A 118,242-nucleotide genomic window follows, 5' to 3' on the forward strand; every position below is an offset into this window, starting at 1 on the left:
TTGGGCAAGGAGGAGAGCCATTACAATTTACCGTGGGCGAAGTTACGAATGTCATCCGTGGCGCCAAATCTTCTAAGGCATTGGGCACCGATGGAATCTCTACATTGATGTTTAAGAATCTGGATTCACCTGGAGTTGAGTACCTTACTACTGTCCTCAGCCTGTCATTGAACACTCTTATAGTTCCCGATGTATGGAAAATGGGCAGTAATTCCGCTACCGAAGCCTGGAAAGGTCCCGAGTTTGGGGAATCGTGCAGACCGATCTCCCTTCTCTCACTAGTGGAAAAAGACTCTTGAGGCATTACGCCTCCCGAGCCTCGTAGGAGAATTTCCATTCGCCGAGCATCAACATCGATTTCGAAGACTGCATAGCACACAACAGCTTAACATGTCATCACCGCACACATTTGCCGTGACTTCAATCAGCCCAGGCCATGTGATAGGACGGTCCTCGTGGCACTGAAGCTATCGAAGGCATTCGATACGGTCAGCAATGCCAAATTATTTGAGGACATCGCCAACACGTCCCTCCAGCCAGGCCTGAAACGCTGAGTCGCGAATTATCTGTGTGGTCGCCAGTCATTTGTGGAAATTAAGGATAAGAAGTCGAAGCACCGTAGAGTGAAAAAAGGAGTTCTCCAAAGTGGGGTGATATCTCCGGTACTGTTTAACCTCTACCAATCCTCCGTATCGTATCATATACGAACGATTGTACGATCATGGCATCAGGCCCCCACCCATTGCTGCCATCTGCTATAGGTTGAACGTCTACCTCAACGAACTTGCCTCATATTTCTCTGCAAGAAATCTAAAGATATCTGCCGCCAAATCTTCAGCCACATTGTTCACTACAAATACGCGTGAGGTGAATACTGAGTTGACTGTGATGGTCGATGGAGAAATGATTCCGACCATCAAGTGTCCCCAAATACTTGGCGTCACATTTGACAGCTCTTATAGATTCTTCCCACATGCCACAGCAGTTTACGATAAAGTCAAAAGTAGAAACAAGGTTCTCAAGTCACTTGCTGACAGCACTTGGGATGCAGACAAAGAAACCTTGTTGACCACGTACAAAGCAATTGGCCGGTCTGTGGTAAGTTATGCAGCGCCAGTGTGGTCTCGTCAACTTTGTGACACGCAGTGGAATAATATTCAGATCTGTCAGAATGCCGCCCTCCGAACTGCGACGGGCTGTCTCTTCAGTTCTCAGGTGGACCACCTCCAGACAAAGATCCTACCAGTGCGAAGACATAACTACATGCTACCCAAGCAATACCTTTTGGGCTGTTATCGCAGAGACCATCCAAATCTTCATCTTGTGGATAGATGTCCGCCGCCCAGAAGCCTTAAGGTAGATCTAAATGATCTAGAGCGTGAGGTTTAGCGCTACAAAAGAGAACCTCTAGATCGAGTGGCATATCAAGCAGGTCTAGACAACATTCATGCAGACAAGGTTGCAGATGCGGTAAATGGCTATGTCGTCCTTGAAGAACGACCGCCTCCCATTGCACCTGAAGAAATTGACCTCCGCCGGCCAACCAGAGTTGTTCTGGCTCAATAACGTTTCTGGCAGATGCAGCCGCCTCAACTCCTACAGAGCAAGGATTCATGCCAACGTGCAAGATGTACGTCCCGATTGTAACCAGGGACCGCACGATACACGTCCCCTGTTTTACTGCCCTAGCAAACCCACTCGACTCAGATTCTTTAAAATAAACGAAAATTGGTTTTTAATTGTCGCAGGCAAAGACAATTTTCGTTTATTTTCAAGAAATTGGATAAAAAATAGGAAATCGAAGTATTTATTTATAAAATAAAGCAATAGTTATAATATATTCACTATTTTGACCCCTAATTTGGACAAAAATTTAATTTTTGTGCTTAAGCCAATTGTGAAAAAAACCAAAATCATTTAATTTTTCGGTGTACATGTGACATACACCATTATTGTCACCAATTCTTTTACAATTTCCATGCATCAGATGTGCCATGTAAAGTCCGCATTAAATATTGAGTTCCTATGATGCCTTGAAATTGACGATACGACAAACCAATACCATAACAACAATAACAATATATATATATTTTTTAAACAAAATCGTTATGCTATTTTCTTTCTTTCCTTACTTTCTTTGAATTTGTAAGCTTTAGCAACTTCCCCTATTCCATTTTTTTTTGACTTGTGTAAACTACCCATACGTTATCAAATGTGTCTCAAGCATTCGATTTTATGAGATATCGATTTTGCTGTTTTGCCTGTCATCGGTCTTACCGCGTAATTTCCACTAATCCGCTATATACAATAGCTGCACTGACGTTTGCTGTCTTATATTTTAGTACTGTATAGTGCAAATGAGGACAAGTCGTTTTTTCTTATTACTGCATTCATGTTACTGCATTTTATCGATAACTTGTCATTACAACAGGATCCACTTAAAAGGTGAAGTCATGCAAACAGCTGAGTATAATATTTTATTTTTGTTTTGATTTTCCTGTACATCTGAATGTCAAATGCTTGATAGCACAACTGTGATTTTTTGTAAAATTTTGAGAGATGTTCTATTAGATACGATATTCGGCTCATTATAAGGATGAAAATACAAGCATAAAACAGATATGAAAATATAAGTTGTAAAACAATGTCTATTTCTACAACCACTTTGACATTTCAATTTACTGTATTTGCCACTTAAGGTAGTTCCGTCGGGGGTAGTTTTTTGTTGTTGTACTAATGACGTTACCTCTTAATTGTACCATGTCATTACAACTTTGCGCTGATATTTTACCCACAACATTTGACTTGCACCGAATAGAACTAAAATAAAAAACACGAATTATTGATATCAAGATAAACTTTTTTTTTGATATAAATGCTGTTTGCTTGATTATAATTTCAAAATTGTGCTGAAGACTTACCGATGTCACGCAACAACGGCCCATATATGCCACTTGGCACTGTATAGTACAAATTGACGCTTATCTCAGACTCTTTGATTGTGTTTAAATCCCAACCACTGGCACAGTACTTTGGGCTTCATTGTGGTTGGCATAAAGCAAAATGCCTATGCAGTAAGCAAATCAAACGTTATAACAACAAAATAAATCAAATAAACTGGCGTCGTTTTTTAAAAAATTCAAATATTCATAAAATAAATCGATATACGCAGCATTAACAAATATTTGTAATATGTTAGTAAAGACGCTTGAATCCAGTTTACAAATATAACAACATTTGCAACTAACGACAGCGACAACAACAAACTATCAATAAACTAGTTTCTGTGGCAGAAGCCAGGTAACAAGACCAAGTCTTTAAGTAAGGCATTGTTTTTGGAGGCTTTGTGCAAATTAATTTTTCTTTATTCGAATGTGTATTCTAAAGTTTATATTCAGCTAAAATTGGTATAAGAAGTGAAATATTTTAAAAAACGAAACCAATTTTTAGATGATTGTGCCGAATTAAGCGCGTAACTGAATATGGATGTGCAACACCAACAGGAAGATTTTGCCAAGAAAAAACAGGAAAGGGAACAAGAGATTAAAGCCATACAGGAAATGCTAAGTAATATAGCTAAATCATCTCCCCAGAAGACCACAAATGAGGAAGCGAACAAGACTGAAACCCAGCTGCCAAAAGCAGCTGAGGATGCAACAAAAGACTTACCAGCCATTAACACACTTCAAAGGAGTAAGACTGATATTCTTGTTCGGGCAACGCCGAATGAAGTTCCTGTAAAATCTGCAACTAGCAGAACATCTCGCATGGATACAGCTAGATCGGCAGTTGCCGCGAAGCCACGCTCTAAATCGTCCAATCTGCCGGTAACAAATAGCGTTCCCAATCGCCAAGCAGTGGCCAACAAGAAAACCTACAACCCTGAAGAGGCGCGACGCTTCATGGAAATGCAAAAGAAAAAGCGCAAATCGGAGTTAGCAAATCAACCACAAGCGAAGGCTAACAAGGAGAAAGAGGAAATCAAGAAACGTTTGGAGGAGCTGAAGAAAAATACCCGAAAATTGGTATCCAAAAACTTGGACAAGAAAAAACACAAAAGCAACAGCAATGAGATGCCTAAAGATGGCAGCAACACCAGGAAATTATCGAGTGATGAAAACAAACCAGCAAAAGAAATGCTGCCCAAGATAAACGCGAAACGGCAAGGCTTTGGTGAAATGCCAGCAATTAAAGGTCTTTCACTGGAGCTTAAGAAACCTACGTCACAAGATCTGCTAGAGGAGCGACGGCGAGTGACCAAAATTGCCAAAGAGGATCTAGTAAAACCGGCAGCGAATGTGTTAACCACACCAGCTTCAGTAAGGGCCAACTCCTCTTCGTCCTTGCCACTGGGGGAAAATCACAAACGCATTGGCTTGCTAAGAAAAACAGAGGACGAAAAAGACTATTCATTCAGTGCCCTCAAAGGTATTGCCACCAATGGCAAAGAAAATGTCATTTTAGAAAATTTGACATCAAAATTGAGTGCGGCTCAAGAAACCAAGGTGCACAAGGAACGGCCTGAACGTACGCACAACAAACCCACAGAGATCAGAGACCAACAGCCAGAAGAAGAGATTTCCGATTTGGAAATTCCCTCAAAGAATTTAAAATCAAATTCACTTCAGCACAACCCATCAGCAGTGGAGGGAAATTGCAGTCATATCAAATCTCAAGATGTACACAAAGCCAATGATTTGCCTTATCTGCTTAGGCCATCGGCAGCTCAGATATATCCATATAATTTTATCATGGCTGTTAGGCGTAAGTTGGAGGCTATATCACAACCCCATATGCCGGTGCCCAGTAAACGTGAGAGGACCTGGAAAACAAGTCAATGTACATCCACTACGGATTTGCTATTGGTGGGAGAATCAAATAGCAGTGAGAAGAAAGATTACAAAGAAATTGAGAAGAAGAGAAAATTGTTGGAAATGCCTGAAGAGCAGGAGAGTAAAAAACGCAAAAGTTTCGAAGCAATGACACCAAAACCTTTGAAAGATGACATACCCAAAGGGCAGTTAGACAAAAATACAGAACGAGCCAAGACAACTCTTAGCATGTCATTGGAAAGTTTAAAATCGCCTCCATTAACATACACCATGGACATGAATGCGAAAGCTACAAATATTCAAACTTCTGGCAATTCATATAAAAATTCCCATCCCCAATCTTTGGATATGGAGGAAAAATTTAAAAAATCTGAACAACCAGTCAACCCTACTATACAGTCCAAGTACAAGTCTATGGAAAGTGTGGCATCGAATTATTCCTCGGTTTCTTTGCCAATTTCCAATACTCTCACCGAAATTTCCTCATTACGCACAGAATCTCGGCATAATTACAATCAATCACAACAATCTTTGGAGAAGCAGGGTCAGATGAATACCGAAGATGAAGTAACCTCCATCTCTTCTCACATTTTTAGCAGTCCTGAAAAGAAATATGCCAAACAACACAATGCGGACTTTGAATTCATTAAGCCCAGAGCGGTCAGTCCTTTGTCCTTGGAAAAAATTGATAATTTGAAAATAAAAAGCAAACAAAATACCGGCAGATCCAGCAGTGAAAAACAAAAAACGGATAATACCTCTCTCATTGATGAGGACAAAGAGATGCATTTCTCCCAGCTATTGGAAGATTTCAATCGCAGCCTTTCCCAAGTCATACTAGTAAACGAGCAATTGAAGTCAACCCTTGATAAATCATCGCGCATATTGAGCCCTCGTAATTCGGCCAAGAAACCCTCTTCCTCTGCGGGCGACACTGACAAAGCCTATTCTTCCGATTTTGAAAACTCCAAGTCGCCAGCACAAAACGACAAACTCAAACAAAGTCTGGAGGATACAAATGAAAAGTTAAAAACTGGCAAAAGGCAACTATTTCTGATTGCCAACAAAGTTAAGCCTTTGTTGACTCCGCCTAAAAGTTCGATTGATGAAAATGACCACAACGAAGAGATAGCACTGCCTAAACTTGATTTGGGCATAGATTTGAAAATGTTGTCTACAAATTCGAGTGCTAGAACTACTACAAGCCTAAATACTGCAGACTCTGCAATATACGGAAACAAATCTGAAGTGGATTTCCAAGCGGGGGAAGAACATGAGAAACGACTCGATATGATTGAACACTTGAAGGAAGATTTGAGGCGTACCATTAGGAAGTCACAAGAGAAGCGCAAAGACACTCAAGATCAACACAAATTGCTCAATAAGAAAACAAGCTTTGAAGAGGAATTGGCCTCCTCCTCTAAGACTAGTAGGTCAAATATGTCTTTATATGCTGTGGTAGAACAGCATGATGGAAAGGAAACCCTTAAGGAAATAAAACCAAAATCCGAGATAAGCGAAAGTAGCCTAGAGAAGAAGATGATATCCCATGACAACAGAGAAACATTACCAAAACGAAACAAAGCTTCGAAACTGCCTGTATTTTCGGAACGCAATACAAGGGCAACAGAGGAAATTGAAAATTCTTCTCAAACTGCATCCACTACCACCAATACTGGAGCTCAAAGAGATTCAGAATTTAACCAATCACCCAGCAAGCAGCCTAATAAAACATTTAACGCTACTCAAATGTTCAGCGAATCAAATAAAATGCAACATTCTCATTCGGACAAATCCATACCTACACACTCTACAACTTCCCAAGCCACCAAAGCCATGAGAAGTGCAACGCCCTCTATAGGCAGCCAAAGTGAAATTGAAAGTTTACCAGCTACCAATTCCAATAGAAATAAATACAACCTAGCATCTTGCAAAGCTACATTAAAGCAAGACTTCCAGGAGGCGGGCAGCTCTAGCATATCCGAGGAGCTGCAGAAAACTTTTGAAACAGCTTCGCATGATAATGAAAACCTCCCACTAAAAAAAGGTCATTTGCACACTACCCGTGATGGATCTACAGCTGCCCAGCTGCGCAATACATCAGCGTTTATAAGAGCACATATAAATCGCTCTAGAGGAGATTTTCAGGAAATAAACACCAAAGAGGCCACCCTAAATGAAACCCAATTTCAGTTGGCCATAATCTCGTCTCAGGCACCTAGCTCCTCGGAATTAGCTCAAAGTGCCGATGACGAAGTTACCAGTAGTGTAAAATCAATCATTAAAAGGCACAAGAGCAACTATTCATCCAATCCGCCCAGTTATAATGCCGTTACTGGGAAAACCCATCAAGAGAAGCAGGCTTCTTCTACTGCGTTTAACTCCCTATCGCCTTCGAAGGCTGCCGGACGTATTTCTATTGGAGCCGAAATTGTCAAGTTCTTCCATGAGTATGACAATGATAAATCTTTGCAGTTGCAATGCCATGACACCATGTCCGAATCATCTTTAAACTATTCCAATGTGGGACTGGTGAGTTTGTTTTGGTGGCGATGTTCAACATGAATCAAATTTTCATTTTGAAGTTTTCTTCTTCTTTGCAGTATGATAAGTTGATTCAAAACGAAACGAACAAATCTCAACAACTGACAGCGCTCCTGAAAATGCGTGAGAAGGCTATTTTGGATCGTACCAAGGGACAAATCGCCTGGCTGGAAGTTCAAAAGGCCCGCTATAAGGCAAAGGGTTTATTGGGCAATATAGCAGCTATAAAGAAGAAACAACGCGGTATTCTCATAAAAATGGAGAAAGAACGCGAAGAGATAAAAAGGTAGGTGCACAATTTTTGTTTTATGTTCATGTCACTATTAGAAGTGAAACACATTACAAAAAAAGGAAGCTAACTGAGTTGCAAATGATGCAACATTGATAATATTTTTATTTGTGGTTATGCAAGTCACGATTTGTTTTTGTTGTTGTTGTTCCTGTAGCAGTTTATTGTGTTCTATCTTTCGTCTGCTTGATTCTATTGAGTGTCCAGATCCAGGACTAAGATGGGTTGCGTCCACAGGGATTTGGGTCTGAGTCGAGTGTGGGTCTGGCTGGACAGTTAAACAGGTGGCGTGTATCGTAGGGTCCCTGGTTACAATTGGGACATACCTCTTGCACGTCGGCATCAATCCTTGCTCTGTGGCAGTTGAGGCGGCTGCATCTGCCGGAACGTAATTTGTTGTTGTGTGATACACTGTTTAAAAAAGGTCCCTGCAAAAGTGCAGTTTATGAAAGAAAATTGTAAAACCTTTTCTTGTGTGTAGCATTCCAAAATGAGTCCTGAGACGACTGTACACAAAGTTCCTTTTTTGGTTGTTGTTGTTGTAGTAGGGTGTTGTACACTGAGGCGGCAGCCCTTGCCGATGAAAGATTTCATTGGGTTAATTGTAAAACCTTTTCTTGTGTGTACCATTCTAAAATGACTCCTGAGACGACTGTACAAAAAAGTTCCTTTTTCGGTTGTTGTTGTTGTAGTAGGGTGTTGTACACTGAGGCGGTAGCCCTTGCCGATGAAAGATTTCATTGGGTGCATCCGGTGCGTACAACCGGTTGTTGTTTTCTATATTTCGTCTGCTTAATTCTGTTGAGTCTAAAAACCCAGGAATTCTGCGACTTAGATGGGGAGCGTCCACAGGGATCTGGGTATCACTCAAGTGGGTCTGGCTGGACAGTTAACGTGTATCGTGCGGTCCCTGGTTACAATCGGGACAAACATCTTGCACGTCGGCATTAATCCTTGCTCTGTAGGAGCTTAGGCGGCTGCATCTGCCGGAACGTAATTGAGCCAGAACAAATCTGGTTTGCCGGGGGAGGTCAATTTCTTCAGGTGCAATGGGAGGTGGTCGTTCTCCAAGGACTATATTCACACGGTAGCCACTTACCGCATCGCATGAATGTTATCTTAACCTGCTTGATATGCCGCTTGATCTAGAGGTTCTCTCTTGAAGCAGTGAACCTCACGCTCTACATCATGTATATCTGCCTTAAGGCTTCTGGGCAGTGGATATCTATCCACAAGGTGATGATATAGATGGTCTCTGCGATAACAGCCCAAAAGGTATTGCTTAGACAGCATGAAGTTATGTCTTCGCGCTGGTAGGATGTTTGTCTCCTGATGGAGGTAGTCCACATGAGAACTGAGGAGACAGCCCGCCGCAGTTCGGAGGGCGGCAATCTGACAGATCTGAATATTGTTCCACTGCGTGTCACAAAGTTGACGAGACCACACTGGCGCTGCATAACTTACCACAGACCGGCCAATTGCTTTGTACGTGGTCAACAAGGTTTCTTTGTCTGCACCCCAAGTGCTGCCGGCAAGTGACTTGAGAACCTTATTTCTACTTTTGACTTTATCGCAAATTGCTGTTGCATGTGGAACTGTCAAATGTGACGCCAAGTATTTTGGGACACATGATGGTCGGTATCATTTCTCCATCGACCATCACAGTCAGCTCAGTATTCACCTCACTCGTATTTGTAGTGAACAATGTGGCTGAAAATTTGGTGGCAGATATCTTTAGATTGAGGTAAACGTTCAATCTATAGCAGATGTCAACAATGGGTGGGGGCCTGATGCCATGATCGTACGATCGTCCGAATATGATGATACGATCTCTATGCCGTCTGGAGGGGGTGGAATGGAGGAAAGGTAGAGGTTAACAGTGCCGGAGAGGTTAACAGTACGGTGCTTCGACTTCTTATCCCTAAATTCCACAAATGACTGGCGACTACACAGATAATTCGCGACCTCGATTAGTTTGGCATGGCTGAACGTGTCGAATGCCTTCGATAGGTGGAGTGCCACGAGGACCGTCCTATTACATGGCCTGGGCTGATTAAGGCCACGGCAAATGTGTCCGGTGATGGCATGCAAAGTTGTCGTGCTATGCAGTCTTCGAAATCTATGTTGATGCTCGGCGAATGGAAATTCTCCATCCCATGGCAGCCGGTTGTATGCACCGGTTTGATCCGATAGAACTCCTCATCTGCAAGGGCTGCCGCCTCAGTGTACGTGTACGTACAGCCGGTGTTATTGTTAAGCTAAATCTGTATCGGGGCTTAAACAAGTGTATGGATAAAATGATCAAAGTTTGGAGAAACTAACGATCTTCAAGGTTTTGGGGTGATAAGACCAATCTGTTGGGGCTCTCGACGCGGCGTGCTGGTTTGTTATATGCGGAACAACGGCGTATATACCAGGGGAGCCCTTGATGAGCTAGACGTCGTTTTCCCGAAAAGGGATCTGTAGCTGGACCTACCTCGCCTTTCCTAGGAACTTCTGTATACACTGATGGCTTTTGAATGTTATGTGTAATTTCAACAGTATTTCTTTGAATTATGGCTAGTATAGACTTCTAAATGGATAACGCTTTTCTCGCGAGGCACTGAAGACTGCAGCGCGTTCGGACTATCAAGATATACGTGGGCAGTAAGGCTGCGCTTAATGCTTTGGCGTCGGACTATTTGAGACTTGTTAGGAGATGCAAAGAGGTTTTTCGAAACATGGATATGGCTAACAAGCTCTGGTGGGTTCCGCGGCTGGTGGATTGCTGATGACCAAATATTTTTCTTTGTTGGGTGGATGCTTTTTCTATGGTTATCGCACGAATGTATCGTGCGCTGATGCTATGGGTTGGAGGGTGACCAAGGCCCCAATATTTCAGGGAATACGCTAAGGAATTTGATTTCGAGCTGGACACAGGGGGAATCGGACTTCTAGCGGATATTTATTAACGATGAATAGTTGATGACCGTAGCGCAGAGGTTAGCATGTCCGCCTATGAAGCTGAACGCCTGGGTTCGAATCCTGGCGAGACCGTCAGAAAAAATTTTCAGCGGTGGTTTTCCCCTACCAATGCTGGCAACATTTGTGAGGTACTATGCCATGTAAAACTTCTCTCCAAAGAGGTGTCGCACTGCGGCATGCTGTTCGGACTCGGCTATAAAAAGGAGGCCCCTTATCATTGAGCTTAAACATGAATCGGACTGCCCTCATCGATATGTGAGAAGGTTGCCCCTGTTCCTTAGTGGAATGTTCATAGGCAAAATTTGCAAAGTTGATGACCGTTGAGCACCGTTTGTGTCACTACATCGCAATTTCTGCGAGAAGACACAAGACTATGGGTGAACAATTATTTCAGGCAGCCTTAGCCTTCTCGTCATTCTGGGCTAGTGCAAATGCCTGAAGTGGCTGTCTAAATGTGGCTCTCACCGAAGAGAGCTCGTTTTTTGTCCGCATGGTTCCTTTCGTTTTTGCCAAGTGCCGCTGACAAGTGACTGGAGGACCTTGTTTCTATTTTTGTCCTTACCGCAAATTACTGTATCATACGGGAAAAATGTATAAGAGCTGTCAAATGTGACACCAAGTAAATTTGGGGCACTTGATGGTCGGAATCGTTTCTCCATCGACTTTCATATTTAGCTCATTATTCACCTTGCAGTAAACAATGTGGCTGAAGATTTGGTTGTGTTTTTAGCCACATTTCCTAATGTAGAGGTAGCGTAAAGCTCCAAGGTGAGAGAGCTCCGGCGGCGCCTAACTTCTCACTGAGACTCTCCATTCGATATCATTGATTGTCCGTGACTGCAATTGCAGATACTCCGCATACGAAGCATCCCACTATCCGCAACCTATGGACGTGAACGGTTGCTACCAGCTGAGCTTCTCGTTATGACGATGAACATCACACAAATCGGAGTTTACAGTTCCAACTCATAGCCATCTGGTGTCGGTCAGATATCTTCAAATCTCTTGCACGGAAATAAGGAGCACGTTCGTTCAGGTAGAACTTTAATTTATTGCAAATGTAAACAATGGGTCTTCAGCCATGATCGTACAATTATCTGCATATGATATCATCTCTATGTCGGCTAGAGAGAATGGAATGTATAGGTTAAACAGCGCCGGGGATATCACTCCGCCTTGGCGAAATCCCTATTTCACCCTTCGGTGTTTCGACTTCTTATCACTAAACTCCACAAATAACGTGGCGCTGTCTGCAAATAGTTTGACGTGGCTGGTCGTGTCGAATGCCTTCAATAGGTCCTGGGCCACGAGGACCGTCCTATCACAGGGCCTGGGCTGATTGACGTCATGGCAAATGTATACGGTGATGGCATGCCAAGCAGTCTTTGAGCTACGTAGTCTTCGAAATTCATGTTGATGCTCGGCGAATGAAAATTCTCCTACGAGGCTCGGGAGGAGTAATGTCTCAAGCGTCAAATGTCAATGTCAAAGCAGTCGTTGAGCTATGCAGTCTTCGAAATCCACCGGGTACTATAGCGACGTTCAAAGACTGTTTGAGGTCAGTTGTATGGTACTCGACTCGGGCCGGACTCCGTCGGGCCCAACGCCTTGGATGAGTTGCCGACACGGATGACATTTGTATCTTCGTCCAGGGTAAATTGTGATAGCTGTCCATCGGCTTGGAAACCACGTGTATTCCTAGATTCAGCTCGCTGATTCTGGGGTTAGTAAGGTCTGTGCAACGATTCCCATCATGTTCGTCTACGAGTACCGCTGCCTGCGCCGGGAAATTGGGCCGCATTTGGGGTAATCGACCGTCTAGTATAAAGCGAGAGGCTACTGCTCTAATGATGTCTGGATGGAATTTCCTCTCGCCAAATAGCACATTAGAGGAGGAAGTCAACTCACTGAAGCGGCGATTTGTGTACTCTAAACGTCAGGCGCTCAGAGGTTAGTTGCTGTGTATCTTTTATTTGACACTAGCTGACCCGGGCCCGCTCCGCTGCATCGTGCTCTTCTTTCAAAAACCATTTATTTAAACCCCATATTGCCATTGGTTTGGGGGAGTTTACACGATGAGGCGTCCCCCAAACACATGGCCCAAAATAGGTTATCAAATTCGTTTTCTAATCTTAAATACCACATATTGGCATGGTCGAAAAATTTTTACCCTTTGCGGGGTGTTTTGGGGAGGGGGTGATTCCTTAAATACATGGTCCTAAACTTGGATATCAAATTTGTATTCTACTCCCAAATACCTTTATTTGAGCCCCATTTTGCGATGGTCACAAAAAAATTTCTGCTTGTGGGGCATTTTAGGAAAGGGGTTGACCCCCAGTTGGTTGGTCCCGAAATTGGGTAACAATTCTGTGTTTTGGGGATAAGGGTGGTCGCCCAAACACTAAGCCCGGAAAATATATCAGCAACGTGCTCTATTCTCATATATCTATATATCATTTATTTGAACCCCATATTGCCATTGGCCTCAAAGTTGGATATCAAATTCGTTTTCAAATCTCATTTAAACTCCTTATTGCAAAAGTCAGCAAATATGTCCGGTTTGGGTTATTGGCCCTAAAAACTGTAAATATTTAGTTCCACTCTCTTAACGACCCAAATTGTCTTGGTGAGCAAATACGTCCTATTTGGGCGTTGTTATGGTGGTGGGACGTCCCCTAGACAGTCGGTCCCTAATGTTGATATCAGATATGTGGTCTACTCCCAAATACCTTTAATTTGAGCCCCATATTTCCATAGTCGGCAAACGTGACCGGCTTGGGGGTGTTTTGGGAATGGGCGGCCAATCAGTGAGTTGGCCTTGAAAATATATATCGGATTCGTGTTCCACTTTAAAAACCCTCTTATTGGAGCCTCATATTGCAATAGTCAGAAAATACCTATATTTGGGTGGTGTTGTGGGGGTGGCGTGGCCCCATAAACACTTTTCCCGAATATTGATATCAAATTCGTGGTTTACTCTCAAAGACCTTTCATTTGAGCCCCATATTACTATGGTCGTAAATTTGTTCCCTTTGGGGGATGTTTTTGGGGAGCAGTGGTCCCCAATCATTTGGTCCCATATTTGGATATCAGATTCGTATTCTACACTCAAATACCTTTTATTAAAGCCCCATATTCCCATGGTCAGTAAATAAGTACTGTTTGGGGGGTGTTTTGGGGAAGGGCTGGACCCCCAGAAACGTGGTCCCACATTTTGATATCAGATTCGTATTCTACCCCAAAATACCTTTCATTTGAGTCCCATATTGCCTTTGTCGGTAAATATGTCCGATTTAGGGGTGTTTTGGCGGTTGGGTGGTGTTGTGGGGGTAGACACTTTTCCCGAATATTGATATCAGATTTGTGCTTTACTCCCAAAGACCTTTCATTTTGAGCCCCATGTGACTATGGTCGTACATGTGTCCCCTTTGGGGGAGGTTTTTGGGGAGAGACGGCCCCCAAACACTTGGTCTCATATTTGGATATCAGATTCTAATCCTACACTCAAATACCTTTTATTTAAGCCCATGGTCAGTAAATAAGTACTGTTTGGGGGGTGTTTTGGGGAAGGGCTGGACCCCCAGAAACGTGGTCTCACATTTTGATATCAGATTCGTATTCTACTCGCAAATACCTTTAATTTGAGTTCCATATTGCCATGGTCGGGAAATATGTCCGATTTAGGGGTGTTTTGGGGGTTGGGGTGGTCCCCCTAGCACTTGGTTCGACAAATGGATATCAGATAAGCTTTCTTATCCTAAATACCTTTCATTTGAGTCCCATATTGTCGTGATTGGTCTAAATATATGTTTGGTAGGTTTTAGGGTGGGGCGGCCCCCGCAGGTAACCCATCCAAAATTTGGATACCAAATTTTTATTTTTAGGGTACTATTTGAGAGCACAACAAATTTCGCTTAACTCGCACCACCCATCTCCGAGATCTGGCGTTTCTGAAAATTAGGGTAAGGGGGAGGGTCCGCCCCCCCCCTTCAGATATCAAAAAATGTAGTACCCTATTTTCACCACGGGATCATTATGCACCTTCTGTGAAAATTTCAAGAAAATCGGTTCAGCCGTTTCTGAGTCTATAAGGAACACACAAACAAACAAATCTACAAACAAACATAAGATTTCAAGATCTAGCGCCAATTGCATGCATTTTCATATTTGAATAGGGTTTCTGCCTTGCTAGATTGATTGGGCTTGATTTTACCAAAGCAGGAACTGGATTCATATTCAAATCCTCATCAGACAAGATTGGACCATCAAGCAATCGCAGAATAATTTTCTAGTTCATTGTGAAACCTCCCGAGGGCATTTAGGCTTCTCTTTTCGCATGCCTCTTATTGTGTGAATGAGGTGGGCCAGGATTACTCAATCAAACGAGCGGACTTAGTTGCAGGTGTACAGCTTGAGCATAGGCGAACACCCTCGGTGATCTCTCCAGCACTATGTGCTTTCTGCCCTTGTTTACTTGGCTTGTTTACTTTGATCCCATGGGCTCAGAGGGAGATCCATCGCTACATCTATCCGATTTTTCCTATCGATTTGGCTGCAATTTGTTATTTCGTGATCTTAGGTAATAGACCCTCATTGCAAACAATTTTTAAAATCCCTCCAAACCTTTCATATTGAAGCGTTTTGTTTTTTTGTCCAAGCAAATTGCCCGCTATTTTCCATTTTGCAGTCTTATCTTATGGACTAACTTAAATTTATCCATTTGATCCTTTGATCCTTACTACAGTCAGCCTTACAGGCCTTGCACGTGTAGATGATGTATGTATGTATGTGTGTTTTTCTTATATTTAAATCTCATTTCAAACAGTTTATTTTCTTTCCAACAACATTCGACTATGTTCCTTTTCATTTAATATTCAAATTATTATTATTTTTATGATTTTAATATCATCATTAAAAACGCACATCAATTGTGTATGCCCAAGTGTGCATGTGTGTGTGTGCTTGTGTGTTTGCGAGTGTTTGTATGGTTGTGTTTTCTTTTTATTTAGTGTTTCGTTTTCGGCATGAGTTTTCTATATGGACTTAATGTTTTCTTCTTGTATTATTTCCCATTATTTATGATGGTGGATTCAGTGCCAATTAGAGAAAAACACATGTATATATAGACACACGAATGTTCATGCATCAAACTTATTTCAAATGAAAAAAATTGGATGGCGCCCACAAACCCAAAAAAAAAAAACTAAAATAAAAACAATGATCACAAAGAACACCAAAAGGCCATGCGACGAACGACGAGCGATGATGTGGGTATTATTTTGAAAATCTCTGAAATACACGTTTGCGGTTGTCACAGAAAATTATTATGTGTGGATGTGCGAGTATCATACAGTAGAAACAATCCAAAGTGATTAAAATTTGTTTAATTGCAATATATCCGAGTATATTTCGTCCATTGTTCTAATAGCTCTCTCAATTTTAGCATATTTAAAAAAAAGAGAGCCTGTCATGCCAAAGGTGTCGACTGTTGGCTGCTTTTAGCTCCTTCATTTACGGCAGAAGAGGGGAATCCTTTTACAACAAAAAGATTTTTTTTATAGACATGTCAGATATTTACAACTCTCTGATAGATCTATGATCTAGAGCGGGATTAATTTTACATATAACAAGTAAAAGCGTGCTAAGTTCGGCCGGGCCGAATCTTTTATATCCTCCACCATGGATCGCATTTGTCGAGTTTTTTTCCCGGCATCCCTTCTTAGGTAAAAAAGGATATAAGAAAAGATTTGCTCTGCTATTAGAGCGATATCAAGATATGGTTCGGTTTGGACCACAATTAAATTATATGTTGGAGACCTGTGTAAAATGTCAGCCAATTCGAATAAGAATTGCACCCTTTGGGGGCTTACGAAGTAAAATAGAGAGATCGATTTATATGGGAGCTGTATCGGGCTATAGAACGATTCAGAGCATAATGAACACGTATGTTGACGGTCAAGAGAGGATCCGTCGTACAAAATTTCAGACAAATCGGATAATAATTGCGACCTCTAGAGGCTCAAGAAGGCAAGATGCCAGATCGGCAACATTAGGTTATGAACCGATATTTGACACAGTTGTTGAAAGTAAAAATGAAATACGTCTTGCAAAATTTCAGGCAAATCGGATAAGAATTGGGCCCTCTAGAAGCTCAAGAAGTTAAGACCCAAGATCGGTTTATATGGCAGATATATCAGGTGGATATCATAACAAAATACTTCGTGTTGAAATTCATTCAAATGGGATAAGAATTGCGCCTTCTTGAGGCTCAAGAAGTTAAGACCCAAGATCGGTTTATATGGCAGCTATATCAGGTTATGGACCGATTTGAACCATACTTGGCACAGTTGTTGGATATCATAATAAAACACGTCGTGCGAAATTTTATTCCAATCGGATAAGAATTGCGCCCTTTAGAGACTCAAGAAATCAAGACCCAAGATCGGTTTATATGACAGCTACATCAGTTTATGGACCGATTTGAACCATACTTGGCACAGTTCTTGGATATCATAACAAAACACGTCGTGCAAAATTTCATTCCAATCGGATAAGAATTGCGCACTCTAGAGGCTCAAGAAGTCAAGACCCAAGATCGGTTTATATGACAGCTATATCAGGTTATGGACCGATTTGGACCATACTTGGCATAATTCTTGGATATCAAACACGTCGTGCGAAATTTCATTCCAATCGGATAAGAATTGCGCCCTTTAAAGACTCAAGAAGTCAAGACCCAAGATCGGTTTATATGACAGCTATATCAGGTTATGGACCGATTTGAACCATAATTGGCACAGTTGTTGGATATCATAGCAAAACACGTCGTGCAAAATTTCATTCCAATCGGATAAGAATTGCGCACTCTAGAGGCCAAGAAGTCGAGACCCAAGATCGGTTTATATGGCAGCTATATCAAAACATGGACCGATATGGCCCATATACAATACCAACCGACCTACACTAATAAGAAGTATTTGTGCAAAATTTCAAGTGGCTAGCTTTACTCCTTCGGAATCCTAACGGATGCATTGTGGATATCGATGACTGCATACGTCAGCTCATCTCTGTTGTGCTTCCTTGCCACTTTGGCATAAGAGGGCTGCTGCTTACCTATTTCAGTAACCATCATCCCCTTCCGTAATAGTTGTGGCGTCCTTTAAAAAGTCACAGTCCTCCATTAAGAGACTCAGGGGCCGTGCGCGCTTCCTTCGTTCCTGTTCCGATTTTGTCCTCATTCTCAGGACACTGTCTGCAGCCTCCATTGCGGCAGGGCTAGCTTGGTCTTCCCAGAGTACTAGAAAGCCAGTAGCTCTTTATTGTCTTATTGTCTTTCCAGCTTCTGTAAAAGTGCTTCCTTTAAGAGACTCCATTAAGAGACTGAGGGGACGTGCGCGCTTCCTTCGTTCCTGTTCCGATTTTGTCCTCGTCCGCAGGACACTGTCCATTGCGGCAGGGCTGGCTTGGTCTTCCCAGAGTACTTGAAAGCCAGTAGCTCTTTTTCAGCGTTTGAGCAATGTTATGCTCTTCAGGAGATTTTATTGTCTTTCCAGTTTCTGTAGAAGTGCTTGCAATGTCAGTTCTATCTCTTCCAACATCCTGCACAAGTTTTTTTTCCTGTTACGGCAAAGATCACTACATTGTACAATTTTTGTTTGTTTCTCTTTCGAGATGAGCTCAATGATCGGAGATTTTCTTTGACAGTGGAATAGGAAAGCCAGAGATCGCAACACACATCAAACACTATGGGACTTGGTTTCGTAATTTGGTTTAGAATTACTCATCAGCCATATAAGGTGTGAAGGCGAAATTATTGCGAAAACTCCTCCTCCTTCAAATATCAAAAAATGAAGTATCTTATTTTCACCACTGGTCCATAATGCATCAGCTTCGAAAATTTCAAAAAAATCGGTTCAGTCATTTTTGAGTCAATACGGAACAGACAAACTGACAAACAAAAATTGATTTTTATACCCTCCACCATAGGATGGGGGGTATACTAATTTCGTCATTCTGGTTGTAACTACTCGATTTACGTCTGAGACCCCATAAAGTATTAATATTTTATGGGGTCGATCTAGCCATGTCCGTCCGTCTGTCTATCGAAAGCACGCTAACTTTCGACGGAGTAAAGCTAGCGGCTTGAAATTTAGTGTAGGTCAATTGGCAATGTAAATGGGCCAAATCGGTCCATGTTTTGATATAGCTGCCATATAAACCTATCTTGCGACTTGACTTCTTGACCCTCTAGAGGGCGCAATTTTCGTACGATTTGACTGAAATTTTGCGTGGTGTTTTAGTATCACTTCCAAATCGGTTCATAACCTGATATAGCTGCCATATTAACCGATCTTGAATCTTGACTTCTTGAGCCTCTAGAGGGCGCAATTATCATTCGTCAACTAAGCAAAGCCCTTGCCCAATACTACGCCACCCTGCGATTCTCATCACTCGATTCGGCTGCGATGACTGTTTCATTGACACTGTCGCTATCCACCATATTTACTTTATGGGGCCCTTCAGACTAACCTAACCTAACATTTTTACCAAATTGTAAAAAATTCCGAAATAATTGCCACTTTGAATTTGAGACAGCATCTACAAATGAGTCATTTTAATTTTTTCCTTGGATTTTTCATTTCAATTTTGGTGTTGTATGTAATGTATGCAAGTGTTAATGAAGTGTCTCGATTTCGGCTATACCCACTGTATATGTGCTATATTTGAGTGATGAATAAAGGTGATTTTGGACCAAGACTCTCCACAATTGCGTGTTCTGAGAGAGACAAAGAGAGAGAGAGAGAGTACACACTTGTATTTCCCCATGGATGGATGGTTGGCTAGCTGACTGGCTGGCACTGACAACTGTTTGCTGGCTTCGATGATGGCTATGGCGATGACTATGATGGGAGGCATATTGCAATATCAACAACAGACGAGCAAATATACAAATCTTGCGGCGCTGCCAGACAGCTTAGGTTGAGTCAAACAAAATTTGAAGATATATTGTCCTAGTGTAAATCGTACCCCTGGTGCACATGGCGGCGTCAGGGCCAAAAGATGTGACAAACCCCATCATGCGGGTAAGAAGAAAGATCTATGCAGGGAGTGAGGTGATACAGATTTTATATGGAAATTGTTGTACATATGTGGCATAGCGCATTCATTTTAATTTCACAGTTCACTGTGTCTCTCGGTGCATCATACGCACACAAACGCATGCACATTTAAAGGTATATTCCCCGTTGAAGATGCAACAACAAGAAAAAAAAGCACTTTAGTCTAAGAAGAAATTTGCGTCAAATTGCAAATTGGCGCCTTAATTATTGTACAGCAACAAAAATTAAAATGAAATTGAAAATGAAAATGAAAAGACTTGGGTGACTACGACATGGGCATGAATGATGGATGGATGGATGGTTGGCAGTAGTAGCAGCAGCAGCAGCAGCAGTAGCGGGGAAGATCATTTGCAGTGAAAAACAATTTTTGTTTCAATCAGACTGGCCAAAGAATGACTGACTTACTGACTGGCTGAAATGGATGGATAAGACAGACAGACAGCCAGTCAGACATCATCATCATCGTTTTGTGGAAAATCTTGGGATATTTTGCCATTGGACGGGCTCTCTCCAAGCTTCTTAATGGAGAGGGAAAAAGTGGGTAAATCTGACGACAGCATATGTATGATTGTCATATGTTGACAATGTTTTTCTAGCGGCTGACTGTTTTGTGATCATACACACACAGACACACTCACACATATGTCGACTATGTTTGTGCGTCCGTGTGTTCCTTGGTGGTGGTGTTGGTGATGTGTTGTTGTTTTGTTTGGGAGATTTTCTTTCGAAAGGCAAATGATTAAATAATGTCTGTTGTATTCGCCTGATATTCTTGTCGTTTTCATGTGTTCTTGTTTTTGTTGTTCTTCTTCTCGCCTATATGCTGGCCATCGGCGACATTTCTGTTAGAGATGAAAAGCCAACAAAAGAATGAAACACAAATGAAGGGATTTGTAAAACAAGTCATTTCCAATAAATCTTAAACACTAGTCGCAGGATATGTTGACACCAACACATTTTGCAAAACGCAATCGCCAAGTGATGGCTGGTTGGCTTCAATGCCGAAAATTAAAACTATTTTCATTTTTAAAATGTTACACCTGTTTTTGTTTAGTTTTATGTCAATGGGTTTCTGCTCGAATTGTTGTTTTTGTTTTTGAATCGAATATTTGGTCCACAAGCTGAACCAGGAAAAATGTATAAACGCCTCGCTCGACTAACACCAATCCATCAGCTCTGTTGAATTTTTCAATGACTTTCTGGATTACCTGGAGAATTAATTCGCCTTACTATGAGTATATAGGCATGTACATAGGTCAAATTAGATTTAAGGGAGATTGAGTCGATGGCTTGGTATTTGCAAAGGTCTTTAGGAGACCCATTGTTCATTAGATATCCGTATTTTTATACCCACCACCGACGGATGGGGGTATATTCATTTTGTCATTCCGTTTGCAACACATCGAAATATCCATTTTCGACCCTATAAAGTATATATATTCTTGATCAGCGTAAAAATCTAAGACGATCTAGACATGTCCGTCCGTCTGTCCGTCTGTCTGTTGAAATCACGCTACAGTCTTCAAAAATAGAGATATTGAGCTGAAACTTTGCACAGATTCTTTTTTTGTCCATAAGCAGCTTAAGTTCGAAGATGGGCTATATCGGACTATATCTTGATATAGCCCCCATATAGACCGATCCGCCGATTTAGGGTCTTAGGCCCATAAAAGCCACATTTATTGTCCAATTTTGCTGAAATTTGGGACAAAGAGTTGCCTTAGGCCCTTTAACATTCTCCGTCAATTTGGCTCAGATTGGTCCAGATTTGGATATAGCTGCCATATAGACCGATCCTCCGATTTAGAGTCTTAGGCCCATAAAAGCCACATTTATTGTCCAATTTTGCTGAAATTTAGGACAAAGAGTTGTCTTAGGCCCTTCGACATCCTCCGTCAATATGGCTTAGATCTGTTCAGATTTGGATATAGCTGCCATATAGGCCGATCTTCCGATTTGGGGTCTTAGGCCCATAAAACACGCATTTATTGTCCGATGTCGCCGGGACAGTGAGTTAAGTTAAGCCCCTTGACATAATTCTGCATTATCGCACAGATCGGTCCAGATTTGATCAGATCTGACGTTAGTTTTGTTTTTTTCTTTCTATCGACCAACACGCAGGGGATGTCCGCTATGCATGCAGGGAATTGGAGGGGGGAAAAGGATGTAATGTTAATTGATCATTGTCTTAAATCTCTGGATGTCAAAGTGGGTGGGAAAAACATTAGCCGGAAGTCGATTCCACATTCAAACGGTTCGGGCGAAATAAGAATTCTCTCTATAATGCAATGTGCGGTCCTCTGGCCAATCAATTACAAGCGGGTGTGAGTTCCTGGAATGTCTAGTATCCCCGACAAACATCCTTACATCAGGAATAAGAAGACGAACACACACCATGAAAGTACCGATAGAACAGTGCCATACAACCCACATTGCGACGATGTTCTAGGGAGGCAATAGAGTTGGATACCCTACTGTCCCCAATCAACGCCATCGCTCTCCTCTGTACATGGTCCAGTAGCTCCAGGGATGATTTTAAAGCTCCAGCCCATTCATGTGAGTTGTACTAAATTTTCGACCTTATGAAAAAGGGTGTAGATGTTAAGAAGATCAGACGGAGTGAAGTAATTCTTACACCGTTTAAGGAAGCCTAATGCTTCTTTCACCACTTCAAATACATGTTTAGCCCAACGGACATCGCTTTGTATTTTCTTGCCCAGAACATCAAGAGCTTCAGATTGCTCAACATCTACACCGTTAATAGGCAAAGATGATCGTAATGGGTCAGCGATTCGTTTGTTTGACAACAAGCAGCACTGAGTCTTCCGTTCATTAAAATCTAATCGATTCATTCAACCCCACTCAGAAATGGCCAGAAAATCCTGGCAGAGTGTATCATCCATAACCCGCCTCTTGTCCTCAATCTCTCGGGGACTCGGCCTATGGTCGAATGAGTACGAATGACAGAGTTTACTGTCATCCGCAAATGAGTAGATCGGATTCGATGTCTGACCCAACAGATCGTTGATGAAAATAAGAAAAATATAAGGAGAAAGAACAGAGGGTTTACATCTGTGGTCAATTTATGCTCATTGGATGAGAACCCATCTATAACGACTCGAATAGTGCGATCTCTGAGAAAGCTCGAAATAAATCGAACGAAGTCATTACCGACACCAAATGTGACAAGTTCTGATAGTAGTGCACCGTGCCAGACCCTATCAAATGCCTTGGAGATATCCAGAGCCACAACTTTACTCTCACCAAACTGGTGGATTGAGCGACTCCAACGTTCAGACAGAAGAGCGATGAGGTCGCCCCTAAAGCGATATCTGCGGAACCCATACTGTTTGTCACTAAGAAGGCAATTAGATTCTAAATACCTCACAAGATGCTGGTTAACCATGCTCTCCATAGCCTTGGAGAGAGCGCAAGCGTCGAAGAACACCTGCGCAAGACAAGTGTTGATATGTCGAGCTGGCCAGGTAACGAGTGCTGATCGTGTTACTTTTTGTGCCGAACGCATAAATGGGCTTTCTGTGGGTTGCTGGAAGGTAAAATATTTTGTGGAATCACTCGGAAACAACTCACTTATTCTGAGGTTGTGAAAACACGAACTCAGACTCCTGATAGAAGTCCTGAAAGGTCATTCCATCTAAGGGGTCTCGCGAGTCACAACAGAAGACGGGCGGGGAATGGGAGTAGTTTTAGATGGTTGTTGTTGTAGCAGTTTGTTGTGTTCTATCTTTCGTCTTGATTCTGTATTGAGTATCTTGAGTATCCAGATACAGGAATTCTTCGTCTAAGATGGGGTGGGTCCAGAGGGATCTGGATGAGCCGAATGGGTCTGGCTGCGCAGTTTAACAGGTGACGTCTGTTGCGTGCAGGGCTGCAGAGTCGAGTTTTTGAGGTCGGAGTCGAAGTCGGACTATTGACCCGGAGTCGGAGTTTGGTTCGGAGTTAAGCACGCTTGCCCCGACTCTGAACCGCTTTCCGACTCCGGCTTAATACTCCGACTCCGACCCGGGGCGCTGCATAACTTACCACCACCACAGACCGGCCAATTGCTTTGTACGTGGTCAACAAGGTTTCTTTGTCAGCAAGTTTGTTCCGGTCTAAAGGACCGATCGCCGAGGAAACAGAGTGGCATTGGTTATTTAAAGGCGCCAATAACTCGCCTTGTCATATCGAGCATCATAGGCACTCAGGATTTGTGCACGAGCCTGTGCCACCCGACCTCTCACTGAGCCTCTCCGCTCGATACCGCTGGTTGTCCGCCACTGTCGTGTCAGCTACTCCGTATTGGGGATTCCACTATGCGCAACCTGTGGACCGGTAGCTCGCAGCTAAGCTTCACGCGACAGGATTGAACACCACACAGATCGGTCCTCAAAATTCCAGCCTGTATGGCATCCACAAGCAATATCCTTCACACCATTAAGCGTGATGTTTTATGGTTCGCTTCAACGCTCTCTGGGAAGCGGTTTCAGTTAGTCTTTCTGAGGAATTTGTATGATGGTTCGTTGTCCATAAACTAAAGAAGATTCATATATTTATGTTCCGATAAGGAATGCTTCTCCGATACCAATCCTTTTGGTTAGATTAAGTTGAATGGGTTGCCCACCAAAGGTGAGTTCACTCGGTGGCCAGTTTGGCCCATTGTGGTACCCTAGAGAGAGAAAGGGAAGAGAAAGAAAATGTGAGACCTCGTACTAGAGGTTATATACGAATAAAAGAAAAAGACAGGAGGAGTGGAGAACCCGATGGGGGGGTGAAGAACTGCCCGCCCCTACGCAACCACGGATCTACCTACGCCGGAGCTTGTGGCACCCCCCGTCGGAACCATCCTGTTCCCTCAACAAACCTCAGGACATATACCAAAGGTACGTTTGCAAGTTCACAGAAGAAACTACTCCCCAGAAAGGAAAGCCTACGTCTCTGCAGACCCGGACAATAACACAGCAAATGCTCAATAGTCTCCTCCTCATCGAAGCAACTCCTGCAGAAGTCATTGTGCGGTATCCCCATCGACCTCTTATCGAACGCCAGCAACTCCCTCGTCCTCCTCCGGTCGATGATCGTCCATAGTGCCTTCGCAATCGGGCAACCATCCGGACCGAGTCCCACCACTTCACCGACGTCGCCCTGGCCATTCCATCTACAGTGTTCAGTAGCTCGATAAATGGCACGTACTGATGACTGGTCCGCCCGGCGCAGACGAACCCCTCCTGGCGCACTCGCCCGCCCTCTCATTTCCTGAAATTCCTTCATGCCCAGGAACCCATGTCAGCGTCAAATCTTGGGCCCGGAGCCTATCCAGGGATTCCAAACAATCCGCCACGCATTTCGGCCTCACCATCCTCGACCCCAAGGCCTTGAGCGCCGCCAAACTGTCCACATAAATTCTGAGTTTCGAGGGCGGTAAGCCCTTTACCAGAATATCTCTTGCGGCCACTGCAATGGCACAGACCTCTGCCTGAAAGACCGTACACTCGTCCGGCAGTCTTAGAGACATACTGATATTGAGTGCATCAGAATGTGTCGATCATCCTCCTCAAGTACACCATCCGCCCTCCATTCGTCCCTCTCAGGGAAACGAATCGCGAATGCCCTCACTCCAGGCGGCACTTGTGCCAGGTAGTCGGAGATCCTCCTCGGTCTACCCTCCATATCCATAACACCCAGAGTCAAACTGTGGCCGCAACCATCCTCCTTCAGCATGCCGAGCTCCCTCAGCCTAAGCGCGACCCTAACGGCGCAGGCCCTAATGGGCTGCATATCCATCATCGCCTCCAGGCCTGCCTGCGGTGGTGATCTCAGTGCCTCTGTGATCCGGACGCAGGCCAGTCTCTGGACCTTCGCGCACGCGTCCTCTTCCCTACGGCATTCCACCATACCAGTGCTCCATAGGCCTGCACTGGTCCCACGATGGCCGTATATTTTCAATAAATCATCCTGGGAGTCACGCCCCCACTCCCTACCGAATATCCTTCTGCAGGAGTAAAAAGCGCACATTGCCTTACGGCTTCTTTCCTCGGTGGTCCTCTTCCAGGACAGTTTCGAATCGAGGACTATGCCTAGATACCGCCTTCGACAGCCGCAGGGTGACCCCATCCAATGACGGGAGTCTGAACTCCGCTATCTTATATCTACGCGTAAAGAGCACCAGCTTCGTCTTCCCTGGGTTGGTCCTCAACCCATTTCTGGTAGAACATCGTGACAACCTCCTCAGTGACCCTTCCATGATCTCGCTGATCGTCGACAGAATCTTGCCTCGGATTAGCATCACTACGACATCCGCATAAGCGATTATCCTCCATCCATCAGGATTTCATTAATCACGAGTTTCCATAGAATCAGTGGCAACACCCCTCCTTGGGGCGTTCCTCTGGTCATCCGCCTTCTGTCTACACTATCTCCCAGATTCGCATTAATAATCCTGCCATAGAGCATATTATTTGTCCATTGGAAGATTAAGGGGTGAATCCCCTTGCAGTGCAGCGACTATCGCCCCAATCTTCACGTAATTGAAAGCTCCCTCAATATCCAAGAAGGCTGCCAAAGTGTAATCCTTCTGTTAGAGAGATGTCTCGACTTCTTATACCACCTCGCGAAGGGCCGTCTCCACCTACCTGCCTTTGAGGTAAGCGTGTTGTGCCCCACTGAAGTTCTCCGGTGTCAGTCCCCTTCTCACCTTCAGGTCAATCAGTCTTTCCAGTGTTTTCAGCTAAAACGATGACAGACTACTATCCTTCATGCCCTCGGTATGTAGGATCATGCCAGGCTCGTCCTGATGATCTGCTCAAGCCATGGCAGGGTGACTCCAAGGGACTCTTACAGCAGTACCGGGATAATTCCGTCAGGTCCGGCCGACTTAAATGGCCGAAAAGTGCGACTCTGAGCTGTTACTAACCACAAATGCAATCAAGTTTTCATACTTTTGAGAAACTAGGTAGTCGGCGTTGACAAATTTTTTCAACGGCTTGTGACTCTGTAATTGCATTCTTTCTTCTGTCAGTTATCAGCTGTTATTTTTAGCTTGCTTTAGAAAAAAAGTGCAAAAAAAGTATATTTGATTAAAGTTCATTCTAAGTTTTATTAAAAATGCATTTACTTTCTTTTAAAAAATCCGCAATTACTTTTTGGGCAACCCAATATGTCTCATGTGTCACTGGTCGAAGCTCATGCAGTTCCGCTGCAGAAAGAAACCTAAAACTGAGTATTCAAATTCTTCAAAGATAGTAAATAAATAAGCAGATTCCCCCAAATAAGAATCCAGCCCCGGTTTTAGGGTCATAGGATCTTTAGCTTTAACTGTCATGTTGTCTGTGTACTGTAGGGTTTTACAGAAAATTTACTCCATGGCTATTAACAGTACATTGTGGTAAAATTTTTCCTTTTTCATTTGCATCTCGGATCATTGAGCTCGTCTCGAGAAAAAAAAAAACAAAAATTGTAAAATTTAATGATATTCGCCCTAACAGGCAAAAACTCGAAAAATTAAAAAAAAAAAATTTTTTAAATTTTTAAAAAATATTTTTTTCTTAAATTTCTATTATTAGGTCATTTTGCATTTTCTATGACTGTTGCATGAATGACGATGATATACTTGTGTCTATTCATCTATGCAAATTTGGTAATTTGACTATATCTGAGAAGGTTCTTCTCTCTAACGGCCAAACAAAACATTGACCGGAAATTTCAATATAGTCTATCAATTATAACAAGTTTTTTGAAATGGTAAAAGCTTCTAGAAAAATGTTTTGAAATTTAAGATGACACAAGCATGACGAAGAGCAACATTGCACTTGAATGTTAACGCAATGATCTGTAAGCACTTCCGCGTTAACTGTAAATGTTTTCTTATGTAGAATAATACTCTGAAGAAAGACAAAAGCAATGAGAAATAATAGGCAAAATGAGGTCCTAGATTTTTGCCAAAGTATAAAACATCAGCTAGATGGATTTGGAACAGGCATGAAAATGGGAATTTGGTTACCGAATATGGAAAACACATTTTTCACCACTATTGGTATCAATAAGAAGAGTTGACGAGGAAAACATTGAATTTATGCCTTACCACGGTATTTGGTGTGTACTAAAGGGTTTTAAAATAGAGATGCTACAAAAGTCAGCCAGGAGTCAGTGGCCTCAACGTTACGCTATGATGAGGCTAATTTCTGGCTGAATGTCTTCGTCAATAAGCAAAATATGTGATATTGGTCAGACAGCAATTAACACGTACTCCATGAGTTATCATTGCATCCCGAAAAAATTACGGTTTGGTGCGGTTTATGGGCTGGCGGCGTCAATGGGTCGTACTTCTTCCGTGATGATCAAGGCCTGTACTTTACTGTGAATAGGAATCGCTACTGTTCAATGATAACAGAATATTTTTGGTCCCAATTTGATGATATGGACTTGGAGGACATGTGGTTCCAACAGGACGGCGTCATAAGCTACAGAGCGAATGTCATAATCAATTTATTGGAAACAAAGTTTGGAGAACGTGTTATGTCACGAAATGGTCAAGTCGATTCGCCGCCTTGATCGTGCGATTTGTCGCCGTTAGTCTATTTCCTACGGCTACGTCAAGCTACGTCAAGTCTATGGCAATAACCCAGCGACGATTGATGAACTTCCTACGATTATCTAACGTGAAATTACAGCAGTATCGGGCAATTTATGATTGAAAGCCGTCGCAAAATTGGGTTCAGCGTCTGGACTTTTTCAAGCGTGCCCGTGGTGGTCATGCAAAAGAATTCGAGTTCCATACATAATGGCAACGATCTCACTTTCTTAGGAATAAAGAATTTCTTTTTGAAAGACCCCATACCAATAAGATCAAAATGGCGGTACCGAGCCTAAAGAATTATAAGGCAGCAAGAGCCGATGGTTTGTCTTCTGAGCTATTTAAGATCGGATGCACCATGTTTGTTTGACAGCTTGCTTGGCCAATCTAGCTAGAAGAACGCATAACAAATGATTGGAAACCCATCATATGTGCTTTGGTCAATGTAGAAGAGGTAAGACGCGTATTGAGTGTATTGTGCGATAGAACGGTTAGAGGTATCCCTTTCAAATTTGTAATGGTAGAGCTGAGGTGTAAGCAAGAGCTACGCATAATACCAAGGCCCTAGTTTATCCGGGCGCCTTTAAGCAGGCCCCAAAAGTTGGTCGCCTATATTTTGAAAACTTTTTGGGACTGCCAAATCTTCGTTTGTAGTCCGATTTTCAAAGTCCCTACAAAAAGTCCACTTGAGGTCTACCATATCGTTTCGGGGATATTCGACTTTTAATTTTTTTTTCGCAATTTTGACCGAGACCTGCTTCGTTGCTGCAATTTACGAAGACATTTGTGGTTCGATTTTAATTTTTTTAAGTAAAAGTTGAATATCTTCGAAACAAAACGAGATATTGTAGACCTGAAGCGTACTTTTTTATAGGGATTTTTAAGCACTATCCAGCAAAAATTTTGGAAATCGGACCACAAACGAAGATTTGGCTCAACAAAATTTCAAAATACCGAGGTGACCATTATTACGGACCTGCCAAAATGCGCCCGGACAACCGAGGACCTTGAAATTTTGCACACTATCTCGCTAACACCTCAGCTCTAACCATTACAAATTCCAAAGAGATATCTCTACTTGTTCGCGCACGGCATAGTTTTTGCTAGTTTTTGTTTCAGTTCTATCCCACTGTGCGATGTTAAGTATAGAGACCAATGGAGCAATTGGTCCTTATCACTATATTCAGACTACGCCAGACTCTAGGTCCAAAAACCAAAGAAAATAAGTTGACACCTGGACGAAGTCTAGCTTTAAAATGTTCGAGCTACTAACAGCGATGCACTTCTGTGGGTGCTTGGACGTAGCCAGGAGGTCGATTTATCCGGAGGGATACAAATCAGAGGGGAGAGTCTTAGTGAGGAGTCAGGTGGTGGTACTGAGTGCCAATGATACTCGAAATGACAAGGCGAGTTATTGGCGCCTAAGCAATAGCCAACATCGGCGTCCAGATAAGGGGTGGCTGTGGGGAGCGTCGAGTCTTGAAGAAAGCGGCTCGCGACCTCGAGGGATCCATGTGCGATTCCACATAACCCAAGCAGCTGGTGCGCTGGGCCAGCAACCCGCACCCGGAAAAATATAAGATTATTCTGAGAAACAAACGTTGACGACGCACGCACATCTTCCAGACTCTTTATAGAAAAGGTGCAGTATACGTACTGGCAGATTTATGGGAAAAGTACAAGGTAGACATTACCGCCTTTCAGGAAGTTTAATGGACCGGGAATGGCGTCACAACAACACCAAACTGCTATGAACTATACTTGGGCTCTCATGACACGAGGCATAAATGTGGCTGTAAATTTGAGGCTAGTCAGAGACTGACTCCAGCTTTATTCCGGTGGATGAGAGGCTAGTCACAATCAGCCATATTTGTGCCCATGTAACAAAGGATGACGAAGACGAGCAGACCAACGAAGTTTTCGCCTAGAGAGAGAATACGAAAGCTGCCGCGCCCATGATTTTCAAATCGTTCTAGGAGATTTTAATGTGAATATAGGGAAGAAAAATCGTTTGGTCCAACAGTCAGAATATTGAATCTTCCCGAGATAACGTCCGATAATGGATTGGGGCTAATAGATTTCGCCGCACCAGATTTCCACCGTAGCGAAAAGGTTATCATGTCCACCTATGACGCTGAAGTCGAATCCATACGAGAAAATAGGAAAAAAATTTTCAGCGGAGGCTATCCCCTCCTAATGCTGGCGGCAGACTTCTCCCCACAGGCACGCCATTCGGTCTCAGCTTTAAAACGAAGGCCCCTTATCATTGAGCATAAATTTGAATCGGATAGCACTTATTGGTGTGTGAGAAGTTTACCCCTGTTCCTGAACTGAATGTTCATGCGATCAAGAAGTAAGGCACCAAATCACGTCATGGTGATGGAAGGCATTTATCCAGCGTGTTAGAAGTACGATCGGTCCGAGGAGCGAACATAGTTTCGAATCATTACCTTATTGCAGCAAAGATTCGCATCCATTTGAGCATAGCAAGAAAAGTACGATTTGACACTGTACGGAAGCTGGACTTTGAAAAGCTGCAGAAACAACGGATGACAACGGCATACTCCACTAGGCTGGCACAACTATTTGATGAAAGTACTACTTGACCCGATGACATAACGGCGCAGTGGCAATCCATTGTCCAATCCATGGAATATGCCGCGAAATCCGTACTTGGGTAACAGAAGCCTTCCCCAAGAAATCCATGGTACGACCAAAAGTGTCGAAATGCTACTGTGGCCAAGAATGCGGCATACAGAACAACCCTGCAACCAGTAGCAAGGTGGCAGATGAAGGAAAGGTGTAGGGAGAAAGGTAGAGAAGAAAAGCATCTATTCCGCACAAAGAAAAGGAAATAAAAAGACGTGAGTGTGAGCGAATTCAGATGTACAGGAGCCAGAATGGAGTCCGGATATTTACCAGAGAATTAAACACCAAACCGATGGCTTTTGGGCAGGCATATCCTACTGCAGAGAAAAAAGAAGACAGCTTATTCTGTCATCCTTTAAATAGCCTGCTGGAGGAGATTCTACGAGATGCAGAGGTGAATAGAAATGCCAAACTACTTATAAGAAAACACATGCTACTTGCCTATGTCGACGATATCGATATCATAGACCGGCCATCGGAAGTAATAACTGTAGCCATTGAAAAAATCGAAAGAGAATCAGTGAAAGTAGGTCTGGCAGTAAATGGATATAAGATAAAATGGTTGGTACCAACTTCCACAACGCCGGGTACACCCGAGCAGATAAAGAAAATTGAAAGGCTTTAAAACCGCAACTTTGGGATATTCAGCAACTTTATCTACCTCGGCACCGCCATAACATGATCTCGATTACATCTCAGCTTTAACCATATCAAATTGCAAAGAGTTATCTCTATCCGTTCTCAAATGGCATATTTTTTGCTAGTTTTTCTTTCGCACCAACCATATCTTTGTTAAATTTAAATTTTATTGGACATGGGTGCGTATGTTTACTTTAGATAATTCTGCCTTTAAATGTCATATGTTATACGCCACCTTGTTCACTAATAAAATAGGGTTGCCCAAAAAGTAATTGCGGATTTTTTAAAAGAAAGTAAATGCATTTTTAATAAAACTTAGAATGAACTTTAATCAAATATACTTTTTTTACACTTTTTTCTAAAGCAAGCTAAAAGTAACAGCTGATAACTGACAGAAGAAAGAATGCAATTACAGAGTCACAAACTGTGAAAACAATTGTCAACGCCGACTATATGAAAAATCCGAAATTACTTTTTGGGCAACCCAATATATATTTTTACTAGTTTTTCTTTCGCACCAAACATATCTTTGTTAAATTAAAATTTTATTGGACATGGGTGCGTATGTTTACTTTAGATAATTGTGCCTTTAAATGTCATACGTCATACGCCACCTTGTTCACTTATAAAATACTTGGCAAAAAATTATTTGCTAAACAACATGGCCAGATCATTGTTGCTGGGCACAGATGGTCCGTATGAGGATTTTTCAAGTTTCCGATGGTCAAAAAGTTGTAACGTCGAAAACATTATATATTTGTATAAAAAGTAGTAAAATACATGAACTTCGAAGAAGCTCTGCTACTAGTTTAGTTTCGATTTCACTTTATTGTTTTAGATTGATTGTTGCTGCTATAGAGCCCGCAAAAATAAATATTTAAAAATTTTATGACAAACAGTTTTTGCTTTAAACCTTTTTATAGTCAGAGTAGTGTCACCAAGTCCATATATTCACAAATGCCACCAGCATTGATCAGGAGGAACAACAGCTGAAATTTGTATACCCTCCACCATAGGATGGGGGTATACTTATTTCGTCATTCTGTTTGTAACTTCTCGAAATATTCGTCTAAGACCCCATAAAGTCATGACATTTTAAGTGGATCTAGCCATGTCCGCCCGTCTGTCGAAAGCACGCTAACTTTTGAAGAAGTAAAGCCAGGCGCGGTATAATCGAGGCGACGATAGGAAACCTGGAAGGAATAAGGGAGAGGTTTCCCATTGGATACCTGAGATGAACCTTGAAGTCGAGTGCGAGGTACTGCTGTCATCGGCACAGTCTTGGATTGACGGAACCCTAGTATTGTCATCTGGAAGATCATGTTACACGGATGGATCAAAGCTAGAGGACAGAGTGGGCCTGGTGGTATACATTGAGATCCCAGGGACTGAGATCTGTTTTAGACCACTGCTGAACATAATACGGTCCTGCAGGCGGAGATCCGGGCGTTCACGGAATGTGTGAAGTGGCGTGGTGCTAACGCGAGGGCGTCGAGTGTGAACATCTTTGCCGACAGTAAAATTGCCATAAGGGCAATAACAACCAGGACGGTAAGTTTACGAACAGTCTTGCAGTGTAAGAAGGAGATTAACGCCTTCTCTGAGGATGGCAAAATCCGCATCGTTTGGGTGCCGGGCCACAACGGAGTGAGGGGAAATGAAAGAGCAGACGATTTGGCGGTGAAGGCCAGAGGACTACCGTCAATAAACTTGGTTAACGCGAAGCCTTTCGGGTCGACGCAGTCCGAGTTAAGGGAGTGGGTGACGAATGCCCATGCAATATTGTGGAACAGAGAAACGGTCGGTAGGATGGCGAAAATCCTTTGGGGGAATCCAGATCGTGAGAAGACGAGGCTATCGCTGAAAGGAAGTAAGAAGGAGGTCATTATAGCTATTGGTATCATAACGGGACACATAGGCCTACGAGCTCACTTATGTAAAATCGGTGCGGCAAGTGATAGCATGTGTAGGGCATGCGGGGAGATGATGATAGGTTGGAGCATTTCCTTTGTCATTGGCCGGCTTTCGCGTCTAGCAGATACCGGTACTTAGGTGGAGACACAATACCAGACTGGAACCAACTTAGGGGAGTGGTATTGAAAACAATTAAGGATTTTGTAAGTAGCATGGAATTCCTAACTTAGAATTTTCTTTTTAGAGGTTACTTTATAGTTTTTAGAGCGCACAATAAGCCGATTACTGGCTTAGGTGTATGTCCATAATGATATGGGGCGGATTAATATCTGTACCTTCTTTTCAACCTAACCTAAAGCTAAGCGCTTGAAATTTTGCACAAATACTTCTTATTAGAGTAGGTCGGTTGGGATTGTAAATGGGCCATATCGGTCCATGTTTTGATATATTGGGTTGCCCAAAAAGTAATTGCGGATTTTTCATATAGTCGGCGTTGACAAATTTTTTCACAGCTTGTGACTCTGTAATTGCATTCTTTCTTCAGTCAGTCATCAGCTGCTACTTTTAGCTTGCTTTAGAAAAAAAGTGTAAAAAAAGTATATTTGATTAAAGTTCACTCTAAGTTTTATTAAAAATGTATTTACTTTCTTTTAAAAAATCTGCAATTACTTTTTGGGCTACCCAATAGCTGCCATATAAACCGATCTTGGATCTCGACTTCTTGAGCCACTAGAGGGCACAATTCTCACCCGATTTGGCTGAAATTTGCATGAGGTTTTTTTGTTATGACTTCCAATAAATGTGCTAAATATGGTTCAAATTGGTATATAACCTGATATAGTTGCTATTTAAACCGATCCGAGATCTAGACTTCCTAGGCCTCTAGAGGGCCCAATTTTATCCGATTTGTCTGAAATTGTGCATGAAGTGTTCTGTTATGATTTCCAACAACTGTGCTTAGTATATTTTTTATTGGTCCATAACCCTATATAGCTGCCATATAAACCGATCTTGAATCTTGACTTCTTGAGCCACTAGAGGGCGCAATTCTCATCCAACTTGGCTGAAATTGTGCATGATGTGTTTTGTTATGACTTCTTATTTGTATAGGTCAGTTGGGATTGTAAATGCGCCATATCGATCCATGTTTTGATATAGCTGCCATATAAACCGATCTTGGATCTTGATTTTTGAGCCTCTATGGACTGCAGTTATTATCCGATTTGGTTGAAATTTTACATGAGGTGTATGGTTATGACTTTCAACCACTGTGCCAAGTATGTTTCAAATTGGCTCATAACCTGATATATCTGCCATGTACACAGGTCTGGGGTCTTGACTTCTTAAGCCACTAGAGGGCGCAATTCTTATCCGATTTGCCTGAAATTATGTACAACGGCTGCTGCCATGATCTTCAACATACGTGACAAATATGGTCCGAATTGGTCTAAAGTCTGATATAGCTCCTATATTTACCGATCTCCCTATTTTTCTTCTTGAGCCCCTAAAGGGCGAAATTCATATTCTATTTGAATGCAATTTTACACAATGACTTGTACTATGGTCTGTCTCCAACATTCAATTCAATTATGATTCGAATCGGACCTTATGTTGATATAGCTCCAATAGCGTAGCAATTCTTTTCTTTTATTCTCAGTTGACCTAAAAAGAGATACCGGGAAAAGAACTCGACAAAGTATATAAGAATCGGCCCGGTCGAACTTAGCACGCTTTTACTTGTTTTTTTTGCCGAACTCAGATGTTTTCTGCTATAGCCCCACCTTGTAACTTATGCACCAGAGTGACCATAATCATAGTTGTACGATTTTCTTATTATTTTATAGCTGTCAAAAACATTTTTTTTTTTGGCTTAAACCTAGCCACTAGACGTTTTCGAAATAAGTATTGGGTTGCCCAAAAAGTAATTGCGGATTTTTCATATAGTCGGCGTTGACAAATTTTTTCACAGCTTGTGACTCTGTAATTGCATTCTTTCTTCTGTCAGTTATCAGCTGTTACTTTTAGCTTGCTTTAGAAAAAAAGTGTAAAAAAGTATATTTGATCAAAGTTCATTCTAAGTTTTATTAAAAATGCATTTACTTTCTTTTAAAAAATCCGCAATTACTTTTTGGGCAACCCAATATTATAAGTTCGTAATGTATGTCATATTCATCAGTGTTCCCCACAGGCCATCTCTGGTGCTGGGGACCCTACGGCATCTCCTTTTTCTATAGCACATAACCGTAGACATATCACACATTTCTGACTTATATAATGAGGAACCCATGGCTTGTCCTTTATGTAAGTTCAACACCTTACATCTTTCGTCGACTACAAGGCAATTTCGACAGTCCCATATATGCAAAGGTTTAACTTCAGATTCCCCGTTCAACTATTTGTGCATCATGAAATCATGAATTTTGTTTTTATTAACCTCAGTACTGGCATTATTTTGTAAAGGTACTCGTCCCACTAGGCTTTTAGAAAAATGGTTCAGAAATAAATAAAATTACTTTGCTTTCCTAATATTCTAAAAGATTTGTTTTATATATGACACAAATGCCAACCTATGAGGGTTTAACAAGCATAGCAGATAATTTTTTATTCACCTCCAAAATTGAGGTGGGGTTTGTGTCACTACAATCGATTTTGTTTTCTCTTCATATGTGTGTGTATGTGTGTATGTTCGTATGCACGTGTTGAATTTATAAATGCGTATAAACATACAGACAGACAGACAAACAGACGTATGCTGCGTGAAAATTGTCTGACTGTTTGGTTTGTGCGTATGCTAGGCTTTTGTTTTTATTGTAGTCTTTGTTATTTACTTTTACTTCATTTAATTTATTGCCCAATGTTGTTGTTTGGACTTGCGAAACATTTTCCCCATTTTCTTTAATAGCTTCTTGACGGCTCTTCTCGTTCTTGTTGTTGTTGTTATTGGTGTTATTGTCGTCCATGTAGCCACTTGAGATGGCGTAGAACAGCACACACAAACACACACACACACACACATACACAAACGCATATACTCGCACTCGTATTTTTGAATAACATGAATAAAATTGCTGGATTTACAGGCGTATAACCCAGCAAACCCAATGATGTGAACTTTTTGAAATAATTATAGAATTTTCTTATAAGGGGCAAAAAGAAAGTATTCTCAATCTCAATGTAAGTGTTACACTATTTGGTCATTCCTTTTGAAACCCACCACCATAGGATGAATCTTTTTATGGCCATTCGTCTGTCACGATAGCGGTAGTACGAATAAAGATACCGGTCGAACGAATATAAGAAATTATGTTCATATTGCTGTAGTCGTTGAGGAGGCCACCGTAGCGCAGAGGTTAGCATGTCCGCGTATGACGCTGAACGCCTGGGTTCGAATACTGGCGAGACCATCAGAAAAAAAATGTTAGCGGTGGTTTTCCCCTCCTAATGCTGGCAACATTTGTGAGGTACTTTGCCATGTACAACTTCTCTCCAAAGAGGTGTCGCACTGCGGCACGCTCGTTCGGACTCGGCTTTAAGAGGGAGGCCCTTATCATTGAGCTTAAACTTGAATCGGACTGCACTCATTGATATGTGAGAAGTTTGCCCCTGTTCCTTGGTGGAATGTTCATGGGAAAATTTTGCATTTGTATTTTGATGTAGGTCGTTAGGGATTGCAAATAGGCCTTATCGGTTCAGATTTGGACATACATAGCTCCCCTATAAACTGATCTCCCGATTTGTTGTCTGATTTGGCTCACATTATGCACGTAGGGTTCTGTTATGACGTTGAATACCCGTGGTAAGTATAGCTCAACTAACATTCCTTTGGCTTCAGACGGTATACCCTCAATATTATTGTCAGGGATAGTTCCTACTACTATTGGATATCCAATAGTTTTGAAAAAAGTTATTTACAAATCTTTGTATCTTCATCTCTTCATTCTGTACCAAAGCCATCAATTTTAAACTGCCTTCTTTAGTTCAATTTTCGTACTTCATTCCGTTTTCTGAGCGTTCCGATATTCATACAGTTCTTCTTTCTCTCTCTCTCTCTCTCCTGATATCTCTCCATTACACTGCAATTCACTGCTAACTGCAGAGAGTAGTCCTCACATTATCTGAGCCTGGCCGCATTTTAGTACCCGTTATTGCCTATGTAAAATTGTACCACTTAAAATGCCCCCCCCCCCCCCCCCCATATCTACTCTTGGCTCACTTTGTTCGTTGGGTTATGTGTATGAAATAGGGATGCGTACGCCTTGGATATTACGTACTTACGCATAAACACCATCTCATGGTCATAAGTGTATGGGTGTCGTATTTTTTCTTGGTTGGTAATTTTTTTTTGCGGTAAATGTTGTTGTCTTAAGCTTTAGATCTATGCGCAGAATAAAGTAAAAAAACAAAACAATATCAAAGGAATATCCGCACTGTAGTCAGTCGGTGTGAATAAAAACTTTTGATTGTTTCTTCGATTGATGAAAACATTGTATTTGGAGAGACTTTTATCTCGGTGTTTTGGTTTTCGTTCTAGGAAATAAATAAAGAAATTGTCAGAAATTGCTATTGGGATCTTAGAAATCAGTGATATGTTAGACGATTAGTAAGGCCGCAGCTGAACAATTAAAAGTCATAGGAGAAAAGCAGATTCGCTATAATCATCTAGGAGAACCCCTGGGTAATGACCACAGGGGCATAGCAGACTGAAGGCTCCACTTTTGCACGGTGAATGAGGATGAGCCCACTAGGATTACGAGGAGGTGCAGAAACTCGTCAGACATTTCCATTGTATCCCCTGATCTCCTGAGTGACGTATGTTGGCAAGTAATCATTTCTTTGGGATCAGACCATTGACCGACGACCCGACTGGGCGGCGGACGTTTATCAATCACAAGAAATGCGATTGGGTCGACTTCGGAGATTACAACAATCGCCACTTCAGTGATCTGACACAAATGTGGTAGTTGCCCAAAAGGAAATTCCGAGATATCATTGACGCAGCGGTCGGTCGAATACCTCAAGTGCGTTCCAATTTCCCGGCCCAGGCAGTGGAACTCGTAGACGAGCGTGATGGCATTCGTTGCACGGACTCCACTAACCCCAGAATCAGCTGAATCAGGAAAAAAACAGGATAGTCAACGGCCACCTCGAACATTTGGAGCAATGTAACCTAGGTACCAGAGAACTGCATGAGACCCAAAATTTGGCGCTCAAAATCCACTTTGGCCGAAGCAATTGTCTGTATCGCATACCACATAAAAACAAAGTTAGCTAGAAACACACTCTCATATGCAATAGAGTGAGAGATGCGCGAACGTTTTAGTAAGCGTTCAGTGGATGTTATTTTTAATTTGTTCAACCGACCTCGTGCGTTGTTTTCAAATGAGCATCACTCAGATGAGTGCCATATGAAGCCAAAGCAATCAGAGGATTGAGACATCAAGTTTTGTTGAGGGGCATAGATATACTCCGTTGTTTTTTTTTTTTTGCACTGTTTTTTTTATTTTTGGACGAGAATTGCTTTTATCAGTCTTCTCCTCAGTGGTCGCTGCAATTTGTCTAGCCACAATGTCCAGAGGCATAAGATGTAGGATTAAATTCAGTGCATCATATGGTGTCGTCCTTACTGCGGCTGTGATGCACAAACAAGCCATCCTTTGGATCCGGTTAAGTATTGAGCAGTAGATGGACTTTTGAAGTGCCGTCCACCACACCACAACACCATATAGCATAATAGGTCTGACAACTGCAGTATATACCCAATGCATGTCCCGCGATCTAAATTCCCAACTTTTGCCAATGGCTCTCTTGCAGGTGTATAGAGCAAGAGTGGCCTTTCTTGCCCCTTCCAAAATGTTGGATTTGAAATTCAATTTCCTGTCCAGCAAAACACGCAGGTATTTTGCGCTTTCTTTAAATGGGACATTCTCTCCATCCAAGGAGACAGGTTCCATTGTAGGCAACTTGTATTTCCTGCTGAAAAGAACTCCTTCTGCCTTACACGGATTTATACCCAGACCACTTTTGGTAGCCCACTATGCTGTTCCTAAAGTATATCTCTTAGAGTACTGGGAAACTTTCCCCTAACCGCAATTGCCACTTTTACAGATTTTTCTTCCAGAGACAATAATATATTGTTAATGGGTATATTCCAAAGTAGAGAAGACAGTACACCTCCATGAGGAGTTCCTCTGTTGAGCCATCTTTTTAGATCCACAGATCCCAAGCCTGCCGTAATGCATTTTTTAGTAAGTAAGTTATTAATAAACTTTCTTACGGTAGAGTTGATGCCTAGAAACTCCAACTCCTTCATGATTCACGTCGATTTTACATCATGGAAAGCACCTTCAATGTCAAGAAATTCGACCATTGTATATTCCTTGACAGCAAGAGAACCCTTCTTGTAGCCGACTAGATCGTGAAGGGCTGTTTCAGTGGATTTGCTGTTACTATATGCATGCTGCTACAGCGACAGGCGATCTTCAGGTATCTTTGCTTCAAAATATGTTTCTATTAACCTCTCAAGAGTCTTCAGCTTAAAAGAAGACACACTAATAGTACGAAAATCTTTCGCCTTCGTGTGGTAGGGTTTTCCTGCTTTCGGAATGAAAATGACCTTCTTGTCCCTCCATCCCACAGGTATATATGATATTCTGATACAAGCATAGTATATCTCACTAAGCCAGGGAACCCGTCTATCAGACACAGCTTGTAATTCAACCGGTGATACATCATCTGGACCTGGCGACTTAAAGAAATCCTTCTCAGATAGGAAAAATATGTTCCAAAATCATGCGCCAACGTTGCCATTATCATACACGTGCATTGTTGGAAATATTGTCAACAAGCGTGAATGATTTTGTGAACAAGCGTTGTTGATTTATGCAATGACCGTTGTGGACATCATCCCTTCGAAATGTGTATGTATATCAACCTTAAGTAAATGACTCTTAAAACCTTGCATGTGTAAAGCCGGCCGTGGTGCAATGTGGGAAGGCGTTTGTAAGCACACAATGAGATTAATGGAACACAGGTTCGATACTCATCAGCACACAAAATCTTATGGTGATCTTTAAATAAAGATCACAAAAGTTGTCAGAGTGTGAACGTCTGTGGACGTTTTGTTAAATATAACTGTTGTTGGTTTATAAATATTTGTTGTTGATCTAATAACATCTGTGTGTTGATTCACTTTTATGAAGGAATGTGTCCACTTTGTCAACGCCGTGCTTGATATTTTCTATGAGTGTTCTTATCGCCCAAAGGAATTTCGGCTCGGACCCAATTTCCCCAATAACCTCCGGTGACTGCATGCCAGTGACAATCTTTTCTGGCGCCACGTTGTCCGTTGGAGAATTTCTCGGGAAATGTGTATCAACGAGTAGTTCTAGTGTTTCCTCACTAGACATTGTCCATACATTGTCTAACTTCTGAATATACCCCATCGTAATAAGTCTCCAGAACAGAATCTTCCTTAGCCTAGAGGCCTCAGATGTATCCTCCACGGAGCTGCAGAATTCAACGCAGGATTTTTTCTGAGCCTTTCTCAGCTCGCTCTTATATTTTCTTAGCTCATCCTTATAGATGTCCCAATCGTGTGGTACTCTTGTGGCTTTTGCTCTGTTGAGGAGTTTTCTGCAGTCCTTCCTTAGACCAACCAGCTCTGGGGTCCACCATGGCGGTCGCTGTTTGCCCCTTGGCTTGGCACTAGGACATGCTGACACAAGCGAGTCATTCAGGGCCTTTATGATCCGCTTGACCACTATGTCTATATCCTCCGCAGTTTCCACTTCCTTTTCTGATCTAGAAGAGATAGACGTGCAGAATTTGTGCCGAAATTTATCCCAATCCGCCTTTCTTCTGTTTTTTTTTTTCTGTCAGCCAACACGCAGGGGATGTCCCCTATGAATGCAGTACATTGCGTTGGCGAGAGGAAATTAGGTATTGGAGGTGGGGAAATTGACATTTGTCTTTAATCTTTGGATGTCAAAGTGGGTGGGAAAATCATTAAACGAACGGTTCGGGCGAAATGAGAATTCTCTCTATAAGGCATTGTGCGGTCCAATCAATTACAAACGGGTGTGAGTTCCTGGAATGTCTAGTATCCCTGATATACATCCTTACATCAGACATAAGAAGACGAATATCAGACGAACAAACACCATGAAAGTACCGATAGAACAGCGCCAAACAACCCACATTGCGACGATGATCAAGGGAGGCAATAGAGTTGGATACCCCACTCTCCCCAATCAGTAAGGACAGTGGAGTACCTGTACACGGTCCAGTAGCCCCAGGGATGATTTTGAAGCTCCAGCCCATACATGTGAGTTGTACTCCATTTTCGGCCTTATGAAAGGGGTGTAGGTGTTAAGAAGATCAGTCGGAGTGAAGTAATTCTTTTACCGTTTAAGGAAGCCTAAACACTTGAATGATTCTTTCGACACTTCAAATATTTTCATGCCCAGAACATCAAGAGCTTTTGATTGCTCAACATCGCTGATCGTAATGGGTCAGCGAATCGTTTGTATGACAACAAGCAGCACTGAGTTTTTCGTGCATTTAAATCTCCTCGATTCATTCGACACCACTCAGAAATGGCCAGCAAATCCTGGCAGAGTGTATCATCCATAACCCGCCTCTTGTCCTCAATCTCTCGAAGACCTGGCCTATAGTCGAATGAGTACGAATGACAGAGATTACTGTCATCCGCAAATGAGTAGATCGGATTCGATGTCTGACAGATCGTTGATGAAAATTAGAAAAATAGAAAGAGAAAGAACAGAGCCCTGGGGTACATCAGCGGTCAATTTGTGCTCATTGGATGAGAACCCATCTATAACGACTCGAATAGCGTAGATCTCTGAGAAGCTCGAAATAAATCAAACGAAGCCATTACCGACACCAAATGCGACAAGCTCTGATAGTAGTGCACCGTGCCAGACCCTATCAAATGCCTTGGAGATATCCCGAACCACAACCTTACTCTCACCTAACTGGTGGATTGAGCGACTCCAACGTTCAGACAGAAGTGCCATGAGGTCGCCCGTAGAGCGATATCTGCGGAACCCATACTTTTGGTCGCTAAAAAGGCCATTTGACTCTAAATACCTCATAAGATGGTGATTAACCATGCTCTCCATGACCTTGGTCGCTAAGAAAGCCGTTAGACTCTAAATACCTTACAAGATGGTTATTAACCATGCTCTCCATGACCTTGGAGAGAGCGGAGAATATCGCAATTAGCCGATATTTCGCAGAGTTGTTTGCCTCATCCTTCTTGGGTATAGGCTGAACGTTCGCAACCTTCCAACGCGCCGGGAAGACTCCCGCACGGTAGACAAGGTTGAAAAGATTGCGTAATGGACGAGCAAGCGTCGAAGAATACCTGCGCAAGACAAGTGTCTAGATTCTCAAGAACCCTTTTTTAGCTCCACGAATTCGAAATAATATCTGGGGCATGACGCCCAATACATTTTTCGATTGAGGGGAGTGGTTGATTGCTATCCGGCAGGGAAGAATTCCCTGCAAATATATCAGCCAATAGGTTAGCCTTATCAACCGGCTCAGTGAACGTTTGATCGTCCTTAACAAGACTTGGAATAGATGAAGAACTACCCTTGTCCCTGTTCACGAACGGCCAAAAGCTCTTACTTCCTGGTGTAGAAGCGAGAACCTTAGTACCCAGACGCTGTTTGTAAAGAAATTTTTCGCCCCTAAGCACATTGGCACACGAAGATTTAGCCCAAGGGACCACTTCTGCAATATTTTCTACAATACTGCCGAAGTGATCACCACTGTGCGCCAACAGACAACGCATAGGCCCTTTTTAATCTTAAACACATGATTTTCAACGTAATGATGTTTATTTTATACGGTAGTGTGTTTTTTTGGTTCCTTTTTCGTTTTTTTTTTTGCTCGCTGTCTGTCTGCTTTTTCAGTCTGTCTGTTGTTATTAATTTTGCGAAACGAAGACGGCGTCGAAAAGATGCTGTATTTTCCATTTGTATTTGTATTGGTTAATGTAATGAACCGGGCATATGCGATATATAATGGATATGTCTATAAGTTTGTTAAGGTCTTTAATTAATCTCGGGGATCTTCAATATGAAGAATAAAATAAGATAAGGGTTATATACTCTTCACTTGATGGAATCATTGAACACCATCTACCGAAAAAAAAGGTTTTGATCGGCAACATCGGCAAGGATGATTTTGGGCTATATAATCGTTTTAGAAAGCTATTCGCATCATTAAGTAAATCCCGTTTGGCGTTTGCTTTAACCTGCTCCTTCTAATTATTGATTTTATTGATGGCAATGCCGCCCATTAGGGCTTCTACTATTCGTTGCCAACGCCCTAAGGCGAATATCTTCTTGTTGGGCTTTATTCGTCATTGCGTATGGATGTTTTTGTTTTTTTTTTAGTTTCAAGAGGAAATGGTTTTTAAAAGTGTATCACAAATATAATTTTCAAAAAGAGAATATGGATTATTTTTAGTATTTTTTTTGCTTGCTTTTTATGAGATAATTATAAATCATTTTGTATACGAAACTCCTTGAGGTTTTTGTTTTTTTTTTTTTTTTTTTGTATCGCTGTGTATTGCTATACGACAGAAAACCCAGTAAGGCTAAAAATTTAATAAAAAATTTTGGTTATAGACAAATCAGTTATGAATTTGCATGGGATATCAATTACATAATTGGCCGTTCAACATCGATAAGACGTACTCAGAAAAGATTTCCAAGCACCTCTATATTCTCCTCAGGGTCTTTCCATAGGAGTTTTGGTTTTCCCCTTCTGCGTTTGTCACTAGGTTTATTTTCAAATACCTTACTTTACTTTAATTGGCCATGGCAGAACCTTTGACCCATTAGCCGAACTGAGAATAGCGTTACAAGCGCCTCGATCTTCTGCAATCCTTCTAAAATCTCTGCCACCAAGTTTCGAGGTGTCTTTCATCACTTGATCTTTCCATCGTACTTTTGATCGTCCCGGTTTGCGTGTATTACAGTGATCGCCTTCAAGAGACTTTTTTGCTGCAGCTTCTTCATTCATTCTGACAACATGACCTAGCCAACGCAACCGTTGTAACTATGCTAACGTCCTCATATAGCCAGCTCTAAGTTCGTGATTCATACGACTCCGATATTCCCCATTAATGCAACCCAGTCCATAAATTTTACGAAGAGTCTTTCTCTCAAACACTCCAAGTACTGCCTCGGAACCATATAACAACACAACATCGGTGTCTTGTATGTATAGGGTAATCTTCGTTTGTCGAGAGTTGGCCTTGGTTTTTTAACTGCTTGCTTAGTCCAAAGTAGCATCTGTTTGCCAGTATTATTCTTCGCTTAATCTCAAAACTGGTGTTTTGGTTATGGTGGTGCCGAGGTAGATAAAGTTGCTGACTATCTCATAGTTGTGGTTCCCAACTTTCTCAATTTTCTTTAACTGCTGGGATATACAAGGCGTTTGGGGGTTTCATACCATTATATATCTTGGGAACCCACCACCATGGATTCTGCTAAAAATCTATACAAAATAAATTTAGTTGTAGGACAAAATTTTATTCTACATATCAAACTTCTGGCAAACCAGCAAAAATTAAAGCTTTTAGGAACCGAACAAGGATGATCGAGAGACCGGTTAACATAGCAGGTATATCAGGTTATAGCGGGATATTCGCCGTATTTGGCACAGTTATTGAAAGTCGTTACAGAACATCGCATCCAAAATTTCAGCCTAATTGGACAAAAACTGCGGCTTGTAGGGGCTCAAGAAGTCAAATCGGGAGATTGGTTTATATGGGAGCTAAATCAGGTTATAGACCGATTTGGACCGTATTTGGCACAGTGTTTGGAAGTCATAAGAGAACACTATGTGCAAAATTTCAGCCAAATCGGACAAGAATTGCGGCTCAAGAAGTCAAATCGGGTGATCGGTTTATATGAGAGCTATATTAGGTTGTAGGCCGTTTCGGACCGTACTTGGCTCAGTTGTTGGAAGTCATAGCAGAACATCGCATCCAAAAGTTCAGCCCAATTGGACAAAAACTGCGGCTTGTAAGGACTCAAGAAGTCAAATCGCGAGATCGGTTTATATGGGCGCTAAATCAGGTTATAGACCGATTTGAACCGTACTTGTGCAAAATTTCTGCCAAATCGGACAAGAATTGCGGCTTCCAGGGGCTCAAGAAGTCAAATCGGGTGATCGGTTTATATGAAAGCTATATTAGGTTGTAGGCCGTTTCGGACCGTACTTGGCTGAGTTGTTGGAAGTCGTAACAGAACATCGCAACCAAAATTTCAGCCTAGTTGGACAAAAACTGCGGCTTGTAAGAACTCAAGGAATCAAATCGGGAGATCGGTTTACATGGGAGCTATAACAGGTTATAGACCGATTGGGACCGTACTTGGCGCAGTGTTTGGAAGTCATAAGAGAACACAAATCGGACAAGAATTGCGGCTTCTAGGGCTTCTAGGGTCTCAAGAAGTCAAATCGGGTGATCGGTTTATATGGGAGCTATGTTAGGTTATAGACCAGTTCGGACCGTACTTGGCTTAGTTGTTGGAAGTCATAACAGAAAACTATGTGCAAAATATCAGCCAAATCGGACAAAAATTGCGGCTTCAAGGGGCTCAATAAAGTAAATATGGAAACTCGGTTTATATGGGAGCTAAATTTAAATCTGAACCGATATGACCCATTTGCGGTCCTCAAGGACCTACATCGATATTAGATTAGGTTAGGTTGAAAAGACGGTGCAGATATTAATCCGCCCCATGTCACAATGGACATACACCTAAGCCAGTAATTGACTTGTTGTGTAATTGTTTTCAATACCACTCCCCTAAGTTAGTTCATGCCTGATATTGTGTCTCCACATAAGTACCGGTATCTGTTGGACGCAACAGTAAAAGATGTTTACACTCGACGGTAAAGATGTTTACACTCGACGTCCTCGCGTGGGCACCACACCACCTCACGCATTCCGTGATCGCACGGATCTCCGCCTGCAGGACCGTATTATGGTCAGGCAGTCTAAAACAGATCTCAGTCCCTGGGTTCTCAATGTAAACCCCTAGGCCCACTCTGTCCTCTAGCTTTAATCCATCCGTGTAACATGATTTTGCAGATGGCAATACTAGGGTTCCGTCAATCCAAGACTGTGCCGATGGCAGCAGTGCCTCGCACTCGACTTCAAGGTTCATCTCAGGTATCCGATCGGAAATCTCTTCCCTCCCTGGTTTCCTATCGTCGCCTCGATTATATCGCGATGGTATGAGCTGCTCCCATCCTCAATCCATTCTGCCATCGCCTTTAGTCTCATAGCCGCAGTGGCCGCCTCACACTTAATCCGTATGTCAATGTGTTGGATATCTCTCCAGTCTCCAGTGCCCTAGTGGGCGTAGTCCTCATCGCTCCACCTATGCCAAGACAACATGTTCTCTGAACTTGTTGTATGGTCCTTAAGTTGCACTTTTTCTCCATAGACATAGGCATGCTGTATGTATTTGAACAGTTCGCTGGATGTCATACTCTTTATCATGGTGTCCACAATACGTTCCATGGTTTTGAGTAGAAAGGACGTAAGGCTTATGGGTCTGTAGGCCTTTGGTGTCGCATAACTTGCCTTGTCGGGCTTGGGTATAAACACCACCCTTGCCTCCTGCCAGGCTTTCGGAGTATATGAAAGTTCTAGGCACGCTGTAAAAATGTTGGTCAGATAAGGCGCCAGATAGTCTGCGTCTTTCTCTAGTAACGCCGGAAATATTCCATCAGGTCCGGGTGACTTAAATGGTTTGAAGCTCCTCAAGGATTCCTTCACCATAAATTCCGTTATTATAAACCTTCGATCAACGTCATTATTTCATGATTCCGGCGTCTCCGTGAGTCCCTTCGTATCCTGTGGAAAATGGGTTTAAAGTATCTGTGCAAAATTTCAAGCGGCTAACTTTACGTGTTCGACCTCTCGTGATTTTGATAGACGGAAGGACGGACATGGTTAGATCGACTTTGTGGGGTCGCAGATCAATATTTCGAGGTGTTACAAACAGAATAACTAGGTTAGTATACCCCCATCCTATGGTGGTGGGTATAATAATTCGTTTGTCATAAAAGAAATTTTTGCCAAGTAAACTTCTTTTCTGGAAAATGTTGGACTTTGTTTACGATAAAAGTAAATGTTTTTTTTGCAAGAATTTGTGACAGATATAAAGTTTTTTACCCTGACAATATCACCGTAGCGCAGGTTGCAATTACTACTGCTAGTGGCCAACCCTTGATATCGTTATCGTCGGCATAGGCGAGTAGCATATAATTTCTTGTGAGTAGTGTGCCATATCCATTCACATCTGCATCTTGTATAATCTTCTCCAGCAGGCTATCAAAGGGATGGCACATTAAGCTGTCTTCTTTGTCTTAAACCTCGTTTGGTAGTGTGAATGGTTCGGAGAGATTCCTTTCTGTTCCTACTGAAGAACTTGTATTAGCAAGTGTCATCCTGCAGAGTCTTATTAATTTTGCAGGGATACCAAGCTCAGACATGGTTTAAAATAAGTTTGAACGCAAAGGGGTTTTCGAAAGCGGCTTTGTATAGTCAACAAAGAGTTGGTCCTTCTCAGGTCTTTTTCAGGATTTGGCGCAATGTGAATGTTGGGTCTATGGTGGATATACAAGGTCTGAAGGCGCATTGAAAGGGCCCAATTAACTCGCTCATTAACACGCTCGATAATATCTTGCATGCAATGGGGAGGAGGCTTATTCCTTTGTAGTTGGCAGTATGCTGAGGTTCCAATTATCAGATATGCTGATTACATCTTGGCAGCGTGTCGACTCCGGTCTTAAATAGTTCAACTGGCAACTCAACGGCTCCTGCTGTCTTGTTCTTCGGTCGGGTCATTGCTACTTGGACCTCATTCTGATCAGGAGGTAAACGCACCATCAGGGATTGGTTCTGCGATATTCCCAAGCATACTATCTGTATCAGTTACCATATTTTCCTTAATTGTCGCTGCCTGAACCAAAGCCATCGGTTTGATGTATGATTCTTTAGTAACATTTTCGAACTCCATTCTGATTTCTGCACATCTCAATTCGCTCACACTCACGACTTTCCTTTTTCTTTCTACGGAATGCCTTGCTTCTTGACTAGGGGACAACCATGTCGCCGCGGCAATAAATAAAGGGTGATTTTTTTGAGGTTAGGATTTTCATGCATTAGTATTTGACAGATCACGTGGGATTTCAGACATGGTGTCAAAGAGAAAGATGCTCAGTATGCTTTGACATTTCATCATGAATAGACTTACTAACGAGCAACGCTTGCAAATCATTTTCAGTGAATGGGCCCTAGAAAAGTTGGCAGAAAATCCGCTTTTTTATCGACAAATTTTGTTCAGCGATGAGGCTCATTTCTGGTTGAATGGCTACGTAAATAAGCAAAATTGCCGCATTTGGAGTGAAGAGCAACCAGAAGCCGTTCAAGAACTGCCCATGCATCCCGAAAAATGCACTGTTTGGTGTGGTTTGTACGCTGGTGGAATCATTGGACCGTATTTTTTCAAAGATGCTGTTGGACGCAACGTTACGGTGAATGAACACATTTCGAACCGAACACTGATTTTGGTAATAAAATTCAATGATTTGCAAGCGTTGCTCGTTAGTAAGTCTATTCATGATGAAATGTCAAAGCATACTGAGCATCTTTCTCTTTGACACCATGTCTGAAATCCCACGTGATCTGTCAAATACTAATGCATGAAAATCCTAACCTCAAAAATATCACCCTTTATATTTGCCTTCTGCTATAACCATTTTAATATCATGGGTGAGCAGCGGTTGTGTTCTCTCTCTCTCTCTCTCTATCTTTGGTCTGCTCGTCCTTATCTTCCGTCGGGGCATGGACACAAATAAGGCTGATGTTAATGATGAATTTGACTTTTATGCGGATTGTGGCTAGCCACAGCCAAATTCATGCCTCGTGTCATAGCAGCTATAGTGTAATTCGTTGTTGTTGTAGCAGTGTTTTATACACTGAGGCGGCAGCCATTGACGATTAAGGAGTCCATCGGGTCAATCCTGTTCGCACAACCGGCTGCCATGGGATTGATAGTATAGTTCGTCACCGTTTGGTGTTGTTGTAACGTCATTCCCGGTTCCTCGCACTTCCTGTAAGGCGGTTATAGCTGCCGTGTTCTTCTCCAATACATCAGCCAGTGCATATATAAAGAGTCCAGACATTTCAGGTGCAGATTCGCAGATCATGGTACTTTTTTCGTATGTGGGGTTCGTCAATGTTAAAGGAGTCCGTTTTTATACCCTCCACCATAGGATGGGGGTATACTAATTCTTGATCGTCATGATATTTTAAGTCGATCTAGCCATGTCCGTCCGTCTGTCTGTTGAAAGCACGAATGAGTAAAGCTATTCACTTGAAATTTTACACAAATACTTCTTATTAGTGTAGGTTGGTTGGGATTGTAAATGGGCCATATCGGTCAATGTTTTGATATAGCTGCCCTATAAACCGATCTGGGATCTTTACTTCTTGAGTCACTAGAGGCGGCAATCACTATCCGTTTTGGCTGAAATTTTGCATGAGGTGTTTTGTTATGGTTTCCAACAACTGTGCTAAGTATGGTTTGAATCGGTCCATAACCTGACATAGTTGTCATAGAAACCGATCTGGGGTCTTGACTTCTTGAGCCTCTAGAGGGCGCAATTCCTATCCGATTTGGCTGAAATTTTGCATGAGGTGTTTCGTTGTGACGTCCAACAACTGTGCCAAGTACGATTTAAATCGGTCCATAACCTGATATAGCTGCCATATAAACCGATCTTGGATTTTGAATTCTTGACCCGCTAGAGGGCGCAGTTCCTATCCGATTTGGCTGAAATTTTGCATGAGATGTTTCGTTGTGGCGTCCAACAACTGTGCCAAGTACGATTTAAATCGGTCCATAACCTGATATAGCTGCCATATAAACTGATCTTGGATTTTGAATTCTTGACCCGCTAGAGGGCGCAATTCCTATCCGATTTAGCTGGAATTTTGCATAAGGTGTTTTATGACTGTTTTTAACTTCCAACAACTGTGTCAAATATGGTTCAAATCGGTCGATAAACTGATTTAGCTGCCATATAAAACGATCTGGAATCTTGACTTCTTGGGCCTCCAGAGGACGCAATTCCTATCCGATTTGGCTGAAATTTAGCATGGCGTGTTTCGTTATGACGTCCAACAACTGTATCAAGTACGGTTTGAATCGGTCCATAACCTGATATAGCTGCCATATAAATCGATCTTGGATTTTGATTTTTTGTCCCACTAGAGGGCACAATTCCTATCCGATTAGGCTGAAATTTTGCATGACGTGTTTTGTTATTACTTCCAACCACTGTGTGAAATATCGGTCCATAATCTGATATAGCTGCCATATAAACGGATCTGGGATCTTGATTTTTTGGCTCTCAAGAGGACATAATTATTATCCGATTTGGCTGAAATTTTGTACAACGGCTTCTCCCATGACCGTCAATATACGTGGCAAATGTGGTCTGAATCGGTCTTCAGCCTATAAATCGTATGTACTTCTTGAGCCCCTAAAAGGCCCAATTCTTATTCGATTTGGCTGAAATTTCCCACATAGACTTCTACTGTGGTCTCCAACACTCAATTCAATTGGCATAGCAATTATTCGATTCGGTCCGGCCGAACTTAGCACGCTTTTACTTGTTACTATTCTTTTGTTTCTCATAGTAATCCGGGTACTGGCCCAGCGCCCCAAATTGCATGGGTTATGTGGGATCGCACATGTATCGCATGATATCGTAGGTCGCTGGCTTCAAGATCCGACGCTCGCCTCCAGTCGCCCTGGGAACATACACCGACTTACAGGATGAATGTCTTCCAAAAACTATTTGAAACCCTAACAACTATACCAGAATACCTTTCATTTTATAAGAGGGTAGTACTTGGTATCAGAAATTGGATTGATTCATTCTTTAGCTATTGTATATGCTACCAAAAAAAGATGGGAAAAACTAGTGGCTAATTAGTGAACAATACTTTGAGTGGTGTATCAATTTATTACGTTATGGTACTGTATCATTACCAAACAAACACTTAATGCATGCAAAACATACATACAGGGTGGCTGATGAAAGCCGCTACCAAAAAAAAATGTAATAACTTTTTTTCTATTTAATAATAATAATTTAATAATTAATTTAATTAATTAATTAATTAATTTAATTAATAATAATTTAATAATTAATTTAATAATTTAATTTAACATGAATAAAAGAAAAATGTATTCCATACACCGAAAAAAAAATGTAGCAATATTCATCATTGTAGCAATATTCATCAGCCACCCTGTACAAACATGGTGGTGATATTCGTATACGAGTATTAGCATGCATATAAATCATGCTCGGTGTTGCTTTGGTGCGAATTATTCAATGAATTTCTTTAAAATCTTCTCACCTTTTACATGTTGTTATCTTTCTTTAACCCGACTCCTCTTCGTTGTCATCTATTTTCCCAACGATCAGCGGCACAAAAAACTATTCTTCGTCCTCTTAATTCTCTTCAACCATACCATATCACCCATCCATCCTCCAACGTTAAACTCATGCTCAACGTAGTTGCTGCTGCCACCGTCGCCATCGTCAATTGTAGATAAAACGCTGTACTCGTAGTTGTAGCGTCGACGAGTTTTGTTCTTCTTTCACTGGCTGTTGTTTTTATATTTTTCTATATTTTTGCTAATTATACGCTATCTAACCCCATCATACCTCAGGCGCACATACTACATAACATTTCCATTCATAAAATTGAAAGCAATCTACGAAGGCAACGGCAATAGCCCCCAAGAACCATCACTGGCGCAAAATATCATTAAGCGCCGCCGCCGCTGTTCGTCATTGCGAACATCATGAATATGGTGAGGAGCCACGGCAAGAGTGCTGTTGGGGAGTAGCGTTGGCATACTCATGTTTATGTTTACATTTTTGTTGGCGTTCTTTAACGTGTAGTTCTCCCCCTTTGGTAGCAGCGTTGTTTAACAAAAAAAAAGATCTTATCGAGGAAATGTTGTTTCTCGCAGCAGTTGTTACGCTCAATTCTTCATATACGAGTACGAGTATAAGTTTGTACGCATATGTGGGAAAAACCACATACAGATACTTACATACAATGGGGATCGTATCTCCCACTCTCTGTTGTTCTCTGGCACTCACTCACTCTCCATTATTGTCAAATACAATGGGGGGTTCTCTTTCTCTTGTTCACTGCCGCCCCATTCATGCATGCATGTGGTGAATGAACGAGGGGCCATTGGGTGAACTACTGTTTGTTACTGGGGTGGTGTGTTTTTCGTTATTAGTGTTTTCACTGTTGTCCGTGTAGCGCGATTGAAATAAACATCGACGGATAAACGCTACGCCGTGTTGCTGATGTTCAATCAAAGAATTGATTCTTTTTCCGTGCAATCTTCTCGTTGGGTTTAAAAATTTCAATTTGAAAGCAAACGCAAAGCGCGCGAATATCAGCGCCAATCAACCAATTGAAAAATAAACTTTGTTTTTGTGTTCGTTCGTTCGTATCTAGTCAACAAAAATCACCTAACGAAAAGTTTGTCGTTCGAAACATCAATATTTATTAGTATTTATTAATATTCGCGTGTGGAAATTGATTCAAATTAAAAATTCTCAGCGCGATCTGTATGGTCAACGTCGGCGACACTAGCAACAACAATGTGTGTATATGTGTAGTTAGTGTCGACTAAATGTGATGTTTGTGTTGTTGTTGGTGTGATACATATTCTTGGTGTATATCTTGATTATAGTACGGTGTATCGTTTGGTTGGTCGTCATACATACTTAATATGTATGTATGCACATGTTTTGTTGTTATACTTGCTCCTTGATATTATTGATATGCAAACAAGTAAAGAAGAAGAAGAAGCAAATAAAAAAAGATAAATAAATAAACTAAGAAGAAGCATTAGTTTAGTTCTTTCACCGCCAATCGCACAGCACTACACACATACATATGCATGTATGTATGTATGTACTAACTAGGAGTATGTTATGCTGCCATCAAAAGTGTTGCCAAATATCATCAACAAAAAATTATTAAAGTGTTGTGTTAAAATGTGCTGAAAATACTTATTGAAATTAGAGGAATTGTAAACTTTAAATGTTTACATTAACTGGATATACTACAGTTTAACGTTCATATGGTAAATTACTATATACAAAACATATATATAACTATATTAAAAATATGCCAAGAATCTTTTATTATTTTATTTATTATTTTGGTTTTTAGATTTTAACTATCGCCGCCTAAACATTTTTCATTTGTGCATCTCAAAACGTTTAATTGCTGCAATCTCTTCGTACGTGTCATACAGCATAGCAGATAATCTTAGACAAATGGTCTTAAATATCTTATGAATGTCTTCCTTCCCCTTCTATTTGATTATTTATCGAAAATAATCTTTAAATGTTGGCGGAAACAAAAAGTCACTACGACAATGTTTTGAAGAAAAGTCAGGTTTTACCAATAGAAGATTAAGTCGCTTACATAAAGCAAAAAGTGCAAAGGGACCATAAACATTGAGGATGTGTAATAAGGGAAAACGTAAACAAACAATAGATGTAAACATACAAAGAGTTGACATCACCAATAACGTCTACTGTTAAAAAAAATTTATGTCAGCTCATCGCTGAATCCTAGTGACCTGTAAAGAAAAAAAAAACATTCGCATTTTTAAAAACTTGAAAATTTAAAAAAAAAAATGTAAACTTTTCACAATTTTTTTTTATTTTTAAAGCCTTGTACTGTATCATGGGGAAACTATTAAAGGTGGTCTTATTTGTACAACAACCACAAATCATATGGTGCAATTCGCCATCTTGTCATCAAGCTGATCGACGTTTTGCCGACACACACAAAGAAATTTGTGTGCGTGTGTGTATACGTGTGCGACATGAGCAGAGAATATGCGAGAAAGAAGATAGTAAAAAAGAGAATGCAAACAAAAATCTGTCATCTTAATGCCGTCAAACCTAGCCGGCTGTTAACAGCTGTTCGCGTGAGACCCCCTTCTTAAATCCGCCTTGGTACTGTATTAGCTTTTCGTTCGAACTATTGTGAAAGCTATTAGCTATTATCTTTTTGGCAACACTGGTTTTAACAGCTCACGCACGTTTCGTGTTTTTTTTTTTTTCACTGTCAAACATCGTCAGTTTGGTCTAATAATTTAACCATAAATCGTCTTACAAACGAACAACGGTTGCAAATTATTGAATTTTATTATCAAAATGCGTGCTGTTAAGAAAGTTAATCGCGTGCTTCTTTCATTTTACGACGAAGCTCATTTTTGGCTCAACGGGTACATAAATAAGCAGAATTGTCTATTTTGGAGTAAAGATCAGCCAGAAGTATTGTAAGATCCTCCAATGCACTCACAAACAAGCATTGTAAGAGCCACCAATGCATCCAGAAACAATCAGAGTTTGATGCGGTTTATGGGCTAGTGACATCATTGGACCGTACTACTTCAAAGATGATGCGAATCGTAAAGTAACTGTGAATGGTGAGCGCTACCGTGAGCTGATATCCAACTTTTGTTTGCCCAAAATGCAAGAGCTTGCATGACATGTGGCTGCAACACGACGGTGCCACATGCCACACAGCACGTGTAACAATGGACTTATTGAGAGGCGAGTTCGGTGAACATTTTATTTGACGTTCGGGACTGGTCAATTGGTAGCCTAAATCGTGCGATTTAATGCCTTTAGACTATTTTTTGTGGGGCTATGTTTAAGTTCATGTCTATACAGACAAGCCCGCTTTAATGATGAGATGAGACAACATTGAAGCATTTATTCGTGAGATATATACATAAAGACAGATTCCTAGCCTGCCGTAATCTAGGAATCTGTAGATCTAAAAATATGTCACAAAAATGTCACCATTTGGAAGGAATAACCACCTCTGAATAATTTTACTTATGTTCCCGCCAGGATTCGAACCCAAGAGTTTAACCCCTGCGCTATAGTGGCCTCCGTACTGTCTCTCCTACTTTGGAACATAGCCATTAACAATATAAGAAAAAGGTATACAAGTGCTGATCAACAGGTAATTGCGGTTAGAGGAAAGTTTTCCAACACTGTAAGAGATATACTTCAGGAAGCTCTACGTGCGACCGCTAAGGGGACTACCGAAAGTGGTCTAGGCGTAAATCCGTTTAAGACAAAAGTAGTTCTTTTCACCAGGAGATACGAATAAGTTATCCACAATGGCAGCTATCTCTTTGGGAGGAGAGAATGTTCCATTTACTGAAAACGTTAAATACCTGAACAGAAAATATAACATCAAATCGAACATTTTAGAAAGAGCAAGAAAATCAACTCTTGCCCTATACACATACAGGAGAGCCATTTACAAAAGTTGGGGGTTAAAATCACATGTCATGCAGTGGTTATATACTGCAGTTGTCAGATCAATGATGCTATATGGTAATGTGGTCTGGTGGACGGCGCTTCAAAAGACGACCTACTGTTCAATGCTCAGCCAGATCCAAAGTATGTCTTCTATGTCCATCACATCCGCACTGAGGATGACTCCATCTGACGCACTTAATTTAATACCTCTGGTCATTGTGGCTAGCGAACACTGCTGTGAGGCTAAGCGAACTTACTTTTTGGTCAGATGGCGGCTACGAAAACTGTGTTAGCCTGAGCCGCTTTTCGATAAAAAGTACTGTACCACTATTCCTTACATACCACATGAATTGAGACGGAGGAAAAAAATGTGTTTAAATTTTTGTTTCAACAATTTTACGTGGTTTTCTCGTGATTTCTGAGTCCTGAGCGCAAAATCAATTACGTGCATATCTCTAATCCGCTATTCTCCAATTCCATCCGCTATAAAAACTCTTATATTCGACTTCTTGCAAAGCTCCTGCTTCGATATGATTCCTAATCAGACACCATACCATACTCTTAACGTATTCTTTAAGCCATCCAAAATTTCTCACCACTTTTTGCAGACGACATTGTCAAAGATCGAGGGGCCTTAGTGCCATTTTATACGCTCCACCATAGGATCGGGAGTATTCTATATTCGTCATTCCATTTGTAACTCATCCAAATATTGTTCTGAGAACCAACAAAGTATATGTATTCTTGATCATGTTGATATTCTAAATTGATCCAGGCATGTTTGTTTGCCCATCCGTTTGTCGAAAGCACACTAACTTTCGTAGGAATAAAGTTAGGCATTTGAAATTTGGCATAAATACTTGCTATTAGTTTTACTAGGATTGGAATTGTAAATGGGCCATATCGGTTCATGTTTTGATATATCTGCCCTACATATTGATTTTGGATCTTGACTTCTTGAGCCAGTAGAGGGTGCAATTTACATGAAATTTGACTGAAATTTTGTGTGAATGTATGTTTTGTTACGACTTCCAACAACTTTGGTTAGTATGGTCCAAATCGGTTCATAACCTTATATAGCTGCCATATAAACCGAACTCGGATCTTGATTTCTTGAGCCTCTAAGGTGCGCAATGTTTTGTTTCAACTTCCAACAACTATGTATAGTCTAAATCGGTTCATAACCTGGTATACATAGCTCCCATATAAACCGATTACCCGATTTATATATCATGAGCCTCTAGACTACGCAATTGTTATCTGATTTGGCTGAAATTTTGCACAATGACTTCTACACTGGTCTTCAACATTCAAACCAAGTATAGTCCGAATCGGTTCAAAGAACTTGACAAATGCGATCCATGGTGGAGGTAATAAAATATTCGGCCTGGTCAAACTTAGCTCGCTTTTACTTGTTTAATTAACTTAACTTAATCTGCTTCTATTGGTTTCGACAATCAACCATTGGTCTCGACAATCAACCATTGGTTTCGACAATCAATCAACAATGGCTAAGCCTTTGCAGGTTTCAATTCAGTTTAGGTCTCTTAATGACAATATTATTCGCCAAGAAACTACCCTGTGCTTGTTGTGTCTAATCGGTTTTTTCGCATTGTTTGGGGTTGACTGATTATTTCCTACTATTATTGCCATGTCATACATTGTTGATGATTGTCTAAAAGATCGGTTCAGCCACACATACATACTTTGGCTTTCTTCATAAATATTTCAACAAAAAGTGCATAATTTGTTTTGCATGAAACTCTGCAACTTGGCATCCCTGTTTATTTTGCTGGATCTGCTCCATTCTTATGGTGTCATTGTAGGTACTGTGTTTTTGTTGATGAATTTTTGTTTTTGCATTGCTATCCGCGTGTGTGACGTACATGTACAAGTAGATAGATAATATTTATGGATATTTACCCATCTAATTTCCCAACAACAACAACAACTACAACACATGAACTAACAGCCATCATTTAATTATGAACTAACTCATGAATTGTTTAAGCGTAGAAAGAGAGAGAGAGAGATAGAAACGAAAACAAAAACAGGGAACGGCGAACTGAAACTAGAGAAATTCCATTTAATTTAATCTTTTCTTGGTGGAGTACTCGTACTTTGAACAACAAAACAAACATTTTTAAATTTAAATGCAAATTAAAAAAAGATTTTCATCTATAAAATATTCATAATAGTAATGGACGACAAACTTACTTTTAAACATACAAACAAACATTTAAATATTAATTAACAAAAAAAAAGAAGAACAATAATGATAAAGTCAATTTTCGATACGACTGTGTTGAAGAAATCTAAATTGATATTAAATGTTAATTTCTATTGTAGTTTCTGTTTGCGTTGTTGTGAATATCATTTAGTGAGAATTCCAAGTTTAAAAAAATTATATAGTTGCAATACATACATCCAACATGCTTGAAACTTTCAGTTGAATGAAACAAGTTGCTTCAGCAAATGAATTAATTTATTAATCCAGTCGTTTAGCATCTAAGGGGTACCATGGTAGATGGCTTAGACAAGCTGCCGACCAAGATTTAAAAACGCATTCATACATTCATACATATATATACAGTTCAAAAAAAAAAGCTGAGCAATCTTTAATAAGGAGAGCCATGCTATCAGTATCATACATGGAACTAAAAGCACATTTAGTCGTTAGATGGGCAATGAGACCCCATAGGTACATATAAATTTTGTGTATACAATCGAATACGCTTAAGCGAAAAAACACGCTTAAATGAAAATTGAGGAAAGAACCTTCTTAAATTGTTGGTGTTATTCAATACAGTCGAAATCTCTTAAGTGAAATATCGCTTTACGGAAAATACCACCTAACTGAAAAGGATTTTACAACTGAAAAACTGTCTTGTATTGTAAACATTTGCATTAAAAATACAATTTGCAAAAAGATATTTTGTCATATTAAACGGCCAAGGGTTTTATATAGATGATTTTGTAGTACATATTATAGCCAAACAGTTGAATGGATTTTAATGAATATGAATAAGAAGAAGAAGCATAAACATAGCAAATTGTTGTTGGTGTTTTTCGAAAGCATTCGTTATGGTGGTGAATGTACAGCCATAGGTGTGAGTATTAGTAGTGAGAGTAAGAGAATCAAATGGTGCGAGAGAAAGAGTATTACTATGGTTGTAAGGGTGTGTAGTGGTGTGGTATGCGTGGTCCTACTTGGCATGTAGGTCAGTCAATATCTTTAGGCTCGGCGTTGTTGTTGCTGTTGCTGCACAACAAGACAAACTACTTTATAGCTGCAATTCAGTTTAGGTCTCTTAATGACAATATTATTCGCCAAGAAACTACCCTGTGCTTGTTGTGTCTAATCGGTTTTTTCGCATTGTTTGGGGTTGACTGATTATTTCCTACTATTATTGCCATGTCATACATTGTTGATGATTGTCTAAAAGATCGGTTCAGCCACACATACATACTTTGGCTTTCTTCATAAATATTTCAACAAAAAGTGCATAATTTGTTTTGCATGAAACTCTGCAACTTGGCATCCCTGTTTATTTTGCTGGATCTGCTCCATTCTTATGGTGTCATTGTAGGTACTGTGTTTTTGTTGATGAATTTTTGTTTTTGCATTGCTATCCGCGTGTGTGACGTACATGTACAAGTAGATAGATAATATTTATGGATATTTACCCATCTAATTTCCCAACAACAACAACAACTACAACACATGAACTAACAGCCATCATTTAATTATGAACTAACTCATGAATTGTTTAAGCGTAGAAAGAGAGAGAGAGAGATAGAAACGAAAACAAAAACAGGGAACGGCGAACTGAAACTAGAGAAATTCCATTTAATTTAATCTTTTCTTGGTGGAGTACTCGTACTTTGAACAACAAAACAAACATTTTTAAATTTAAATGCAAATTAAAAAAAGATTTTCATCTATAAAATATTCATAATAGTAATGGACGACAAACTTACTTTTAAACATACAAACAAACATTTAAATATTAATTAACAAAAAAAAAGAAGAACAATAATGATAAAGTCAATTTTCGATACGACTGTGTTGAAGAAATCTAAATTGATATTAAATGTTAATTTCTATTGTAGTTTCTGTTTGCGTTGTTGTGAATATCATTTAGTGAGAATTCCAAGTTTAAAAAAATTATATAGTTGCAATACATACATCCAACATGCTTGAAACTTTCAGTTGAATGAAACAAGTTGCTTCAGCAAATGAATTAATTTATTAATCCAGTCGTTTAGCATCTAAGGGGTACCATGGTAGATGGCTTAGACAAGCTGCCGACCAAGATTTAAAAACGCATTCATACATTCATACATATATATACAGTTCAAAAAAAAAAGCTGAGCAATCTTTAATAAGGAGAGCCATGCTATCAGTATCATACATGGAACTAAAAGCACATTTAGTCGTTAGATGGGCAATGAGACCCCATAGGTACATATAAATTTTGTGTATACAATCGAATACGCTTAAGCGAAAAAACACGCTTAAATGAAAATTGAGGAAAGAACCTTCTTAAATTGTTGGTGTTATTCAATACAGTCGAAATCTCTTAAGTGAAATATCGCTTTACGGAAAATACCACCTAACTGAAAAGGATTTTACAACTGAAAAACTGTCTTGTATTGTAAACATTTGCATTAAAAATACAATTTGCAAAAAGATATTTTGTCATATTAAACGGCCAAGGGTTTTATATAGATGATTTTGTAGTACATATTATAGCCAAACAGTTGAATGGATTTTAATGAATATGAATAAGAAGAAGAAGCATAAACATAGCAAATTGTTGTTGGTGTTTTTCGAAAGCATTCGTTATGGTGGTGAATGTACAGCCATAGGTGTGAGTATTAGTAGTGAGAGTAAGAGAATCAAATGGTGCGAGAGAAAGAGTATTACTATGGTTGTAAGGGTGTGTAGTGGTGTGGTATGCGTGGTCCTACTTGGCATGTAGGTCAGTCAATATCTTTAGGCTCGGCGTTGTTGTTGCTGTTGCTGCACAACAAGACAAACTACTTTATAGCTGCAGATCATATGCAGTAGGTGGGTTTTATAAAAGCGAGTTTGCGATACATATTACGGCCAAACCAATGAATGAATTTTAATCAGCATGAATCAAAAGATATTTTTCCAGAGATGTACAGAATATATGTGAAAAGTAATTTTCCGGAGAGAAAATCCATGAAAATGAGGAATTAAATTTCAATAAAAGCAGTAGAAGCAGAAACACATCAAATTGTTGTTTTTACTCAAGCATCCGATATTTGTGTGAATGCAAAGCCATAGGTGGCAGTATTAGTGGTGAGAGTGCGAGCGGTGACTGGTATGTGCGAGAGAAAGAGTACGGTAATAGAGGTCAGTGTTGGGGTGCGAGTGTGTGGTGGTGTGATGCATGGGGCCTTCTTGGTGTCCTTTGGCATTAAAGGTAGCTTAAGCTGCGGCTATGGGCATAGGCAACGGTAAAATAAGACTTTGGCAACGCACTTATTTAAACATTGAAGTAAACATTAAAAGGAGACAAAGTAATTAATTGTGTCGCCACACTATGCACTTAATAAATGAAATATTAGGCGGAGAGTTAAAATAAGTAAAGGAAAGAGGTGCAGTATTTAAGCTTGTGATGCGTCCCATATGTTTTAAGGTATAAAATCAATATATTTTTGTATGTTTCTATGTTCGTATGCAAATTTGCAAATATTGCCCATGCACATTCCACTAAAGAACAGGGGCAAACTTCTCACATATCAATAAGTGCAGTCCGATTCAAGTTTAAGCTCAATGATAAGGGGGATAAGTGCGACACCTCTTTGGAGAGAAGTTTTACATGGCAAAGTAAGTCACAAATGTTGAGCATTAGGAGGGAAAAACCACCGCTGAAAATTTTTTCTGATGGTCTGGATTATGATGGCCAGGATTCAAACCCAGGCGTTTAGCGTCATAGGCGGACATGCTAAACTCTGCGCTACGGTGGCCTCCCTATGTTCGTATGGACTTAGATTTACTTGCAATATTCAGATTGTTTAAAATGATCATGTGATGAAAATAGTTCACTTTTTATTTCAATATCAGAAGGGGATTGTGTGAGGTATTGGCCTGCCACTGAATAATCCAAAGCGGCATGTAGCGCGATCTGGTTATATGGCGTCTCGAATGGTAGGCAGAACGAGTGACATAAAAATATGACGTCAAGTGTTTGAGGGTCATCCTTTTTCTTCATGACAATGAGGGTTTTACAAGTAGAGTACGAACCTAACTTTGAAATATGGATTCAACTTTCAGAGAGTTTTACCCTAAAAGGCACCAACGGACATGTAGCCTTCCTCTGGCAATATGGGGCTCAAATTCAACGCATTTGTGGTTCGATTTTCATTTTTGTGCATGGATGCATTTGGATTTTCAAAGAGATATCGAGTTTTTTTCGATTTTCTTACAATATGCGTTGTTACAGTTTTTGTTTTTTTGATCAACACTATGGACTTCGAACCATTTCCGATGTTTTTGAAGTTTTTTTTGTTGACCAACACCATGGCGTTTGATAACGCTACCAATATAATTATAACCATTATAGTGTAGAATACAAACATTTTGTTCACTTTTAGGTGTTTAAGTTCGCCAACAATAGCCAGCTGTAATTTTCTAGCCAAAAAGACTGTAATCACATTATTTTAATGACTTGTAAACAAAATAATGCACTGTCAATAAAACAAATATGATGTAGCTGTCATTTCTAGTTTGAAATTGGTTACACTGCGTGTCAGCTACCCAATTTTTCTCAATCTACATCCACTTCCAATTCTATTTCCTATCTAGGATCACTCAGTCTTTTATATTGCTCGATATTGAAATGATTCTATTGAGAAAAGGTGGCGTCTTGCGCTCCACTAGCAAGTTGAAACAAACATGCTGATACATACACTTAATCAAAGTATCACCATCGGTCTTAAAGGGCTCAGCTGGTAACCAATCAGCTCCAGATGCCTTATTACTTTTCTTTTGAATGCTCTCTTCTTGAATTTGTATCCTTATTAGCGCTAAAATCAGCAGACTTTACGTATATGCAGCACACTTCATGTATCTGCTACCTGATTATCATTTTTATCTCTATGGAGGAGTGTGCCTGTATAAAAGCCATCAGAATCAATCATGTTTTTTTGCCTTTCCTTTCCTTCCGATTTTTGCCTTTCCTTACAGGTTTTATCTAGAAAATGATTGCACTACGTTTAGGTCCTTGAGTGGCTTAATTTGCTCACACTCTTGTCACTCTTTCCTAAGGGAACGATGTCCCAATTTTTAACATCGGTACTCGTATTACTTCGGTTGCAAATTTGCCTTTAAACATCGCATTAAGGGGCAAATTCGCATATACTTCTAATTGAGGTAGGTCGTTGGGGATTGCAATTGGGCTATATTGGTTCAAATTTGGATATAGCCCCCATATAAACTAAACCCCCGATTTGACTTCTTGAGCCCCTAGAAGCCTCAATTTGCATCCGATTTGGCTAAAATTTGGAAAAAAGACTTGAATTATGACTTCCAGCATCCACAGCAAGTATGATACGAATTGGTCTATAAACAGATATAGCCCCCATATAAACCGATCGCCCGATTTTACTTCTTGAGCCCCTAGAAGCCTCAATTTTCATCCGATTTGACTGAAATTAAAACCATAGACTTTCGTTATGGCTTTCAGCATCCATGCCAGGTATGATACGAATCGGTCTATAAACAGATATAGCCCCCATATAAACCTATCTCCAGAATTGATTTCTTGAGCCCTTATAAGCCACAATTTTCATCCGACTTACAACATCAGAGCCAAGTTTTATTCGAATCGGCCAATATGATTATAGAGGCCCCATGGTCGATTATGGGTTCCTTAACGGAAGCTTCTGATTTATCTTTGCCACTGTCCGGTAATATTATCGGTCATACCTGGGGGCGATTTTTAACTTGGAATTGCTCACACAAATCCACAAAAGCGTATTAGAACACATTGCGATATGGTGGAAAAGTAATTTTATTTATTTACATTCCAACGATCGTCGTTATTATCGTCATATGCACATGACTTTTTGAGATCTGACGTTTGTTATTTCTTTTCTAGGAATTGTGTTGGTGTTGCAGTCAGCAGACAGACCGACCGATCGCAACCCCCAACTTGACTTACACTCACACAAAAAAAAAACTTACGTAGTTGGTATCCATATAAAAACACTACACATTCATACATACATACATATGTATGTATGAAGTGTTTTGATTAACCTACCCCCCTACCACTAACCTCAAATTGATGCATATTTTTAGCAAAAGTTTGTATACATACATACATGTTTGCGTGTGTGCGTTTGTGTTGTTAGTATGTATGAATGAATGAATGTCTTCTAGCTCTTATAGTAGTTTTTCCGGCACATATTTTTCAAATTGAACCAAATCTATATAAATTTCCAAATAATAATAAAAATCGACATCATTGTGTCCGTATTTGTACGAGTGTGTGGGTGTGTGTTTGTGTGCATTGATGCTCTGGCCTGTGTGATGTGTGTTTTCAAATTCAACGCCCTCAAACGTTATAGTTGTGTCGTCGTCGTCGTCGTGAATGTCGGTGGCGGTCGCCAGTCATCATCATCATCCTCATCACCATAGCCTCCCTGTTCGTCCATCCGTTCCCCCGCCATGAGTGAGTGGGGTTTGTTGGCCGGCAAAAAAAAAAAAGAAAAAAAAACAAACAAAACACAATTCACCCAAACCGTAAATTCAATGTTGCAATTCAGCAGATTTGTTTTCTACTTCTTCTGATGTTGTTATTGTTGTTGTTGTGTGTGCGATATTCTTTCCACTGGCCTCTTGCTGCTTGCCAGCCAGCCTCAAACAGCCTTACAACCTTGAATAATAAACTTTTATTTTGATTATAATTTTTTTTCCTTAACAACAGCTAAAATATCCGAAAATTTTGAATTTCTTTATATATTAATTATGTCTATTTTTTGCTTTAATATTTACATTTTAATATTGAGTTTGGTGTGTTGAAAAACAAGTTTGATTTGAAATTCTACTCACTACCACAGTGGTATTCAATAAATTAGGATTTTATCAATTATCATGGGTCGTTGGCACTTGATGATAACTTTTATGATTAACATGACTGAAGACCTCACAATAATGCCGCCTGCATAAGTGAGGTGGACATGACTCACTAAATTCGGCAATTAATCAGCCCACACGCGCCCACAGGTTGCGGATAGTGGAATGCTTCGTATACGGAGTAGAGCTGACAAACTATCGCTAATCGCAACATTCCATATTTTCGATATCGATAGGATCGATGCTATTGTTAATTCCTCATCACTTATATTTCAAAAAGCAATATCAATGCACAGACCGAATAAAAAGTGATGACAGAAATCCTTGTACAAAATTTTAGCCCAATCGGATGAAAATTGCGCCCTCTACAGGCGCAGGGTATCTTAAAGGATACATTCAGTGTACGATCGTCTACTTTTGTTCAATTTTGCAAAAAATCGGACTTTAGCATATATCGCGACAAAAAAATAGTAAATTTTATTAGCTTTCCAAATCGGTCCAGAAATGCTTTCACAAGCAACAAAATAAGAGACCAGCCTCTGGAAAAATTTCACAAAAAAAATTTTTAGTCAAATTTCCCGCACATTTAGCCCGTTTTTGTAGGGCTTTTCCAGCACAAAAAAAAATTGAAAATCGGTCCATAAATGCTTTTTTGACAGACCGAACAAAATTTTCCAGGGCCGAGTTGACCAACCTTGAATGCCCACCAATGGGCCCCGGGGACTTCTAGGGCCCTGAAGTTTTGCATATAAACTGGATAACACCTCAGCAATTTTACATGGTTATTTGCATGAAGATGTCTTTATCCGTTTCAAAATGCCACTTATTTTTTTCCGTCCCACTGGGCAACGTCTCATCATCTACCCTGCATGCCCTACACATGCTATCACTTGCCGCACCGATTTTACGTAAGTGAGCTCGTAGTTCTATGTGTCTTGTCATGATACAAATTGTTCTACTGACCTCCTTCTTACTTCCTTTCAGTAAAAGCCTCGTCTTCCCACGATATGGATCCCCCCATAGGATTTTGGCCGTCCTACCGACCGTTTGGCTGTTTCACAGGGTTGCATGCGTATTCGTCGCCCACTCCGTCGTCGAACCGAAAGGCTTCGGGTAACCAAGTTTATTGGCGGCAGTCCTCTGGCTTTACCGCCAAATCGTCTGACCTTTTATTTCCCCTTACTCTGTTATGGCCCGGCACCCAAACGATGCGGATTTTGCAATCCTCAGAGAAGGCATTAATCTTCTTTTTACACTGCAAGACTGTTCGTGACCTTACCGTCATCGACAATTTTACTGTCGATGTCCTCGCGTTAGCACGGATCTCCGCCTACAGGATCGTATTATGGTCAGGCATTCTAAAACAGATCTCAATCCCTGTGTTCTCAATGTAGACCTTCAGGCCCACTCGGTCCTCTAGCTTTGATCCGTCCGTGTAACATGACTTCCAGATGGCAAAACTAGGGTTCTGTCAATCCTAGACTGTTCCACTGGCAACAGTACCTCACACTCGACCTCAAGGTTTATCTCAGGTATTCGATCGGAAACCTCTTCCCTTCCTTTCAGGTTTCCTATCGTCGCCTCGATTATACCGCGATGGTTTGAGCTGCTACGATCTTCAATTCATTCTCCCATCGCCTTAAGTCTCATAGCCGCGCACTTAATCTGTACGTTAATGGGTCGGATATCTAGAATAGTCTTCAGTGCCCTAGTGGGCGTGGTCCTCATCGCTCCGCCTATGCCAAGATAACATGTTCTCTGAACCTGTTGTATGGTCCCTATGTTGCACTTTTTCTCCATATCAGTTCACTAAACTACTAAGGCGTAAGTAAGTATTGGTTTAATCACGCTCCCGTAGAGCCAGTGGGCTATGCTAGGCCCCATTTCGAGCCTACGGCCCGTCTACATAATGCCCAACATCTGTGAGCCTTTTCAGTATGCTCCTGAATGTGACACTTCCAATTCAGTTTCCTGTCGAAGATCACACCTAAGTATTTCTGTTTGATATCGAAATCGTCTTATAGAGGAAACGTGGTGCGTTAAATTTGCCCACCTTCGTCTTCCTCGTGAACAGGCATATTTCAGTCTTCTCTGGGTTAACATTGAGACCTCTGGGTCTAGCCCAGTCATATGCCATCTGCAAGACCCCTTCGGCCTTTCTGCATAGCTGGTACGGACCCTTACCACTATGAAGTATTATAGCATCGATAATGGATTGGGGATGGGAGCAGCTCATACCATCGCGGTATAATCAGGGCAACGATATGAAACCTGGAAGGAAGAGAAGAGGTTTCCGATCGGATACCTGAAGAGAACTTTGAGGTCGAGTGCGAGGCAATGCTGCCACCGGCACACTCTTGACGGAACCCTAGTATTGTCATCTGGAAGATCATGTTACACAGACGTATTAAAGCTTGAGGACTGAGATCTGTTTTAGACTGTCTGACCATAATACGGTCCTTCAGGTGGAGATCCGGGCGATCACGGAATGCGTGAGGTGGTGTGGTGCTAACGCGAGAACGTCGAGTATAAACATCTTTACGGACAGTAAAATTGCCATAAGGGCAATAACCACCAGGACGATAAGGTCACGAACAGTCTCGCAATGTAAGAAGGAGATTAACGCCTTCTCTGAGGATGGCAAAATCGGCATCCGCAAAACCAATCAAAACCGTTGCTTGGTATCCAGCGCCTCCCCAAGTCATCCGTGGTGTAGTTTCTTAGTGTAAGCATAGACACCGCTTAGGTATATGTGGTTTGACACCTAAGAAGCTTCGATTCCTAGTATACTGATCATGTCTCTTTCCTTTTGCTAATTGAGTTCTCTACACTGTATTTAAAGTTAATTAGCATTGCTGAATTTTAAGTAAATAGACTAGAAATCATATTTCTTGTTTGAACCATTTCAATTACACTTTGAATGTGGGATAACCCGCTTCATCATAAGAATGAAAACAAGCATACATACTGTCAAGGTTGCAGAATGTCTGTTGCTATTTAACCAAACAATGGTGTTGTTATTCATATTCACATCAATACACTTCATTATAATATCGTACACCTGTTTAAAATTCTTATTATCACTCGGTGCGTTCGTTCTGTTCATGTTGATGTTTACGTTAATGTTGTTGTTAACTTTATTCGTGTGTCTAAGTGTGTGTGTGTGTGTGTGTGTTTTAAAATGTATATTTATGTATGTACATGACGGTCGTTATACACTCGATCATATCAACTGATTATAATTCTAATTATTCTATTACTATTATACCCACCACCATAGGATGGGGGTATACTAATCTAGTCATTACATTTGTAACACTTACAGCGGTCAAAAAAAGTATTCATCATTAGCAAAATTGATAATAAATTCACTTATTTTGGGTAATTGAAGAAAATTTAAAGTAAACAAATAATGCAGTTTTATGCAATAGTTTATTTTTCGTAATATGTTTTAAAATAAATTCAAAAAATAAATTTAATTAGCGCAAAAAATGCAATTTTATATAATAACACCAAAAACAGAACAAAAAAAGTATTCATCATTGATGTGCTATCATCAAAGTCAAATTCAAATATTATTTGGGAATCCCCCTTTTCTGTTTTATTTAGTAAAGGAGGCTTTGCCCTTGACAGCAAATATTTAATTTCATTGAAAATATAGTTTTTGTCAAAATGGGTCGTAAGCAAAACGAGGTTTCTGATGAGGTAAAAGTTTTGATAATAAAACACCACAGGAATGGTTTAACTCAAAAAACTATCAGTGAAATATTAAATAGACCACGATCTACTATACAATCCATCATCAGAAAGTGGACAGAAACGAAAACTGTTGACAATAAACCAAGATCTGGTCGACCAAAAGCACTTTCAGTTGGAGATGTGCGTTGGCTAGTGCGGCAAGTTCAGAAAACTCCGAAGACAAATGCGACCATTCTTCGTAAAAACACCATGGAATATTTAGGGAAGGAAGTTACTACACAAACAATTCGAAATACACTCAAAAGGCATAGTTACAGAGGAAGAACTGCACGTAAGAAGCCCTTTATAAATAAAATAAACCGAGTGAAAAGGCTAAACTTCGCAAAAATGTATGTAAAACAGCCCGAATCATTTTGGAAAACAGTCATTTTTGCAGACGAGAGCAAGTTTAATCTTTTTGGGTGCGATGGAAAGGTCATAGTGTACAGAAAACCAAATACAGAGCTTGAAGAACGAAACACAGTTGCTACTGTAAAACATGGTGGAGGTGGTTTAATGGTTTGGGGGTGTATGGCGGCTTCAGGAGCGGGAAATCTTGAAATTATTAATGGAGTAATGGATCATAAGTATTACATTGACATTTTAAAGAGGAATTTAAAAGATAGTGCTGTAAAACTTGGGCTTGGTAATAACTTTCAATATTATCAAGATAATGACCCCAAACATTCTGCTTTAAATGCCAAGATGTGGATGCTGTATAACTGCCCCAAAGTCATTAAAACTCCTCCTCAAAGTCCCGACTTGAACCCAATTGAACATCTTTGGGAACATCTCGAACGCAAATTGAGAACGCGCAATTTTTCGAGCAAGAGTCAAATGCAACAGGTGATAATGGAGGAATGGACTAATATAGACCAAAATATAACCGCTAAATTAGTCCAATCGATGTCAAACCGTTTAAAAGAGGTTATAAGACGCGGTGGTCGAATAACAAAGTATTAATTTTTTTAAATTATGTTATTTATTTTTTTGTTTTTTTGCAATGATGAATACTTTTTTTGTTTAATTTTTTGTGTTCAGCTGTAAAATGGCCCTTTTTGTTCCAATAAATACTATTTTTTTCTTTAAAAACAATGAAATTGTGTACATATATATCACACAAGCACTACTGCATCATTAGTTTAATATGTTTTTATTCCAATTGTCTTTTGTAGACTTATTAAAAAAAAAAACATTGAATGATGAATACTTTTTTTGACCGCTGTAGAAATATTCGTCTAAGACCCCATAAAGTATATATATTATTGATCGTCTCGTCACTCTAAATCGATCTAGCCATGTCCGTTCGTCCGTCTGTCAAAATCACGATAGAGATCGAACACGTAAAGTTAGTCGCTTGAAATTTTGCACAGATACTTAGTGTCGATGTAGGTCGTTGGGGATTGCAAATGGGTCATATCAGATCAGATTTAGATATAGCTCCCATACAAACCGATCTCCCGATTTGACTTGTGGAAGTCGCAACTTTAGTCCGATTTGTCTGAAATTTTGCATGTAGTGCTCTGTTATAACTTCCAAAAACTGTATTAAGTACAGTCCAAATCGGTATATAACCTGATATAGCTCCCATATAAACCGATCACCCGGTTTGACTTCTTGAGCCCTTACAAGCCGCAATTTTTGTCTGATTTGGCTGAAATTGAGCATGTGGTGTATTGTTATGACTTCCAACAACTCTGCCTAGTACGGTCCGAATTGGTAGTTAAGTGACATTTTTATACCCTCCACCATAGGATGGGGGTATACTAATTTCGTCATTATGTTTGTAACACCTCGAAATATGCGTCTGAGACCCCATAAAGTATATATATTCTTGATCGTCATTTTAAGTCAATCTAGTCATGTCCGTCCGTCTGTCTGTCGAAAGCACGCCAACTTTAGGAGTAAAGGTAGGCGCTTGAAATTTTGCATAAATACTTTTTATTAGTGTAGTTCGATTGGGATTGTAAATGGGCCAAATCGGTCCATGTTTTGATATAGCTGCCATATAAACCGATCTTGGGACTTGACTTCTTGAGTCTCTAGAGGACTGAAATTTTGCCCGTGGTGTTTTGGCATCACTTCCAGCAACTGTGTCAAGTATGGTTCAAGTCGGTCCATGTTTTGATATTGCTCCCATATAAACCGATCTTGGGTCTGGAATTTTTGAGCCAATAGAGCTCGCAATTCTCATCCGATTTGGCTGAAATATGCATGAGGTGTGATTTCCAATAATTGTGCTAAGTATGACGCAAATCGGTACATAACCTGATATAGCTGCCATATAAACCGATTTGGGATCTTGACTTCTTGAGCCTCTGGAGGGCGCAATTCTCATCCGATTTGGCAGAAATTTTGTACAACGGCTTCTCTCATGACGTGTCTAATATGATCGGAATCGATCAATAGCTTGATACAGCTCCCATATAAACCGATCTTCCGATTTTGCTTCTTGTTTATGTTCTGCCTTTTTCCAGCAAAAACTTTCATTACCAAATAACCAGAAAGGTAAGCTCATTCAAAAACAAATAACTACTTATTTTTAGGCATCGTTTCTAATTACTTTTACAAGCATACCAATAGTTTAAAAATAAGTACTTATACAAGGTGTCAAAAAATAATGGCATACTATATTAGTTGAACGCTGCTAAAAAATAACTACTTAGATTTTGAGTCTATGCTCAGTTACTTTGAAGAAGGCAAATTTTATACGGATAATACCAATTATAAATGAAATTAAAACTTAACCTTCATCGCAACCGAGAGGTGAACCAAAGGCGGCAATAATTCGCCTCGTCATATCAAACATCAAGGCACTCATTATTGGTGCAAGAGCCGGTGCCGCCCGGCCTCTCACAGAGACTCTCCGCTCGATACTGCTGATTGTCCGCGACTGCCATTGCAGTTACTACATTCCACTATCCGCAACCTGTGGACACGCCCGGTAGCTCGCATCTAACCTTCTCGTGACAGCAATAAACACAACACTGACGGAGCCCACTGTTCCAGCCTGTGTGGTGCTCACAGCTATCCTTCACCGGGAGAGCTACTAGATGGTGTCGCTTTGCGGTAAGCCATTCGGACTCTCCAATAAAATGGAGATTCCATATAATTGAGCTTAACGTTGTAACGGACAGCACTCGTTGACATGAGATAATTAAGCTACATTTTTTTTCTATTATAACAAATAAGTGCTTATTCTTGAACTTCATCGAATGTTGTATGTAATGACATTTGTAACTCAGATATTCTTCGGTAACTCAGATATTCTTTTAGCCAGATTCCTGTTGATAACTCGTTATATTTTAGCAGCTAGTAAATCTAAGAATAATGAGTTATCCATTATTTTACATGTCAAAAATAATGACATGTACTTACCAAGTTTTTTGCTGGGTTAGGTTAGGTAGGTTAGGTAAGAGTGGCAGTCCTTTACAGACTCACTTAGACAATTTTAAGTCCATTGTGATACCACAGTAGCGACAGACCAAGGCTTCTGGCGGGAATCGAATCCACGACCCCTGCACTAGTAATCCAAGCAAGCTACCAACTCGGCTACCGGGGTGCCCTTGTTTTTCTGAGTGACTATAGTTTGTAGCCCATATTCAATCTAGAAAGAAGAAAAAAATATAATATTCTCCACTATGTACACCATCGCACATCCATCATATCGAGGTCTAATCTTATCGTCAATTTATCTGAGAGAAATTTCATAAAGAAAGAAAACTCTACACTCTAAATAAGTAGTCATGGTTATAAAATGATGGTAAAAGTTGGCACACAGCCATGTTTAGGTCGGAACTAACTTTAAATATTACAATCTTCACGAGATCAGTTATTGAATTCTTATTATTATCGAATTTTTATGAAGTACAACAAACGTTAAGCGGTTCCAAATGCAAATTTGCCCTCAAACATGTCATCGCAAGGAAGTGTAGACCGATTTAAGTTTTAGCTCAATGATAAGAAACCCCTTTTAATAGCCGAGTCCGAACGATGTGCCGTAGAAGAGTTTAATGGCTAAAAACCTGAAATGTTGCCAGCATTAGTGTACGAAGAACCAACGCTGATATTATTTTCTGAAGTTTTTTGAAATCAGGCGTTTAGCTTCGTAGAAGGACATACTAATTTATACAACTTTTAAACGTTGAATGACGCGTTTTTCATTTCCCTTCTTCAAGAAAAATATCTGTATCTTGGAATAGGTATTACCGATAACGCAAAAATGTTAAAGCCTTTCAGGAATAGGCTCAAAATGGACTCCAAAACCCCAACAGCTGCAGTAGAGGCATCAGACCGTAGCATGTTGTCCGTCTATCCTATAGGTGTGGGTGCCTTGGCTTCTGTAATCGCTTCAAGCGCACAATCTGACGACTGGTTGTGTGATCAAATATTTTTTTCTTGCCGTGCACTAAAAAGCGGGTCAGATTTCTTCGCTCATCTAAAGTTATCTTAAATTCCTTTAAATGCAAGCATTCCAAAGTTATTACGGGGCCACGTAAATGGGAAGGTATAGATAAGATTTGTGTATTTATAACCTCAGAAAAAATTTCAAAATATGAGGATTGCCTCAGATTAAAAATTGTGAAGAAAGCAACTTTAATAAAATGTCGCTTTGCCTTGTAATGATAAGTAAAGGAGAATTAAATTTGACCCAGAATTGAGGGTCTACTAAATATTCAATTTAAAAAAAAAATTTAATTTGCTATACGCTTTTTCTGACAAAAAAATTTCCTTAACATTGCAAACAGCTTTTGATAGTTCGTCTCTGCAATTCACTTACATATATGGAATGGACAAAAACCCATCGCCTTTGCGATATTGATTGTGCACACATTTACTTAGTAATACAACAACAACAACAACCAAACTTTTCCACTTTAGGAGTAAAAATTACGCCCAGTGGTTTACTACAGGTAAAGTGTAATTTGACTGTGTTAACCAGTCGCCGTTATCTCTATGGCCAACAGTGGCCAAATGGATTGGATTCAAAAAAAAAAAAAAACAAGTAAAAGCCTGGTAAGATCGGCCGGACCGAATCTTGGTAACCCACCACCATGGATTGTGCTAAAAATGTATACAAAATAAAATTTAGTTAAAGAGCATATTTTTATTCTACAAACCAAACTTCTGTCAATCCAGCCAAAATTAAAGCTTCTAGGAACCGAACAAGGATAATCGCAAGACCAGGTTATACACTGATTTGGACCATACTTGGCAAAGTCACAACAGAATACCGCATGCAAAATTTTAGCCAAAATGGGTAAAAATTCCGGCTTGTAAGGGCCCAAGATGTCAAATCGGCAGATCGGTTTATATGGGAGCTGTGTCAGGTTATAGACCGATTAGGACCGTACATGGCACAGTTGTTGGCAATCATAAATGAAAACTTTGTGCAAAATTTTTGCTAAACCGGACAAAAATTGCGGCTTGTAAGGGCTTAAGAAGTCAAATCGGGAGACCAGTTTATATGGGAGCTGTGGCAAAACTGTATTTGACGTGGTAGATCGCAAAAAAAAACTATTTTCTTGCATACCCCTTAATTTTGACTCCAGAAACCCGAATATGAAGTCCGTTTTTGGAGCTCGGGCCGTGGACCCCCCTAGGGACCAAAACCTCCCTTGGGGTTTAGGTTATATGGGTATCAAATGAAAGGTATTGATTAGTAGATTACTAGTATGCAGATATTGACCCGAGAAGGACCTATGGGGTCTTGAGAATTTTGATCCCTATTTGGAAAATTTACGAAAATGTTATTGGATTTTTAAATAAAACTCTATTTGCGTTCCAAAGTTGGAAACTTTGGCGGCCTTCGGCCGGGTTTGAAATTTTCTCCTCCTCCATATGTCCAACATTGGGAAATAGCAAAAGTCTTTTAAATAAAACTATTTGCCTTCCAAAGTTTTTAGAAAAAAAAAACGCATATTCGTAATCTACTCGTTCATACCTCTAATTTGATACCCATATTACCTAGGTTTAAGAGGGTTCTAAATACTCAAATTCCCGTAGGTCCTTCCCGGGTCAAAATTTTGGACCTTTATTTGCATATTCGTAATCTACTAATCAATACCTTTGATACCCATATTGCCTAGGTTGAACTATTGTACTTCCCCCCATGGGGGGTTTTTGGCCCCTAGGGGGTCCACGAGCCCGAGCCCCAAAAACGGACTTCATATTCGGGTTCCTGGGGTCAAAATTAGGGGGCATGCAAAAAATTAATTTTCTTTTTTGTAGACCACCCCATTAAATACAGTTCAGCCCAAAATTTGTAAGAGCTTAAGAAGTCAAATCAAGAGACCGGTTGGGAACAATATCAGGTTATATACCGATTCGGATCGCGCATGGCACAGTTATTGGAAATCATAAAAAAAACACTATGTGCAAAAATTGCGGCTTCCAGTTACTAAAGATGTAAAATCGGGAGACCGGTTTATATGGGAGCTATATCAGAATATAAACCGATTTGGACCATACTAAGCACAGTTGTTGAAAGTCATAACTAAACACTATGTGCAAAATTTTGGCTTAATCGGACGAAAATTGCGGCTTCCAGTTACTAAAGATATAAATTCGGGAGATCGGTCTATATGGGTCCTATATCAGGCTAAGAACTGATTTGGATCATACAGTCGTTGAAAGTCATAACAAAATATCTCATACAAAATTTTGGCCAAATCTGATAAGAATTGTGCCGTCCAGAGGCTTAAGAAGTTAAGATTCTAGATCGGTTTATATGGGAGCTATATCAGGCTATGAACCAATATGGACCGTACTTGGCACATTTAGTGGAAGTCACAGCAGAAAACTATATGCAAAATTTTAGCCAAATCGTACAAAAATTGCGGCTTTCAGGGCCGCAATTTTTCAAATCAGGAGATCGATTTTTATGGGAGCTATATTCAAATCTGAACCGATATGGCCCATTTGCAATCCCCAATGACCTACATCAATAAGAAGTATCTGTGCAAAATTTCAAACGGCTAGCTTTACGCGTTCGACCGCTATCGTGATTTCGACAAACGGACGGACGAACATTGCTAGATCGATTCAGAATATCTAGACGATCAAGAATATATATATACATTATGGGATCTTAGATCAATTTTTTGCGGTGTTACAAAAGGAATGACTAGATTAGTATAATCCCATCCCATGGTGGTGGGTATAAAAATCGACTTGTTGTGCGATCTTTGGCTACAGTATATTTTCTTAGAGGCATGATGCGGAGTAATAATCGCACCCTCTCTTCAATCTAACCTAACCTAATGTCGACCACCATCGACCTACAAGATTGGTCCACGGATATATACACCCAGAAAATAGGTTTGCAAATATCAGCGTGCACAGACAAATGTTTGAGTACAGAGAGCCTACTTTGTGACAACCAATCAGTTTTCCGTGCTGACCATAGTTGTACTTCGCATCTTATTGAGATCTCTAAATCTATAAGGTGTAAGATTGATGACAACAAGTAATGTTTCCTAGTTCTACTCGACCACTCACAGACCTTTGATACAGTCGACCACGGGGACCTGTGTTTCAAACTTCGTCGTTTCTTCAATTTTACCACAACTCCAACGAATCTTATATTGTCCTACCTCACAAATAGATCCCAGTCCGTATACTTAGGAAGTTCTATATCTGAACCGATGGCGGTTGAAAAAGGGGTCCCTCAGGGGTCTATTACAGGCCCACTCCTTTTTTCTCTATACGCGAATGGCCTTCCTGATCAATTACGTCACAGTCGAGTACCCATTTATGCCAACGACGTGCAGGTCTATTTGAGCTGCGAACTTTACAGCGTAATTCGACGTGTAGAAGAACTTAATAGTGACCTTACTTGCGTATGCGAATGGGCAAGGGCAAATGGGTTACTTCTGAATCCACTCAAATTGAAGTGTTTGATTATACATAGAAATAGAAATTTATTACTGCGAGGCTTCGATATACTACTTGTCGACAACCAGAAAGTAGAGCTCGTCTCCAGTGCCAATCTGGGTGTAATTTTGGGCAAGTCTCTTAGCAGGACAAATCATATAAGCAAACCTATTCGAAACTTCGTGCCTTATAGCTAACGCACCCATATACTCCACTGGACATTCGTTGTCTGTTGGCAAAAACGTACTTGGTGCCAGGTTTATTGTACAGTAGCGAACTGTTTGCTAATTGTGATTCGTTGAGTCGCCGTAAATTTAACCCGTAGTGTTTAACAGCTTAACACGTTATGTATATGGTTTAAGGAGAAGACTCGTCTCGAGTTCGTCTCAAAAGAGAAACAAACAGAAATTGTAAAATTGAATGATCTTCACCCTAACAGGCAAAAAACTTGAAAAATTTTAAATTCGGCAGAGCCCGGCCGGAATTCGAACCTGGGCACAAGCAGCAACAACGAGAGCCATTGCCGTTGTCTTAGCGTTCGAAGCCATGAATACAACTTCAAACAGATGCACAAAATCATGTGTAGTACGGAAGAATTGTAATTTGTCACAGAAAGAATGTCTGTCATTACCCAAAAATACATGCATTGGGAAAAGTACAGCTAATAGACAGGGTTGTCGAGCGTGGTTAATGTGGTAATTGTATCATAGATGCGTTTTCGCTATTAATACAATTCAAATACAATATACCAACGCACGGCCCCTGAAACCATCACACCTGATATGGTTGAAAAGACTTCTAACCAAGGACGAAACGCGTTCCACAGTGGTTGGTGTGTGTTGCTATCTTTGGCTTTCCTTTTCCATTTGCATCTCCGATCATTGAGCTCGTCTCGAAAGAGAAACAAACAGAAAATGAAACATGGGCTTCACCCTACTAAAACTGTTAATTTATGCAAGTATCTAATATTCGCATAGACTGAATATCAAATTTCGTCCATGTCTTATCGACCAACTTACTTGAATTATCAACTATCCAGATTCTAAAAAGGAACCTAGGCCTTACACCTCCAGCACTTATTGTCTGTGTCTTAGCAGGTGTGCTCCCTACTAACTTGAGAGCACAATATCTAGCATCGATTGAAGATTTACAACAGAGAGCTATTTGAAACCTTTGAGATGAATCCATCTAAGAAAACTGGTATAGGTTTGACCTTCAGCAAATTCAAGGAAATATTTGATGGGTTTCGAGTTGGAGACACAGTACCTGGAAGTGATTAGGGACCTAAAAAGCGAAAGCTGCTCTTTATGGCCAACAGACGCTTCTAAAGGGGATGGAAGTACTGGATATGCAGTATGCAATATATCATGCAACCAAAACTTAGCTTTTAGAATACCAGAGGTAATCTCCTCCCTCTCGCTTGTTTTCGGTTTTAGCAAAAAATAGCTGCTGTCCCATTTGTCAGCAAATTTTCTGTAGTTTAAGCAAACATTTGTCCTTTTTTTACTTTCAAATTTCTTTGAGTTAATGTCTCAATTGGAGGCAGCCGTAGCGCAGAGTTAAGCATGTCCGCCTTTGACGCTAAACGCCTGGGTTCGAATCCCAGCGAGAACATCAGAAAAAAAATTTCAAAAAAATGAATGTATGGACAATGTCTAGTGAGGAAACACTAGAACTATTCGTTCATACACATTTCCCGGGAAATTCTCCAACGGACAACGTGGCCCCAGAAGAGGTTATCACGGATATGCATTCGTCGGAGGGCATTACGAAAATCGTCTCTGAGCCGAAACGCCTTAGGGCGATAAAAAAATTCGACTCCTCTAAGTCGCCAGGCCCTGATGATGTATCACCGGTTGAATCACAAGATATGTCTGATGGACTGGTTCCCTGGCTTAGGGAGTTGTACTCTGCTTGTATCAGAATGTCGTATATGCCTGTGGAATGGAGGGACACGAAGGTCATTTTCATTCCGAAAGCAGAAAAACCCTACCACACGAAGGCGAAAGATTTTCATCCTATTAGTCTGTCATCCTTTATGCTGAAGACTGTTGAGAGGTTGATAAAAAGATATCGTAGGGCAAAGACCCCTAGAGATCGCCTGTGGCGACAGCAGCATGCATATAGTAAAGGCAAATCCACTGAAACAGCCCTTCATGACCTAGTCGGCTACAAAGAGGGTTCCTCGCTGTCAAGGAATATACAATAGTAGCATTTCTTGACATTGAAGGTGCTTTCAATAATAAAAAACCGACGTCAATAATGAAGGAGTTGGAGTTTCTAGGCATAAACTCCACGGTAAGAAAGTTTATTAATAACTTAATTACTAAAAGATGCATTACGGTAGGTTTGGGATCTGTGGATCTAAAAAGATGGGTCAGCAGAGGAACTCCTCAAGAAGGTGTACTGTCTCCTCTACTTTGGAATAAAGCCATTAACAATATATTATTGTGTCTGGAAGAAAAAGGTGTAAAAGTGGTCGCATATGCTGATGACATTGCAATTGCGGTTAGAGGAAAGTTTCCCAGCACTCTAAGGGATATACTTCAGGAAGCCCTACGTGCAACAGAAAAGTGGACCACCGAAAGTGGTCTGGGTATAAATCCATGGAAGACAGAAGTAGTTCTTTTCAGCAGGAGATACAAGTTGCTTACAGTGGAACCTGTCTCCTTGGGTGGATAGAATGTTACATTGTGGTGTTGTGGTCTGGTGGACGGCGCTTCAAAAATCCACCTACTGCTCAATACTTAACCGGATCCAAAGGATGACTTGTCCGAGCATCACATCCGCTCTGAGGACGACACCATCTGATGCACTGAATTTAATGCTACATCTTATGCCTCTGGACATTGTGGCTACCGAAAATGCAGAGACCACTGCCGTGAGGTTAAGAGAGCTTTCTTATTGGTCATGTGGTGGCTACGGACACTGTGTTATCCTTGATACAATATCCAATGTTCCAGGCAGTGGGGATTACATCCTACCTGAGCCGCTTTTTGATAAAAATTGCTGTACCAGAAGTTACATAGACTTCTATACGGATAGTTCCATACTAAACGACCAGGTGGGCTTTGGAGTGTACTCTAAAGATCTAGAACTGGTCATATCGAAAAGGTTACCCGACCACTGCAGTGTGTATCAAGCAGAGATCCTTGCAATTAAGGAAGTGGTCATGTCATTAAGACGATTGGCATAAATATCTTCTCAGACAGCCAGGCAGCCATTAAATCCCTGGAGAACTTATTTGTGAACACAAAAATTGCCCTCGATTGTCGCAGATCTCTCAACGAGATGGCTGAACAGTTCAAAATCAACCTGTTCTGGTTGCCGGGCCACAGAGATATCCCAGGGTATTCTAAAGCGGACGAGCTTACGAGACTAGGAACTACCTTACACACTCCAGGGACACTGGAATCTGTGGGTATGCTTCCAGCGACATGTAAGCTAAGTTTTCAGGACCAGGCCCGAAGAACAACGAATGATAGATGGTTACAAAGAGGGAGCTGTGAGCATTCCAAAACTATTGGGTTGCCCAAAAAGTAATTGCGGATTTTTTAAAAGAAAGTAAATGCATTTTTAGTAAAACTTAGAATGAACTTTAATCAAATATAATTTTTTTTACACTTTTTTTCTAAAGCAAGCTAAAAGTAAAAGCTGATAACTGACAGAAGAAAGAATGCAATTACAGAGTCACAAGCCGTTGAAAAAATTTGTCAACGCCGACTATATGAAAAATCGCAATTACTTTTTGGGCAACCCAATATCTGGCCTAATCTAGACTTGAAGAGGTCTACTGCTTTGCTATCATTGGCTAGTACAGACGTCTCAGTCGTTGTGTCCGTCATGACAGGTCACTGCCTAAAACATGCTGACAGACTGAAGGGTGCCAGCAACGACTTTTGCAGAGGATGTAGGGACATCGAGGAAGTAGAGACTATAGAACACCTTCTGTGTGTATGTCCCGCATTAGCAGTTAGAAGGAGTTCTACTATTTTTCTTTGAGAACCTGTCTGATTTAGCGGATGTGACCATTCGCAAGTTATTGGGCTTTTTAAAGCAATCTGGATGGTTCAACGATAGGAAATAGAAGGCATCTTCCTTCTTCTGTTCCTGTGGTATCACAATGGACGAAAACGTCTAAGTGAATCTGATGGCAGACTGCCACTTAAACCTAACCAAACCATACCCTCGTAATGCTTGCGACATTTGTGAGGTACTTTGACATGTAAAAACTTCTCCCCAAAGAGGTGTCGCTCTGCGACACGCCGTTCGGACTCGGCTATAAAAAGGAATGTTTCAAGATATCATTAACAAGAAATTGCACCACTGTGCAAAACTCTTGGTCTGTCTCAGCTCCTCAATGGTGGTGATGGTGGTGGTTAACTTGTTTAACAAGTGCATTTTCAGTTCAGTCCATCTCATTCATGCATTCTTGATTGGATGAAGTGTCGACATAAGGAAGCCAGGGGGGTACAAGTATTTGTTAAGCTCACATTCCACTGAATATTGGAAGAATACCATCACCATCGTCATTTGTTTGTTTTTTTGCTGGCTTGTCCATGCACATTTTTTTTATATTCACTTCACTTTACTCCAAGATAAAAACACATGCAATACATAGATTGCCCATTCAATTGGTCGTAACAAGTGGCAAAAAGTATTCTGTCGTACATATTTATGAATAAAATCATTTTTATTCATTTCAATAAATTTCATTCTCTTCTTTAAGAGAAACAATGAACTTAATTGTTTGTTTGTTTGTTTGTTTTTAGTCTTTTATAGTTAAAGACCACTTTGGGCAATGCAAAGGCGCTTTGATGTGAGTATGCCTTTGATACATTAGAACTCATAATAAGTAAGAATAACGAATCGTATAAACCCTCCAACGTGGATTGTGTTTGTCAGCTTGTCTGGTGTGATAGACTTTAAGGCGTAACTGAAGTATACATGCTAAATTTAGTCATATATTTAGATAAGAGTTCCATTTGCTGAAGAAGTCAAATCGGGGGAATCGGTTGAACAGCTACAACCGGTTATGGGCCGTATTTAGATCATACCTAATAAGACCATTACAGTGACCATCAAATCATCTTACTTACTTTAATTGGCTATGACAGAATATTTCTTCCACTAGCCGAACGTAGAATAGCGTTCCAAGCGCCTCGATCTTCTGCGCTCATTCTAAAATCTCTGACACCAAGTTTCGAGGTGTCTCCCACAACTTGATCTTTCCATCAAGCTTTTGGTCTTCCCGGTTTGCGTGTACCACCGTGTTTGTCTTCAAAAGACTTCTTTGCTGGAGTTTCTTCATCCATTCTGACAACATGACCTAGCCAACGCAGCCGTTGTATTTTGATGCGTGTAACTATGCTATTGTCGTCATACAGCTCATACAGCTCGTGGTTCATACGTCGCCTATATTCTCCGTTAACGCAAACTGGTCCATATATTTTACGAAGAATCTTTCTCTCAAATACTCCAATCACTGCCTCATATGCTTTCACAAGTACCCATGCTTCAGAACCATATAACAGCACGGGTAATATCAGTGTCTTGTAAAGTGTAGTCTTCGTCCGTCGAGAGGTGGCCTTGTTTCTAAACTGCTTACTTAGTCCAAAGTAGCATCTGTTTGACAGTATTATTCTTCGCTTTATCTCAAAACTGGTGTCATTCGTTTCGGTTACGGCGGTGCCGAGGTAGATAAAGTTACCGACTATCTCAAAGTTGTGGTTCCCAACTTTCTCCATGTTCATGCCATCAAATCATCATCATGTGTAAAATTTGCCCCAGAGGCTCAAGAATTCAAATCGAAACATAGGTTTGTTTTAGGTGCTGTCCGATTCAAGGTTTTAAGCCAGGGAACGCCATTTTATAGCCAAACTTCGGGCAGAAGGGAGACACCTCTTTAGGTAGAAGTTTTTACATGTAAACATGGCATAGTTCTTCACAAATATCACCAACATTAGGAGGGGATATCCAACGCTTGACATTTTTCTAATATTCACGCCAGAAGTCGAACTCTGAATCTCCTGCTCTAGAACATGTGGATGCTATCTGGAGGATGGTTAACTATAGACAAGACGATAATTCGGATGGCTTCAACTCTTATAGCTACATAGATATTGCCTATCAAACATATTATTGTGTCTTTGTATGGAAAGGATCATTGTCTTTTGATGGAGTTGGGAACAGCCCGTCACAGTTTGTAGAACAGTATTTTCACTGGTCTACGAGCCCTGCAAAGTTCATTACTACTAGCCCTGCATAGTTCATTACAGATCGTCCGATTGTTTTATATAGTCGACAAGGCTTCGGCAGCCAAGTGCAAACACAAATTACCTATAAAATGTGTATTTGATGATTGTTGATTGGTGGTCGGAATCGTTACGCCATCAACTCTCACATTCCGCTACCGCTACGCACTGTGGAATAGAATCAAAAAAAATTGTCGTTTGAGAGCGGGTGGAGCTATCTCTTTGAATTTTTGAATTGTTGAAGCTGACGTGTTAACGAGAACATGAACAACATTTCTAGACCCTAGGTGATGATGCGGGTGCCTCTTTGCAGTTGGTCACCTCGGCATTTCGAAAATTTGTTCGGTATGCCAAAACTTTTTGCTTAACAATTCCTACAAAAATCCGTTTGAGGTCTACAATATCTCTTCTGGTCTCAAAGATTTTTGAATTCAAAATTTTGCTGTCGGAATAGTTTTAGTGTGCTGCGATTTACGAATTTGTTTTTGCTGTGTGATTCGATTTTCTTTTTGGTGTGTGATTTGGATTGGTAAAAAGTTATACAGTTCGGAAGTCGGGCAAGTAAATGCGCGTAAGCTCGGCCGGGCCGAATCTTATATACCCTCCACCAAAGCTTGCACTTAGCACTTTCTTTGACTGAATTTTTCAAATATATAGGAAATACATATAAAGAAGTCATAAAACAATATCACGTTCAAAATTTCAGCCAAATAATGGAGCCCAATAGATGCTTAAGATGTAAAATATGAAGATCGGTTTGTATGGCAGCTAAGGTAGCTTATCAACCGATTTAGACTATACTTGGCACAGTTGTTGGAAGTCAAAATAAAACACATTATACAAAATTTCGGATAAGAATTGCGCCCTCTAGAGGCTCAAGAAATCAAGATCTGAAATCGTTTTATATCGGCAACTATATCAGATATGAACCGATTTGGACTATTCTTAGCCCTGTTATTGGAAGTCAAAGCAAAACACCTCATGCAAAAATGTCAGCCATATCGAATAAGAATTGCGCCTTTTGGAGGCTCAAGAAGTCATGATCCAAAATCGGTTTAAATTGCAGCTTTAACAGAGTATGAACCGATGTCAACCATTATTGCCACATTTATATGAACTCAAAAAAGAAACCTCATGTAAAATTTCAGCCAAATCGGATAAGAAATGTGCGGATTAATATCTAAAAAGTTAAGCCATATCGGATAAGAATTGCACCCTCTAGAGGCCCAAGAAGTTAAGATCCGAAATTGGTTCATACGGCAGCTTTATTAGAATATGTACCGATGCGGACCATTATTGGCAAAGATATTGGAAGTCAAAACAAAACACCTCATGTAAAATTTCAGCAAAATCGGATAAGAAGTGTGCCCTCTAAAGGCTCAAAAAGTTAATATCCGACATCGGTTTATATGGCAGCTATATTAGGTTATGAACCGATTAGGACCATACTGTACACGGTTGTTGGAAGTCAAAATAAAATACCTTATACCAAATTTCAGCCCAATCGGATAAAAATTGCACCCTCCAGAGGCTAAGGAAGTCAAGATCTGATATCGGTTTATATGGCAGCTATATCAGAATATGAACCGATTTGAACCATTCTTGGCCCTGTTATTGGAAGCCCAAGCAAAAGACCTTATCCAAAAATTTCAGCCATATCGGATAAGAATTGCGCCCTCTAGAGGCTCAAGAAGCCAAGATCCGAAACCGGTTCATATGGCAGCATTATCAGAATATGAACCGATGTGGACCATTATTGGGGCTCAAGAAGTTAAGATCCGAGATCGGTTTATATGGCAGTTATATCAGGTTATGAATCGATTCCGGCCATTCTTCGCACAGTTATTGAAAGTCAAAGCAAAACACCTCATGCAAAATTTTAACCAAATTGGATAAGAATTTCGCAATCTAGGGGCTCAAGAAGTCAAGAACCGAAATCGGTTTAAGTGGCAGCTATATACATAATAGGAAGTATTTGCTCAAAATTTCAAGCACCTAGCTTTAGGTTAGTTTGAAAAGAAGGTGCGGATATTAATCCGCTCCATGCAACTATGGACATACATCTAAGCCGATCGGTATGCTTATCAATGGGTCTAACTCTTCTCCTTCTTAGCGTTGCAAACAAATGCTCAAAGCTATAACACCCTGTACCACAGTGGTGGTGTAGGTTATAAATAGGGTACTTAATTTCTGAAGGGGGAACGGACCTTCCCCCACACCACAATTTTAAGAAATGTCGAATCTCGGAGTTGGATTGTGGGATTAAAGCGAAATTTTGGGGTATTTAGGGGACCACCCCTTTCAGCACCTAGCTTTACTAGCCTAGTTAACGTGCTTTCGACAAACAGACGGGCGGACATGGCTAACATGGTATGACAAGTCGATCAAGAATGTATACGCTTTGTTGAGTCTTAGATCAATATTTCATCCATCTTATGGTTAAGGGTATAAAAATGTAAAAAACGGATTTTCGCATTTTTTTAATAAGCAAATAATTTTCATTATTTAGTCTCTATAGAAAAAACTTGCCTCGCCATAGGATGGTAACTAATACTTACGTACACCTCAGTAGTTCGGTGGACTTCTATGGAGAAAAAGTGCAATATAAGGACCATATAACAGGTTCAGAGCACATGATGCCTTGGCATAGGCGGAGCGATGAGGACCACGCCCACTAGGGCACTGGAGACTATTTTGCCCGACCCATTAATATACAGATTAAGTGTGAGGCAGCCACTGCGGCTATGAGACCTAAGGCGATGGAAGAATGGATTGAGGATGGCAGCAGTTCATACCATCGCGGTATAATCGAGGCGACGATAGAAAACCTGGAAGGAAGGGAAGAGGTTTCAGTTCGGATACCTGAGATGAACCTTGAGGTCGAGGCAATGCTGCCAGCGGCACAGTTTTGGATTGAAACCTATTATTGACATCTAGAAGATTATTTTATATGGATGGATCAAAGCTAGAGAACAGAGTGGGCCTGGGGGTCTTCATTGAGAACCCAGGGACTGAGACCAGTAAGCGGAGATCCGGGCGATGCGTGAGGTGGTGTGATGCTAACACGAGGACGTAGAGTGTGAACATCTTTACGGACAGTAAAATTGCCACAAGGACAATAACAACCAGGACGGTAAGGTCACGAAGAGTCTTGCAATGTAAGAAGGAGATTAACGCCTTGAGGACGGCAAAATCTGCATTGTTGGCACCCAAACATAACGGAGTAAGGAGAAATAAAAGGGCAGACGATTTGGCGGTGAAGGCCGGAGGACTGCCGTCAATAAACTTGGTTAACCCGAAGACTTTCGTGTCGACGCAGTTCGAGTTAAGGGCGTGGGCGACGTATGCGCATGCAACTCTGTGGAAATGCGAAAGGGTCGGTAGGACGGCGAAAATCCTATGGGGATATCCAGATCGTGAGAATACGAAGCTATTACTGAAAGGAAGTAAGAAGGAGGTCAGTATAACTATTGTAATCATGGCGGGACATATTGGAATACGAGTTCACCGATTACTAGTTTAGGTGTATGTCCATAGTGGCATGGGGCGGATTAATATCTACACCCTCTTTTCTACATAACCTAAGAAGAACGAAATTCCTAACTTAGATTTTCTTTTTCGAGGTTACTTTTATATTGTATGTATTTAGAGCGCACAACAAATGTTTTGCCCAAACAATATTTATAGGCTCCACAGCCAATTTAAAAATTATCTTTGTCCGAAATGGGTATTATTTTGAGTATTTTTGTAAAAATTTCGGAAAATATTTATTTTTTTTTTTTAAGGACTCTTGTTAAGAGGAATCTATTCGTGTTTTTTTTTCTTAAAAATTTTTTAATCTGAATTTTCATTTTCGGAAAATTGAATTTCTCCCTATTTTGGAAATGGGACTAAAAGTTGAGTTTTGGCAGCCCGAACAAAATTTCGAAATGCCGAGGTGACCAACTTTCGAATCTAAAATTTCTTAAACATATCTCCCTCCGTTCAAAATGACTGAATTATGTTCACTTCTTTTGCTTCCTATCCCTAGTGAGAATTACATGCGAAAATTAAAATTTATTGGGTTGCCCAAAAAGTAATTGCGGATTTTTAATAAAACATAGAATGAATTTTAATCAAATATACTTTATTTACACTTTTTTTCTAAAGCAAGCTAAAAGTAACAGCTGATAACTGACAGAAGAAAGAATGCAAGCAGAGTCACAAGCTGTGAAAAAATTTGTCAACGCCGACTATATGAAAAATCCGCATTTACTTTTTGGGCAACCCAATAGATGAAGGCCATCTTACACCATAACCGTTAGCTCAGCGAATGCGAATGCATAACGTAATTTCGCCCATGAACATCTCATAAGGAACGGTTTAGCCCAAACAAACCCTATTAACTCATCTACCAAAAATATAGAAAAAAAAAGTTCTAAAGCTGTTTTAATGAGTCTGCACTCATTTATTATAATCGAAAATATGGACAAAAGCAAACGTGACTATGAATGAGTTTCTGCAGTTTAAAAACATTCTATATAATTGGTTTCTCAAATAACTCCCAAGGTGATGACACTTCCCGACTAAAGCTAAAATGACATAAAAGGGAACATTGTCACAAACACATGTCATAATACTGAATGTTCTCTGTTAGAGACTTATCTACATATTCTTCAAAGAAATTTCCATTCGAATACGCCAAGGATTTTTTCATCTATTTTTGTATTTATCTATGCTTCTGCATCATAACCGTTGACTCGACTAATATGCTGGCAAACTATCGATAATCGCAATATTTGATATTTTTTATTATATTGTATAATAAAACTAGCTGGACAGGGCCCGCTCCGCTGTGCATTCTTTTACTCTCTTATTTCATTTGTGCCCTATACAGGCACGATCAGGGTGCTAATATGGCCTTTCAGATATTTCGCTCCAATGTGAATATGATATTGGTGCTCTACTTCCAAATTTCTTTCATATGAGCCTATAAGGCTATGGTCGTTAAATATGTGTGTGAGTTGGACCTCCACCTTTCATACCATATCATACCTTTCATTTCATATCTTTCATTTGAGCCTAATATTGTCATTATTGGTTTAAATTTCCATTTGACAGGCTTTGGTGTGGGTCGGCCGCCTTAGACATCCCACCTTAAATAAGTATACAACATTTTTGTTTTTGAGTTATAAATAAACGTAATTTCAGGTAAATCGGCCCATCCCTCTCCGAGATCTAAGGTTTTTGAAAATAGGGTTCATTCTCTAGGTTTTGGTGGTGAATTGAAGTAGCCAAACCCTTTGCCCCGAAGGTGGATATCAGATTCATACTCTACTTCCAAAAAACGACATTTGAGCAACATTTTGCTATAGTCGGTATATATGTGTGGTTCAGGGGGAGTTTATGAAATGAATCGTCCCTGAAACCAAGATATATTCATTTACAGGTAGTGGCAGTTGCCCAACAACAAAATATTGAGTGCACTATTTGTCAAAATCAGTGATTAGTGCAGCTCTGGTTTTGTGTATGTGACTAGTTCGTGCCATTTTTCGTTGTTTGTGTGTGTTATGGTTCTTAACTATAGTACACACACACAACCAAAACTCGTTGACTGATAGTGCACTTCGTGAGAAAAAATTGTACTCAGCTGTTTAGGGTACACTACCTGGTAATTATGTCATGCCTGAAACACTTGGCCATAAAAGAGAGTTCAACCCCTTTTTGCCATAATCCACAAATATGTCCAGTTTGAGGGGTATGTAGGACAGGGCGGCCACCCACGCACTTAGCCCTAGAAAAATAGCAGCTTCGTGCTCTACTGTAAAATTAATTTTTGTTTAAGCCGCAATTGCAACTGGTTTAGGGGGAGTTTATCGTTGAGACTACCCTCAAAACTTAATATCAAATTTCTACTATCAAATATCTATTATTTAATCCCTTTAGTAGGCAATCATGTCCGGTTTGAATGGAGCTTAGAGGCGGACCCTGAAGTAATATCAGCGTCATGCTAGAGCACGATTTTGTTTGAGCCCCATAATGTCAAGCCTTTTGAAGGAAGCTATCAAAATATTCAGAGCTATGGGTCTCGTTCAGATTCACACTAATTATTGGTAATCTACAGTCAAAATCATATTTCAAAGCGACCACTTGGGATACCACATTCTTAAAGTTCTCAGGTCATCCTGTGTCCATCCCAATTTGAGTTTAAAATAGTGTACTCTACTGCCAAAGACCTTTTATTTCTGTCCTATTCTATTCTGATCGGCCTTCAATTATTCTTTTATATTATTTTTTATAACTTTTTTGGGGTAGGATGGGGGGAGGGGGATTTCCCTCTGACAGGTCCTTTCATTTGAGTACAATATATTCTCGGTTATCCTACATGACAGTTTGGCGCTGTATTTATTGCATGGAGAGGGTCGGTCCCCCCGACGCTAAGAACCAAACGACAATTTATTTGAGTCTTTTTATTGTCGCAATCTACTGTGCTGCGGAACTGTAGGACGTGACCAAGATACTTGAATCCTTATACCAAAATTAGATTGGAAATATATTGTCATAGACCTTTCTTTTAATTGACATATTATCCCGATCGAACTACACCTCCTATTGAAGGGTATTTAGTGGATGCATACTAATTGTGCATACCAAATTCGTAGTCAACTCCTTAGGACATTTCATTCGATACCCATTCTGTGACGTTGGAAATTTATGCCCGTTTTGAGGGTTTTTGGGGGATGGGAGGCCCCGTAGACACCTTGGACCAAATTCTTATAACAGATGTGTACTCAGATTGCAAATATCTTTTATTTGATACCCATATTGTCCCAATCGGTAAATATGTCTTATTGAGAGGTTTTGGCGGGTGGGGTGGGTTGGGCGCCTCAGACACTAAGGAATACATTTTTATAGCTTTCATTTGATATCTGTATTGTCCCAATTGGTAATTTTGTCCTGCGGGGGGTTTTGGGGGTAGGGAGGGCCCTCAGACCAAAAAAAATAAATTTTTGTGTCAGATTTGTATTCTACTTTTAAATACTTTTCATTTGATACCCATATTGCTCGAGCGGTTAAAGTGTCCCGTTGGGTAGTGTTTTTGGGAGTGGGGAGCCCCGACCCTTAGGGTAACATTTTAAGGCCAAGTTCTTACTCCATTCTTAAATACCTTTCATTTATTACCCATATTGCCCAAAGCGGTGAAAGTGTCCTCTTGGGGATTTTTTTGGGGTTGGGGGACCTCTCCGAACCCTTTGGGCGAAATTTGTATGCCAAGTTCGTACTCTTCTCTTCAATGCCTTTCATTTGATACCAATATTGTCCCAATCGGAACACATGTCTGTTCAGGTGGGTTTTGTGATGGGGCGTCCTCCCAGGTTATTTGATCCCACAATTTTTTACCAATTTTGTGTTTTTGGAGTACCATAAGGTGGCATATAAAATTTCGCTTAAAATAGGTGCACGCATCTCCGAGATTTGGCGTTTTTGAGAATTGGAGTATGGGGGAGAGTCCGCCACACTTATCTTAGAGCTAAGAAAGTATGACTTTGACCTAAAAGTTTTAGGTCAGACTCGCCAATGCAATGTCAGATTTTTGACTTCAGGCTGCACATAGGAAGGGGGAGACTTGTGCACACAGAGAGAGGGAGACTTCAATTTTGCGAAGTCCGTCCGTCCATTGGAAATATTTTCACAAATACTTGAATTCGATTAGAGGCCACCACCTGTGACGCTGAAAGTCTTAGTTTAAATCCCAAAGAAAACATCCGATGAGCGAAATTGTGAGGCATTAAGCCATGTAAGGCACCAAGCCAAAAGAGGCGTCGCCCTTATCATTGACCTTAAACATGAAGCGGTTAGCACGGATCATGGGCAAATTTGCATTACTTGCTATAGGCTAAGTGTGTAACTTAGAGAACACCTCCGATTTGACTTTTTGAGACTATGGAAGGGCGATATAATAGGCCCAAAAAATTGCTAATCCAATGTTCCATTAGTTGGGAAAGTTGGTTACGACTTTCTTGTGGAATTACAAACGAAATACTCATCGCATTCCATTTGAGTTGTCCATCACTGCTGTTTCATCTATGCAGACAAGCATATCTTTGTGATTTATAATCTTTTTTTTATCATTTTTTACTCTTATCGACTAAGATAGAAAAAGACGCAGAAAATAATAATAATGTCATAAATTTTTTCGCTTTACTTCCAGGCTACTACAATCAACTAGCAGTAGCGGAAAAGCAGCAGCAGCCACAACTTCTTCAGCCGTGGTTCTAAACGGCAGCAGCGTTCTTCATAAGTCTCCCCTTAAACACAAGAAGGAGAAATCATCTTCGATTGTGCCACCAGCCCAATTGATACCGCCTCAACCGACGCCCACTGCCACTGGCAGACCTTCAAGGGTCACCAAGCAACCCATAAAATTGGCTAATAAACGAGCAGAACAACAGCAGCCATCAAGTTCTCCCATAATACGGGCCACATATGAATTGGAGTCTTCAACAGTTTTGGAGGAACTTCTAAAGAAGCGCGAGGAAGATTTACGCAGGCGCAGACAACATGTGGAACATTTAATGAAATGGCATCAACGTTTGGATGAGGAAGAGGCCGAAGTTTTACAACTGGAACGCCAACTTTTGAATTATAATAATGTGCCACGACCACATATGGTGGTGGAAGCAAAGCAAAAACCGAGGCAACAACAGATGCCCCAATTGCAACCGGTTGAGGTCTACGCAGCTGATGAGGAAGAGTTGACACCATTAGTGTTGGATATTTACGACTCAAATCAAACAACAGGGAAAACACCCGAAAAGAAACGCGCCTCCAGAGCGCGTAAAATGGAAAAACGTTTAAAAGATATCGATAAGAGTCTCAAGGATCTATCGCATATCTCGGTGACAAGCGCCTCCAACTCGGCAATTGTTATGGGACAAAATAGTGACGATATCGATGCCTCTTCGACAGCAGCAGCCAGCGCTCAAGAAGTCAATTCGGTACGTGCTACCGGCTCCAAATTAAATAAGCTCTGGAAAAGTTTGACATCTCAGACAGTAGAAAAATACGAGCCCACACGTCGCTATAAACTGTGCACAGCAGACTTGAAACGTTTGTATGAGGAGGCAAAAATGGCAGTTCTGCGAGATTTCACACAAGAAGAAGAACGCATTGCCCAGGAACTTTTGGAGAAAAGTTCTACAAATTTGAGCTCAAATGAAGGCTCTCCTCCACCAGCAACGGGGTCAACACCATTACCCCAATCAGAAGAAAATCTCATAAATTTGCCGCCATTAGGTCAAGAAACCGTCGGCGGCAAGGTAAACCTGGCGGTGGATATTCCTGCGTTAAATTTGAATTTCAGTTCGGGTCACTCAGAACCGGAAGAGGAACCGGCGCCCAACAACTGCAAAATGATGCTTCCACCACAGGGCAACTACAGTCCAAGTGTGGCGGAGGAACATTTTAAAGCTCAATTACTGAACTCAAGTGCTTCATCGTCGTCGTCTTCGTCGGCGGAACACCCCGAACCGCAGCCACAGATGCAACAACTGCGAATTGAAAATAATGTACAAATGTTTTTAGCCCTAACGCAACGCTTGCAGCAGAGTATGCCTTCCAACAGCAGGCCTCCACACCAAGGGCTGCAACGCAGTCTAAGTGATACACAAATTGCCGAAATACCAAAGTTTTCTGCAGCAACTAGTCATAGAAATATATCAGCAAACGCTAGTCAATCTAATACAAGTATAACCGGCAGTGGGCAACAAACATTGCCAAACCATCGAAAATCCAAATCGTCCATTGCTGAAATTACAAACATTCCTGAAACCGTTAAGTCATCACCCGCCGAACAAAATCCGACTCAGAGAAGCCAAAACGACTTGCTGGAGGAGTCTAGCACAAGACCTACAGTTATAGCGGCTGTGGGCAATGTGTCATCCATCGCAAATGTTGCATCTGTAGCTGGCAACACTTCGGCTCTGATGGGCCAACACAGACTTTCGTTCTCTGGCCAAGTAGGATATGATTCGGAACAAAAGGCCAGAGAAATCTCTTCAAAATTAGATGAAATTTCGGCGGCTGTCATACAATTATCACAGGCAAATGCTCTTCCCTCGTATCCGGCTGCTACAGCATCACAGTCAAAATGCACAGTGGCGGAGACCTCACGTGATGCTGAAGCCAGCCTGAATGAGGAAGCAAATTTAAGCACAGATGCGTCGTCGTCGTCATACTCATTGCATTTTGCCAACATTTCCATAGATAGGCATTCCTCGCCAGGTTCACAACATACAGCGAACACAACACACAACCGTACAAAAACTCCCTCCATCTCATCGTCCATCAAAAGTCCCACCGCCACCACAAGCTGCAGTAGCACAGTTCCGACAAATAAACATCTTGCCTCTGACTCTTTAGAGAATTCCAACACTGGAACATTTGTCATTTCATCCAATCCCGATGCATCATCATCATCAACATCAAAGACTTTTGTCGCAGAATCGGCGGCTACATCGGCGTCAAAGACATTTGTCAAGGACAAAACTTTGGAAATGGTCACAACGGCGACGCCGACGTCGACGTCAACGACGACGACGTCCCCATCAAATGGCCTTGTGGTAAGTGAGTCTAGCAATGACAAACCCAACAGCGAAGAATACGAACCCGATTTCGAACCAGATTCAACTGATGAAACACATATTGAAGACATTTCATTGCCATTGTATGAGACGACAACCGAGACCACCGTTGAGGGAGAAGGTGACATAAGTGAAACATCGAGAGGAGATGAATCATTGCCGGATAGAACATTTTGCACAGCTACAAGTCAAATATCGATAAAAGTCCCTGCCAAGGAACAGTTGCAACAACAGCAATTAGTTACCATAAAATCCATGATAGCAATTGCCACCAGTCCGGACAAAGAACTGCTACCACCACCGCCATTGCCGCCACCACCTCCACCACCACCTCAAATTTTCACTTCAACAATTTCGGCCACAAAAACCACCACACATCAATCATCTGTGTTGGTCGCCGCCTCATCTGCTCAGAATAGTACAGGGAATGGCAACCAATTAATGCCAGACATTATCAATGAGTTGGAATTAAGACGTCATCAACTTATTTTGGATAATGAGGTAAGTCTATCGTTTGAATCGAAGAAATATGAAAACACTAATAGCTCTTGCAACAATTGATTGGCACAATGTTGACCCATGTGATAAAACCTAACTCTTACAATAGGAAGGGTCTAGAGTAACTTCTTTAGTTTTTATTCAGGTTAGGTTGGGTTGGAGGTAAGCCAGGGAGATACGCCAGAGAAGCAGGAGGACCAGGGCAACTCACACTGGCGAGAGGATCGCCAGTCAGCCAATTCAAGCATCTTCAGAACTCCAGAATGACGAGGGGCCTTAGTGCCGGGAGAGAATCCAAGCAAGATAAGAGGCTTTCATCCATTATCCTGTGTTCTCTATTCGCAATAGCAGGACAGTTACAAAAATAGCGCTCCCCAGCCTCTTCAGAACTTCAGGGCCTTAGTGCCGAGAAGGAATCCAAGCACGATAAGAGGCTTTCACCCATTACCATGTGTTTTCTATTCGCAATTGCAGGGCAGTTACATAGAAAGTGTCCCCGGTACGGGATGCTCCCCGGCCTCTTCAGAACTCCAGAATGACGAGGGGCCTTTGTGCCGTGAGAGAATCCAAGCACGATAAGAGGCTTTCACCCATTACCATGTGTTTTCTATTCGAATTTGCAGGCAGTTACACTAAAAGTGCTCCCCGGCACAGTTCCCCCACACCTGTTGGAACTGCGAGCTCCAATTTGTATGGTGTTTATCGTCATAACGAGTACCTCAAATGGGAGCTAACGGTTGTTGTTGTTGTAACCACATTTTCATGTGTAGGTGGCGATCCTCGTCATGCTCCTGTAGGTGAGCAAGCTCGTTCCGACCCAATGGACCGATCGTGGCCATTGGTTATTTAAAGGCGCCTATTACTCGCCTTGTCATATCGAGCATCATGGGCACTCAGTATTAGTGCAAGGGCCGGTGCCACCCGAGCTCTCACTGAGACTCATAACGAGTACCTCAAATGGGAGCTACCGGTTGTTGTTGTTGTAACCACATTTTCATGTGTAGGTGGCGATCCTCGTCATGCTCCTGTAGGTGAGCAAGCTCGTTCCGACCCAAAGGACCGATCGTGGCCATTGGTTATTTAAAGGCGCCTATTACTCGCCTTGTCATATCGAGCATCAGAGGCACTCAGTATTTGTGTAAAAGGGCCGGTGCCGTCCGACCTCTCACTGAGACTCTCCACTCGATACCGCTGATTGTCCGCGACTGCAGTTACAGCTACTCCGGATGGAGCGTTCCACTATCCGCAACCTGTGGACGCGCCCGATAGCTCGCAGCCAAGCTTCTCGAGACAGCAATGAACACCACACAGATCGGACCTCAATGTTCCAGTTTGTGTGGCGCTTACAGCTATCCCGTGCCAGGGGGAGCTACCGGTCGTGCCCACAGGTTGCAATCGCAGACAATTAGCGATATCGTGTGGAAGGTCTCAGTGGGAAGTCGGGCGACACCGACTCTTGCCTAAGTGCTGAGTGCCTATGACACTCGCTATGACAAAGCGAGTTATTGGCGCAATGATCATGTCGTTCCCGTGGCGACCAATCTCATGGACCGGAACGAGCTTGCTCACCTTGGAGCTTGATGAGGACAACAACAAAAAGTGCTCAGCCGTCCCCATCAACTCCTCCTCATCACACAGTCTGCAGAAGTCCGCCTCTCCCTGTGTTCAGCGCGACTTCAAAGAGCAGACGTTACATTAACCAGTCACAACTCTTGATAACAAACCGAAGTCAAGCTTCTTCACCCCAGGATATGTGACGTTCTTTATCGCCTTTGTCACCCCGCACGTATATCGTGACAGTCCGATCGAGCAGCTGCAATCCCATCGAATTCATATTCAGTGCAGATAAGACCTCCTAAAGGACGCTACACCCGCCTATGGGATTCCCTGACTACAAGGATCTAAGTAAAGACTCCTTCCCCTATGCCCCATCCAGTTTAGAGCCTTCCGGGCAAAGGTTGACAAAACAACCTGTAGTGGTTTATCTAGCCTGATTCCCACTTTACTACGTGTCACTTAACTGACCAGTCCACAGTGGCGCTGCGCCCAGTTGCCTTATATGTAGTATCGCCATCGACTCTTCCTTTTGACTTGCGACATAGGTTAGGTTACGTTAAGTTGAAAAGAGGTTGCGGATCTTAATCCGACTCATGCCACTTTGGATATACATCTAAGCCAGTAATCGGCTTGGTGTGCGCTCTAAATACTAAAAAGTAAGCTCGAAAGAGAAAATTTAAGTCAGGAATTTCGTGCTGCTTCCCTAATTGTTTTCCATACCACACCCCTTAGTTGGTTTATGTCTGATGTTGGGTTCTCACCTAACAGACACCGGCACTGGCGGTCGCGAGTGCCAGTTATTGAAATAGGTAATGCTCTAACGTCCCACATGGCATGGCGACATACTTCCTTTGTCCATCTATTGAACACTCTAGCCAAAGATTTGATGGCGGATACATTCAGGTTACTTGCTGCAAGAAAACCGACAATATTTATAAAGTAGACACTAAATCTACCACAAATATCATCATAGTGTGGCTTGTGATCAGTGTTGCCACTCAAGAAAATTATTTTCTACCAAAATTTAAGAAAATTCCTACTAAACCCGACCAAACCCTACCAAATGTTCTACAAGCCAAAAATGTGGTTTTGCAATTTTGTCCATGAACATACCACTAAGGAACAGGGACGAACTTCTCACATATCAATGAGTGCTGTCTGATTCAATTTTAAGCTCAATGATAAGGGGCATCCTTTTTATAGACGAGTCCAAACGGCGTGCCGCAGTGCGACACCTCTTTTGGGAGAAGTTTTTACATGGCAATGTACCTCACAAATGTAGCCAGCATTAGTAAAGGGTAACCACCGTTGAAAATTTTTCTCATGTTTACGCCGGACATGGAACCCAAGCGTTCAGCGTCATTGGTGGACATGCTAACCTCTGCGCTACTTTGGCCACCAAATGTGGTTTTATACCCGTTTTATCACCGAAGAGTTGGCCATTTTCACCATCATCAAATTATGCATTTTCGACCCTTCAGAGTATATATACTAGATTGTCGTTATAGTCGCATACGATCTAGACATGTCTGTCCGTCTGTTTGTTGAAATCAGTCTACAGCCTAAAGTTCAAAAATGGCCTATATCTTGATATAGCACCTTTTATACCGATATACTCATAAGAAAAGCCTCATTTTTGCCCTGATTTCAAGAAATAACTGTGCCGAGTTTGGATAAGGCGATCTCCCGATTTAAAAGTTGTGAAATGCTCATTTACTACTAATTCGACGCAATCTGGCCACACTTGCATGCAGCTGCAAAAGTCCCGTTTTCCGTTTGAAGGCATAGAACGCACAAAAGCCGCATTTCTTACCTAGAATTTACCAAATTTGGAAGAGATCCTTATGCACTCGTACCAGTTACAGTCAACATCAGAACTTACACCCTTTTTACTAAAATTTGAAAAAGTAAATCCTCTTGTAACGGTATATGGCTCCCCTTGTGTATGGTCTTATGTAAAAAGTGTCTGAGATATGAAACCACTTTGGATAGTTTAGCTTAGGCAATATTGGCAGTCCGTTACCGACTCTCTTAGACAAATTGTAGTTCGTTGTGGTACGATTGTAGTGACAAACCAAAGTTTCTAGTTTGAATCGAACCCACGCCTCCGCACTGGTAGTCCAGGCTCGAAACCAACTCGGTTACTATGGCATTAAACTTATATTGGGTAACTTCCACACAAAAAGTTTGCTATCGAAAGATTCAGTCTCAGCTGGATTCAGTCTCAGCTGGATTCAGTCTCAGCTGGATTCAGTCTCAGTTCGATTCAGTCTCAGCTGGATTCAGTTTTAGCTGGATTTATTGGGTTGCCCAAAAAGTAATTGGGGATTTTTTAAAAGAAAGTAAATGCATTTTTAATAAAACTTAGAATGAACTTTAATCAAATATACTTTTTTTACACTTTTTTTTCTAAAGCAAGCTAAAAGTAACAGCTGATAACTGACAGAAGAAACAATGCAATTACAGAGTCACAAGCTGTGAAAAAATTTGTCAACGTCGACTATATGAAAAATCCGCAATTACTTTTTGGGCAACCCAATACAACATTCTCGAATTGCATGACATGGCCCGCCATATCGAAAGCTAAGTCAAATGCCATATGAACCGTACTTCGTCCTATCTGACATGCCTAATAAATAAGTTTTTGATCAGTTATAATTTAAGGATATGAAATGAATTGTCTTCTAGATTATTAACTCTGTCTAAGAGTGTGAAAAATACCAAATTCTTGACTATATTGTCTTATGAGAAACTACACTTGTGACAATAAAATACTGTCGATTATGCTCTCTACGTTTTCAAATGAATATTAGCTAAAGTAAATATTTTTAAATATTTTTATTGAAAACAAAGCACAATAAAAATGTTGATGGAAACCCCCAACCTTTATATTAGCTGTGTCTGACATATATCTTATACAATAGATTGTCGCACGCTTTAATTTTTTTATACCCTCCACCATAGGATGGGGGGTATGCTAATTTCGTCATTCTGTTTGTAACTCCTCGAAATATTCGTCTGAGACCCCATAAAGTATATATATTCTTGATTGTCGTGACATTTTATGTCGATCCAGCCATGTCCGTCCGTCCGTCTGTCTGTCGAAAGCACGCTAACTTCCGAAGGAGTAAAGCCAGCCGCTTGAAATTTGCACAAGTACTTCTTATAAGTGTAGGTCGGTTGGTATTGTAAATGGGCCATATCGGTCCATGTTTTGATATAGCTGCCATATAAACCGATCTTGAGTCTTGACTTCTTGAGCCTCTAGAGGGCGCAATTCTTATCCGATTGGAATGGAATTTTGCACGACGTGTTTTGTTTTGATATCCAACAACTGTACCAAGTATGGTTCAAATCGGTCCATAACTTGATATAGCTGCCATATAAACCGATCTTGGGTCTTGACTTCTTGAGTGCGCAATTCTTATACGATTGGAATGAAATTTTGCACGACGTCTTTTATTATGATATCCAACAACTGTGCCAAGTATGGTTCAAAACAGTCCATAACCTGATATAGCTGCCATATAAACCGATCTGGCATCTTGACTTCTTGAGCCTCTAGAGAGCGTAATTCTCATCCGATTTGGCACAAATTTTCTTCTACAACGGCTTCTCCCATGGCCTTCAACGTACGTGTGCAATATGGTCTGAATCATCCATTGCTTGATACAGCTCCCATATAAACAGATCTCCCGATTTTGCTTCTTGAGCCCCCAATCGGACTATAACTTGATATAGCTCTTCCTTTTCCGCCGTCCTTATTCTTTATTCTTTGTTTGCCCAAAAAGAGATACTGCACAAAGAACTCAACAGATGCGATCCATGGTGGAGGGTATATAAGATTCGGCCCGGCCGAACTTTGCACGCTTTTACTTGTTTTTTTTTTTTAATTAGGAAACCCATACCTTTTTTTATACCCACCACCATAGGATAGGGGTATATTAATTTAGTCATTCCGTTTGCAACACATCGAAATATGTATTTCCGATCCTACAAAGTGTATATATTTCGGATCATCGTAAAATTCTAAGGCGGTTTAACGATGTCCATGTGTCTGCCCGTCCATCATTCTACAGCCTTCAAAAATTGAGATATTGAGTTGAAATTTGGCACAATAACTCGCTTTGTCACATCGAGCATCATAGCCACTCAGTATTTAAGAAAGTGTCGTTACCTCCCGGCCTCTCACTAGAGCTGGCAAAATATCGATATTTTATTTTTTTTCTGAATATCGATTGATATTTTTCTTATATATTTCAAATCATCGTAAAATTCTAAGGCGGTTTAACGATGTCCATGTGTCTGTCCGTCCGTCTGTTGTAATCATGCTACAGCCTTCAAAAATTGAGATATTGAGTTGAAATTTGGCACAATAACTCGCTTTGTCACATCGAGCATCATAGGCACTCAGTATTTAAGAAAATGCCGTTGCCTCCCGGCCTCTCACTAGAGCTGGCAAAATATCGATTGCACTATCGATATTTTATTTTTTGTCTGAATATCGATTGTTATTTTTCTTATCGATGTATAGGCAAAGTTCAATTTTTTGCAAAATTTAACAAAATACCGACACTGAATGTACCCTTTAAGATTCATTGCGCCCATAGAGGTCAAAATTTTCATCCGATAAGGCTAAAATTTTGTACAATAAGATTATATGGCAGCTGTTTATAAATATGGTTAGATCTGGTTCATACTCAGATGTTGAGGAATCCATGCTGCTCACTGTTAGGGTGAAAATGGGTGGTAAAAGCGCATTTCTGGACCCGAACCCTTAATTCGGGAGTTTGCTTTATCCAAATTCAGCACTGTTGTTCTTTGAAATCGGGGGTAAAAAATCGATTTTTATGAACTCATGCTTTCTTGTTGTTATTGTAACCATATTGCATGTGGAGGTAGCGATCCTCGTCAAACTCCAAAGGATCGATCGCCGTGGGAACCGTGGTTATTTAAAGGCGCCAATAACTCGTCTTGTCCTATCGAGCATCATAGACACTCAGTATTTGTGCAAGAGCAGGTGCCGTCCGACCTCTCATTGAGACTCTCCACTCGATACTACTGATTGTCCGCGACTGCCGTTGCAGCTACTCCGTATGAAACATTCCACTATCCGCAACCTGTGGACGCGCCCGGTAGCTCGCACCTAAGACTTCTCGTGACAGCAATGAACACCACACAAATCGGACCTCAATGTTCCAGCCTGTGTGGTGCTCACAACTATCCCTTGCCGGGTTTCATGATTTCTTATCGGAGGTCGATGTAAAAGGCGCTATATCAAGGTATAGGCCATCTTTGAACTTTAGGCTGTAGAGTGATTTCAACAAATAGACGGACGGACATGTCTAGATGGTCTATGAATATACCGACATGTACACGCTATAGGGTAATACAAGCCATATTTTTGGCTTGGTAGGGATTGCTGGATTTTTCTTAAATTTTGGTAGGAAATAATTTTCTCAAGTGGCAACACTTAGATTTCAGCCTTTTTCATGAGTGACAACACTTGGATTTCATTCTTTTTCTTGAGTGGCAACACTTGATTTCCAACCTGTATGGTGTTCATAGTTATCCCGTTCCGGGACTCAGTAGACTTGTCCTCTTACACGCTATTGCCGAGATATGTTGTCTATCAATCTCTCTAGAGTCTTCAGCAAAAAGGGTGACAGACTAATAGGACGAATAAAAATGATCTTTGTGTCCCTCCATCCCACAAGTAAGTTATCTTGTTGTAACAGTGTATTGTACACAGAGGTATTTTGGACATGCTGATGCAAGCAGTGTATATCTTCCTTAGCCAAGAAGTCAATCTATCAGACACAGCTTGTAATTCAACTGGTGATAGATCATCAGGGCCTGGTTGCTTAAAGGAGTCGAAACTTTTTTATAGTCAAAAAAGTTTGCCATACAGACACAATATTCCCAACAACCTCCCACGAATGTAACCTCTTCTGGCGCCACTTTGAAGAGTTTCCCGGGAAATGTGTATCAACAAGTACAGATATTTCTTATAGATATAGCTCTTTGGAGATTGTCAATGGGCAAATCGGTTCATATTTAGATATGGCTCACATATAAGTGTTCCTTTGACTTGATTTTTTTTATATCCTCCAAAATCCACTGTAAAGACCACCCCCTAGGAAATTAATTTTTTGTTTCTTTTGGCTGAAATTTTATATGTAAAGTACACTTTTGTTTTTGTAGCAGTGTGTTACAGACTGAGGCACTTGTTGCTATAATTATGCCAAACTCTAGTTATCCTATCCAAAACTTATGTTGTATTTTTTTTTTCCTTATTTGCAGCATTTAAAACAATATGAACATGTTGCAGTACCTTATATGTATGTACGGGAGATACCCAATAAACCACCGCCTCCCTATGTGCCACCAGCTCATGGTAGCCCCATGACCACAATATTTCCCTCAGAAGAACGTATTAAGGATATAACATTTAGAAGAACTCATGAACTTTATTGTGACTTCTTAAAGACTGGTAAGTGACATTTGTTTATTTTTTTTTTTTAATGTAAGCAAACAAAAATAGCACTGAGTTATAACACTGCCTTTGGGCCCTCTACAAAAAATTTTTTTCTTATCTAATCTCTGTATGTATTACCTTTCTATTCTTCCAGATTACTGCAATGAAAAAGGCGAAAAGCTACCCTCTGTGATGGAAGAGCAAATCACAAACATCTATGAGCGTATTATCTTGGACATTTGCCGTGAATACCTGGAGGAGCACAACGAAATCGTACGTGATGGTGATCCAGCAAATTTTCACAGTCAGCTGGCTTTCTTCAATCCACCGAATCGTTTGCGTTGCATACAAGATGCCATCTACAAAGAAGTTCGCCAGTGTCTGGCCATGGACAAAGCAACTGGCCAGAGTAAACGCAGTCAAATATATTCGGTATATGGCCAAAGGGCCAAACAAGATCATATTGGCAAAATAATCATACAGGAAATGTATGATGAAGATGATCGTTGGTGCAACTTCCATCGTGAAGAATCTGAGGTGATACATCTGATTGTCGAGGAGATGATTACTAAAAATATTCGAAATATTGCCAAGGAAGTCTTAGTTGAGGAAGGCGGTTCGTTACAGCAGGCAGAAGACGACGAGGAAGATGATGGAGTAGAAATTGAAGAGATAAATGATGATTCCGAGATACAAGAAAATATGGAAAACGCGCGTGAAGAAGAGCAGCAGCAACGGGAAACGGCCACAAAAAATGTTAGAGTAACAGCATTGGCGCAGGAAGCGCAGAAAAAAGACCAACCACAACAGCCAAATGAAATCGACACAGCAAACTCTTCTACAGTGTCACAGGAGGAGATTAGTTCGCAAACAGAATTCAAATCAAATGATAGCAGTTCAATGATAGCAATGCCATTAGCTTAAGAAACTACATTGTGAGTGGTACAAATCATTAACCACAACAGCCAAATGAAATCGGCACAGCAAACTCTTCTACAGTGCCACAGGAGGAGATTAGTTCGCCAACAGAATTCAAATCAAATGATAGCAGTTCAATGATAGCAATGCCATTAGCTTAAGAATCTACATCGTGAGTGGTACAAATCATTAACCACAACAGCCAAATGAAATCGGCACAGCAAACTCTTCTACAGTGCCACAGGAGGAGATTAGTTCGCAAACAGAATTCAAATCAAATGATAGCAGTTCAATGATAGCAATGCCATTAGCTTAAGAATCTACATTGTGAGTGGTACAAATCATTAGCCAACACTGCTATCCCCACCATGAACCTAACAGATATACAACCCACACACACAACTTATTCAAGGTTTTGTTGTATTGAAAGACAATCAAAAAAAAAAAAAAAAACATTTCATTTTCCTCCTCATAGGGAGTATATCGAGTCCTAATCGCCAAAAATATGTAAGGTAGCAAGTAAAGGCTTCAGAGTTTTTTTATGCAATTTGCTCCTTTCCTTCTTCATTCTACACAAAATCATGCACATTTTGTTTGTAAGTTGTCATTAAGTTAGGGTGCACTCATTTGGAAACTTCTTCCATAAAGTTTGGGTTTTTGTTACTTGCATATGCTTGGCAGCTAGGGGTCGATTTGTTTTATTCATGTCATTCTTATGCTCTATGTAGTACTTCTAACTGTATGCCATTATTAATTATTATGATTGTTTTAAACTATGATATTTTGTCGTAATGCTTAAGTAATTATCACCATGTACTTAAATATTTACTTGTATTTACGTTAAACAAAAATTGGAGTTCTATGTTTTGGTTTGTAGGTACGGCAGGAGAAAGCAGGACACTAGTCCTTAGATGTCCGAAATAGTATTCATTTGTTCTACTTGCCTCCACATGCATATGTGTATTACTGTTACTCTCAGTAGTAGTAGTAGTAGTGGTATCTCATAACCCCCAAAAAACCCTGATAACTGAAATCTATTTCATTTCGTACAAATAATTTTTAAACACATTACTTTGTATTAGTTATGTAGTATGTCCTTTATGCTGTTTTCCGTTTTTATTATTTTTTTTTCCTACTGTAATTTTATTTACAACTAAGGTGGTGTCATTAGAACCCCATTAGAAGTCGTATCTAGTTTCTAATTTTATTATTGCCCCTATCAATGAAATAAGTCTAGTTTAAACGATCAAACCCCCCGCCCACAGCTAGTATGTCTTCAAAAATATTTTTTAATGATATTTTTACAAGAGCGCTGGTAAACACACACACACACACACAATTCAAAAGCCTCAACATTTCGTTATTCTTATTATACAATAATAAAAAAAACAACTGAATTGTTATTGCATGTCATAAAGAATAATATTTATTTTTTATATCATAAGAGTTTTTCTCGAGAAATAAATATTTTTACAAAAGGGATAAAATTCTTTTTTCTTGACGTTACGATATATTTTTTCTTTAAAGGGAACAGAACATACACTGGAGTTATGTTGGAAATGAAGAAAGAATAGTTTGTATAAACGGGATAACTGACACATAGGGTTACGCAATCCCAAGGCAGCCGATTGTACGTACCGGATTGACCCTATGAAGTCCTTCAACGGCAATGGCTGCCACCGCAGTGTACAACACACTGCTACAACAACAACAACAACAACAACATAGGGTTTCCAATACACACAATCACATTTTGTGGTTTGTTTATCTTTTGTGTGAAAACAATATTTTTCATTGATAAAAGTGTCAAAAATGTCCTATGCCTTGGCTATTTCTCTGCGTCGCACAGTGGGAGAAAAGTGAAAAAAAAAACTAGTAAAACAAGTAAAAAGGCGTTAAGTTAGGCCGGGCCGAACTTTTAATACCCACCACCTCGGGTATACATGTAAACCAACTTTCGTCAAAACCCGGTGAAAAATTCATAAATTTTGACCCATAGCAGCTATTGGGTTGCCCAAAAAGTAATTGCGGATTTTTTAAAAGCAAGTAAATGCATTTTTAATAAAACTTATAATGAACTTCAATGAAATATACTCTTTTTTACACTTTTTTCCTAAAGTAAGCTAAAAGTAACAGCTGATAACTGACAGAAGAAAGAATGCTATTACAGAGTCACAGTCTGTGAAAAAATTTGTCAACGCCGACTATATGAAAAATCCGCAATTACTTTTTGGGCAACCCAATATTTTTTATTGATAAAAATGTCAAAAATGTCATATGCCTTGGCTATTTCTATGCGTCGCACAGTGGGAGAAAAGCGAAAAAAAACTAATAAAACAAGTAAAAAGTTACACAGGGTATATTTGTAAACCACCTTTCGTCAAAATCCGGTGAACAATTTATAAATTATGACCCATAGCAGCTATATCGAAATATGTTCCGATTTGGCCCAAATACTAATAAGTACAAGTCATTGTTCAATATATTGGTCTTATTATAACAAAATATTGGTCTTTTTAGTAGGTATATATAAAAATAAAACGACCTGAACCATATACCACACGGATGTCGAAAAGCCTAACATAAGTCAGTGTGTCAAATTTCAGTGAAATCGGTCAATAAATGCGCCTTTTATGGCCTCAAAACCTTAAATCGAGAGATCGGTCTATATGGCAGCTATATCTAAATCCGAATCGATCTGAGCCAACTTGAAGAAGAATTTCGAAGGGCCTAGCACAACTTACTGTCCCAAATTTCGATGACATCGGACAATAAATGCCCTTTTTATGGGCCCAAAACCTTAAATCGAAGAACGGTCTATATGGCAGCTATATCTAAATCTGGATCGATCTGAGCCAAATTGAAGAAGAATTTCGAAGGGCCTAACACACGACAACGGACAATAAATGCCCTTTTTATGGGTCCAAAACCTTAAATAGAGAGATCGGTCTATATGGCAGCTATATCCAAATCTGAAATGATCTGCGTCATTTTGCAGAGGTATGTCGAGGGGCTTATTGTCCCAAATTTCGGCGACATCGGACAATAAATGCGCCTGTTAAGGGCCCAACATCTTAAATCGAGAGATCGGTCTATATGACAGCCATATCTAAATCTGGACCAATCTGAATCAAATTTAAGAAAGAAGTTGAAGGGCCTAACACAATTCACTGTCCCAAAATTTGGCAAAATCGGACAATAAATGCTCCTTTAATGGGCGCAAGACCTTAAATCGAGAAATTGGTCTATATGGCAGCTATATCTAAATCTGGATCGATCTGAGCCAAATTGAAGAAGAATTTCGAAGAGCCTAACACAACTCACTGTCCCAAATTTCGGCGAAATCGGACAATAAATACGCCTTTTATGGCCCCAAAACCTTAAATCGACAGATCGTTCTATATGGCAGCTATATCTAAATCCGGATCGATCTGAGCCAAATTGAAGAAGAATTTCGAAGGGCCTAACACAACTCACTATCCCAAATTTCGGCGACATCGGACAGTAAATGCGCCTTTTATGGGCCCCAAACCTTAATTCGAGAGATCGGTCTATTGTATATGACAGCTTTATTCAAATCTGGACCAATCTGTGCCATTTTGCAGAGGTATGTCGAGGGACTTAACTTAACTCACTGTCCCAAATTTCGGCGACATCGGACAATAAATGCGCCTGTTACGGGCCCAAAAACTGAAATCGAGGGATCGGTCTATATGGCAGCTATTTCCAAATTTGAAACGATTTGAGCGAAATCGAAGAAGGAAGTCGAAGGGCTTTACTCAATCCTCTGTCCCAAATTTTGGCCAAATCGAACAATAAATGCTCCTTATATAGGCGCAAGACCTTAAATCGAAAGATCGGTCTATATGGCAGCCATATCTAAATCTAGACCGATCTGAGCGAAATTGAAGAAAGATGTCGAGTATCCTAACACAACTCGTTGTCCCAAATTTTAGCAAAATCGGATAATAAATGTGGCTTTTATGGTACTATGACCCCCAATCGGCGGATCTGTCTATATGGCAGATATATCCAAATCTAAACCGATATAGCCATGGCAGCCGGTTGTACATACCGGATTGACCCGATGGAGTCCTTCATCGGCAAGGGCTGCCGCCTCAGTATACAACACAGTGCTACAACAACAACAAAACCCGTGCACGAAGCTACGAATGTCATACGTGGCGCACAAGGCACTGGTTCCAGACATAATCTCTACGCTGATACTGAGGAATCTGGATCTGCTTGAAGTCGATTACCCTACAACTGTCCTCAGCATATCTGAACACTATTAGGCTGAGGATATTGTGGCTAGATAAATTGCTACGATCACTGATGCTGAGGCTAAGGGAGCTTCCTATTTGATCATGTGGCGGCTACGAACATTTTTTTATCATTGAAGATATCTGTAGCTGTTCACAATTGGCAAACTAATTTGCACTAATTTTTTCTAATCCCACTGTGCGTCACATATTTAACTGCCCAGCTAGACCCACTCAATGCCATGGCAGCATCTTCCCTCCTTAACAAATTCAAAGGAACGGTGAACACCTCTGCTCGTTACCCAGTACCTTCTCGATCATCTTGTGTAGGATACAACTACATAGACTTTTGCTATGATTCTTCTATGAAAGATTCTTCGTAAAATATATGAACCTATTTGTATGACGACGATAGCATAGTTACACTAATCAAAACACAACGGTTGCGATGGCTAGGTCATGTTGTCAGAATGGATCAAGATGCTCCAGCAAAGGAGTCTTTTGAAGGCAAACACGGTAGTACACACAATCCGGGACGACCAAAGGCCCTATCAAGTTGTGGGAGACACGTCGAAACTCGGTGTCAGGGATACTAGAATGAGCGCAGAAGATCAATGCGCTTGGAACGCAATTCTACATTCGGCTAGCAGAACAAATGTTCTTTCACAGCCAATTAAAGTAAAGTAGATGCCATACCAGAGTCTGTCAAATTGCGACAGTAGTAGAGCGCATTCTTTCCCTTTCTGAACCTAACCTCAATGTTCCTTCTCCAATTCAGTCCTTGACCAAGAACTTGGCGTTCGAAGAGAGTGCCGAATTAACCCCATCCAGAAGAAGTCCCCTGAAAACGGCCATCTTTCGTTTTCTGGTTAAAAATACCAGCTTAGTCGCTCTGAGGTAAACGCCAAGCCAGACATCTTCCTTAATTCCCCTGAGCGACGTCCGTAGTAGTAGAGAAAAAGCAGACCATTCACATGATAACGACGAGCACTCTTTTTCCTGATAAAATAACAAAGCAATGGTAAATAATTAAGAAACCCCAATGGAACCCGTGATATGACTTAAAGTGCTGAAGTACTACTGCAGCACAGGAGAAAACTTTTCAGTCGTTATGTTGTTGATGTTGTCGTAGCCACTTTGATATGTGAAGATAGCGGTCCTCGTCAAGCAAGCACGTTCCGTTCTATAGGATTAATCGCCGCGGGAACGTTATGCCAATTGATTATTCAAAGACGCCAAAAACTCGCCTTGTCATATCGATTATATGTATTTGAGCCAGAGCCGATGCTGTCCGGTCTCTCTCTGAGACTCTCCACTCGATTTGTCCGTGACTGCAATTGCAGCTACTACGTATACGAAGCATTTCATCATCCGCAACCCGATAGCTCCCAGCAAAGCTTCTCGTGATGGCATGGCACGGGATAGCTGTGAGCACCACACAAGCTGAACATTGAGGTCCGATCTGTGTGGTGTTCATTGCTGTTACGAGAAGTTTAGCTGCGAGCTACAGGGCGCATCCACAGGTTGCGAATAGTGGAATGATCCATCCGGAGTAGCTGTAACTGCAGTCGCGGACAATCAGCGGTATCGAGCGGAAGCCGGCCGGCACCGGCACAGTGAGAAGCCGGCCGGCACCGGCTCATCCACAAATACTGAGTACCTACGACGCTCGATATGACAAGGCGAGTTATTGGAGCCTTTAAATAACCACTGGCCACCCTGTTCCCGTGGCGATCGGTCCTTTGGACCGGAACGAGCTTGTTCACCTACAGAACCTTGACGAGGATCGCCACCTCCAAAGAAAATGCGGTTACAACAACAACAACGATAAACACACAAATCCGAGCTCAGAATTCTAACTCGTGTGGTGCTCATTATCATGCCGTTGTCAATAACTGCAGTCGGTATCGACACATAGTGAGGGAGAAGTAACGTCTATTTCAGAAGAATGATAAAGAAATAAAAAGATAACAGTATAGGCAAATCGAAGCATGCATGTAGATGCCGGAATGGAGTCCAAAAAGTTTACTAAATAATTAAAAATCAGACTTATGACTTTAATACAGGAATGCATAGCTGTAGACATTAGGATGGGTTTCTAGTGTAACCCGCATGCATGCAGCGGTGTTCAAAGAATAACATTTTTAAAGCTATTAGTATCCAATTGCAGGGGAACAAGCCATTCAGTACTCAAACGAGTTTTCAAGCAAGGAAATTTTTTTTTAGTCTGTCTCCTTATCGGATACTTCGATTGATTTGGATACCTCAATGCAATATCTGGGGTGGGAAACCATTTTCTTGTTCAATAAAAAATGTTTTTTTTTTTATTTTTAAACTATAAAGACAAACACTACCGTTGGGAATTACAAAGCATCATCTTGTTCACCCACTTCTAACATGGCTTGCATGATTTTGCGCTTTAACTTTTTGCGTGACAAATCCGAATTTAAATTTCTCAATTCTGTTGCCACCAATTCTCCAAAAGAGTCCCATTGATCACGTGGTGCTAATGGAGACTGTGACAACGATGTCGATACATTTGAACTACCACAGACTACAGATGCAATAACTGGGGTTTCTATCACGCTTGCTGCAGCAGTAGACGTTGGAACTGATGAGGTGGAGGTAGTGGAAGAAGGCATTAATGCTTGATTGTGGCTGGTGACCACAGCCATATCATGTGCATTTATTTCTATGGCGGCTGCGTTATCATGGCTGCTAAGGTTTACTATTTCCGCATAACCAGGTGATATGTGTATTGAATTATTTGCGGCAGATAACGTTGCCTTCTTTTGGCTGTAGCTTTTATTGGTTGGCATTTGCAGTTGTTGCTGTTGCATCTGTTGAACCGGAGGAGGTATATATTTTTGATCTAGGCTATCTTCGCGAGGCATGGCTTGGTCGTTAACCACCGCGTTTAATTCATTTTCAAAATTTTGGCACACTTCGGCCGGCGATGTTTCCTCAGTTTGCTCCTCGTACTGATAATTCGAAGAAATATCTTCATTACTGCTAGCATTGGGAGCTGATAGCATGGTGATGTTAACATCATCTTCAGCGCTGTTATAGTCGAATTTCAAACGCATTTTCTATAAAATATGAAGTGCATTAACATGGAGACCATTAGTTGGTTCAAAAAAACGAACAGTACCTTAGGTGGTTGGTGCAAAGCTGTGCTCTGATATCCCCCCGGCCTTGGTTCAATAACATTGCGCAAAAACATTAGTGACTCAAAGTGAATCCATTTGCAGCGTATTGCTGTATTTCCGTCCACATTGTCTGGCACTCCGCCCGCTTCTTCCATCCTTTGTTCCCACTTCTTCATTTCGGTATTGAACTGATTTCGTAGATTGTGAATTTTCTTACCAAAATCGAATTTGGTTATACGCAAAGCTATGCAAATCTCCTTAATAGCGCGATTTCGTTTCTCCTTATTCTTGTAAGACTCGTGCCAGTGATTCCACAGGCATTCATTCTTCTTGTATAGCTCAATAAGTTGATTGATTTTTTCTCTCGACCACACAGCTCCTATCTTGGACATTTTTGCTTATTTTAAAAGGAAACCAACTGTTTGGGATATCGGATATTTATTTTTAAATATATTCTTCAATGCGAGTTTACGAGTTTGTTTTGATGTTCTTTTTTATTTTTTTCTATAGCATGGCACATTTTGTGGTGAGTATAAAAAAAGGGGTTACCAGATTATAGTATTTGTACAAGCACCAAAACACTATGACCAACATGGCATACATACACATAAACAACCGGCATATCAAAGGCATAACATGTTTACGTCATGTTTTAAATATTTATCTGTGCCTGTGTATTTGTTGAACATTTTGGAAGATTGAGAGAATATAATTACACCATTTTTGAACATATGTTTGCTATTACATTAGGCTAGATAAACTGCGAACGATATGGCAATCCTTTTTTTAAAACAAAACTCACCTCCATAAAATCTGACATGCTACAGAAAAGAACAAAGACCAAAACATATCAAATCAAAGCAATAAACAAACAACTACTCAAATAAATTAAGATTTTATTTAAATTTAAGCTTTAGAGTTAATAAATATATTGTAATCTAACAAATCACAAACTTCCGAACCATAAATTACAGTTGACACGATAATTCGAATCTGCCAGCTATGGGAGAAGAGCATGGAAGTGGATCCTGTGCCATTAATATGAGAATATTTATTTTACATATCTAAGACTCGTTTGCCCCTGTTCCTTAGTGGAATGTTCATGGGCAATATTTGCTAGACTCGTTGTTATCGACTACTGTTGAAATAAGATTTAAGTCACTCCTAGCATCTTTCAGGGATAGGAAGAATTTCCATTTGGAATAAAAATTGACCAATAAGTCCGAAAAGAAAACACTGGATTTAAAAATAAATGGAATCGGGTTGAATTGGTTCATAGCCCATTAAATAAAATTTAAAGGAAAATAAAGCATGACAAACTTTTGGTTATATTAGAGATATAAATTCACCTCATAGTTTGGGACCACTAATCGAAATTCAGCTTTCTTTTTAACATTTCGTTTATTGAAATAAACACCAAGAGAATATTCAGGAAAGTAAAACTTCTCTATGGAAGGAATACAAACTTACTAAAAGATGGAAATCATGCAGACTGATTTTTCTCATATACTTTAAAAGGGATGTTGTTGTTGTTGTAGCCACATAAATGCATTTAGAGGTAGTCATCCTTGGTGCAAATACCCGACAGCTGGGGTAACGGTTTCACATAGTTTATTATGGACGTTGAGAACCATTCCACTTAGGAACTACGGAGACACTTCTCATTATATCAATGCGTGGTGTCAGATACAAGTTAAAGCTCAAGGTTAAGAGAACTCCATAAAGTCTGCTGATCAAAAGAAATTCTAAACGCAACAAAGGAAATCCAATTCCATAGCTCAATTGTTTATTAGAATTCCAAACAAAATCCAAAAAAAACAACGAAATTAGAGAAAAATGCATTGGATGCATTAAGAATTCAGTCTAGGACAATAGAGGATTAACACATTTCACAAGTGCACCAGACTTTTAACAAAAATTATTTCTAGACTGGTTAGAATTCCCAAAGTACTAAAGGAATTTCAATTCATAATTGTTTATTTCACCTTATAACATTCAGCAAAATAAGATAAATGTAGGAACCTTTCTTATTCTGCACCACAAAATTTTACCGCTCATATAGAAAACCAAACACTGATTTTTGTTGTTGTTTTTACAAAATATATGTATCGTAACATAAACAATACACTTTGCACTTGCTTTGAAAAAAAATAAACACAATTTCAAATCAGCGATTCCTTTTAAACTTTACAACAACTGTTGTATTTTTTAATGAAGAATGTTTTTTTACAAAATTTCAGCATACAACGCTAGGAGTGTTATTTATGTTGAATTCCAAAAAGTTGAATATCTTGAAGGCATTTTATGCAGCTTTAAATTAAATCAACGCCATTATCCACATCCTAGCTTGTTATACCACCACATCGTCTCCACACTCCTCCTTAAGCCGACAGACAATACAAATGTCCGTCCACCTCTTCTCTTTCAACAGCAAATAAAGAATACATAAATATCTACGTTTGTCAAGCACATTTACTTGACTTCCTTAACTTGCAAGCCTGGAGGAAGGGATTGCTTAATTTTCTCGGCCTTCTCTTTGTCTTGCACAACCAAGGTGTACAAGAAACGTGAGCAACGAATCTTGAACTTGGTGTTGCTGGGGTTCTTCTTTATTTTGACAGCACGGGCATCGGCACGACGAGCCTTGTTGAGGAAATCTTTAACCTCTTTGATTTCACGGGGCATCTGTAACGGATAAAATTTTGTACACACATTAACCATACGCTCATATTTTGGTCGGCTTCAGCTTCTGGGTACTGAAAACTTACACTGCGAAATTATTTAATTGTAAAAAATACGAGGAAATCAACCAATATTGACGTTTTCCACGTTTCGAAAGAAAGAGGAAAGGAAAGGCGAAGTTGGTTGTAGTTGGCCAACAGACTTGCCAAATCAGAGAAATTTTTTAAACCATATTCCGCAACTAGTTGAACGTATAGTTGTAACGTAATACGAAACGGCCTTGCACTAAATTCTGCAAAAGAGATTTCATAAGCTTAATGAAAACTTTGGCATATATTTTGATAATAAAATAATTAAAAAACTTACGGCCTAGTCCCCTGGACTTACCTTCTTAAGCTAGGTATTAAGATCGTTCACTGTGGTCGTATTGTAGAAATCCTCAAAAACCCGCTTTTTCCAATTAAAGACATATAGGCAAATAAAAGTAAAAGAGCTATATTTGTCGACAATTGTTATTTATGTAAAAGAACATTAACGAACATGAAACGAACATTTTTTTATCATGTTGGCCCAAATTGAAAAACGTTTCGTCCACGGTTTTAATGAATTCCAAATTTCCACTCAAAAAAAATTTTTAAGTTGAATATTCTGTTCAGCTTTTCAGGCGGAATGCCCGAATAAAACGTCGGCGGAACGTTGGTTAAAAATAGACCGAAAAGTAGTATTCTGCTTATAGTGAGGAAAATGGCAAACAAAAAACTATTATAGTGGCAACACTTGAGACTATTGCCGGCATCCATGGTTGAATTAACAAGGTTGGCTCACTCGCCCAACAACAACGAAATCAACTATACAACCCTGTGGTGATGGTGGCGCAAATTCCCTCTAGGCTGTCAAATAATCATGCACTATCATGTGTAGCAGCTACAAGATCAAAAGATTTATAATTAAAAAGTGTAATTATAAATTAAAACAATTTAAATGTAAATAAAATTTTAAAATTCAAACCAGGCATTTGACGTTTTAGTGGGATATGGAAAAAACTCTGCAGTTGGACAATTCCATCAGCTGGGCAAGTGATTTAACTATGGTTTGAATGGTTCGTTTTATTTGCAAAAATGTAAATTAAATAGAGAAAACAAGTCCGGATAAAAAACGTGTTTTGGTATGGAAACAAAAACATTTGATTGCTGACAAATTTCGCTCGCGTAAGAATCATAAATTTCAGCGACCAATTTAAAAGCAGAATAGAATACCAACCCTTAGGCTGGTACTATATTCGTTTTTCACAGTTGAAAACACTAGTTTTTCGCGGTAACACTACAAAACCTCAATGATAAAACAATACATTTATGGAAATTTTTTAAAAATAATGATTGAGTGTATTACAGGATTCACTGAATATTAGTGAATCCTGAGTGTATTACTGAATGAAAGTTTTTTTACTTCAAAATCTATTGTCTAAAAAAAAGTAATCACGAACAATTTTCGAGAAAATCGAACTTAGTATTAGCCAGTTGGTTTGAAATGAGTGTTAAAAACAACAAATCCGAATGCCGCGAAATTTTTTCATTTTTACTTAGTTGCTTAGCCGCTTAATACGCATTTATTTCCAAGCAAGCCAAGATAAATCTAATGAATATATTAAAATGTCTTGATACAAACTAAGCGAGAAACACATCTTAGTTGGTAAATTAAACATCTCTTATATTAGGCATATAAAACCGCATATATTCTGCAAAAGGGCGTTCGTAGTTCAATGTGTCCCGTTATTACACCGAAAGCTATACTGATCTACTTTTTACTTCCTATCAGTATATGCCTCGACTTCTCACGATCTTAGGACTTTCATTTTATAAACCATTTTTTGCAATAAGAAGCCCGTAAGACCTATAAAAATATTGCATTAATAACACAAGCTGAGTCATTCTTAAGGCCTAGTTAAATCTAAAATAAAAAAACATAATATAATGTTAACTATAGCCTTTGGCTCCCCAGCCATAAATTTTATCACGGACTGCTTCGACTAGTACGGCTTCGTGTTAAATAAGTTTGTTGAAGGCAGTCCTCTGGCCTTCAATGCCAAATCGTCTGCTTTTTCATTTCCCCTTCCTCCGCTATGGTCCAAACAATGCGGATCGTGCCATCCTCAGAGTAGGCGTTAATCTCCTTCTCACACTCCAAGGCAATGATCATGACCTTACCGTCGAGAACAGAACTTTGTCTCTATGTTCCCAATGTATACCCCCAGGCCCATTCTGTCCTCTAGCTTTGATCCATCCGTGTAACGTGAACTTTTAGATGGCAGTAGCAGAGTTCCGCCAATCCAAGACTATGCCACTGGCAGCACTGGAGACTAGTCTAGATATTCCAGACTATGCGGCTGGGAGACATCAAGCTCTCCCAGTTTATCCAGGTTTCATAAAGCAGCTTCGTTAATACCTAGATGGTAAGACCTGCTCCTATCCTCTATCCATTCTGATCGCAGCTGCGGTAGCTGCCTCACCCGTAATATGTATACCTATTGATCGGATATCTAAAATAGTCTCCAGTGCCCGAGTGGGCTTGGTCCTCATCGCCCGCCTATGCTAAGACAACTTGTTCTATAAACCTGTTGTATTATTCTAACGTTGCACTTTTTCTCCATTTCAGTCCAAGAAACTATTGAGGCATAAGTAAGTATTGGTCTAATCTCGGTCCTGTAGAGCCGGTGGACTATCCTCGGATTCAAGCCTACGCAACCAAAAACCGAAAAACCCAAGAGTTATTGTTGAGAAGCCTCTCCATCCTTACAGTGACTGCTTGACGTAGTCCAGTTTTCATGGTCGGTGTTGTATGATAATGATGTGGACAATGTTTACGTTCAACCACAAGTGCCACACAAGCAACGAAAATATTGCCATTTTATAGGAAAAGTTTCCTGGGGCCCTCCTCTAGAATAGGTGATCACATTTGGCCACCGTGATCTTGTGATTTAACACCTTTTCATTTGAGATCACGTAAAAGATAAGGTGTACGCCAACAGCCCAGTGCCGATTCAAGACCTCAAAGATAGTATTCGTGAGGCTTTCCAAGACATAAGGCAGCCACTTTGGCACTTAGTTATGGAAAATTTCATGATAAGTAGATGGTCCTGTAAGCGTTTTTGTAGTGGCCATTAGGCTGATATATTTTCATTATTAATCATACCCTCCTCTCTATTATGAAATAAACATCCGATCATTTATCTAAATAAATGGCTTCGTTCTTTGAATACCAAAAAAACGCCCCTTATTGAAAAACCCTTTATTATCCCTCGAAACTAGGTGTAAGAAATTGGATAAGTGCCCATATGTAGTACATACGCTATATGCATATTAACATAATATAACAAGAAGCTCCAAAAGTAAAGGTTAATGAGGATCTTTTAATATGTACCAAAAACATGCTCAAAATGTACAAAAGTTTTTACTTAAAAATTTTTAGGCTATACACTATAATGCGGCCAAAAAAATCAGTGCTTGTATTAAACACGAATTTTACTCTTCTCACTCGCGTCTGTGGTTCTTCCAGCTTGAAACATTGTACAGAATTGACATCATCAGCGTAGAAGGTTTGATCATATGCGGTACTACCGCCTGTTTCATCTTTTTCCCTTTGGATTTCAATTCTGCCTTCCTTAGATGCAAATCCGCCTTGAAATTGCAAACTGAACGAGGAAATACTTTGCAAATTTTCAAATTCTATAGATATGTATTGTGGTGAACCCTAAAATGCAAATGATTTAGTTATTTAGTTCAAAATAATATGCAACTCTTGCCAACTATATGAAGCAACTTGCCAAGATCTACCTCATTTGAACTCCATGCTGTGTCATCTTGTCCATCGTACAAAAACTGTTTCCCGTGTTGTTTTGTATCCTTATTTAATACCGAACTGACACTGCATTAGATAGATCACTATCAGAAACATTTTTACGATTTTCTTTCAATTAATATGATACCTGCATTTAAAGTTTTCACTTGATAATATGCTTTGTTTGTCCATGCTTGTTAACTTTCGCTGGAGAACAGCGGTAAATAACAAATCAAATCAGCTGTTAAAAAATAAATACAGGGATGACTAATTAGAACTCGTTTCGCGTGTCCTCTCACCATAAAGAATTTAAAGCGTCAACGCATGACAAAACGTCAACGTTTTTAAAGGTTCCTGACTTCCACTTTTCACACGAACAACTGTCAAAACGCAGTATAAAAAAATGGTGACATAGATAATGCTAACACATTCCATACAAGTGGTACTATGAGAAAAATAGTAGCGACATATCGCTGCATCAGGATAAATTTTGCACAATTTTAATTGTAAATGTAATTAAATGCTAATGAAATGGGCCGAAACAACTCGCTTCCAATATTGTTGTCTTGGTTGTGTTTTGTTGTTTGACTTTTGTTTGTGTTCTGACAAAGAGAAGAGTCCGTTGGATTGCGCAATAATTTAATACAGGATTCACTGAATAAGGTTAAGCCAAGCGATCAGCCGATATACTTTTTTTTTAATATTTGGCAGTACTTGGCATTGAGGATGTCAACTTGTTCTCTTTTTACATTCATTCTTTGTTTACGTTTTCTCCTATATGATGACATTTTCAATCGTCAGATTTGACATCCTTAATGATGTTTATGGGGCCTATCCACTTTGTGTTTTGCATGTGACCTAACCTTCTATTAGTGAATCCTGAATTTAATAGGCATTTTCGCTGTGAATAATATCAGTACTAGGCTTCATTCATTAATGGGGTGTTTTATTTACCCATTAAGCGGATTTTCTCGCTTAGTTTATATGGAGAAAAATGTTATCCCCGTTTAGCTAAGCGGCCGTTTATTAAAAGATATGGTGTCATCATTCAATTTGAATGAAAAAATTAAAAGAGGAAAAACCCAGCATATTTATTCACTGATTTAAAGTTCTGAAGTTATAAATTGCTTATGATTTTAATAAAATCACATTTATGAACTCCGACAAACATGTTTTATAATAACGTGGACATTGCTGCATTTATTTTTAACAACGAATGAAGCCAATAAAAAGAAGTGACGGACGACGGTCATTCCTACCGATGCTGACAAAACAAT

The 118,242-nt window shown here is 40.4% G+C and overlaps 4 protein-coding genes across 5 annotated transcripts; 1 reads left to right on the forward strand and 3 right to left on the reverse strand.

Annotated features, from left to right (window-relative positions):
• The first annotated feature begins 3,247 nt into the window (after nt 1-3,247).
• On the forward strand, nt 3,248-104,525 carry LOC106086678 (golgin subfamily B member 1). The gene is made up of 6 exons (XM_013251442.2): nt 3,248-3,300; nt 3,451-7,364; nt 7,436-7,662; nt 91,157-94,088; nt 101,946-102,135; nt 102,275-104,525. The coding sequence occupies exons 2-6, from the start codon at nt 3,483-3,485 to the stop codon at nt 103,042-103,044; spliced, it is 8,001 nt and encodes a 2,666-aa protein (XP_013106896.2). The 5' UTR covers nt 3,248-3,300; nt 3,451-3,482; the 3' UTR covers nt 103,045-104,525.
• A 5,051-nt stretch (nt 104,526-109,576) lies between these two features.
• LOC106086690 (uncharacterized) lies at nt 109,577-110,977 on the reverse strand. The gene is made up of 2 exons (XM_013251461.2): nt 110,452-110,977; nt 109,577-110,389 (listed from the first exon to the last, which is right to left on the reverse strand). The coding sequence occupies exons 1-2, from the start codon at nt 110,839-110,841 to the stop codon at nt 109,664-109,666; spliced, it is 1,116 nt and encodes a 371-aa protein (XP_013106915.2). The 5' UTR covers nt 110,842-110,977; the 3' UTR covers nt 109,577-109,663.
• Nucleotides 110,978-112,623: 1,646 nt separating this feature from the next.
• On the reverse strand, nt 112,624-113,328 carry LOC106086691 (large ribosomal subunit protein eL38). Its single transcript, XM_013251462.2, has 2 exons — nt 113,218-113,328; nt 112,624-113,134 (listed from the first exon to the last, which is right to left on the reverse strand). The coding sequence occupies exon 2, from the start codon at nt 113,132-113,134 to the stop codon at nt 112,922-112,924; it is 213 nt and encodes a 70-aa protein (XP_013106916.1). The 5' UTR covers nt 113,218-113,328; the 3' UTR covers nt 112,624-112,921.
• A 3,189-nt stretch (nt 113,329-116,517) lies between these two features.
• Nucleotides 116,518-117,300, reverse strand: LOC106086673 (nuclear receptor 2C2-associated protein). Of its 2 annotated transcripts, XM_013251432.2 has the most exons (4): nt 117,265-117,280; nt 117,114-117,206; nt 116,962-117,052; nt 116,518-116,878 (listed from the first exon to the last, which is right to left on the reverse strand). In XM_013251432.2, exons 2-4 carry the CDS (start codon nt 117,155-117,157, stop codon nt 116,579-116,581), a joined length of 435 nt encoding a protein of 144 aa, XP_013106886.2. In that variant the 5' UTR covers nt 117,158-117,206; nt 117,265-117,280; the 3' UTR covers nt 116,518-116,578. The 2 variants fall into 2 exon arrangements, with proteins under 2 accessions (XP_013106886.2, XP_059226121.1); XM_059370138.1 differs by having other exon boundaries at nt 117,114-117,300.
• Nucleotides 117,301-118,242: the final 942 nt, after the last annotated feature.

This window comes from Stomoxys calcitrans, chromosome 5 (assembly GCF_963082655.1).
Source record: "Stomoxys calcitrans chromosome 5, idStoCalc2.1, whole genome shotgun sequence".
Lineage (NCBI taxonomy): Eukaryota > Metazoa > Arthropoda > Insecta > Diptera > Muscidae > Stomoxys > Stomoxys calcitrans.

Excerpts from the sequence above, each read along its gene's own strand:
- LOC106086678 (XM_013251442.2), top strand. The coding sequence starts at position 3,483 with ATGGATGTGCAACACCAACAGGAAGATTTTGCCAAGAAAAAACAGGAA. Across the intron at positions 94,089-101,945 it reads AACTTATTTTGGATAATGAG|CATTTAAAACAATATGAACA; the intron begins GTAAGTCTATCG and ends CCTTATTTGCAG. Across the intron at positions 102,136-102,274 it reads TTGTGACTTCTTAAAGACTG|ATTACTGCAATGAAAAAGGC; the intron begins GTAAGTGACATT and ends CTATTCTTCCAG.
- LOC106086690 (XM_013251461.2), bottom strand. The coding sequence starts at position 110,841 with ATGTCCAAGATAGGAGCTGTGTGGTCGAGAGAAAAAATCAATCAACTT. Across the intron at positions 110,390-110,451 it reads CTTTGCACCAACCACCTAAG|AAAATGCGTTTGAAATTCGA; the intron begins GTACTGTTCGTT and ends CATATTTTATAG.
- LOC106086691 (XM_013251462.2), bottom strand. The coding sequence starts at position 113,134 with ATGCCCCGTGAAATCAAAGAGGTTAAAGATTTCCTCAACAAGGCTCGT.
- LOC106086673 (XM_059370138.1), bottom strand. The coding sequence starts at position 117,157 with ATGGACAAACAAAGCATATTATCAAGTGAAAACTTTAAATGCAG. Across the intron at positions 117,053-117,113 it reads AGTGAAAACTTTAAATGCAG|TGTCAGTTCGGTATTAAATA; the intron begins GTATCATATTAA and ends TATCTAATGCAG. Across the intron at positions 116,879-116,961 it reads CAGCATGGAGTTCAAATGAG|GGTTCACCACAATACATATC; the intron begins GTAGATCTTGGC and ends TTTGCATTTTAG.